The following is a 118,470-nucleotide window of genomic DNA, read 5'->3' on the forward strand; positions in this document are numbered from 1 at the left end:
GCAAACTGCAGTTTACTTGGCCGGGCACCGATGAGTTGAAAAGAGAAACCCACCTGCCCCCAGCAGTATATACAAGAACCACAGAAGCTGAACCTCTCACACCGGCCGGCCGGCTGGTCCCTGAGGATGGCTTCCAAGGGGGGAGGGGAAGGGAGAGGGATTGGGCCCTGGTCCTTGAAACAAGTTCTAGGGGCTATAGGGGAAAGCACCTAACGCCGCACCGCTGCTGGGCTGCTCCATCGCCTGGAGGGGCCACTCCATCCGGCAGCCGGCTGAGCTGGGGGCCTGCTCCAAGCCCAGTGGCTTCCATGGGTGTTGGGTGGAGTCCCCGCTCCTCCCCTGGGGCCTGGCCGGGACCCTGCGGGGCTGGACTCTCAGACTCCAGGCAGAGATCTGGGAAGGCCAGGTGGGGGTTGGCTTGACCTCTTTCCTCAGCACTTGCTTGGCCGAGGGGGCCCGGGGCTGGCTCTGTTGTAGGGCTGCAGCCGTCAGAAAGGGGCCCCCCCGTCAGAGATGAGGCGCCTCCCTCCCGGCCACTCCAGAGCCCTGAGCCACGCTGCCGTCAGCAGGCGTTGTGCACAGACCCCTGGGCTCCGGCCTCCCAGCACAGGTGTGCCAATGCTCCCGTGGGCCGGGCCAGGACGGGGCTGTCATTCTAGCCCCAAGGCTCCTGCGTCAACAGCAGGCGGTGGGGAGGGCGGGGTGCCGAGGGGTCATTGTGTGTTCAGGTGCCAATCAGCCGGCTACACCCCTGGCTGGAATTTGCTTCTCTTTGACAGGATCCCTGCTCTAGATCCGGGCCCAAACGTCCCCAGCGCTCAGGAGGAGCGTGGCTCGGGGCCCGGCCCTGCACCCACGTGAACCTGGAGCCACATCTGCAATGCTGGCGGGCCGGGAACACCTCCATCACATTCCTGCTGATAGGACAGACGGGTCCTATTCCCTACACTGGGGGTAAAGAAACGGGATCAAAGCACGGGACCCATTAGCTGGGGGGGGGTGGGGGATAGTCTTTGTTTCTCAAGGGCTTTTTAATCCCTCTGGTCCTGTAAATGGAGCTCTGATCTCATCATGGGATTGCCCTGCCGCTAGCTCCTCCAGTTAATCTGGCTTCATAAACAGTTCCAGGAGGTGAATAAAGCCTGCGAGAAACAAACGACCGAGATGCCCTCAGTGTCACCAGTGCCCAGCCCCATGCACCTGCCAATTGGAGTTAACAGACAGGACCCTTTGACTGGCAGGAGCAGAGGACGTGGCTTGTTTACTCCCCTTCTTCCCCAGCTGTTGCTCTGTGTCCTATAAAGTCAGTCCCAGGGAAGTGGGAAGCAGCACGGCCGGTCAGGCCAGGCTGGATACCCCAGATGGGGAGCATGGAGCCTCTCCTCTCCCAGAGCCGGTGATCCTAGAGCATCAGGGTGAGCGTGTGGGAGGCTGGGGCCTGGGGCGTCTGACAGGGATGCTGGGCTTTGGGGCGCGGAGGGAACGCTGGGCAGCAGGACATGTGATGGGGATGCTGGGGCATGGGCCGTGATGGGGACGTTGGGGGTTGGGGAGCAAAGGGGACACTGGGGCCCAGGGTATATAGGGGACACCAGGCAGCAGCGTGCGTGATGGGGACACTGGGGGTTGGGGAGCAAAGGGGACACTGGGGCCCAGGGTATATAGGGGACGCCGGGCAGCAGCGTGCGTGATGGGGACGCTGGGGGTTGGGGAGCATAGGGGATGCTGGGATCGAGGGTATATAGGGGACGCCGGGCAGCAGCGTGCGTGATGGGGACACTGGGGGTTGGGGAGCATAGGGGATGCTGGGATCGAGGGCATATAGGGGATGCTGGGCAGCAGGGTGCGTGATGGGGACACTGGGGGTTGGGGAGCAAAGGGGACACTGGGGCCCAGGGTATATAGGGGACGCCGGGCAGCAGGGTGCGTGATGGGGACGCTGGGGGTTGGGGAGCATAGGGGATGCTGGGATCGAGGGTATATAGGGGATGCTGGGCAGCAGGGTGCGTGATGGGGATGCTGGGAGTTGGGGAGCATAGGGGATGCTGGGATCGAGGGTATATAGGGGATGCTGGGCAGCAGGGTGTGTGATGGCGACGCTGGGGTCCGGGGTTTACAGGGGACACCGTGCAGCAGGGTGCGTGATGGGGAGGACACGGAGTGTATAAATGGGATGCGAGGCTTCTGGGGGTGCCCGTGGGCTGACTGCTGAGCCCAGGACGATGGCCTGCGGAAAGCTCTGGGCTCCTATGGGGAGGCGGCCGGCGAGTGAGGCCGGGGCACGTCGCTGTGGGGCTGGGCTGGAGCCTGCGACGGGGGGATGTGGTGGGTATCATACTGCCTCTCTCTGAAGGACCCAACGCGTGGCTCCTCCGGGACCGCGGGCTCCTCTCGACGCCAAAGCTTAAAGCTGTAAACAAGCCACAAACAGGCAGCTGGTGAGCACCACGGACCACGCAGGCAGCTCCGCGGACACAGCACCCAATCCTCCCGCAGCGCCAGTGGCTGCTGGGGGGGGCGCCCTGTGGGGGGGGCCCAGTGCTGCGGGCCCCACCCAAGCTGCTGCCCTCTGACCCCAGGGTGCTGAGCAGAGAGGGTTGGTGCTGCGTGAGTGCCAGGTGGGGAGGGCAGCTCACTCGCCATTCCCCAAAGAAAGCAGATCCAGAGCGTTCCCACCGGCCTGGGCTCACAGATTCCCGCCCCTGCCCCCCCCAGGTCGAGCCAGTCTCTGCTTCAAGGCTGCAGCGGGCTGCGCTTCCCTCCGGGCTTCGGCACTCACCACTCGTAGGCGACCGTGCAGAGGAACAAGATCACCAGGATGCCGATGAAGCTGGAGAGGATGGAAGTGATGACGACCATGGTACCGCTGCGCCTCCCAGGCCAGGTGTCGATGGAGCGCGCCTTGCGACCTGGGGCACACGGCCGGGGAAGCTTTCACTGCGGGCAGGGAGCCAGAGGGGACGGGCTGGGAGGTGCCGGGGATGGTGGTGGGGACTGAAGGGATCCAGCAGGGAAGGGAGGAGAGGAAATGGCGGGGAGCATGGCGGAAGCTGGGATAGTTTAGGGCCAGCTCCCTTAATGCTGCTCGGACAGTCACTTCCCTCTCCCAGGTTTGTATGGGTGGCGCGATGCCCCGGGAGCTCAGTGTCCAATTCCCAGTAGGGAGTTGTAACGTAGCCTGGTCACTCAAGGCTTCTGACCGAGTATCAGGCTGTAGGGCCCTATAGGGAGGTGCAAAGCTGTTCTACTGACTCACCCTGGCAACTAGACCAGGTGGGCCCAATTAACGACAACTCAGGAGTATCTCTGAGCAGGGAGGGACAGGGGGCCTGCAAGGAGACACCCTGGGAACTGCCAGCTCTGGCTGGTATGTACCATCCTGTCTAACAAGCCCTAAGAAGCGTGCAGAGGGTGAGTCAGGAACCCAAGTCCCTATTTGTTGCCTTGAGAGTGGGCTTAAAGGAGACAAGAACCCTCCCCCAAGATGCTTACAATGCAAGAAGCCCCTTCCCTGTTCTTCCAGGGTTACCTTGCTTCAGCATAATTTGTTGGGACCATCTTGTCTCTGCCTTGGACCCATTGGTATCCAGGATGAGGAATTTCACTCTGAAAGAGGGGGCGACAAAAGGAGAGAGAAGGTCAGGGAAATTTGGCAGGGCTCCAGCCCAGCCCACGTTGAAGCATCAGGGATTCAGCTGCAAACGACAAAGCCACCGAGACCTATCATGGTTGGAGAGCAAAACTGACCCAGCTTGTCATTGACAAATACCGGGTTTGTCTGTCCACAGGCTGTTTCCAGATAGCTGGCCCAAGACACCAATCTCTTGGACCCTCTGCTGGTACATCTCGCTGCAGCTCTACTGAATCCAATGGCACTATGGTGAATTACACCAGTAGAGGATCTGGCTCTTTCTCCTTGCCATCACCTTTACCCCAAGTCCTAGTTATTCAAGGCTGGAAGGGCCCATTCTGATCATGTAGCCGGACCTCCGGCAGAACCTCCCCCACTCATGCCTGGGTTGAGCCCATAATTCCCACTTGTCCCATAGCGTCCTTGTTAGAAAGCCATCCGCTCTGGCCTTAGAGACTTCAGGAGGTGGAGACTGCCCTGGGTCTCAAAGTCGGTTGGTCCAGTGGCTAATTACCTTCACTATTAAAAACTTATGCCTTATTCCTGAATTTGTTGAGTCTCAGCCCCCAGACAGTGGATCTTATTCTTAGTTTCTCCGCTAGATTAAAGACCCCCAAAGCAGATGTCAGATGTTCAGTATTATCAGCCTTTGGTATATCAGGACCTAGGTACGACAGTCGTCGGCAGGAGCAGTGTATGCTAAGAGAGACACTCGGACTATCGTGGTTAAGGATACGATTTAGTTACGGAGGTCACAGATTCTGTGACTTTACTGGACCTCCATGACTTCAGCTGTCAGCAGTGGGGGTGGAGCTGGGGCGGTCAGCTCGGGCTCTTAGCCCCCTACCCCCAGGGTCCAGCTGTCATTTCCACCCCCCTGCCCCCAGCCCTCTCTTCCCTGCCTTTTGGCTCCGGTGAATTTTTGTTTATTGCCTGTGACTGGCCATGACATTTACTAAAAATAACAGTGACAAAATCTTAACCTTAGTCACGGTCTATGGAATCAAAGTCCTCCTTAAGCAGGAGGTATTTGTTAAAGAAAACAGCTACTGACTAGAGACACAAACAGGTTGCCACGCAGCTCAAATTCCAGCCTGGTTACCCTTGTTTACCAGGCACCACGCCCTGCCTGCAAGTGTATGGAGCACAGGGAGACATCTAGTGGCTGAACGTTATACTGCAAGTAACCTGTCCTCAGACAGCCCGAGGAACTTCAGTTCTGACGTAGAGGTTTGTTCTGTATCTTTCTGTGTATGTAGAAACCTCCAAAACGCAAAGCCCCCTGGTGCCAGCAAATTTCCTGGGTGAGATCCTGCCCTGAGACACACCTGCATAACCCCGCTAAAATCAACAGGCCGGAAGGATGTAAACTAAAGGCAGAATCTAACCCAATTCTCCGCTCAGGTAGCCAGCACAGGGGTCTTCTCTGGTTGCTTCCCTGGTGGTGCCCCTTTCCCCGGCACCATGTGGGATTAGATATCTGCAAACCACTCCGCCCGCCGTGCTCAGAAGTTAGCTGGTGTCTTAAGACAGTGGCTGGGGAGTAACGCTTCAGAAATAAGGGGAGAAAGAGAGAGAGTGGAAGAACAGTGAGAAGAGAGAAGGAATACTGGTTTTCTGAGCGGCAGGTGAGGAAGAGCAGGTGACTCTTGCATCAGGACTGCGAGAACGGCAGAAATGAATGCACTGGGGCACTCATCGTTAAAGAGCCAGTTAATTACAAAAGGCAACTGAGGGACTGGAGTGGAAAGAGGTGGCAGACTCGGCCCTGTGATCCGGGAGCCAGGATCTAGCAGGCTCCTTAAACTTCCTTGCACCGCAGCCAACCCAGCTGCAGAGAGTGGGTTAAAAAGAACCGGGAGCCTCCTTAGCAAATGCATGTGCTGGATTCTGTGCGCGAGTGAGTTCTAGACTGGGAAAGAGCAAGCTTCGAAGGTTGCAACGGGTGCTGCACAGATCCGAGGAGACAGAAAGCCAGAGAGGGTGGGAATGGAGGGACAGGGGGAGTTAATATTAAAGAGGTTGAATTTGTTATCAGGAATCTCTTTGGGACAGGGACCATCTGTCTATGCTGTGTCTGTACAGCGCCTTGCACAGTGGGGCCCTGGTTCAGGACAGTGGTTCCTAGGGGCTACTGCAAATACAGGTGATAATAAACCTCTAATCTCTAACTATACAGGACTGAGCCTCCTCCTGCTGCCATCCGCATAAGTCCACTGTCTGCCTGGGAGTTACTCCTGATTTCCGCTGCGTGAGGGAGAGGGCAGCCAGGCCCCGACCTGCAGGGATGCCTGGGCTCAGACTGTCGTACCTGTAAGGCCCAGGATGAGGCAGGGGTCCGTTGCAGTACTCCAGGCTGCGGTCATCTTTGCAGGAGGTGTCACTGCCAACCCGGAGCACGCTAGCGGCCCTGTTTTCAGCACACGGGTAGAAGGCAATGGAATTCTTCAGCGTCATGTAATGGAGAGCAGTCGATAGCTTCTGGTAGGGAGGGATCTGGATCTTGGAGGTTGGATTTTTGAAATGGGATGTGGCTGTGGATGAAAGAGAAGAGGGCGTTCCCGGATTAGGCGGGAAGGCTGGGCTGGTGGTCAAGGTACTTGACTTGGGAGATGGTCGGTCCATTCCCAGCTCTGCCACTGACTCCAAGGCTGACCCTGGGCAAGTCATTTAATCCCACAGTGCCTCAGTTTCCCCACCTGTAAATCTTTCCTTACGTCACAGATGTGCTGGGAAGCAAAATCCATTGGTGCTGAGTGGCACAGATGCTGTGGAGATAGGGAGCCTAGAAAAGCCCCTAAATACATTGGAAAAACCTGCACCCCAAACCCTGTAAGTATAGAAAGGCACAGGTTCGGAATGGGGATTGTTCCAGGGCAGACCCCTGACTGCTAAGGTCATTGCTTGAGCAAACTCAGCCTCCCCCTGAGACTGTGAGTAAGGATGGAGCTTGGGTTGATCTGCCCTGAAAGCACAAGCTGCTACTCCTTGGGCCAACATAGGATCTCCATTAGCTAGAGCAGTATTAGGGCTTGTGACCTGACCAGGGATCTGGCTTCACTGCAGAGCTAACTCTGGCTTGTACTCCTGGGCTGCCCCCAGCCCTCTTCCTGTCCACATACCAAACCCTCTCACCCGAACTGAGTGGCGTTTTCAACCTGTCTAACTGACCCAGTAGGGGGGACAGGCTCAGACCCAAGGGAGGCTTTCCCTCAGGCTAGCCACCTGTCCATTTTCCAGCGGGGACACCGGCAGAACCATGCCAGTGCTGATCACTGTGCTGCCTTCCCCCGATTCACCCCGTGTGCCCAGGAGGACAGACCTGCTCTCCCCAATTCACCGCTCAGCTCACTGCAGCGCTACGAACCATGGGACGGGCCCCCTGAAGTTACTTTGCGGCAGGGCTGTTGACACCTGGGTGAGGCTAGCCCAGGAGCTCGGCTCCAGGGGCTGATTGCCTGAGTTAACTCTGCAGGGAAGTCCTTCCCTACATCTGACCCTCCTCCTCGGTGGGTGGGGGGCGGGGGCCGTGTTCAGCCCAGCTGCTGCATTACTGGCTGTCATGCCACAGTGCCGCAGGGCCTAAGTGTACGTGTCCCCGTGTGAACATAAGCAGGAGGGATGGCCCACGGGTGGGCACTCTCCTGCTGTGAGGCAATGATTCTGCCCTGTGCACACGAGGAAGCAAAATCGCGAGAGTGGCCCGTGGATGGCGCATCGCCAGGCCGTGGGCTGCGACGCCCTTGTGCCCAAAGCCTGCGGGTCCCAGCGAGGGTGCTGCCACGCCGGGACAGAGAGCGGTGCGTCGCCGCGGGCATGGCGCACGGGCGAAAGCTGCGAATCGGTGGCAGCGAGACACGCTGCTGGGCTGAAATGCACAGGATGTTCGTGATTTCCCAGTGCTGGGGAATGGAGCGGGGGCCGCAAGACCGTCTACATTGCAGAGCACTCTTCCGTCAGCCTAGCTGCGTCTACACTGGGGGCTGCATTGGCACAGGGCCAGCGGTTTTTCCACAGAGCCAGCACAGCTATGCCCTCCATGGAAATGGGGCAGTGGGTAATGAACGTGAGATCACTGCCAGGCTGGCTGGGTTAGGAATCCAGAGGATTCTTGCTCCCCTAGGAACCATGGCAGGTCGTTAGCTTCTTGATCTGCGGCAGGATTTTTTCAAAGGGCTGGGTAAAGCGAACCCCACGCTCAGATAGGAGCAATCCAAAGTCACGCTCCAGGGCGTAAGGTGAGGGCTGCAGGGGTATTTTTGCTCCATTCACAGCATTGTGCAATTGGCTAGGTGTACGAGGGAGCAGGTGTTCTCCTGAAGCCGCAGCTGGAGGCAAGATGCCAAACCTGAAGGACCAGGGGCGGCCTGATCCGGTGTGGCAAACCCCACATTCCAAGGAATCTCTAGAGCCCAGCCTAAAATGTCATGCAAACACGTATTTCTCTGAACTCATTTACATTTTGGTGTCCTCGGGCTCCTCTTCTGCTTGGCTGGGCACAGTGCAGCTCATTTGGATGGCTGCTTTCCACCCTGCCTGAATCTGGCCTGGACAGAGGATCTTATTTAGCTTCTCGCTAGCTCAGGCCTCAAGGAATTGAGGCAGCCAAGTTCAGAGGTTGCTTTTGAAAATTTGAGCCTCCGTGACTAGCTCAAGGCCACAGAGTGAGACAGTTGCAGAGCCAGGACTAAACCACAGGCCTCCTAGTGCTGTACTCTGACCCCGTTGCCTTTACTAGGGCAGGGGGTAACCCAGGGTAGCTGCAAATTGGTGCCCCTTAGAGAGGGCACACAGCCCTACAATCTCTCAAGCGAGGGAGGAAGGAAAAGCCAGAAGGGGAATAGAGGCGGCTGTGAACTTCCTCCTCAGACAGTGCCATATTGGGGCTGGCAAAGGCTGTTGTAGGCACAGGGAAAGGTGCCTGGCGGGGTCTGGAGCCACACGTACCGTTAGTGAAGGCAACGACGAGCCAGATGTCATCGGTGCCGTTCACGTACTGATCGAAGATGCAGATGGGCTGGTCCAGCGTGAAGGTGGTAGCGGTGAGCTTCCCTTCCAGCGACTTGGCAGTGATCTGGGGCGTGTAGGGGACAGTCTCTGGAGAAACATAAAGGGGAACACACAAAGTGAGGCGGACACGGGGCCCAGCAGAGAGAGGGGTGGGGAACCCAATGCTTCTCATTTCCCTCTGAATGTAGGTGTTCCCCAGCATTGTCAGCGGGCTGATGGGCCCATGGCAGCTGTGGTCATAGAGTGAGCATTCATAGAATCATAGAAGATCAGGGTTGGAAGGGACCTCAGGAGGTCATCTAGTCAAACCCCCTGCTCAAAGCAGGACCAATCCCCAACTAAATCATCCCAGCCAGGGCTTTGTCAAGCCGGCCCTTAAAAACCTCTAAGGATGGAGATTCCACCATTCTGAGCCGGATTCTGAGCATAAATATGGAGTAACACCGCTCAAATGAGTGCATAGGCAGCCGGTGAGCTGTGACAGCTGCTTACCCTGCTGACCAGGATGGGCTCAGTTCCACTGGGTTCCCCTGGTTTGCTGCACCCCCTGGTCTCTCCTCTCCCACTCCGACTGGCACCTCTTTGTGGCAGGGGCCAACGCTTGGTTGCAAGTATGTACAGCTCCTAGCAGCGAGGGGGCCTTGATCCATGCCTGGGACACAACCACCCAAATACGCCAACGCTTTGAAGCGGTGTAACAGAACCAAAGCTGGCCTGGGGTCTCCGAGCAGAGACCACCCACCAGGGCACTCACTAATGGTTCCAGTCGTTGTGCCCATTTCACACAGGTCACCAGCGGGCCGCTGGATCTTAGCAGCTGAGTTCTCTGCTGACCTGGAGCGGACCCGAATCCATGACCGAGATGAGAAAGGCTCAGTCGTGCACAACCAGTACCCTAGTGTGTCCCTTAGCACGACTCACAAAGGGATTGGACGTGGCTCCGGATCACAAGAAGATCCAGCGTTATCCTACTTAATGCTGAGGGATCTAAGACTTCGTGCTTCTGGGCACAAACCCAGGCCTCTGATCACAAGCCGGATTCACGGAAATGGACCCCACTGGCATTTGGGGCCTGATCCTCAGTTGGCGTCATTGGGCTACAGGGGTAAACGGGCATTGCTCCATTGACTTCCATGGAGCGACCCTGATTTACACCAGCTGAGGATCTGGCCCTCAGCATCCAAGGTGATGGATTCCCCCCACTGGAAATAGCTTCCTGCAGACCAGCTAAACTCAGTCTGTTAGAGCTGTGGGAATCCGGAGTCAAGCCAGATTCACACTGGTGTAGCTGAGCAAAGTTCCCCCCCACCCACATGAAATTAGAGCAGCCCGTGTTGGGGAGAACTGGGGGGCCCGCTGGGCGTGCTGCTGAGCTGAACGGACAGGGTGGGTCCCGGTGGCCGGCCGGCCACCCTGCAAGGCACAGGAGTCCCCGTGGCCGTGGGCACGGCAGCTGGTGACGTCATGTGATGTCCGTACCGATGCAGCAGCCTGCCTGCCCCGGGGGGCCGTGTCGCCCCGACATGGTGCGAGGTCGAATCCAGCCACGTCATGATGCAGCAACACAATTACCACCACCAGCGGGTCACCGTGCCCTGCTGGGCAAACACAAACCCTCGCCGGGAGCGCCGTCCCTGCTGATGAGCTCAGCACGCTGCGGCCTCCGGGCCTAGGACCTCCACGCTGGGCTGGCAGCCTGCTCCCCAGATCCCCTGGGGGTGCGGTTGGTGTGGTAGCACCGGGAAGCCCCGCTCGTGGACGGTCCCTGCCCCACGGAGCTCACCTGCTCTGGCACGAGGTGGGCAGCACCAGCTTCTGGGATCATGTGCCTCGTGGCCTCTCTGCTGAGGCTGAGCACAAAGGGCGAGCCAGCATGGCTATTTGGTGACCGGGGCAGCAGGGAACTGGACCCGCGTCCGCAGGCAGGCATCAAATCGCCGCCCGCCCGAGGCAGCCACTGTCAGTCGTTCCCACAATGGGCTGGCTCAGAAGCCACATGCCTGAGGTGCAAGGCTCTGTATCCCCATCCAAGCAATAGAGACCCACCTCCTGCCCAGGCTATGCTGAGGGACCGAGTCTGGGACAAGGCCCCCGCTCCCTCTCGCCAAGGGAAAGCCCTGGTGGAAGCCAGCCCAGCTCCATCCTGAAGCCGGGGCTGCCTTCCCCAGCGGGTAACTGCCCCAAATGGGAACTAATGAACTCGCCCCATATCTGATCACTCCAAACGCCCTGGAGGTCAAGGGGGCCTCCCCAAACTGCTTCCCAACACCAGTCTGAGCAGGGGTTTAACAGCTCCCAATATACGTGGGGGGGGGGGTTGGATCCCCCTGGCAAAGACCTTCTGGGGAAGAAAAGGTCCCCCCAGATTCTCTCCCTCTGCTAAGTATTTAGGGGACAAGACCCTTCAACCCCACAGCTTCTCCCTTCCTCTCTCCACCCCATAGCGTCCCTCCCCACCCTTCCACCCCATAGCTTCTCTCTCCCTTCATCCACCCATCGCTCTCCCGTCTCTGCCCATCGATCCCATAGCTTCCCTCTCCCTTCCCAACCATCCCATAGCGTCCCTCCCCACCCTTCCGCCCCATAGCTTCCCTCTCCCTTCATCCACCCATCGCTCTCCCTTCTCTGCCCATCCTTTGAATTACTTCCCTCTCCCTTCCCTGCCCAACCATCCCATAGCGACCCTCCCCACCTTTCCGCCCCATAGCTTCCCTCTCCCTTCATCCACCCCATAGCTCTCCCTGCCCTGCCCATCCACTGCATAGCATCCCTCCCCACTCATCCATCACATAGCTTCCCCTTCTCTGCCCATTCACTTCATAGCATCCCTCCCCACCCACCCACCCCATCGCTTCCCCTTCTCTGCCCACCCACCCCATAGCTCTGCCCCTCCCCAGCAGGCAGTACCACCAGACCACTATCCCCTGTAATAGTCAAAAGATTCACCTAGGACCCTGCCCGCGCTGATCCCAGTCAGCATCAGCAGCAGCCCCATTGCAGCAGTGGATGGCATGGGTTCTCTGTCTGTGTCTTGGCCTGACCTGGAGCAGGGCAGCGAGGGCCCCCGTGCCTCGCTCTCTGTCCTGTGCACTAGTGTGAAGAGGACGGCAGAGAGGAAAGATCTCCCCTCTCCCCCCCAGTTAAGATATGTCCCTGCCCCCAGGGTCTCTGCTGTGCCCTCCGCCCCCCCAGCTCCCAGCCGCCTGCATTCCTTGCTGGGGGATCGAGGCCCAGATAGCAAACAGGTCAGGCTGGTTCTTCAGCAAAGCTCCAGGGCCCCAAAGGCTGGTCATGAAAGTGGCCGGGGTAGAGAGAGCCCAAGACAAGCGGCCGGCCATTCCCCAGTCAGGCTTGCAAGAGTGGAATGAACGTCCCTGGGGCCGGGTTTCCTTGGACCCCGTGTGCGTTGCCTTGCTCCACCTGGCCCTCAGCTGGGAGCCTGACTCCCAGGGTGCCATTGTTACTCTCCAGGGGCCTGGATCTGAACCCCATGCACAGGGAAGGCAAGAGGCTGAGCTCCAGGCAAGGATGCCTAGATGAGGTTCCCTGGCCTTTGCGCTGCAGGAGCATCACAATGGCCCCTTCTGGTCTTAAGAGCCCTGATGTTGAGGGGGCCTCAGCGGTAGGAGGGCATTACTGATGGAGACACAGGGAGGTGAAGGCCCAGCATGGTCAGAGGGGCTCAGCACCCACCCCTGGGCCAGATTTTCAGCCCATCGGCTGCTGAGATCTTTCCGACATCTGTCCCCTCGTTAGGTGCCTGCAGGGGAGTGGGGCTCTTTGAACCCCTGGCCCATTGCGGGGCCATGAACGTCAGCGCCCATGTGCGGCAGAGCTCGACCTTGAACGCGCATCTCTTGAGTCCCAGTCCAACATCTGGGCTGCCAGGCCACCTGTCCTGAACCCACTCCAGCTTCAGCCTGTTCGATTTGGGTTAATCTCTAGCGAGGATTAACCCAGACCCACGCAGGGGCCGGTTCAACTCCGGCTCCGAGCGTTACGCCCCAGGCCTCTGATTATAAACAGAACCGGGGTGATTAGTGGATGGAGAGAGCTCTTCAGTCAGGCATTTCACAGTGTTTTACACAGATGGAGCAACAGCATTATGCCCATTTTATAGATGGGAAAACTGAGGCACAGTGCCCTACACAGCTGACATTCCCAAAGTGGGCTCTCATTCTGAGTGGCTCAGTATTTGAGCCTTGTGGCTTTGAGTGGGCACCTCTGCAAGCCAGGCCCTTTATGTGTCCCACACTGGGACCCAAAATTGGAGGCAGCTACGTTTCAAGGCCACTTTTGAAAACTTCGGCCCCCGTGACTTGCCCAAGGTCGCACAGTGAGCAAGTAGCAGAGCTTCCTGCTGCCTAGGTGGTGCCTTTACTCACTGAACTGTGCTGCCTTATGAGCTACAGAGCTGTATTGTGCATGCCTCGGCAACATGCTAATTCCTATCTTCTCCCTCTCCCTTCTGGGCCTGTGGGGCTGGAAACACGCCTCCCCCACAGCTTTCACACGGCATTCCTGCCATTCCAGAGAGCGCAGAAATAACTCCTCCAGAACGCTGTCTTCCTGCAAAGTGAGAGGGCCCCTGCCCCCAGTTCCGGCATCGAGGTTATTACCTAGAGACAGGTGGATCTGTTTCAAGGGTAATTAGGAGAGAGGATTGTACAAATCACCAGGCAAAGGAAGCTCTCTGGGCCGGACTGCATTTTCAGTGATGGGACAGTAAATCGTGTGTGTGTGTGTTTTTCCAATGACATAAAAATGTTACCTAAGGAGAATCAGACACTCTGGCTGAAATCCTGCCCCACAGAGATCTTTTGGAATTTTGCTACTGACTTCAGTGGGGCCAGGGTTTCCCCCTAGATGCATAAATTGGGGCCACTTGTTTAATCCCAAATATTTGGGGTGGGTTTTTTGGGGAGCATTTTTGTCACAGAGAGAGATTTATGGGGCCAAATGAACCAGTATCTGATCCTCTCTTTATAAGGCCCCGTCCTGGCACTATTCATTCAATAACTACAGTGGCTTGAACCCAAGCCTTGCCCCTTGTGTGCATAACCCGGACAGATGCATTGTACAGTCACACATTGTACCTGCAATAAGGACAGCAAGACACGAATGCACTCAGTATAGACGGCAGGTTTCCAGACAGCAAAGCCAGATATCTTGACACGTCTCTATTTCCATTGAAACGTAATCTCAACAAGCTAAACCACGCAGTCCTTAATTCCCATAAGCAACTTTAAGATCTCAGGTGGGTTTCCATTTTTTGCCCCCCAAATTCACCTTTCTTCCCATTAGATTTGCCTCCAGCATACAAACCGTACCACGTTCTTTGCTGTTCCTCGTTACGGGACCCAATTTGCAATGGGCTCTGCCCCCTGTTGACTTCCTCTGTAAAATGGGGCTAACGCTACCGCCCGCCTTTGGAAGGTGCTTTGAGCTCTACTGATGAAAAGTGCTAGCTAAGAGCTTGATGCTATTATCACAAACAAGCGGTGGGACTCTATGCAGGAGGAAAGTGAAAATCAGCATAGCTTCAATATGCTGATTTACACCAAGTGATCATCTGGCCCCTTATCTCCATTTGGGAGCTAGGGGTAACTGGGATTCCTGTTACCGTAGCCCCAGGAGGAGCACATAGGCTCACAGACCCATGCAGTGTGTATGAGGCCAGCTCTCGGGCTACGGCTCCTACACTGGCTGTCTATGAACAGCTGTTTTCATAACAGAACGCTGGGTCCCGTCCGCTTGCTATAGTAATGGCTGCTGGGTTAGCTCCAGTCTCAGACCACGGGCTGGCATCCACCTAGAAACGTTTGATAGCAGCCCTCAACTACCTGCAGGGGGGTTCCAAAGAGGATGGATCTAGGCTGTTCTCAGTGGTGGCAGATGACAGAACGAGGAGTAATGGTCTCGAGTTGCATTGGGGGAGGTCTAGGTTGGATATTAGGAAACACTATTTCACTAGGAGGGTGGTGAAGCACTGGAATGGGTTCCCTAGGGAGGTGGTGGAATCTCCTTCCTTAGACGTGTTTAAGGCCTGGATTGACAAAGCCCTGGCTGGGATGATTTAGTTGGGGTTGGTCCTGCTTTGAGCAGGGGGTTGGACCAGATGACCTCCTGAGGTCTCTTTCAGCCCTGAGCTTCTATCATTCTTTGTACATGCTGGGCTCCCGCATTCACAGTCACAACCGTAACCGCCAACAGCCAAGATCCCCTCCATCCCTCCGAGCACTAACAGGGCGGGGGCAGCCAGGCAGAGCTACGCAGCAAGGTGATCACAAGAGATGTTTGTTAGATCTGATTCTTCCCAACGTTACCCATAGGAAACAACAAAGACCCGTGGTTTGTACACAGCCTGGTTGGGGGCACAGCTATGGCCTGCCGAACGGCTGCACTGAGTGACGTCATTACAGCACGGCAGAAGGACGCTCTGGCGTGGAGCCCTGCGGACCTCGGTGGGACTCAGCAGCACAGTGTCCTGATGCCAAGAGCTCCTCCCAGTCAAGGCCGGGGGAGTTCTGCCGGTGGGCTTGCTGGCATTAGGGGGTGGCCCGCATTCGCCAGGTGATACATCCGCGTGCCACCATGAGTCACTGGTTGAAGGAGTCCCTGGAACCAGTGAGCGCAGTTCAGAGGCTTTGCTGACTTATTTACAGGGTCAGGCCCCAGCTAATAACAAACAAACCATCGTCCCTGGCCTACGCGCTACAGACAATTGGAGAGAACCTGGATTCTCTGCATTCTTTACCACACGGCCCATCCAGCTAGTCCCAGGCTCACGCCAAAGGGCTCACAGCACTGGCTTAGTCCACCTGCAAGCTGTACAGGCTTCCAACCCCCCTTTCCCTGCCCGTGGAGCTACTCCACTCCTGGGCCCCCATCCAGGCCTGCTAATGCACCCTGCTAGTGACTTACATCATTCCCTGCTTTCATCTGTCTCCCCTGGCTTTGCAGGGAAGGTTTGGGGTCAGTTCTTATTGAATTCAAGCCGCCGCTTACACCCTCGGGTGGGATCTGGGTGCTCAGTGCTCGGAAAGGCTGCCGTGGCTGTAGGAGGAGATCGCATTGTATTTGAAAATACTGCACATGCGGTTATAAATTCGCCCCTCACTGCCCAAGGCTCAGATCCCTCCGCTTCAGAACACTGCGGCCAGCAGGGCTCTGGCTGGTCTTTTAGACTGTATGCGCCTCAGGGCAGAGACTGTCTTCTGTTCTGGGTCTGTACAGCACGTGGCCCAACGGGGCTGGGGCCTTAAGTGCTGCTGATACACAAATAACAAACAAACAAACATGAGTCACCGCCGGCGTTAAAGAAACAAAATCTCCCCTCCGCCGGTTCCGCTCCATTGTAACCCGCATCATAAGGCCTCTGGGGCTCTAGCCCGATTCCCAGCGAGAGCCGCAGGCGGGACCTGCCGAACCGCTCCTGACACTAAACCCCACTTGTGCCGTTCAAAGACGACGCGAGGGATTTGCGAAGGAGGAAGCCCAGGGCGAAAGAAATGCAGGGGGTGGGTGTGAGAAAGAGGGACTCTGCTAGGGCCAGACAAAAGACAATTGGGGGAGGGGGGGGTTTCGGTCAGGCCTGTCCTGCCGCATTACAAGAGCTTCTCCCTTCTCCCTCTGGCCATGCGTCTGCTTTCCAGCTCAGACAGGTTCTGCAGCATTGGAGGGGTTCCTCTGCTTTGCCGCCCTCCTGCTCAGACCTACGCTGTCGGAGTTAATCTCCCCCGTGTTGGGCTCCCCAGCTCAGACCTGGCATTACACCAGTGCCTGGCCGTCCTCATCTCCACTCGGCGGCAGGGCAGGATCCCCGTTTTACAGACAGGGGAAACTGAAGCCCCAGGATAAGCAGCGATTTGCCCAAAGACCTCCCAGCAAATCCGGGGCAGGGCAGGGCTGGGGAGAGCAGCCATGGCTGCTGATTGCCCGGTACTGGGCTTTAACCGCAAACCCACCCTTCCTCCCGCTGGAGCAGCTCCGTTCGTGTGTGTTGAGCCCTTTGGGCAAAGGCTGCTGCAGCGTCAGTGCTCAGCTCGGGGTTAAACAGCCCCTGAGCCTTTCACATGGGCTCCTCCCACCCTCCGCCATTCTAGACAGGGCTTGGGCCAGCTGGGCCGGGCATGCAGCCCTCGGTGGTTTGACCTCCACACCCTGCAGCCAAGTGCTGGTCATCTAGCGTCTGGCTGCACCATGTCCCGTGGAGCCCAGCCCCACGCTGAGCGGGTGGGGGAAAGCCCCCAGGCTGTTCCACACACGTTAAATACCATCTCATTCATGCACAATATCCCCTGAGCACGCTTGGAAGGGCAAGATGCCGTCCCCACGGTAATTATTTACCCAGCTGGTCTCACAACCCGGTGTGTCAAGAAAGCATCACCTACGGGGATCGTCACCTTGCACGGAGCTGCTGTGGCTGGACGAACTCTGCCTCAGTTTCCGTTCTTTAGCGTGCTGGGTGCTATTCCCCTGTGGCCACAGTCCTGCTCTGCGGCTGTGGGCAAGTTGCTTCATGCCTCAGTTTCCCCAGCCGTAAAGTGGAGAGGACATTAGTGCCCTCTTCTGTCAGCTCTTTGAGATCTACAGGGGAGAAATGCCACATAGCGTCACTGTCCTCGGTGGATCGGGACAGGCCCCTGCTGTTCTGTTCCTCCTCCCTCTTCCAGCTCGGGACTTCAGACCCTTGAGAAAGATTCTACCCTGGCCTTAGCCCATCTCAGCAGACTTGTCCGAGCTCTGTGGTGGAACAGGAGCAGAACGGACGCCTGTCCCTCTCCTCCCTTGACGCGGCCCCTAGCAGCTGCCCCGTTACCCCTGTGAGAACCCTGTTGAGCCCCACTGCCAAGTCACCCCCTGGCCCCCATCTCTGCCGCCAGCGATCTCTCCAGCACGGAGCGTGACGTGTGCTTGGGAATAACGCTGGTTTCATCTCTGCTCTGCCCGTCCCACACTGATCCCCAGATCAGGGCAGGGAGTCAGGAAGGAGGAACAGGGCTGCCTCCAGCGATCATTCCCTCTTCCCCCCACAAATCCTTTCCCTTCCCCCCAGCAGCACCCTCATAATACAGTGGTGATGGTGCAAGACACCCCAGGACCGGGCAGGGCTCTAAGGGTTAACGGGGGTTCTCTCACCCAGTACCGAGGCAGGATGTGTGCAATCACGTACACACGTGCTCAGCTGAGCTCCGGAGTCATCCCGTACCTGGCTCAGACCGGTGGTCCATCTCACCCCCTCTCCTGTCGGGGATCACTCACACGCTGCAGGGTAAGCACAGCCACGTCTGCAGGTGTCGGGTACTAGCCAAGCCAGGGGGAAACAGGTTAAGAGCTGGATCACCTCTGAGCTGAGCTGCCCCGGGCCTATCCCCAACTCTCATGGGGTCTAGGAGCCATCCTCTGGGAGGAGACGGCAGTCGCATTGCAGTAGCAGTGAGGAGGCCCAGTCGTGCAGCAGGACCCCCACGGTGCTAGGTCCTGTACAAACACAGAGCAAAGAGTTTATTGTCCCCCGCCCCCTCCACTCCTGCACCATGTCTTCAAACAATTGCCGGGAGCTGCGCAGGGCCTGCTGCGCTCAGAGGATGTACGCCAGCCCTCGCTTGGCTGCATCCTGATGCCGCTACGGGACAAGAGGTTGGAATAACACACGCAGCCTTTGGTGAACTTGCTACTTGGTTAGTTCCTTGTTCCCTTGCACTGACCTTTTAAAACTCCCCCGGCGTGTTTATACCAAAATGGGCCACCCTGGTGCCTGGCACTGGTTTACCTTTAGCCACCAGTCCATTGCTGGTTTGCTGCTTCTCTCTCCCTGGTGCTCTTTCGCCACATTCCTCCAAACTGGTCTCTGCTGAAATTCAAATTGAGCTAAGACCAATGGCCCAGAGGTAGACAGACACCTAACCCCATTGATGGCAATGGGAGTGAGGCACCTAAATATCTTTGAATATCTGGGCCAGGCCATCCGCACTGGGGGGTGGCCTGGATTTAGTCACATTGGTTTCTAAACCAATTTAGTCAAATTGGTGCAACTTTTGGGCGTGGATGAGGCCGTGCACAGGATCCCACCCAGATATGAGGCAGTAACTTTAGGTCAGTAACAGGCATGGTCTGAACTCAACCCAGCTCCCCAAAAGCCACCCAGTGTGTATCTTACTGAGCCTCCCACTGCTTCTTCCAGGCGCATGAAGTATTGGATCGATGTCTCCAATGGATTCATGACTCAGCGGCTTGGACAAGCACCAGCCCAGCCCCCTACAAGTGAGAAATCAGACTTGTTTACACTTGATTTAATGCCCAATCTCAGATCTACTTCTCACAGCACCAGAGAGAGCAACGCCAGGCAGCCTGCTCGGCTGGGAGCCACTCTGAAGGCCCACGCTGTGTAAGAACATCGCCAGTGCCCACACAGTTTCAAGGAGAAGGAAACACCAGGGGCTGGTCCCAGAGCAGGCCTAATTTGCTGCAGCTTTATTACTCTTCTTGGGTGAACGTCCCAGAGGAGGCTTCATCATAGCTGGAGTCTTCTCCGCTGCCGCTGGGGCAGGGCTAAGGGCCGAGAGGGAAGGAGCGTCCATGTTAGGACACTAGCTTGCTTGGATGATGAAGAGCGAGGAAGCGCTCCAGCTCTCTTCAGGGCATTCGGGGATTTTGGGGGTTGAAGAAACAATTCGAACGGCTGCATTTTCCTGTGCTTGTCCGAATGGTTCCTCTAGGAGCCTGCTACACTTAAGACCTGGGCACCCCTACAGGTGCTAACCTCAGACAAATGATTCCCATAGTGCTTAGGGAACTGCAGAGACAGGGTTGATGGCCACCAGCTGCACAGATGTGGCCTTTCGTTCTCGACAAGACCCTGAGCCCCTGGGTTACATGAGACACAATTTGTGCTTTGGGCCTAAGGGCTGGTCTACACTGAAAACTTACAGCAGCCTAGCTGTGTGTGAAAAATCCACACCATGGGAGCCGCCCCTCTGCCAAACTAACCCCCAGTGGAGACAGAATTCTTCCAGTCACTGCTTCTGGGGGAGAGGGGGTTAAGTACAGCATCGGGTAGCAGTTGAAGTGTAGACATACGGCATGTCTACACGACCGAATTAAGTCGGCCTAACTTACATTGGCATACAGCCACCGCAGTAATTACAGCACTGGTGGGCATCCACACTTCGCCCCTCGTGTTGGCCGTGTGCGTCCTTGCACCGATGGAACTGTCTAGGTGGGATGGCTTCTGAAAGCTAGCAACAGTCAACGGAAGCAAGGCGGTGTCCACACGGACCCTGCATCGACCTGGTCTCTACGCCTCTCGGGGAGGTGGAGTTATTAAGGGGACGAGTGACATTTTAGTGTAGACAGAGTTAGGTTGATGTAAGCTGCCTTGAGTCGATCTATGTTGCGTAGACCAGAGCTTAGCCTTACTAACTCACTCCTGACTGGAAGGGAAGACACTTACTCCTCAATTAACACTTCAACTCCAGCAACAGGGCTGGGGAGGAATGAAAGGGAGGACACTGGTAGGGCTAACTACAGCCAAGTATGCCTTAGTAATCCCCACTAGGCACCTCCACTTCCCTTCTTTTGATCACTGTTGAGTGATTCACCTAGTGTGATGGGCCAAGTCACTTCAAGCTAGCGTTCAGGGCACTGCATCACTCCCCAAAGGCTCCAGCTGCGTTTAGCCTCATACCTCCCTTCCTACCCCATTTTAGAGCCTGCTATGTTCTTCGTGCAGGGTGGGGGGGACGACGGCCTCTGGCTTTGTTCAGCCAGAAGCTGCAGTTGGGGAGAGGTTTTCTGGCGGTCACGTGCTACCTTGTCTCACCTGGGGACTGCTGCTGCTGGTTCTCCGCTCCCGTTGGACAGCTCTGTAATGCTGTGGGGCAGCACAGATCTGTACACAGAGCCGAGGAGGGGGGGGAATTGACCTCTGCTCCTAGACTCTGCTGCCGGGGAACGACAGGCCCCTCTCCTTCCTCGAGGCCTGGGGCACTATTTGCAAAGCCTCGACCAGGAAAGGGACAGCCTGCATCATGCAGCAGACAACCTCACTGCTCCTCATTAGGCAACAGCACCATGAAAGGGAAGTTCCATTGATTAGGAGGGACCCTTGAGCCCATCCACGGACTCCAGGACCTGTCCCTCCCCCTTGCAGGGATTGCTTCTGCCGTATCCATAGCACACTGGCTCGCAGCTGATGGGAAAAGCCCTGTTGCGGCAGGACAGGCAGCCACCACCATCTTTAGCAGAAGAACACGAGGCCTGGCTCTCTACAGCATTAGCCAAACTCCAGCGAAGGACCAGGTATCAGACCAAAAAACGAAAGCATCAGACACAAGAGATTCCCTTCAAGGCGAATGACAACTCTCCAGAGCAACACAGCGTTTATTAGGAGCACAGCACAAAGGCATATGTATTAAATCAGCTACCCGGGGATGGGGGTGAGGGGGAGGATGCACTCAGCTGAGCAGAGCTTCGGGGTGTTAGCCAGAGGAGTACGGACATTTCTGGCCATTCCTTGCTGATCCAGAGCCAGCAAGACGTCCCTTTATGCAGCACGGGAGCAGGGCTGGGACCGCCCGAGTGCTGCAAAAGTACACAGAGAAGCGAGTTGATCAGCCACCTTGGGAGCACATTCCAAGCATGCCCTGGCTGCAGGAGTGCTCCGGTGTCATGCCTGAGACACCAAGATCAGGACCCTTGGCTTATACAAAAATAACCTGCTCTCCAGAAACCAGACTGTACAGACCACGTGACTCGCAAATACAGTGTTATTGCTCAGAACATGACAAGTGATTAGAGACAGGACCTTAAGGCAACAGGAATAAGTGCACTAGCCGCCCTCCAGAGGCTTGAGTAGGCATTCGCCGTGCGTTGCACAGACGTGACGCGAGTCACTGTCTCAAGCAGGCCTCGGTGACACCCTGAGCTGCCAGCTCTGCCAGCACATTGTCCAGGTAGTTGGGGTCGGGGTAGCCGTGGCCGCTGAGATTGGTGTCCATCTCCGTCTTGTGGTGAATCTCGTTCCACACCACTGTGTTGCTCTCACCGGTTGTGCTGGAAGTGCCCACGGTGAAGATTAGGCGTCTCTTCCAGGCTACCCTCAATAGATCCAGGACCTAGAGATGGCAAAGGGGACAGCTCCATTAGAGAGCAAAGCATCTTGGGCAGCTTGGGGCTCTGTGCGACCCGTCCAGCTGGGAGTGGGTTGAGCGAGCTCTGTTCCAGGCTGGTTCACTCTGCCCTCCCGCTCCATCGCCATTCCTGGTTGGACTTAAGTCCAGGGCCGGCTCCCCCTCCCCGCAGTTCCCTCCTTTCCCATGTTCTATGGCCACATGGTGAGAGCGCTGCCCAAGGAGTGAAGGCAGCATGGCCTAGTGGTCAGGGCACCAGGCTGAGAGTCAGGAGCCCTGGGCTCTATTCCTGACCTAGCTGGCGCAGATCACTTCCCCTCTCTGGTCCAGAGTTTCCTGGCTGTACAATGCGGGGGGAGGGATGGGGGGGGAATAGATGACACTTAATCCCTTTCGTCTGAGGATCTCAAAGCACTCTGCAAGGTGGGTAAGTCTCACTATGAATGACCTGCAGCACCAGCAGGCCAACTTCCTTCCCTCCCAGAGAGGCAGAAGATGCAAGCCCTGCTCCCTCTGGATCTATGCAATACCCATCCATTTCTAGACACATGTCAATCCTTAATGGTTACCCGCAGAGGAGACAGTGTCTGGATGAACTCCATGGGGCAGATTTCTCCAGGGAAATAGCCGGTTAAAATCTAACTCACTGGAGCCCTGCAGTCCCAGCAGGGAACCCTGGCCATTTGGGTTGGAAGGGATGCTCCTAGTCCATCTCCGGTATGGGTACAAGCTAGCACTGATGGCTTCCCGTGCATTTCCCTTCCTCCAAAAACAGGGTATTAATCAAGGAGACGTGGAGATTCCACAGCCTCCCTTATCAAACTGCTCCCTTTACCCAACTGTCCTTGCAGTTACCAAAGGGACCCACCCTGCCAGGTACTGAGTGCCAGCACCCGCTTAACTCAGTGGAAGTCCAAGCACTCAGCTCCTTGCAGAAAACACTTCACGCCTCCTACAATCAGGCAGGAGGTGCACGTGCTCCAGGCACAGGATGCACCAGCCACGGACCAAGATCGCAAGTCACTTGTGGTTTGCGAACCTAAGAACCACCGCATTAATTCAGTTACTGCCCAGACTGGGAGTGAGTGCGGGGCTCTTGTAAGACTTGAAGTAAGTCCATTCAGCCCCACTGGAAAAAGGCCAGACTCAGGCCAAGTGCCGGTTACTGGTGAAGTCACCACTTGGATCAGGACTTTCATTACCTTTCTGCCCTTCTCGTTATCGGGAAGGTAACAGTACCGGGGAAAGCCTCTGGCTGTGTATGGCATCCCTGGATTGGGGTGCTCCGGCCCCTGCAACAGATAAAGGCAATCCATCAACTCTGTACCGACGACGGCTCCTTTCACAGGCTGACGGCACTGATTGATTCTTCCAACAGCAGGAGAACAGAACTGTGTAGACCAGCCCTCTCCCGGCTGCCCCAAGTCCAGGGGGGGAAGACACACAACATTACTCCCTCCTCGATCCCCCTCCTGTTGCACCCCCCCAGACTTGGGGAAAATGGGGTATAACCCCCTCCCCATCCCCCAAATCCTGGGATGAATGGGGCTGTTCCCCCACATCCACCCTCTTCCTAGGCTTGTAGAATGGGGCAGGAACCCCTCCTTGACATACTGACTAGTGCCTGTCCCCCATCTCCACCTGCCTCTGCCTTATGCTACCCTGCCATCTTGGCCCTGCACTTCAAATCTACCCTATCCCCCCGCCCACCCTGCCCTTGGCTGCAGACTGGCCAGCCACACCGCTCCAGCACTCCCGCTGGCAGAGCCGAGGCCAACTACATTCCCCAGAATCTGGGCACCAGCCACACATTGGGCTCACAGCGAGAGAGGGGTGGACTCTGGGGACGGCAGTTTCCATGCAGGAGATAGCATTATGAAATCAGGGCTGGAGTTATTTGGGTTGGAAACGGGAGTCTCCCTGACAGACCAGGATACTTGGGCCAATTTGATCTCAACACACCGCTGCTTTGGGAGAAATAGGGGCTTGGCTACATGCTGTAGGATCCCGGGAGTGTGATTTCTAATGCATGCTAATATGTTGGCATTAGTCCATGCAGACCCCGCTGACGTGCGCCAAAAAGTTCCCGAATGTGATCTAACATAGCTTTTAGTGCACACCAGCAGCATCTACAAGGACCAGCTAACGTGCTCTAGAGATCACGCCCCTGTAGTCTGCATTAGGGACCTCTGTAGACGAGCCCTAAGGATCTGCATCCAAGCATTGCAGCTCGGCCAGGTCTGGTTTACAAACTGAGCCACTTGAAGTCTGTGCAGAACACAGAGGGATCAATTCTCCCCAGCATGACCCTTGGCAGAGCAGTCACCCCAGTGCAAGGTGGCCAGAAAGGCTATTTTGCACAGACGTTAATGGCTAAATAAGGTGAAAGGCAGCTGGGGGAGGAAAAGGCCTTGCCTGGAAATCCATTGGGGGGGGGGAATTAAGTCCAAAATAGAGAGGCAGCCTGGGGCCTGCTACGACTGTAAGCAGGGCTGACCACCTGGGAGACCTGGGTCCAGCCCAAGCTTCGTTAATTGCTCAGTTATGTGACCTTGGGCAAGCCATGCCTCAGTTTCCCCATCTGTGAGAGAAGGGTTAATCTCTTCTCAACATCCTTCCATTGAGAGTTTTTCCTATTGTCACCGTAGCATCTGGGCACCTTCCATGTTACATTAGCAGCAATGGGGAAGTCTGCGGTGGACTTCAGGGAATCCCTGGTGCGTCTCCCTTTTCAAGGTAAAAAAGCCCAACACTGCTGCTTCGGGCAGGACACAAGACAGGGAAAAATGGTTCATGGCTACACAAGTGCCACATGTCACCCAGGCTCAGCAGCCACCACAAGGCATAGTCTCTCAACAGACCATTATGGAGTCCGAGTGATGAAATCAGCCTCGGAGGCCATTTTGTCAGTGCATTCTTAACTGCAGGGCTATGACTCGAATGCTCACACAGCAGAGAGCACAGAGGTCGTTCGTAGATAGATGATGGATTTACAAGTGTGTTAACAAGCTCTTTGGGAAAAAAAAAAAAACACAAAAACGTAGGGCACCCAGATCCCATGGGATCTTCCATTAGATAAACCCAAAGAATTGGGTCAGCGTAAGAGGAATTAAGGACATAGGAGTAGAAGGGACCTCCTGGGTCAGAGGCTAGTTCCCTGCCATCACAGGCAACCCCATCACATAATCCCAGGCAGAAACTTATCAAGATCCAGCTTAATTAGTTCCGTTTCTTGCCTCCACTAATCCTACGGGGAGGCGGTTCCAGAACCTCACTCCTCCAATGGTTCGAAACCTCCCAATTTCCACCCTAAGCTTACTCATGTCCAGTCTATCCCCATTTGCTCCTCTAGCTTCAATCTCTCTCCTCCTCCCTCCTTGGGGTCCGTAAGGCTCTGAAGCCGCCTAATCCTTTGGTGCCCAGTCCGATCCCTTTGGCCATCACCAACTGCATGAGGGAAGAGGGACACACCGGTGCGTTACCATGGCTGGTGCTTACAAGAATTGTGACGCGGGTTCCACACGTCTCATAGATTCAATACTCCACCACGGCAGAGACGAGCTTTAGTTCATTGTATTTATTAGGCGCACGACGACAGAACCTAGGTATCTCAGCCATGGAGCAGGGCCTCCTTGGGCTGGGTGCTGTACAGACAGAACCTGAGACAGTCGCTGCCCCAAGGGGCTTACAGCTGCCTACGTACCTGAATCCCCCTGCTAATGGAGTACACGATCTGTATTGTCCCACAGTCCTGGTGGCCGGGAAGGGATTGAGTGAAAGTCGAAACCTCCATCTTCCCTTTTGGCTGAGTGCCAGTCTTTTCACCATAGATGGTTTTACAGGAGGGGCACTGCAGGCTGCCATCCTGTGGGTGAGAAGGGTCACCATCAGAGGGATTTCACAACAGTAGTGAGGACACTACCACTAGTATCCGTACTGCCATCCTGGGCCCTACTCATGGATCGGGACCCCACTGTGCTAGGTCTTGTAGGTAACTGGCCCGGGGTGGTGCAGTACCTGGTTTCCATTGGCGTACATGGCCAGCACACAGAGCAGGTGGAAAGCGTGCTGGCATTTGGTCAGTTGCCCCACCGCTTCCGGCTTGATTGTCTTGCCCTCACAGGCATCGCTGTAGCCAGAAGGCGATGCCAGCTTTTCCATACAGATCATACAGTCCTTGAAACAGAGCAAGAAGAGACACCATTTACCGCCAGCATCGGGCTGCAGCGAACATTAGCCTTGTTGATGATGCATGAGCTTGCCAGAGAGACTATTTAGAAATTAGTCTACAGTGGCATTAAAAAACCCCTTTGAAGTCTGAGGAAGTTTCTGCCTCCCTCCCTCCCGCAGCTTTTACCTATTGGGAAAACACTGATTCTTCTACTTTATTTGACTTGTCTATCAGTGTGATCTCTAGAGGCCTGTCCCTATAATCAAATTTTTTTAAAAAAAGTATTTTTACAACACCTCCCATCCTGAAGGATCCCAAAGTCCTACACATACATCCTGAAATCCTAACCTTTGGGATAGAGGCCAGCAACTAATGAGTGCGCAGCCCAAGAGGGGCTTGCACAGGAAGTTTATACCCTGGAGTTTTTGGTGAAAGGTGGAGGTGGTGGGACGAGAAGGTTTTCGTAGCTACGGGATGAGAGAGACCTGGGAAGCTGAGCCAGCCCATTCTGGGAGCGGGGTTTGCTAGTCTGGTCTCTGTCCATGAGCAGCCCACTCTTTTATAGATTAAAAGAAGCCAAACCTCTTTGCACTTGAGTATTAGGCTAAATAAGGCGGCAGCTTTGTATAACTTCCTATCTCAAGTAGCAGTGTGTATCCCTCCTCAGAGCTCCTGGAGCCAAAGAGGACTCAGGGGCACTGCAGTTCATTTTGTTAGCTGCTGAGCAAGGCAGTTTTCCCCGTGAGATCTCTGCGGGCAACGTGCATTTGAGATGCAAATATTCTGCTGAGAGGTCACATTGCAGCTGTCTCCTCCAAGCATTCGAGTCTGCACACGGGACCCTCTAAATAAAGGTCCCAGCCTTTTGGGGGCACTTCTACCACTCTTAGATCCCAAGTCAGCATCCACCACTGCCTCCCATTCGTTTGGGTGCTTCCTAACATACAGGGAAGTTAGGGCTGCTTCAAACTCTGGCTGCGTTGGAGTCTGGAGACATTTCAGTTGACACACACAACAGAAAGGTAGAGAGCAGTGGTGTCCCAGGGTAGCTATCTTGGTAGGAACAGGGACCCTGGAGCTCTCACACTGTACCTAACAATGCATGAGAGGCCTTGCAGAAACAAGGTCTTTTCACCTAGTGTTGACAAGACCATTAACGGGGTCCACTGGGAAGTCATCTGTGTAGGGCCAGCTGATGAGCATTGTGTCAGTGAAGAGACCCGTGGAGGATCTGGCTAACAGTCTAAAGAGCTGCATAGGTTTCACATGAGCCTTGCCTAGTATGAAGTAAGGTAGGCCTCTTATCCAGCCCACAACTGCTTTTGTTCCTTCCATTCTTCCCCTCTTTGGGGGAAAACGCTGTTGTCAGAGACTCCTTTGATTCCTCACACTCACCTCGTCAGCAGGGGCTCCTCTTAGCTCTTCCAAGTATTTCCTCACCACCTGCTCGGGCTCGCTTGGGGTCACTGAAGAAAGGGAGGGAAGAAAAAAAAAAAGCCCATAGGGAAATAAAGATTCCAGGAGGTACAACGTGAGCGAGAGGAGGCAAAGGAGGGAGGAAAGCAAAGCAGTGGCAGGCCAGCCTGCCGAGGAAAAAGGTTACGGGTTAGAGTTGGAGCAAGTTAGTCCAGCAGGGGCCATTCTGAATGGTTAACACTACTCTGGTGCTCAGATGCTACGGGGTGCAGGAAATGGGTCGATTTTAAGGCCCCCAAAAAGGGACCAGTGCTCACAGAGTCAGATTTCCTGCAAAGCACAGGCCAGAAATCGTCACCCAGTAAAAGCCAAGTAAATAAAGAGTCGGGTTGTAAAAGCTCCCACTGCACGGGGCGAACAGCCACCGCTCCATCGGACGTCAGCGGGAGCTGCAAATGCTAAGTCAATCTGAAGCAGACCTCAGGATCCTCTCTAGTCTTCTGATACTTTGCTGGGCTATGCCCTCCCCTCACATACTGCAGGTGACCACTGGCTCCTTTCAAATACCAGTATTTTGCTGCACTGGGTCTCAGAACCAGGCTCAAGGACCATACACACCGCAATGGTGGAAGAGGGTCATGTAGCCTACATCATTAAAAAAAAAAGCAGCACATGGATACATACTATATAGATAGGACGTAATTAGTCTGAAAACCGTTATCTATACGCACTAGTGCTCTCACATCAGAGAGCCAGGGAAAAATCTTAAGTGAAGACACAACTATGGTCAGATCCAGCAGTCGTCAGGGTGTTCTCCTTATGCCACGAAGGAGCACAAGAGTGCAATAAGCTTCATTACTGGATATTGCATTCCTAGCAGGAAAGCAAACCCTTCCTCGGAAAGGGCCTTTCTTGGGAACGTCTCACGGCTGATCCTGGCTGGCACCTTCCATAGAATGCAAGTCACTGGGGTTTCTAAAAATAAGCTGGTTTCTTAATAAAATGAATGCAAGTCTCCAGAATTATTAACTGGGCAGAGGCCCAGGTCCACAAAGGTATTGAGGCATCCCACTGATTCCATGCAAGTTGTGCCTAGGTACCTTTGAGGATCAGGGCCTGAAATCCTTATATTCATCCGAGTTCTCCCCAAGCACGTATGCCCCACTGCAGTCCCAGGGCTCGCCCTTCAGCACAGGAATGGATTTCCTCCCTGCTGGTACCCCAGGGTATCCCTCCCTTCCCACCCACCAACATACCCGGACTCTGGTCTAGGACCACCCCTGGGGTTGGGAAGGTACAGCACTCTCCACTGAGCTCACCTACACGGCAGAGAACATGTACCACAATGGTGGGCACTGGTCCACGAGGCTCTGAATGGAGACTTCTAGCCCGTATCAGGTAGGGCATCAAACAGCAATCAAAGACCAGCTACTTGCCATCCCCAGCATGGGCTGTGGGGCCAGGCGCTCCCGACCAGCATTTCACCACAGTCTTTCCCACAGGTGAAAAGCCCCCTGGAGGCTCCCCCACCCCTGCCCTGAAACATGGGGAGAAGGAGGAAGAATCCCAAGTCAGATGGGGAGGGGTCCCTGACCCAGCCCATGTGTAGGAAGAGAATGAACTCCTCCCTTTGACCCCAGGAGATGGGATGAACTTCCCCCTCCGCCCCAAAGCTCAGGGGGCATTTTGCAGACCACCCCGTGAGCTGCCTGCTGAATGGCAGCAGAATGCTGGGGCTGGGTTTGGCAGAGGGGCCTCGGGGCATCCATGCCCAGTCCCCACTGAAATGCAATGAGAGTGGGCAGCTCAGGGGTTCAACTGCTCTAGAAGACCATTTGACCCTGCAATGCATCACTCAGGGGGTCATAAAGGACAAGGGGGCTCCATTAAGCAGCTCACTTGCCTCCTCAATGGGTTAGGCTGGAATTGGCTCCTTGTGGGACGGAGGTGCTCAGGAAGCCCCCCGCCACACAGCTGGGAGCCAAGAACCTGTGACGGGTCACACAAGCCAGGGGAAATGGGCCGGTGCCTCTCGCGCTGTCACCAGGTGCCATGCAACCCGACGGCAGGGCGCCAAAGCTCCTTACCAGTAACTGTGTCCATCATAGATGCGATCAGGCTCTTCCACCAGCCTGCAAAGGGAAACATTTGCACAATCGATGTTATGACTCCACCTAGCAGAGGGCAAAAGAGAGGACTAATCACTCGGCTGGTCTAGAGCCCTCGACCACTCCCTCCCCACTCAGCCCCAGTGTAAAGCCCAACAGACCTACGGACGAGAGAGGGGCCGGGTGGGGGCGGCGTAGGGTGGGGGAAGAGGAGTGCCATGACAAATGCTATTACCAGTAAGTAATTCTTCCTTGCCCCTTCTCCTCTTCCTCCATCCCGGCCAACAAAGCTAGCGGGGCCCACAGGCTGGGGCAAAGGCAGCTTGCAGTGAGGAACTCAGGCCTACCACAAGGAGGAGTTTCAGTGGCTGACGCTCCAGGCTTCTCCACCCAGGAGGACACCCTGCTCTCAGTGTCCCTGGAAGGGCAAAACTGCTCTGGAAGAGGACTCTGGGAGGGAAATCTACATTCGCTGGCTCTCAGGTCAGGTTTCCTCAGTTTACCACTCCAAAAGGCATTTCCCTAAGCACCGCAAACACGCCCTGTGCGCCTCCTGCAGGGCCCCCAAGAGTGAAAGCTCATTTAGGCTGTTCCACCTGGGTGACCCTGTCTTCTTCCAATTCCACCCCCTGTTAACCCCACCGCTATGGAGCAGGATGCAGGCTCTTAGGCTAAGGTGTGGCCAAGAGCAGTATCTCTAAAGGCAGCTCAATAAACAACTCTACCACCGATGAACAGGCCAGACTAGGTTCCAGCACTCTCTCCGACAGCCCAAAAATGCTAACAGGAAAACATAGGAGTTACAACTTATTTTGGTCACTGAAGAGAGCAGTTGTGATTACACAGGGATTGGGTCGGATGGGTACCATTCATGCAGTCACTTTTCAGAGTAGAAAGCAGTTTTAGGAAGCAGATAGAAAGGACCATCCACTTTTATGCGAAGTATTCCTTGATCAAGTGGGCAAGAGTTCTGCTGCCTCAGGTTTGTCAGTTGGGACCTCTGCTGCCCTTCGCTCCGGATATCAAACGAATTGGTCTTTTCAGTTCTTGAAGAACTGGTTTTGGGTCACACAGAATTCCAGGGGCACTCAACAGCCAGCTTTTGCCCAGAAGACATGGCCAGATTCAAGGCTACATACTGCTTAATAAGAAAGCGTGAATGAATAACCCTGCTGGACAGTCAGAGGGGAGATGAAAAGCTACCTTGTCTGGTAAGAAAGATCACCGGGTAACGATTCCATTGCACCTGCCTTCCTGGATTAAGAAAAAACTATTGAAAGGCTACTTTCTGAGGGCTAATTCTGAGTTGCATTGTAGTCAATGGCTAAACTCCCACGAATATCAAAGGGACAAAGATACAGCCCAAGGCCTGTAGCTGCAGGAAAACCAGCCAAATCAAGACAAGTGACCCCCCCACACCTCAACTGCAGCAGAGTTATGTTAGCAACAAAGAGTTTCTAGCGAATAGTCTGGAAGAGAGATTCCTAGATTTTAAAGGCCAGAAGGGGCCATGATGACCCTCTAGTCTGACCTCCTGAAGAGCACAGAATGGAGAACCTCGCCCAGTGATAACTGCAGCAAGCCCATAACTTTGGACATCAAGGAATAAGCTCTTAAGGAAACCCTACTGCACACTGTGAGACACAAGAAGGGATTGGGGACCAGGACTCGGGCCTGTGCCAAGAAATCCCATCCTCACGCTCCTAGTCATCAGATTCCCTGAAGTGGAATGCTCAGGGGGACGGTTGAGGTTCCTGACTGACCTGACAGGTAGGCTCGGGCCCAGAAAACCATGATGGCCAGGGCCAGCCTGGGACTGAGCAGATGGCAGGGGCCCTGCCTTAGTTTGCCATTACTTTCTGAACAGTAGGAGGTGGCAGGATGCTGTTCCCAAGGGCTGCACTCAGATAACGGCTTAAAGGGTCTGGCGAAGATGCTTAGCGTCTCTGCTCGGCCAGGACAGATGCAATCTAGCTAGGCAGTTTCTGGGCTCATCCCCATATTAGACCTTGACAAACTTTGCTTCCCTCTCCAGGGGAACACAGACAGTCCCAGGACAGGAAGTAGGGGTTTTGCACAGCCACAAGAACTGGGGAACCCCAGGAATCCCCCCTCCAGCTGTGGGTATAACAGTCTGTCTCCACAAGCCAAGACACAATGACCAGATAGGGAAGCTAAGGTGGCCGGGCTAAAGCTCACACTCCTCGAAGGCTGAGACACCCCACAGAACCCTCAAAGGTCCCAACTGACAAAAGCAGCTCCAGGGACTAACACCTATCAGCTGGGCCCAGAGGAACCAGAAACACACAGCAGCACACGCTGATACCAAGATCCCCCCTGTAGGCAGGTCCATACCTGAGACTGCATCAGGAGCCTGTAAAACAGACACTACAAATAGCTCAGAGGCTCCTCACCAGAAGCCTGCCTGTGGTAAGGAGCCCTTTTGAAAGAAGGCTCTGCCCCCGATAGAGCAAAGCTAGACCCAATTTCAGAAAGGAAGCTGTTTGCACCACCCTTTGAGGGAGCTATTAAGAGGAAGAAGATTCACCTGTGGGAGAGGCCATCCCTGATTGGGGAGGAGCCATGGGAGATTATAGGGAGGAGTGTGCCCTAGGGAGCAGACCAGGGCTACTCTGAGAGGGGAAAGGAGTGTGTGAGAGAATTGAAACACTGTCCTTGTCTTAATGGATAATGCCACTCTTGTATTCAGCCTTGCTGAGGGGAGCCAGGGGCTGGACTGGCTCAGGGAGGGTTGGGTGGGTGGAGGAAAGATGTGTTCCTTCCTCATTTAGTTGGGCAATCAGGATCTTCATGAAGCTCCTAAAGACACCAACCCAAAGGTGGGGGATACAAGTGACCAGCTGCCAAAAACTTGGCTAGGTGGAGAGGGGCGAATACACATCCTTCAAATGAAGCCAACAAAAGTTATCCTTAGGGTACAGACCTGGGCTCTGGAGACCTGGAGCCTATTCCCAGCTCCAACACAGCCTCATCGGTGGGACTCTGGGCAAGTTCCTAGCTCATTCTCTACGAGTCCCTAACTCTTCCCCCTTCCCGCGGACCTTTGGGCTCTCCGGGCTGAAAGGCTCTCTCAGTATGAAGGATTACTGTTCTGAACCCCAGGGTCTGGATATTCTTGTGCAGGACGGTCCTGACCCCAAGTGTTGGTGGACTGTGAGGTTTATCCTTCTGGCCGTTTCCTGGGACAGAGCATGGAAAGAGAGATGAGACAGAGGGGAAGAGATGTAGGCAAGGATGAGGCCCTGATGTTTCTCAGTCTTCTCCACTATAGCTCAGTTCTTTAGGGAAGGGCTATGCCTTTGCTTGGCTCTTCCAGTGGGCCTGAGCTCCAGCCCTTTAACCATAGGTGGGGTGGCATGCACAGCAAGTGTGAGCCCTGAGCATTCGGAAGGGGTCCGAGAGAGGATCTACCGCACACCCAACGGACTGGTAAAGCAGAGTGTGCATCTTCAGGTCTCTCTTTCCAACCGGCTGAGATTAGATCCAGCGGCTTGTGTTCCTTCTGTCCTAGAGAGGGCATAGTCTCCTCTATGGAAGCTGAGACTCCCCTTTACTTTCTAGTTCCCATATCAAATGTGAGAGCGAGACTGCAGCCTTGCCTGTGATCCTGCTGCCCTCTGAACCTTCGTAGCCGTGCGCTCGTCCAGTGCAGCCAGAGGCGATAGCGGTCGGGGGTCCAGGCACCAGGAGCGCTGTGAAAATCTTACCCAGCAGCTTATTTGATGGCTGTAGACTTGGGTTCCTCCCCCAGCCAATCGATGCCTCACCAGGGCTAAGGCAGGATTTATGGGAAGGGGAAAGCACTCTGCCCAGCCAGGCTGTCAAAAACATCCCCCTGCACATCTGGACGGGTCTAACCCCAGGGACATGATGGAATCTAGACTCTCGGCGCCAAAGGGAGGCCTGTGGGCCCTCAAGCAGCCGGAAAATCTCAGCTTCTGCCCCGGGGAGATGCTGGGGGTGTTCCAGCTGCTTGGTACCAGGCGGCGGGAGTGGGAAGGTTGAGTGACCCTGCGTGGGTCGAGGCGTGTTTCCAAGCAATCCCCCACTCCTCCATCCTGCATCCGGAACAGGCCGACTCCCTCTGGCGCCAGAAGGGGGAGACCCGGAGCAGAGGCAGCGCTCGCGAGGGCGTGTGCAGTCAGTCCCCTCTGCCAGTCCCAGCTCCCCCTGCCCAGCACTTACCCTGCCAGGAGATCCCCAGGGGGTGGTGGGTGGGAGGATGTTCCTAGAAGGCAACTGCCACTTTAGCCTAACAGCTGTGGAATGCAGAGGGCTGGCGTTGGTGGGGAGGGGACTTGGTTTCATGCATGGCTACCAGCCGCGCAAGCCACGCAGGGCTGTCCATCTCTCCGGCGGCTGCGGTTGCTGCAAAGACAGAGGCTCCAGTTTTCCTTGCAGGGAAATAAGCCTGCTCTGCAGGGTCCGGACCAGCCTGGAGGCAGACAACCGGCCCGCAGGCTTGTGAAGCGCTTTGAGATCTATGGCCGGAGAGCACGGTCTGAGCCCTGAGCAGCAGATTAGCTACATGCATGGCTGCAGGCGATGCTCAACACCACCCACTTCTTCCAAGATGGCCCAGGCTGATAGCACGTCAACCCCAGCCTCAGGCCCGCGGCTGGGAGCTTGAGCTCTGACTGGGGGATCAGGCACCAGATACCTCACCCTGGAGTGGTTCCTTCTGGGCTGTTCCTTTTTAAGATTCTTCTTGTCCTCTGGGCTGGGAGCTGGAGAGGGAAAGGAGGCCGACAGGGAGGAGGCGGCAAAAGGGCAGAAGGAAACAGACGGCTGGAGTCACGCCAGCAGCGAGTTCTGCTTAGGAGCCACCATAACACCATTTCTACAGCACAAAACGAACGAAAGCTGTTTGAGAGATTCACCCATGTGCAGAAATACTGAGGACGCTCCTTGCTCAAACCTTCCGCTGCCCAGGTGCATAAACCCTGGGTTCTCCCGAAGGATTTATGGAGCACCACACAGGAGCGTGGGGTTTTACAGAGCAAATAAGGAGAGATTCTCTGCCCAGAAGAATCCAAGCTCTCTGTTAAAATGAAGACAGGAATGCCACAGAGCGGGGCTAGGACAATGGGGTCATGCAGAGACTTCGAAAGCTAGGATGTGTCTTGCTGGTTACAGCGGCTGGGACACCCGCCTCAGAATACTGATGGTTCTGCCATCTCACAAGCTAGAGGCTAGTTCCTACGGTGACTCCTCTGAACCTGGGGTATAAAATGATCACACACTCCCATGCTGCTGACCCTCTGACACCTGTTGCTACAAATGACACCAGCTGAATTCGTAGCCTCCCGCTGGCTTTTTGCTTTGCATCTCTGCTAAGCACTACGCCGATGGAGGAAAGCAAGGTTTTTGCTGGCCTCAACGCTGCACAGACCTGTATCCACAGCAGAGGGCCCCGCAGGAATTGGTAGGTAAAAAGGCATCATAATTTGACAGGCTGTAACCTAGTGTCCATGGGGTGGAGCGGCTTGGGTCACCCTATGCAATCCCCTCTGGCACTGACATACCGTGCCAAGCCACAGCACCAAAGGGCAGGTGCTAACAGAGGAGCGTTTGAGAGTAAGGGGCCCCCCATAGGTTCGGTCTCCTGCTTTGAGCAGGATGGATTCATTCACTAGACGACTGGCTATTTTTCTACCAAAGAGGCACCAGATTTTGGCCCAATATCCTCACCCATTAGTATTATGCCAGTAATTCCCACGAGAAGCTACAAGAACCCTGTCAAGCCCTAAGAAGCTGCCTGCAAAGCTAGAGCAATGGTTTCAGGGCAGTTGGAGACCGTTTTTCAAAGATCTCTGGACCCATATAGGCACCACTGTAGGTGACCAGATTCTCCAAGAGATAGTAGCGTGCCTCATGCATGCCAGCTGCTCAGCTCTTTTGAAAATTTGGCCCCAACGGTGGGTGCTGAGCATTTGGGAATTTGGAAAGAGAGCTAAAAGCAGAGACCTAAGTAGTTATGATACCTACCAAGAGGTCAAGACACAAGCTGAGAACAACCACATCTGATTCAAGAGATGCACCACTTTGTACTACCCCGATCTGGACCTTAAGGATATTTGCTTCGGGGGCCTTTGTCCAAATCTTCTTGAAATCTACCCCCGCCCTGGTTCATCTAACACTAAACACTCTTCCATAGCTCTTTGGAGTCAACACTGGGTTGAAAAATATTACAGCATACTCGAATAACGTTGTCTGTCACCCCCCGGTCATTGTTGCTTTATTGATCATTTGGGAAGGGAAGAAAGGTTCACTGCCCCTTCCTTTACAGGCGTGAGGATATGTTATTTTCCTAGCACTGCCCATTTTCTGGAGATAGCAGGAGGTTTATTAAGAGGAGGGCTTTCCACAGATAACATTGAGCAGCTGTGTTTTGGAGGCTTACAGCAAGAACACACCTCCTTCTGGCGATTAAAAGGAGCCATATGGTTTGCAGCAGCTATTGTTTCACACACAACACATGCCAAACACGGAGACGTTCTTTCTAATTAAAGTTAGGGAAAGCGATTCCCCCCCCGCCCCCAAATATTTTGCACAGCTTTCTCCTGTTTTTGAAGCCAGAGATCAAAGCTTTACACTAAGGGCTTGCCCACACTCATGGCGGCATAACTGGCATCACTCGGGTGTGAATAAGCCACCTCCCTGCATGATGTCACTTACACCGACCTAAGTACAGGTGTGGACAGTGCTATAGGGGCAGAAGAGCTTCTCCTGCCGACACCCACCCCATGGATTTATTATACTGAGCAGCACTACGGCTGTGCCGATGTTGTGTTTCTAGTGTAGACTCGCCCTCCTCCGAATAACCCAGCTGTGCCTAGGGGGATCCTGAAGTTTCTTGAAGTGTTGCCCAGGCTTTCAGGCAGTCGGCATGGATGATTCCTTGAGTGGAGTTTTTATTTTATTTTCCTCTTGCTAATCCTGTGTCTCTAGTGACCTCAGAGGAAGGACCTCCCTTGAGGCAATCGGGAGAGGCTCTCAGGCAGTTCTCAGACTTTTGTACTGGTGACCCCTTTCACATAGCAAGCCTCTGAGTGCAACCCCCCTTATATATTAAAACACTTTTAAATATATTTAATACCATCATAAATGCTGGAGGCAAAGCGGGGTTTGGGGTGGAGGCTGACAGCTCACGACCCCCCATGTAATAACCTTGCGACCCCCTGAGGGGTCCCAAGCCCCAGTTTGAGAACCCCCAGTCTACAAGACCCATGAGGCATTGGACTGTTGGGGAACAGCACCTGATGGAGCAACCCACCCCACTGTAACAGGGTGGTCTGTCTCTTTAAGGAGGAGTTTTGACCCCCCCGCCCCACCCCCATTCAGCTCTTTCCTGTGGCGTGAGTGTGAAATGCATCAAGTTCAGACAGAGGTACGCTTTCCTTTAGTTCATCACTGCCACGTTCTGCAGCTTTCTGCCCTCCACAGAACAACAGGAAGGACAACATGCAAACGCTTACGTCCGCCTGAGGGCTAGCGTGGGTGAGTTGCTGGACTACGACGATGGCGTCAGATTAGCCAAGCCCCCATGGAAACAAGGCTAGCAACTGGGAACACGAGGCACAGAAATAGTGCAACCCCACCCTGCTCCTGCCCCCCCCCCAAAAAAAACCACCTCAGCGGAAGGGGGACAAGCAGGGAAGCTATGGCTGAGGACTAGCTAGAGAGCCTGGTGATACGAGACGTTTTGGTCGTGCTGTACTTGACCGTCACCTTGGCTGCATCCTCTGGTCTCTCCCCCCAGGGAAGGACGAGCATTCCCTTTCATTTACCCTAGTTGGGCTACTGCTCCGGTTTTCTCCATTGAGCCAACCGAGCTGGTTGGTTCCAAGACAGCCGGGAACAAGAAGGGTTGGGGTGGATCTAACCTAGAGGTACGCGCTGTATTACTTTCCCCCTTGCGTTGTTGGATTCTAATTCTCTTGCAGAATTAGTGCAGTAGCTTTATGCCAAGGTGAAAATGGTGTGTTACCTATTTTATGTAAGGTAGAAACGCGGAGGCAACTTGAAATGCACTAGCTGTATGATTCATCGATACCAGAAAATCACCGACAGAACTGAGAGAACAACAGGGCATCTATTAATTATCTTCCTCAGTCAATACAGGCCAGGCATTTGCAGAAGAGCAGCATAATCCGGTTTGGGTTTCTTTAGCTCTTTCTTTTAAGCAGCAGGTAGCTTGGAACAGACAGGCTCTCTTCATTAAAACGCTCCATGCAATCAGCTGTGAAATCCTGTCGTGCTGCTATGGGAACAAACTGCAACACCCCAGGCATTTGGGGTGGCTGACGTGGGACTTAAAACCGGCCATCGGAGAAACTGACACCGTTCAGCCTCCCGGGTTCGAGGACGCTAGACGGGACTGCCGGTTAGGTGCAGGAAGCATCCCCCTGCCACGCCTCTAGGGGCCTGAACAGCGAGAGCAGAAATATTTACACCGTTCAGTGATGCTTTCAAGCAAGGATGCATCGGTTTACAAATCTCGCTGGGACATAAGAATGTGGGTGTTTGCGATACAACAACTTATGGAGCACAACAGGACCAAAGGGATAAAACTGCCATGTCTGATCTTTACAGCTACCAGGTCTACAAAGAACGACTGGACAAAAGAATAATTAAAATGAAAAACACCCTTCAGGTAGCCCTTGTTTATTTCCCTGGCAGTAATGGCTAAGGATCTCCAGCAGGGACAGACACCTTTAATACTAGCAGGGACATAAGACTTTAGAGAGCCTGATCCTTGGAGGTGCTGAGCACCCTTTACTCCCAGGGAGCTGAATGCTCAGAACCTCGCAGGGTTGGGCCTACAACACATAAAGCAAACGAACCTCAATGAGCAGACAAAACGGTTGATGGAATAAGTCATTCTCCTCTTCTAGGGGGGAGACACCCAACCATTGTGTATTAATATGGGACATCTGTGCTGGAGAAGGCCTGGCTAGGGAAGTATGTCCATGCACGAGCTGCTCAAATAACAATGAAAAAAAATAATGGGCTGGATCCTTTCGGTGCCAGCTGCTCAGCTCCCCTCAGGCCATGCCCAATTGTCAGAAGGGATGTGGTACCACCCCTCACTCTCTTTGCTTCAACAAGAGGCTGGAAGAAAAGCGTGCATTTCCTCCAGCAGATAGATGGTGCTGGTACCCTGAGGAGGGTCGGTCCACGTGAGTTACCCGGCGGGCAGTGACGTGAGTTCCCACAGCCCGGCTGGCAGGCAATTGGCAAGTCCCAGCAGGCAGACTGGGGCAGGAGGATTCAGCTGAGCGTGTGTAGTCTAGGGCCAGCTCCATGCAATGTCAGAAAGCCCCCAGCTATTCCCCTGCCGGCTGGAAATGCTAAACTCATTCAGTGACTCTCACATTTGGGCCCAAGGCAGGGCTGCGGGAAGCACTGCTCCATATTGGGCTCAGGGAAGCTAACAGCTCTAGGCTGCACGTGAGGCTGGCAGCTTGGGAAACATCAGTACAAAAGAGATCTCAGCCAGGGGAGAGCTAAACGCCCTATCAAAGGTGGCTTCTGGGGCGTTACAGGGCAACACACACAATGCTCCAGCTGGATCAGACTGAAGGAGAAGGGCTAATGGATTAGGCAGGAGGGTGACATGAGACCCATCATGGACACTGACCCCTCCATTCTCCCGGGGACTGACACCCTCTTCCCCCTTCCTCGGTTGGCTTCCTGGCTCATTCCCCATCACCTTGAAACTCCTGGGCCCTTTCCGAGTCCAGCACAGTGCTGGCTCCAGCCCACTGTCCTGGCCCCATTACCAACCCTCCTGTCGTGCAGCGCGACGTCCATCGAGTTCCTGCTTCACAATAGTGCGATGGTGCTTAGAGGCTCCCGTTGTGCTAAGCGCTGTACAAACCTACAGTCGCTGCCCCACAGAACTTACACTTGGGCAGATCCTCAGTTAGGGTAAAAGGAGAACAGCTCCATTGAAGTCAGTGGGGCTATGACCATTTACACCCATTGGGAGTCTAGACCTAGTCTCCCATTACACCCGCCACACCCGTCCATTGTGCTCGGCCTGTTCCAGCCCTGCCCGGTGCTCTACCCTGGTCCTTCGCGCTGCTCCCTGGCTCCCAGCAGGCCAAACACCCTCACTCCCCATTCAATTCCTCTGGCTGCATTCTGTTGGGAAGTGCCCATCCACCCCCGCTGTGACTTGCCCCTCCTGGGCCTTTAATGCAGCTCGAACTGCAGCAGAATAATTCAGAGTAAACCTGGGAGCCAGGGAGCCCAATATAAGCTTGTGGGCCCAGATCCACACAGGAACTTCGCCCCCCACCTCTCACTGAAATCAATTCGGTGCCTAAATACCTGTGAGGATCTGGTTCTCAGTCACTTTGAGGGCATCTTCCCGCCCGCCCCCATTAGATCACATTGGTACAGGCACCCCTTTCTCTACGTGGGTGAGAAGTGCCAGGCACCCGTTTCAATCTCACACGTTCTGTAATAATTAATGCCAGGAGCTCAATACCCGTACCGCCAGGTCAGCTGGTGCCGCTTAGCGAGCTCTTCACCCAGCTCGGCCCTTTGGCACTGCTTTCCATTTCCACACACAGTCTCTTCTCCACCTCACCTTCTCTCTTGTTCCTCCTGCCCTTGCCGAAGTCTGGTGTCCCCAACTTCTTGCTCACCATCCTTTCCTTCCTCGCCTCTTCTGCTTCGCAGCCTGGTCTCTCTCCCCGTTTTCCCTTCTCTTCTGTTCCCCTCCTTTTATTACTCCCCCAGAACCGCTCTCCTCCTATGGTGGTGTATGCTCATTCCATCTGCCTCTCTAGTCCTCCCTCTAGGGTCCCCTGATCTTCACCTTTCTCTCCCCACCCCCTGCAACCCACTTCCTCCTTCCCTCCATTGCCTGCCAAGATCTCCAGTATCTTTCCCCGCCCCCCAAACCTATTCATAAAACCTTCTCCCTCTTCCCCTTCAGGGACCCCATTTGGGTTTCCAGGTAGGAGGGGGTCACCAGTGGCACATGGTTGGACAAACACCTGTCAGGGAAGGTCTAGGTGTACTTGGTCCTGCCTCAGCACAGGGGGCTGGCCTAGATGACCTACCAGGTCCCCTCCAGTCTGACATTTCTAGGAGTCTATGCTGCTTAAACCTTCTGGGTTGCCTCTCTCAGCCCCTCACCCTCATTTGCAAACAGCCCAAAGTGCAGAATGCGGGGGGGCACTCTGCTGGGAGGCATGGCCGGGCAGAAGTGGCCCATCCCCACGACACTTCCTGCTAGCTTGAGGCTGGGCAGCTCGGGCTGCAGCTTTAGGTACCCAACCCGTTCTGTTCGGTAGCGTAGGTCTGCGCCAAGTGCCCTCTTCGGGCAGAAAGCTGGGCCCAGCAGCTTCACCCAGGGTGAGCGGCTTAGCTTGGGCTGGGAAGGGAAACTATCCCAGTGGCTCTGTGGCTGGGCTGGCGAGCAGAGTCAGCACAATAGTGCCAGGATGCACTAACCCAGATTTCCACCTTAGCTCTGCCGCTGGCCTTTCCCCATGGTAGAGTATGGGGCTGGGCTGGCGCACACAAACACGCAGGCCCGGCTCTCCCAACCCGGCCTGTGGCTTGTGAAACAAGGGGCTCCGCAAAGCTGAGGCTGCATGGCTTGGACCCAGGGAAGAGCAGGAAGTGGAGAAACCACTGAGGAGATGACTAAGCCTTGCAACAGGGACCCAAAAGGGGCTATTGCTGTCATTCTGGGTAGAGATACCGGAAACCAACATGCAACAGGCCCCGTTCCACCGGTTCAACCCAATGGCTGTAGGAAGTGGGTTTAACACATTTCATCCTGCAAAGCCCTAAATGGCCAGGGACTGACTTGTCTGACAGACACCTCTTTCCCTGTGCTCAGGGATGACCGGCAGGGCCACCCAAGCAGAAGACCCACTGGAGAGCAGCTGAATGATGTATTCCACCACGGCCCCACAACTCTGGAACTCACTAGCTCCCTGGTCAGTAAGGGACCCCCAGCACACTGGGTCCTGGGCCATGACTCTCCTTGCTGCTACGGTAATACAAATAATAGATGACAATAATTGACTTTCAGAGTGCCCGGCAAGCCCGAGCTGCCAGGGATAGAGGATCCCAGTGGGAAAAGTTTGAACTAAGTGTCTGGCTGCTGGGTTATTCAATATGCTAATTACTGGTTGAAAGGGACTGGGTTAGTTAGAGGCATGGTCTATTTTTACAATCTTATTTTCCGCTGTGGCAAGGAGCATTTAGAGCAAGGGAAAGAGCCCTGCTCCTCTTTATGGAATGAGTGCACCAATCACGTCAATTTAGAAAGGCAGGCCAAGGGAGGGGGGGAAATGAAGAGTGAGTGCAGAGATAAAGAGAAGAAGATTGAAGCAAATACCAGAGAGTTTGAGCACCATCTACCTTTCTTGGACACTTTCCTCCCTTCCTTAACTGAGCTGTGTTTTTTAGTGGCTCTACGGGTGCTGGCAGGTTGCGGCGCACAGGTCAGACGCACGGGAAGTCCAGTGGCTGACATCAGCATAGCCGTCATGCCTACAGGGGACACGAGATCAACATGCAGGAAGGAAACAAGGGGGAAATAAATTTATTTAAAGAAAAAAAAGGAATAAATTTTTCAAAGAAAATAAAAAACCCCTTGATTCAAAGAACATAAAATATTTGTAAAGCAAATAAATGGGAAAGGTGATTCAGTTTGATTTCAGTGCAAGGAAAGAAACTGGAGAATTCAGAGGAGGAACAGCTTGGATGGTAAATTAAAGCGGAAGAATATGTTCATGAATCTGATAAATGCTACCTGAAGCCGCTGCTTTAACAGAAGCCCCGTCTTCACCTCGGACTTGGAGTCTATGGATTAGCATAGACTTAGGATTCCGCTATTTAGACGGTAAGTGTCTCTATTTAAGGCTCAGCTCTGCAAGGTGGTGAGTACTCTTGACTCCACATTAAGACGCTCATTGCTTTCCAGATCTGTTCCTTAGATTGTAAACTCCTTGGGGCTGAGACTGAGGGCCCTATGCTGGTGTAAATCTGGAAGTGGCTCAACTGGTTTCAATGGAGTTACACTGGATTCACACCAGTGTAACAGCAGAATTGGGCTCAGTGTCATGTTCCAGGCATCATACAGCCTGGGACATGTTTGCACAATTGACCCAGATTCATTAAAACACCTAAGCACATGCTTAGCTTCAAGCATTACGGCAGCCCCATTGACTTCAGCCGGATCTCTTCGGTGCTTTGCTAATCAAAGCCACAGGACAGCACAGTCCCACAACAAATTTGTTGAATTCGGTTTCTTAACGTTAATTATTCCTCTTAAAAGGACACCTGTTCCCTAAAGGGAAAATTGGCAGACAGAACTTCAGGGTTGACTCGATTGATCTAATACTGCAACATTCACTATTGAAATACAGTTACATTACATTACAGGATTGTAACACAATCTAATGTAATAAAACTGCCCTAATGCTTACATATTCAAGGAACCTCCTGTCTGCCTCATTCCCCAACAGAGAAGTATTCTACCCTGAGAGACACCAGGATATTTAGAAAATCCCTTTTAAATGCAGCTCGACAGTGGTCAACATTTAGCAAGAGTTACCCACCAAGGAAGTACACAAGATGTAGCGATGTGTATATTTCCCTGTTCTTAGGGTTCCCCCTACATGGGGAGTGTTAGTAACCAATAGCTCACAACTCTTAGCTGATATTTTAAGTATTTTGTTTTTCAAACCCTTGTTTGGCTGGGGAGGGAAAGGCAGCATAAAAGATGCACAAAATGAAATCATTCTTTAATTAGTACAATAAAATACCATGTACATGCACACAAACTAGAAAAAACTGAAAACAGGGTATTATCAGGGGACGTCTCAAGAAACCTTAAATATAGGGGACACTATCAGCTCGGTCTAAAATATATAACTCACTAAGAGCATCTATGGATTTTACATAGCCAAACGCCCCTGAGCAAAGTCAGGGCGAAATGCTATCCAGTAAGCATTCTCCACTCAGCGCTGACTGCATTCTGTACAACACATTACTTTACAACACATTACAGTAACTCCTACAGCTCCTTCTTTATACAGCTACAGACAGCCCCTGACTCTAAGACCTGACAACGTTAGGGTCTGATCCAAAGCGCATGGAAGGTGGGAGACAGAAAAGATTAACAACCTCATTTTACAGATGGGGAAGTGGGCACAGAGATTAAGTGACTTGCCCAAGGTCACCTGCAACACCTATGGCAGAGCTAGGAATTAAACAGAGATCTCGCAAGCCACAGTCCATCATCTTAACAACAAAACCATCCTTCCTCTCTAACAAGTGACTACCAGAGATGCAAGGCAGTGAAGAACTGGGCCTGATATTTGTATCCTTTCTACAGCATTGCAAAAGCTATCACAAATTGTTACTGACAGGCAAGTATTATGGTGATGGGCATTTTAGAACTGCATGTCAGACTAAAACAGAGTTGATGTAAGAAATAAGGCAACCCCTTTTAAATGGAAGATTGAAAGAGGGAAATGAGAGAAAAATAAAAGAGGAAAAAAGGATAGATGAGAGAGGAGGGAGAGGATTTTAGGAGATTAATGAAGTTCTGTCAAAGAGATCTAGACACACGGTACATGGATAAGCTACACTCCAACAGACATGAAACATTATTTTTGAACTCAATCTCTGACGAATGTCAATATCTGGGTTTCCTTTCACATCACTCCTGCTATCAAGAGACACGTGAAAACGGAAGCTACCTGCCTCATCAGCCAACCGCCTCTGCCACGCTCAGTGCTAGAGGCCAGTTCTCCTGATCTCCAAACAGCGTCCACCGGGGTGGACTGTCACACCACGACACACACACGCACTCCTTAAGCGGCAGCAGAGAGCCCCCAGCAGCTGTGCGGTGTTGGTAAAGAGAGAGTCTTGATTTTTAGTGGGTGAAAACATTGAGCTACTAACCTATTGTCCTGGTAACGATACCGGAGCTAGGTTCTCAGCTGTTAGAAATCAAGGTAGCTCTGCCAAAGTCAGAGCTATGTCAGTTTACACAAAGCTAAGAATCAGGCCCATAAGTATACCAATGAAAAATGCCAGTCAGAATCTAAAATTCTTTTTAATCCTGGACTAAAACCCTGGTTCCTGCAAGACTGCTGTGCACCCTCGATTTCCAGGGCAAGCTGAGGGTACTCATCAATTTCCAGGATGCACTAAGCAGGACTAGACCTTACATCCTTTTGCAATATCCTAAGATTTCCACAGCAATGGAACACGGCCTTCTTTTCATTAATGGAGAACATGTGGATCATTTTTATTCCAGCCTTCTTAACCTCAGCCATTGTAATCATGCTATTATTGACCGGCTGCACTTACGTTCCATTCTTTTCTTTGGCTGAAGGGCGAACAAATTCATCCCTAGCACTGGTGGGTTTAGACTAGCCGAGTCTGGAGTCAGACCACCATTCAAGAGTGACAATTTGCTTTACCACATTTATTAAGAATTTTGGCTGCAAAAACTAAAGTGTTTTGTGCCTGTCTAGACTGTCAAAATGGCACTAAGGCAGGAAGATTCATAAATCCATGCTGGAATATTAGCCCTCGGAATAATACAATAATAATAATTCAGAAGGAGACAAGATATTGTGTTCTCTGTAGTACCCAGGGATCTACTGATTACATCTCCAAACAAGCACCTTCATGCTGTCTCCCATGCTGCCCCTGGCTCTTGGGAGGAGCTCCCTGTAAACATCTGCAAAGCTACCTCATTAGCCTACTTCAAATCCCTCCTCAAAACTCCCCTTTGCCATGAAGCCTACACTTGACAACCGCTGGAGTGCTGAGTCCACTGCCTGTCACCAAGAGCATCTCATGGTTTCCCTGTACATCCCTGCTGGTCTGAATCCATTTGCCTCTAGTCATATTTAGATAGTCACTCCCCCAAAGAGCTTACAACCTCTTTGTTCTGTGTTTGTACAGTGCCTAGCGCAATGGGATCCTGATCCATAACTAGGGTCCTAGGTGCTATGGTAATTATACCTAGCTCTCAATACAGAGCTTTTCATCTGTAGATCTCAAAGCACTTCATAAAGGAGATCAGTATCATTATCCCCATTTTACAGATGGGGAAACTGAGGCAAGGAGTGGGGAAGTGACTTGTCCATGGCTACCCTGCAGGCCAGTGGCAGAGCCAGGACTAGAATCCAGGTCTTTTGAGCCCCAGTCCTTTGTTCTAGCCCCTAGGCAAAATTGCTTCTAATAAATACTAAATCAGCCTACAAGTTTCTGATCAGGCAGGGATGTAAACACTATTCTTCAGCTTGCCACAGAAGGAGAAATGGTAAAGCTCCTCTTAACTGTCATCTTTACTGGACAATTTGATTATGTTAATCAATCAGCTAAAGTGTGTAAGGAACTTTGAACCTGGTCAAAGTGCTACACAGGATGATCTTCAAATGTATACAACTGATATCTAACTGAAAAGTTAATTAATGATCTAAGCTTAACTGCTCTAGAGGATGTCACTGAAATATTGTGCCTATGCCATTAGAAAGCACAGGAGCTGCAGAACTGTGCATCTGAAAAACTGAGTTAACAGATTTTTACGGCCACAAGGGACCATTATGATACTCTAGTCTGACCTCCTGTAGAACACAGGCCATAGAATATATCAGTTTCATTAGCTAAGCTTTACCAGAGCAATATTGATCCCAGTGTGCATCTGGGGCAATATACTAACAACGCGTATTGGAGGTGATGAATCATCATAAATAAAATAGAAACGTATTACATGAACTTTATACCCACCCAGCACGTCAGGAGGTGAAACCACATAGACAGCAATGCTCACATGCCATCACGAGAGATTCCTCCTCTGAGCATCTAGCAAGAAGGCAGGAAGATGGACGAGGTGAACTACTGGGCTGTCCCCCTCCTCTACGTTCTGTTGTCTTTGGGGACAACACATGGCAGGGGAATCAAATGCAGCACAAAACGAAGCGTGCAACAGTAGTAACAAAGCACATCCTTCCTGAAACCAAGGAATCACTGAGCAAGAGCCTAGTCACTTGGTGCATCACTGGCTGGGCTCCCTTACATTTGAATCATTTGCATAGCCAACAGCTGTTTTTCCCTTAAGCGTCTAACGTAACACAGGAAATCTCAGTACTCAGCAATCAACCCTTGGGAAGCCTGATGGCAAAAATCACTTGTGATGCTTCGTTACGCACATAAGCCAGCTTTGCTGTTGAAACTGTGGCTTATCATGCTTGACTCCTCTTCAGCACCCAGAAATCACTGGGTACGTCCACACTGCCATCGGAGGGGTGACTGCAGGTTGGGTAGACATACCCACGCTAGCTTAAATTTAGCTTGCACAGCTAAAAATAGCAGCAGCCCAGGCTGTACCAGCTCACCTGGAACCCAGGGTACGTAACCACATTCCTAGCTCATGCTCAAGTCCATGTCGCGGTGGGCTCCTGGATATTTTTAGCTGTGCTGGGCAGATTAAAGCGCATGCAAGTTCGCCTACCTGAGCAGCCCTCTGATTGTAACACAGACCAACCCAGTGACACCGTTAACGCTGTCTCATCACTAGGGCTCTTGGCGTCAGTTTCACAAGATGAAGGAGCCAATTACTTTTGTATCCACTAATGACAAGTATTTATAGGCATGTGCTCAGCACCTTAGAACCAGGGCATATATTACAAGGCTCAAAGATCGTTCTGACTCTTTCTATTTCCACGATGATCTCCATGGGGATGAAACAGAAGAAACAGCACACGACGATGTCATGATTTAAGCTACGTTTTCCTTAAAGTTGGCTAGTGGCCGGCAATAGCTCTTTAAGGAATGCAGATTTGCCACGGTAGGAGAACAACAAATGAGGACTAAGCTTTTATCTAGGAACACTACGGGTCTGTATTTTCAGAGCTACTCAGTGGGTTAGCCAGGCAACATTAGGGCTTGTTGACACCTTCCACGCTGCAGTAGAGACAAATTCTCTACTGATGTAACTCCATTGACTCCCGCCGAGAATTTGGCTGCTGTTACTGAATCTGTGTTGGAATTTGAAAATCTACCTGCAGCTCAGTGCAGATTTTAGCATGCTGTTTGTGCATACAAACTACACATGTGTTGTAAACCAGGTTAGTCTTGCCATGGCAAAGATCACAGCAATCAAGGATCTAAGTGGTCTCCCATTCAAAGAAATTCTTACTGTTGTGTGCTTTGCAAGGATTGAGGATGGGACAGGGGTAGCAGGTTGTGTGTACACAGGCTGGATATGTGAGCAAGCTCTAACATGTCACTTTGTCCAGCTGCCAGTTTTTGTTCAAATGTACTTTAGAGTCAAGACTTGCACGGGGCCAGAACTTTGCTTTGAATAGCAATGGAGATCCTACGCAGTATTGCCAACTCTCACAATGTTCATCGCGGGTCTTGTGATATTGAGGGTTTTTTTTCCCAAAGCCTCAGCCCCTGGAATCATGTGAATACATGAGAATCTCAGCTTGCATTTTAAAAAAAGATAATTCCTGACCTTCGTGGTTATGGAGATTTAAAGCTGGAAACCAGGGGCCATGTACCCCTTAACGTATCAAAAACCAGAAGGTAAATACAAAGAACCCCAAAGTGTACTTTTAGTATGGTGTTTCTTTTAGTTACAAGGCCCGTTTCAAACACGTGGAGGAGCATATCTGACTGGTACCCAAAGCTCCTGAGACATCAGTCCATTCGTCCCAGAATATAACTAGTTTCCTAATGAATGGACCAAATGAGAGATAATCCAGCATAGCAATAGATTTATTACCCTACAGCACCTGGCTAGGCTTAGTTTTGGGCCTGCCTTTTTCACCCCAGAAGGGCCACTCTCTGCACAGCCAATGATAAGCAGACTATTAAGATTGGTGGTACAGACCATCACTGAACTGCCCCTGTGAGGTTCTCCCCTGGCTCTATGGTTCTCCAGCGACCTGCACAGCCGATCCACAGAACAAACTAGTTTGAGAACCGTGCAGCGGAGCTCAGAATGTGTCCAAGGAGGGGATCTTTGCCTTATTAAGTCATCTGAAGCATGAAAAGTTGGGGAATCAAGATCAACGGAGGCTTTTCCAGTTTCCAAAGAGAGATCCTAAAGTTACCAAAGACACAGTAGCCCAATAAGATGGGAAGGAGAGGTCACCAATTAAAGGCCGCGTCAAGTAAAGCCGTGATGAAATTCAGTATTCTTGTCCCCAGAACTCCACTGCCTGCTGCTCTTCATAGATGTTCCCAGGCACTTCCTTTCCTTACACACACTAGTTAAGCTACCCACACCTTTCCCCTGTGACTTCTTTTACAGTCACGTTCGAATAAGGATTTTCTGCTGAAAAAGAAAAACTGTGTACTGCTGTAGCCTTCTCAGACCTTTTAAAGGCTGCCACACTGAACAAAAGGCAGCATGGTGCTTCCGTTAAAGATTACCACCCTCCGCTCCAGTCAAAGCCAGGCCCTGTAAAGATTCAGGTCTAAACAAGAAGAGTGTTTGCCTTTTAGAAGCTAGCATTTGCCCACTGATCATGCCCTAGTCGGAGCATTTCTGGACTCCTGTAGTGCAGTGTGTGTCTTGTCAGCTGCTGTACATGTGATCTCACAGACCTTGGCCTCATTTTTAAGTTAAAGAGATTTTGAAAGTTTTAAAATTCTCGTTCCTGTACCCCCTGCCTCCAACAAGAATAGAAGAATTGATTGCAAAAGTGGCTTTTTAAACCAAGGTGGTGATAAAATGCTGGTACCAGTTACCTCCTGGAGTTCTTCTCTATTAAAGCATCAAGTCCAATTGCCTCTTCCAAACTGAGAACAGATGACCCATATACGGAACATACCAGCAGCTGGTTATTAACATAGCTCCGATCCAGCAATACCTTTCAGCACGTGCTTTGTTGAATCTGGCTCTATATGGTTAACCCAGGGGTTTTCTAGAAACACTCTCCTTTGTAACAGTGTCTAGAGAATGGGTCCATTTGACATGTCACTGCATATAGTAACGAACCAAATTCAGAGCATGTATAAAAGGTGAAACTCAACTGAGGTCAGCCATTTACACCAGGTCTGAGTCCGGCCCAGTGTCTCATGTCCATTAAGTAGGTTTGAGAATTTCTAGCCGATGGAGGGATCGGATGCTTGGCTGAACATTTAGATGATTTCCAATACGTAATCGCTACAACTAACTGGACAGCACCAACAGAGCACGAGGTGCTATCTAGCTGTATAAGACATGGAGACGACGACAAACACGGCCCCAGCGCTGGAGGACAGGCACGCCCAGGTTGTGGAGCATTCGCCTCGAGCTCCACCACTCAAAGAGCTTACAGTCCAAGCAGACAGAATACAAAGGATGGGAGTGGGGGGTGTGCTGTTATGTACTCAAAGATGTCCTGCCATGCGAGGGCGTCATCGGACACTCCCATATGGGCCTCGTGGCAGTTCTGTCCCAGGGCAGTGCTATTGTTAAAGTGCATGGATTGCATTAGTAAGCAGACGACATCGTGTGATCAGCAGAACCTCCAGTTTCAGAAGATGCTCCCAAACTAGAATTCCAGTTGCTGTGCACTAGCTGAATTAAGAGGGAGCAAACATACCAGCAAGCGTTCCACCCTCTGGGACGCAGACTAGCGGTGCTTACACTGCAAACCACACGGGTGTGGGATCATTATCCAGACAACGCCATTTAGAGTCGCAGGGAGCAATTCTACTCTGAAAAGCAACTATGTAAAAATGGATTCCTCCTTCCCTAACAGATCTGCTCCCTGGGAGTATTCAGAGTCAGAGCTGCAGACTTCAGCGACAAACGTAAGCTCCTCCTACTTACTCCCGCAGTTACAGGAGAACTCATGCTTCATCTACAGAATTGCTAACCAAGTTCCAGATGCTTGACTCCCTCTCTCTGTCAGCCTTTGCCCTTATAGGTAACAAGTCTACACATTGTGGCATTGTAGAAAGACAAGGGTGGGACTGTTCCCACCCTATTACCAAAGCAAGGACAGCAATACAAAGCCAAGTAGGTACTTATTGCAACGTGGTTGAGAAAAGCCAACCAGCTGCTGGTGTGTGCACTTTCTAAACATTTTCAAACACACTAACTTTATTCTCTATTCTGTGCCAGGCCCTGGCTGCATGACAGGGCCCTCTAGATTCTTATTAGAGGCTAAGTAAGGAAGCAAGTTACAAAGGAAAGGAAAAAAACCTAGGGAGAAAACAAATAATTGAGGAGGAGTCATTACCTGCCAAAGCTTGGTTCACTTTGCTGGGCTTGGGCATCTCGACCGGCAGATTTTGGACACTGGGGAGAAAAAAAAACAACACAATTAAACAAAAAGTTTAACATCACTGCATGGATGACAGACAAGATGGGGCAATTCAGCGGCACGTGGTGTTCTGTCCAACGGCCACGGAGAGTACTGTGCTTGTGTTAGGTATATTTTCCCATTGTACCTAACAAAGTCAATCACTGCAGAATTCAGGTTTCTCTCTAGTACGTACCACAGTACAACTGGAGATACAGCAAAGGCAGAAAGGCATTAGACCCTCCCGGTGACTTGCTGCAATGGTTCTCGATGCTAGTGAAAAGAAAAGCAATCTCACTGCATAATAATAATACAACCTCCTCTTATATAGTGACTTTCAGCAGCAGATCTCAAAACACTTTACAATGGAGGTGAGCACCATTTTACAGATGGGGAAAAATGAAGCACAGGGAGGTGAAAGTCACAGCAGAAGTCTGGTGTGAATCTAGCTCAAGGGCCCTATCCACTGGACTGCACTGGGTTATGGGAATGGGAAAGCAATGGGAGGTCCAAGAGACCTAAAGGAGTTAGATGTCCAATTTCCCTTGAGTCTGATAACCCCATTTGGAAATCCCAGCCTAGTTCCTTTAGGAATTTAGAGAGAGAGAGAGCGCGAGAGAGAGAGCGTGTGTGTGTCCGTGTGTGTGTCCGTCCAGTGGCAAGAAGATGGAATTTCATACTAAGGTGAATTTGGAATACCTGGGCATGGGCCACAGAAGAGTGTTCTGCTGACGACGAGGATTAGTAAGGAGAGCGAGGGCAGCAGATTGAAAACACACAGAGACAAGAGGTCACAGCGAGAGGGTTCGGGTTACGTGGAGTGGGGAAAGGAGACCAAGGGCTTGTCTACACGGACAGCAAACCAAGGTGTGAATCTACAGCACGCTAGCTGGCCATGTAGTCCCCGCTATAACCCAGTAGATTCACACCCTGGCTTGCTGTGTGGAAGCATCCCATGTAGACAAGGCCCATATAAATGTAAAGGGAACATCCAGCTCTGATGTTTCAGGTACTAGGGTTGTGAGACCACTTCAGTCTAGGTCGGAGTATTAACCAAGGAGGACAGGCGGCCATGCTCTGCCTCAATGAGAGAGTCAGTCAACCCCGGTTCACGCAATGTAAGAGAGCAATAATAGTGTTTACACAGTGCCTGTCACCTCAAGAGAGCCCGACAGGGAATCACAAACTACTGAAATGCAGCCATCTCTGGGGTGGAGGGAAGAAAGCAACAGACAAGCACACAGCACAATGGAGGGGAGGGGCAATTTTGCACAGGATATTAGGGCAAAAGAAGCAGCAGCACCACGTTTACAAAACACAAAGGCCACAGGCTCCTTGGGCTCAGATCATTAAAGTGGTCTAGGGGCTCTGGGACGGACGGACCGATCCCCCCTCTCCCCACATACCAAGAGAAGCTTCTGTTTCTAGGCCAAAAGAAATCGGATCGATTGCCATTAAAAATCAGATTCCAAATACTGCACAAAGCAGATTCTCTATTAAAATCACTTTCAAGACCCACTTTCCTGTTTTCTCCCCCCATTTTTCCTCCTCCAGCACACGCCTGGAGATGCGGGGGCAGGGGCTCGATGCAGGAATCTGCTGGTGGAGGTGCTGTAGCCTGAGTTTTGGGGGTGGTCAGAGGAAAGGATTATAATGTTTTCTTCTGGCCCTACAGAATACTGCCTCGTGGTGTTTCCCCATCCGGTTATTTCAGTGACTGGGTTTTCCCCGCTCACACTAAGCTGTCCAGAATTTCTCAGTCTTTTCAAATGACACATCACTTCACTGCTCTCTCTAAGGGTGTGATCCAAAGCCCACCGAAGTCCCTGGAAAGGCCCCCAGGGATTGCAAAGGGCTTGGATTAGACCCTAAAATCCATTTCATTCTTCACGACGTTTCTCTTCTGATTTGGCCTCTTCCCAGCAGTACGTCGTCTTGGTGTTTTTTTCCCTCCCTTTCCTCTCTCGCCCAATCTCTTCCCCCACCCCCCCACCACCACCCGCCTCCCTGGTCGTCTCTCAGGAGAAGAGCCACAGCGAAGAAGCGTCTCATGCTCCAAACACGGAATACAAACGTTTTCAAGGCTCAATGAGCGAGGGCGAATTTGAGGATCGCTCTGCCAATGTCACCGAGCTGACAACCCTGAACCAAAACGGCTCACCTCCTTCCTCCCGAACACCACACAGGACAGAGTGACGTCCCACCCAGAAGATCTGTTCTCTCAAGTTCTAAGCTTTGGGTCCGTGATCCCAGCACATGACGGCTGGAAATCCCCCCAGCTTCGCTATTCTGGCTGGAGTTATCTCCCGCTTCACTGCGTCTCCATATCATTACACACACACACGCTAGTCCAGTTTGTCCCTCGTGCTGAGTGGAGAGTTGCAGATTCTAGTGCTATCACTTCCCTTTTTGTCCTTCTTGTGAACGGCAGAAAACATTAAAGAATACAACCAACTCCTTGGCTCTGCAGGGAAGGTGGGTGGATAAGTGAGGCTCTCTTACAAGGTGCGTCTTCAGGGAATGACACAAGAACGGCATAGCTCTCCTCCCCGTCTGCAAGAGTACTAAAAAGCTCCAGAGAGGCCTCTGCAGATGAGAGAGAGCAGCAGAGGTGCCTCGTGTGTAATTCCTCGTAAGTGCAACTTCAGTGGTGGGAACAACACTGGAAGCTCAAGAGTAGCAGGGCTCGGGTGTTTTTACTGCCCTGCATTCGTGGGCACTGGGGGTGAACTGCATGTCCCATTTTTGCCAGCTAAGGAGAGACCAAGTAATGCAGATACCAGGTATCCACTGAGTAGCTGAACTGGTGAAAGCACCACTACCCCCTGCAAAGCAGAAGCAAAATCCCTCAACTGGAACAAATATATCGAGGTTTCCTGTCACTGCTACGGTATACAGAAGGGTGGCACATTGGGTAATCTGTGCTCAAATCGTGTGCTGGATGCCGACGACAAGCCGGGAGCCTAGACAAACCATGCTTTGCAAGAGTAGGCACGGATGTTTCTCATACTGCTCAACCACTGCAGGAGTCAGGGCCCTCGTGAAACGACAAGTGACCTTGGGATTTCACAGCAGGAAGAACGCATCTCCTGTGCCTAGTACGTATTTTCTCTCTTAGGGTCACAGACCCAAGCCTGGTGAAATGGAGGGAAGTGATGGGTCCTGTTGCGGGGTAGACTCCTCACCACATGGTTTTGCGGGTATATTCAAAGCCACAGTCCTGGGTATAAAGCTTTGTGTATGCAAAAAAGGTGCCAGTGAGCCACTCACCAAAGATTGACCCTAGATCTGAGAACCACAGGGCAAGCCAGCTGACCAAGCTGACGGGGTGCAGTGAAATGAATTGGGAGCCTTTTGTCATTTGGCTACACAAGATGTTAAGGAGTGGGGCAAAGGGGAGCGGGATGGATCTGCTGGGAACAGATCCTGCTGGTAGCAGCCATTGCTCCCATAAATGGAGCTACAGCAGAAGTCATTTTTTTGGGCAGGAAACACCCCTCAAAAACTCCTCTCATCTGCTGACACAGTCAAGCCCACGGAGCAGTATTTCCCTCGGTCCATGTCTCCGACAGATGCCCGCACACCAATATGGCTCACCAGACTTTCCAGACGCTTGTCTGAAGCTGCACGAGAAAGAGAGGCCTTGGCATGAGATTACTCAATGTTATTTCAGCAGCATCTTTGTTTTAAGAGCCCTTATTTTACAGCCCCTCTGTCTACCTTGGCACAAGAAGAGCTGACTTGGTTTGACCTAAACTAAGTAGTTCTGACCAAGTAAAGCATCTGCCACACACACACACCTGCTCAAAGAGAAAAACACAGACATGACAACACGGCTGTACCTCCTTCCTTGCAGGGACAGAAACACTGGGGAAGAAATCAGACTGTCTTTAACATCCATTTCTAAATGGAAAGGTCTGCAATTGCCTGTTTAGGACAGAGTGGATTTTACTCCCATGACACCTGAGTGGAAATGACTCTGGGCAAAAGACTACATGCAAAAGTTGGGCAACTCCCACTAACATGCCTAATGCTCGGGGTTTGTATCACCCTCTATCCAGTCAAAGTACTGCAGCCCCCGTCACCACAGAAGTGGAGCCCCTCCCTGCCTTTAACGCAGCTATCCTCACCGCACCTCTGTGAAGCAGGGCATGTTCCCAGGGAGGGGGGAAATGTGGGCCCACTCCCCTCGCTGAGGCAGCCCCTTGCTAATGCTCAGGACACAGACACTTCCCTAAAGAGCATTAGGAAAGCAGTGCGTAGCAATACCCCTCTGAAGGATAATTAAACTGACCTAAATCCCCATATGGACAGTGCTAAAGCTATCCACCTCTCAGGGGGTAGATTACCCACGCCGATGGGAGAACCCCTCCTGTTGGCGTAGGCCATGTCTACGCTCCACTGGGATTTGACCCACATGTTTCTAACCAAAACAATGCCAGGCTGGGGAACGGTAAAGCTTAAAGCTTGGATTAAAACCCCAAAGTCAAACACCTCCAAGGCCTTTCAAGTACAATAGTTCTCTTATGTTTGGCAGATGCATGATCATTTTGCACCACCTGCCTGAACAAACAGCTGCTCGTAGAGTGATGGTGGAGGCCCGTCAAGCAGAAGCCTGAACAGCTGCAGAACTGTTTTTACTGTGGCACAAACAGGAAGGATTCACTGCAATAATTTAGCTTGGCTATAATGGGGACATGACATAGGCCCGAGTAGACAGACTCGCACTAGCTGCGCTCAGGCTAGTGCCCTGAAAACAGGGGCATGGATCTCTGCCCAAGGCAAAGCCTGCCCAGCCCCCTGGGTCTGAGCGCAGGTGGCTAGTCCAAGACTAGCTGCTCTTGGCAGGCTAGCTTGAGCGAATCAAACCTCCCAGCTGCACCCATGGACTGTGAGCAGTTAATCCTGAGCAACAGCAGGAATAAAGTCACCTGCTCATGTGAGGCCACATGGCTGGGTATGATGAAAATTCTGGACTCCCACTTCACAGAATTAACATCACACTTAGCTAGATTTCTTTAGGTTTTTTGTTTTTTTTTAAACAAAATGGGAAACAATAGAAAGTGGTTTGTTACTCTTTGTATCTCAGCTGAGATCAGGGCTCCACTGTGCTATACACACACAGTGAGAAAGTCCCTGCCCTAAAGAATTTACCTCCTTGTCTACAGACAAGACAGGTGAATCGGTGGGAGGGGAAAGAGAGAAAGTTGCAGAGCAGGAATAGAACCCAGCCCTACTGATTCCCTCCGCCTTGCCCTAGCCACTAGGCCCTGCTGTTTCTCACATAGCGTTCAGCATTTGTCAGGATCGAGCATCTACCCACTTCCAGTAAAGTCACTATTCAGCACCACACCCATAATCTGCAAATACTGTGCATGTCAAACCACTGTAAACTCACCCCCCTTTGATTTTAAACACAGAAACTAGCTTACAGCTATGAAAGCCTCCTGCTACCACATGCTGCTGAACTCAACATTTGGGGCCAGAGCTACCCTTGGTTTAATTTCAGCGACATTAATGGAGTTACACCAGGGATTACTTTGGTCCACTTTATAATTATTACATTGTCGAGCAGCTTCCTGCAGCAGTGTTAGATCGTCTTTTATTACGCCAAGGACACTTCTTACCAAACTTCAGCGATTTATTCTTCTCTGTAATTAACCAGAGTGATGCAAAGAGCATTATTACGCTGCGGTTCCCATCACTTTGAAATACACCCTTTCCCATTCCTGGTGTTATCTTCAGAAAGCACCTAAGCTCACAACAGGCCCACGGCACCAGCAGTTGGAAGGCACTGACTGTATTGTAGTTTCTCTCTGCTACACATCCAGCTGGCAGTGGGAATAATAAAATACACCATTCTTACAGAGCGATGTTTCAGCTGCAGAGGTTCAAAGTGCTTTGCAAAAGAAGGTCGGCGTCCCCACCCCCATGTTACAGATGGGAAAATAAGGCACAGAGAAGTGAAATGACTCCCAAAGGCAACCCAGCAGGGTAGTGGCAGGGCCAAGAATTGAACCCCCCCCCCGTCTCCTGAGTTCCAATCCAGTGCCCTACCTATTGGGCCACACTGTTTCCTGCTCCTCTCTGTAATTACCTTGATCTATCAAAGACTCAAGGGAATCAGGAATTTAATCTACCTTTGAAAAACTTTGTTGGACCCCACCTGCACTGCCCAGGATAAATGTAAAATTAATGCATTTCATTGCTCGATGCCAACTGCTCCTGCAAAAGTGCAGACCTCATATTTAAACCATATTATAACATGGCATGTTCTTGCCAGTGTAGAGAGAAATTCACATTATAATTGTGTTTCAGTCCTAGATATCCTCCGGGGTGACACATGGTTGCAGTTCTGCCTATTCCTCAATTCAGTTACATTCAATTAAAGCTACACTGAACTGCGGCCACTTTAATTCTGAATATGAACATCCACACAGGGGTTTAATGTGATTTAACTCATCCACTTTAAATTCACACTTTCGTTCGCTCGCATTAACTTTGCCGAGGGCTCCCCTCCCCGTGTAGACAAGTCTTTGGACAGGAAATACCCAGAGAGGAAAGGAGGGCAAAGCTGTTCATTGGGTGGTTGCTCTGGAGACCTCAAACTTTTCACTGCCCCTTGCACAGACAGGTCAGGGTCACAAAACCCAGACTCAGAACTGTCATCAGAACGGTCGGGCCTCTGAGCGTGGACTACAAAACTGGCAAGGGTACGTCACAACGGAGATGCATCAGACGACCTCTGTGTTGGAAGCTCACACAGACACCCAGCTCTTGCCAGGGTAATTAGTCTCATTTTCACTGACACTGAATCAGCCACAAACACTAACATTTCCCTGAAATGTACAAACGACAAAGGAGGAGAGGCATATGGACTGTGAGGGAAGAAAAGAAGAAACGTTTTGTAGAAACAAACCCTAGCTGAGGAGGGAAAAGGGGAGAGGGGGGGAAATCTAGTGTATAAAGTAACCCAGGAATGTCACAGCTAAAAGTAAAATGAAACACATTGTGAGAGTCGGCTGCTCAGGTTTCCTCTAATGCATGGGTATTAGAATATTTTCTGTTGGAAAATGGAATTTCACAAGCCAGAGAAAAGAACCCCGGACAGGAATAATTAACTGGACTTCCGACTCAAGTCCATCATGTGGAAAGAAAGGGAAAAGTCATCCAGGGCTGTCTGCTAGGGGTGAAATTGTCCCTTTAACAGCCTGCCTTCTATAGTTGCTGCTACTTAAGGCCAAAATTACCCTCACTGTCCCTCTTCCCTTTGAATTCGTGTGTGTAGGGTCAGAAGCGGGAGGGGAAGAGAGAATACAAGAAAACTCCCAGAGATTTAAAATCCAGAGTCAGGAGGAGGCCACAAGGCATCCAGAATCAACATCTGACACAAAGATTTGCACTGCCCATCCTTTCCTGATTCACAGGGTTTCAGCTTGCTCCTCCAATGTTGCACTGATGGGGGGAGGAGTGTAAGAGCACAGTCTCTGGACCCTCCCTAAAGTCTCCCCCAGCTCTACTGACAGACATCTGCCAGCATCAAATAAAGGAATAGCTTTTCAAGTGAATTTCACATGGAGTGCACAGGAAACAAATGACAAGGGTACGGCTAGGATACAGGCTAATATTAGATACTGTTCCCCCACCCCCTCCGCCCAAAAACAAACAAACCCACCCCACAGCTAAGGCAGAAACCTCCACAGCCAGAAGCTCACAGGGTGAAGGCAGCCAACAAAACTCTCGCCCTCCACACCAAGTTCCAGTCCCACAGAAAGTGAGTCTGACGATCTCCCCACAGCAATGTCAAGTGGCTCTCTCCTGCTCCATGCATTGAATCTTTAACAGCCAGACAGTGATCAGAAATTGAGCAAGCAGGCAGGAGGGTCAAACCACAAAGGCAGATTTCATAGTCTGCAGGTAGGACCACTCCTGCCTCATATTTTGCAGGTGTGTCTAGTCTCTCCCACACCCCTCCAATCACCCTGAGAGAATAAGCCACATTCCCTGTGGTGTTGCATTGTTCCCAGCAGATGCCTGATCAACTAACCCCTCTGCAGCCTCTGAAAGGCTTAATGGGCCACGGATTATTGTGAATGTAGTGGGCACCACACTGTCTGCAAGTAAAGTCAGCAAGTTTCATTACTTCACCGATGGGCACCCATCTCCAAAGCCACCTTCAATACACTAACAGCTCACAGCCCTTTGGCCCTCCAGGAATGTGGGACTCACAGTCCAAATCCTAACCAGGGCCCAACTGAAAACTGCCCAAAAGCTTAGTCCACATGGGAAAGAGAAGGAAATGCAATGGCTCTTAGGGCACTCTGGTACTATGCTGCTCGGTGTGGATTAAGAATCAATCCAGTCCAGCATCAGTGACAAAGCATATTAGTTAGGAGCTAGCTAATCTGAGCATCCCTTAATACACCTGAGATGACAGAACAGTTTGGTTCTGTTTGTGAACCAGTGTTTCCAAACTGGCTGTGTGTTTAGTACAGGAAACAGTAGCCCAGGAGACACATGAGAGGGGTTGTATTCTTCCAGAGGAATGCCTGTCTTTGCTTGCACAAATCCACAGAGGTTGCAGAATTGAGGATGATCTGGAATCAGTTATTCCCCCTGCTTGATTTCACGGCAGCCCTTACCCCACAAAGAGCTCACACCACCTAGTACCTAACTTATTCTTAGGGAAGGTCTGTCTTCAGTGCCTATCTGTTCATTCCTAAAGCCTCCTTCCCCAAGGATCAGCATGCACTTCGCAAACTACATATAAATATAAATGCACCACTGAAATGTAGCCACCTCTGGGGAGGAAAGCCAGCAGCCAGCTAGGCCAATAGCCTAGAGCACTGTGGAGTAGTTTGGAAACAAAAGGGGAATTTGGGACAGGAAGAATCTTTTCCTCTTATGCAAAATGCTAGAGATATTTGATGTTCAGACAGGGCTTCATCTGTAAATGTCTCATCTGAATGTAAAATATAATACTGCAATATTAGAAATCAGAGTAAATGTTTCTTTTTAAAATCAGGACACCGAGGCTCAAAATAATTTGAAAAAACATTCAAATCCCTCTTACTACCATCCTCTTGTATTAACAATACAAAGCACTTTAAAAGTCCTATAGACTATTCAACCTTCATGTTGTTTATATTTTTACACTGGATCAACCTGGACAATTAAACTAGTACAGGGAACTAGCAGGTTCATGGTCAGATTCTCCAGCACACACACGATGTTCCAGTGTCTGGGTTATTACAGTGAAACACACATAGCTCTGTAAATGTACGCAGCACTTTACAAACACATGGGCTCCGGCAAACTTTCACTGGACATGAAGTTCTCCCACTTTCTTTCCATGAGGCCACTCACATGAGTAACAGCTACATGAGTAATACTTTGCAGGATCAGGCCCATAGATAAATCACGTGTCCTGTCCACAACCAGCTTTGTAAATGCTGCTAGGTGAGGTTAAAATCCACAACAGGGAATTGTCGTCACTGGAAATCAGACAAAAAATAGTCACAAAAACATTTCCATTAGTCCTAGTTTTGGTAATTTCCTTTTTAAAGCACAGATCTAAGAGCCAACAATATTTAGTGCTTTTCATTTATATATCTTCAAGCATTTTACAGAGGAAGGTCAACATTATCCTCATCTGGAAAATGAGGAAACCGAGGCACAGTGTGGTGAGGTGACTTCCCAAGGCCACACAGAAACTCAATGGCAGAACTGGGAAAAGACCCAAAGTCTCTTGACTTCCAACCCAGTTCCAAAGGAGTTCTTTGCATTTTCCTGGGGGCAGGGGAGTTGCGGAGAGAGGAAAGAAAGCAGCCAGAGAGCCAAAGAGAACCCTTTGGAGTCATTGCCTGGGTCCTGGCATTGTGATCGTCAGACCGTGCAGACTGCACCTTTCAAGTATCTGAAACCGACTAATCAGGCAGGCCAAGCAGGTTTCTTCTGTTTTATTGCGCAGAAAGCAAGCAGTGCGGAGAGATGGAATGCAACGGTAACAAACTCACCTATGAACTGAGGCAGTCCTTGCAGCAAAGCGTACAAACCATGGTCTTTTGTATAACCAACAATTCTATTTTTTACATATAGATAAATGACAATTTGTAAACGGCAAACCTGCAGAGGTTTCTGGACAATGCCCAAAACAGCTGGACAGATAACAGTTTAATTTCCGAAACAGTTTTCAGAAATCGCTGCCTGCCATTATTTTGGGATTGCTATCCAGCCATCCTCTCCACTACTGGGGGAGTGCACATGATACCATACTGTGCTTCCCCGCTTGAGGCCCAGCCAAATGATGCATAGTAGGACTGAGAAAATTCAGCTCTTTAGAAAGCACAGAGAAACGAGAACACTTCCAAGATTCAGCTGGAAATGAGCCCCCTGACTTCCTAATGCTTTCCAATGGGACATGAATTCTCTCAATCTGATTTTGCACCACAAGGTTGCTGAGACAGCAGCTTCTTCTAGGAGTGTTAAGTTTCAGAGTAGCAGCCGGGTTAGTCTGTACCGGCAAAAAGAAAAGGGGAACTTGTGGCACCTTAGAGACTAACAAGTTTATTTGAGCATAAGCTTTCGTGAGCTACAGTTCACTTCATCGGATGCATCCGATGAAGTGAGCTGTAGCTCACGAAAGCTTATGCTCAAATAAACTTGTTAGTCTCTAAGGTGCCACAAGTACTTCTTTTTAGGAGTGTAAATTGCACCTTTCAGAGTAACAGCCGTGTTAGTCTGTATTCGCAAAAAGAAAAGGAGGACTTGTGGCACCTTAGAGACTAACCAATTTATTAGAGCATAAGCTTTCGTGAGCTTTAAAGAAACATTATTTAGTGATCAACTGAGCTCTGCAGTTTGATGCAGTGATCACATTACACTGGAGTTTTCCTTTCAACTCAATTTGATTGTCCATCAGGAATAGCTTTGTGTAGAGAATTAGGGAATCATTCCCACTTTCAATGCTTCCTTATTTGTTCTGTAGCTTGAGAGGACGGGAGACATTATTTGTTGATGGGTGGAGGAGCTGAAGTATCATGAAGCACAAAGGCACCACACAAGCTACATACAAGTGCAACAATAGTCAGGAGATCTGGAGTACCTCTACACTGCAAAAACACACCCCAGCCAGTGAGTCTCAGGGTTTGTCTACACTGCAAAAAAAACCAAACACACACACCTGGTGGTACAGTCTCAGAGCCTGGATCCACTGACTAGGGCTTGCAGAGCTAAGAATAGTATTGTAGATATTCAAGCTTGGACTGGAGCCTGGGCTCGGAGACCCACCCTGCTCACTGGGTTTCAGAGCCTGGGCTCCAACTCCAACCTGCTATTTTTAGCCCAATAGACAACTCCGGCTCCGAGCTGAATCTCGCTACTGCAGGCTTTTATTATTATTATTATTATTTTAAAGTGTCGATAAACCCCTAGAGTGTATTCCTGACTCTTGTGACTGACTCGCTGTGTGACCCTGGGGAAGGCCCACCTGTGCCTCAGTTTCCCCAATTTGTAAACTGGAATGTATATCTACCTCCGGGACAGGAGGGATTTGCGGTCTCAGCTCTTCTCTGTTTGCAAAACACTTTGAGCGCTTTGAATGAAAGGTGCATTCCAACTAACAATCCACCTCTTACTGCTGCTACCCTTGTGACTATTTGTAAAGGGAAAGACCCCTATGCAGGCCAGAACGGTTTTGAAGAAAGGAGGACATCCGCTTGTTCCACTTGTGGAAGTGAGTCTGGCTGACACTTCTGCTGCTGGGAGGGAGCAAACATGGCATGTGGCACAAAAGGTCCGTGTCACACTACAACCCAGAGAGGAAGCAAGCAGAGAACAGGGCTGAGAGGTGCGCACTTGGCAGTTTACAGACATTTATCAGGTCAGGTACACACTGGAGTCTCGTCCCTCCCTTAACAGATAAACAGCAGAGAGAGCACGCTCAGCTTCCTTGCTTTCCTGGGAAACGGGCATGAACACAGCAGCTGAGCCGCTCCCAGAAATGTGACACCATGACACAGAAATGGGGCAGCTGTTAAAGGCAGAACAATGTGAAATGATCGATAAGAACTCCTGCACCCACCTCTGCACCCCGTTACAACACAGTCGCCCCGTCTCCAGCATAGCCGCAACACTCATTGAAACACGCATCTTGTAGCATAGGCAGGAACCAAACATGTCCCCCACACGGTTCCCTTTGCCGGGCTGTAGCCCCGTTCAGGAGACATAGCTAAGAGCCCCCTTTCACCACAAGATGGAAACCTGTCTCACCTGTGTCAGGGAACAGCCAAGTGAGTGGTGGCTGTCGCATGAACAGAACTCTGTACAGTGGGGAGGACTGCAGCCAAGCAGAATCAAGTGAGGCCAAATCCTTTGAAAGGACACGGAACCAAGCGCAACACTTCTGTTCCACCTAGGCTACTCCCTTGAAAACATTCGGAAGCTGTCCATAAGCCCCCACCAGAGAGTGACCTCAGTGGAAAGGGGAGAAAACAGAAGCCCCAAGCAGCCAGCCTCCGATCGTTTTTTCAAAAAGTGACGTTTTTGCTGTGCTTCCAGTCCTACCACGTCAGACAGACGCTGCTCATGGCAAAGGCTAAGATTCTGTCATGATTATTTTTTAGTAAAAGTCACAGAGAGGTCACCGGCAATGACCAAAAATCCACGTGACCTGTTCCTGACTTTTATTAGAAATAACTATGACTCTGCCCTTAGGACGGAAGAATCCCATGCACCGCTACAGACTAGGGACCGAGCGACTCAGCAGCAGTTCTGCAGAAAAGGACCTAGGGGTTACAGTGGACGAGAAGCTGGACAGGAGTCAACAGCGTGCCCTTGTTGCCAAGAAGACCAATGGCATTTTGGGCTGTATAAGTAGGGGCATTGCCAGGAGATCGAGGGACGTGATTGTTCCCCTCTATTCGACATTGGTGAGGCCTCATCTGGAGTACTGCGTCCAGTTTTGGGCCCCACACTACAAGAAGGATGTGGAAAAATTGGAAAAAAAGAGTCCAGGAGAGGGCAACAAAAATGATTAGGGGACTGGAACACATGATTTATGAGAAGAGGCTGAGGGAACTGGGATTGTTTAGTCTGTGGAAGAGAAGAATAAGCGGGGATTCGATAGCTGCTTTCAATTACCTGAAAGGGGGTTCCAAAGAGGATGGATCTAGGCTGTTCTCAGTGGTAGCTGATGACAGAACAAGGAGCAATGGTCTCAAGTTGCTGTGGGGGAGGTCTAGGTTGGATATTAGGAAAAACTTTTTCACAAGGAGGGTGGTGAAACACTGGAATGCGTTACCTAGGGAGGTGGTGGAATCTCCACCCTTAGAGGTTTTTAAGGTCAGGCTTGACAAAGCCGTGGCTGGGATGATTTAGTTGGGGATTGGTCCTGCTTTGAGCAGGGGGTTGGACTAGATGACCTCTTGAGGTCCCTTCCATCCCTGATATTCTACGATTCTATGAAAAGGGAAGTGAGGAGGGCCAAGTACCCATGACAGCTGGGGTTTCTGGGTCCCCCCTGCTGCCGCGGCCAGCTGCGGGGTCTCCCCTGCCGCCCAAGACAGCTAGGAGCGGCAGAGGACCCCCTGTTGCAAGCCCCCACCCCACCACCGGTGGTGGCTGGGAGCTGCAGAAAGGGCGCTCCCTGCTGCCTGCATTCATTCGGAGCTGCAGGGTCTCCCCACTACCCGCAGCGGCTGGGAGCTGCGGGGCCCCTGCCAGCTGACACCTCCAGCCATGCTGCCCGGGGCTGAAGTGGAAAATGTCACCGAGGTCTCGAAGTCATGGATTCCGTGACCTCCGCGACAAAATCTTAGCCTTACTCAGGCATCAGAGCACATGGAGAACAAACTGCGTCTCTGATTATCCAGGCAGACCTCAGCATTTAACCTTATGAAGCTGGAGGCTCTGTCGAATATAATGGGTCAAATTCGTCAGCAGCATCACTCCCCGGACCTCAGATACACCAGAGATGAATCTGGCTCAGTGCCTTCAAAGGTGAGCAGCACAAGAAAAATATCATTGGATTTATCCTTTTCTCATTTTTTTTTTTTTTTTTTTTAAATTCTTTGTGCTGATTAAAAAGTCCGGGAAGGACTTTTGGTTCATAAAAACTACACTTAGAGCTATCAAGGAGGGACTTTCCTGGATGACTTACTGGCGGTCTCAGACGCGTGTCATGAGCACTCTCGGCCCTTCGGTGAAGGGACGGGGTTCTGAACACGACTCTTTTACAGCTGGCTGTTTTCAGGGGGCTTTCGTGTTAACTCAGTTTTAAACTGCCTGAATAAAACCATGTCCCTTCCATTCACCACCTCTCCCTTCCTGGAACGTGCCACATCAGAATCCTACCAAGTTCTCCAAGGGCCCATAGAGACTTCTAGAGAAGATCTGGCCTGGATTTCTGATGTGAAAAAACAAGAGGGAAGGAGAATGCAGTAGCCTCCTTCCAGGCCATCTTTATCCATCACAAAGCTGCCAGACAGGGCACAAACTCCAATTTTTTCTTTTCTTTATCACATCCAACCATGGTTATATGGGTCTGGATTCAAATGCCCGCTACATGGCAAATTCTAGCAGGTTAGACTATGCTCTCTCAAAGGCCCTAAACACAATCAGTTTCTGTACCTGACTCCATTAGACGCTGACAGTCCTGGGCTTGGGCCTCCGGCTCCCACGGACTGAGGCAGCGCCCATGCACTCTGTGTATTGAGTCTCGGCGTTGACCTGGCTCCAGACAAGGTCGGTTTGTTATAGGGCACAAAGCCAAGCCCAGAAGAGCTTAGTGCAGCTGTCCGACTGGAAACCTGTGGCACAGCCGATGAACTGGGGAGGTTTATCATGGAGTGCCGATAGCGCGTGGTGACAGGGCCAGTTCCACTATTCAACAAGCACTGTTGACAAGAACAAGCCACTGCCATGTGAAGGGGCCCCGAGGCCGGGGTCACTGGATACGGGGTGTCCATGCGCCTCTGAATACCTCGTCGGAACCTGGAGGTCTTGTTGGCCTGGACCAGCGATACAAAATCAATGTCGTAGTTGTAGCCCAAGGAGCTCAGGTCTACATGCTGAAGGCCATGCGTGAAGGCTTGCTCCAGGAACACACAGATCTTCATCTCGTATGGAGACCACCCACCTTCGTCATTCTGCCACTCCCACACGATGCCCTGCCCGGCCGCAGAGTCTTGAGCGAAGAGGTGTCTGCGGACGGATCGCATGGTTCCTGGTTCAAGAGAAACAGACACTGGACATCAGTCAAAGCCACAAAAAACATAGCAACGCTGTAACTATGGAGAAGTGGCACCCTGGGGCAAGATTTCTGAAAGTGCTTATGGGAGTCAAGAACTCAACTCCCTTTGACTTCCCATGGGAATTTGGCATCCACTTCCTTAGGGCACTGTAGGAAATCATAAGCAAAAGGGACAGTGGAACGTTTTTGAAGTGACCACCAAAGGGCCAACCACCCAGGTCTGGTGGCTTAGTAGATGTGGGTCTTTCAGAGATCGAACAATCCTAGAAGATGCTTTGAAATGGCCACTTTGCCAGGTACCGCACCCACACATACACACGTGTGTGCAACAGTCCGAAGGAAAGGCAGAGGCAAACCTGGGAAAGCAGTTTGGGAAGTCTAGAGAGAGCAGCTGTTCATACAGAGGGAAGGGGAACAAAACCACAGAGGAGTTGCTGGTTCAAGGGTTATTCTAGACCAGGGAGTTAAAGCCTGCTCACATATCAAAGGCTCCGCTTCCCAGCCGCAAAGTGACCTGAGAAGCACATTTCCCCTGGTTATTTTTATTAAAACCTGCTCAAGGAGGATAGAAACCAACCAATAAAAGGGGAAATTAAAAGTCAGCAAAAAAGGCTTCCCCCAGCAGGGGCTGAACCAGCCCAGGGGCCCTCAGAGCGCTGCTCCTCCATGGTGCTAGTGTCTTTGGGGACGCACGCGTAAGGGGGGGAAACAGGGAGGCATGAGCAAACCTTCACATTCACAGAGGAAGGCTTTTCAGCAGCCACAGAGCTTGTACAGGGAGAAGCACCAGGGGAAAACGTTCAAAAGCACCGAAGTGGCTCACAAGCCTAAGTGACTCAGGCACGTCGGAGCCTCGGTCCCAATGACTTTCAATGCCTCCTAAGTGCCTATGTCACTTAGGCTCCTCAGTCCCGTTTTCCCAAGTCACTTAGATGAATTTGAACATTTTAGTCTCATGGGAACTCCCCTAAAGTCAGCCTCTTTCTACATTGCTCCTGGGTGTCTGTAGGTTTGGTTTGGATTCCGGTATAATGCGTTTGGCTAATCATATTTTGCTCTCTTTGGGACCAGTGTTGGGCTGTAGGGATCTGACTTGCAGGTGTCTGACTTCAAGACCCTTTGCAGAGGTGCAGAGCTGTTCTAGTGACTCACTCTGGCAACCAGATAAGGAGGGTGTCATTAACTCCAACTCCAACGCATAATAGGTTGAGAATTCCTTCAAGGTAAAAGAGCCAGAAGGAAGGGACAGGCGGGTCAGGGAACATCCCAAGGAACAGATGGCTCAAGTGAAGGCTTAGGTTTGTAAGTGCAGTCCTGCCTCAGGGTTTCATTACATAAGTTAAAAATAAAGGAAGTGATTATGGAGCATAATCTATTGCGAGTGCTGCAGGGAGAGCGGGGTGGGGACCTCCCTGACTTACAAGAACCTGTCATCCATGGATGCCCAGATGCTCTGCAAACCTTAAGCCTCATGACCCTGTGAGGTACCCACGTTATGATGGGGAAACTAAGGCATGGTGTCAAAGTGACTTGCCCAAGGCGAGTCAATGACAGGACTAGACAGGAAAAGAATCCAGGAGTCCTCACTCGACCACTGGACAACACTGCCCCTCACATACCCCATTACATGTGTCCATATGAAAAAAAGTTTCATGATTACTTTAAAGCACTATCTCCAAGTAATAGGACTTCAGTATCTCACATGACGGCTGTTTTGTGGTCCTCTAGCGTATTACGGAAATTGATTCTGTGGCCCTGGGGGCTTAGGAAGTTACAGATCACTGCTTCAGAGGTTAGCTCAGCAAGCGACCTGCTCCGTACAAGAGCACTGACTGCTCTCGGTTTACTTTGCTGTACCGACGGAATATTGACCCTTTAATAGCAAGCTCCATGACAAGAGACAACATGTGACCAACGCTACTTAAGAGCTAGAATACTGAAAGGAAAGGCGCTCTAGTAACTTCCCCAGGGCCCTTGTAGCTCAAACATCAGGCTTGGAAATCCTAGTGGGTCAGATTCTCAGTCGGAGTAAATCAGTGTAACGCGGACATCAAGAGAGCTAGGCTGACGTCCACCAGCTGAGGAGCTGGCTCTGGGATGGGAAATCAGAGCACGTGCCCAAAAGCAAGTTCTAGGAACTGCTCCCCACCTGGCTGCTCCCTGAAAACGAAGTGAAGGAGGGGGATGTTCTCTTACAGCACCCCTGGATGCACGGCGAGACACATAGGAGAAGGAATTTGTTGGGGGGAGCAACGGGGATGAGATCGCAGCCTTGAGAGGCAGAGGAAACCTCACCCCTGGGAGCTAACGCAGCCCCCCAGAGAGTCTGTACCATGGGCGCTGTGGGAAAAAGAAGGTGGGAGACCGATGCTCAGCTGGGGGCTAGCGTTCAAAGCCAGCAGTGACATCCTACGTCCTAGCAGACTGCAGGATGAATGCAGCACAAGGGCTTTCAGCACATGGAACCGCAGCACCCGCTAGCCCCCAGCTGTGGGAAGAGGTGGCTTTTGGGACTCAACACACAGTGTGAGGTGGTACCGCTCTGGGATACCCGGGGGCAGGGCATTGGCTGTTCTTGTCTTGGCCACACAGACAGGGTAGCTTTAGGACAGTTCCTGAAGCCGCCTGATATTTACTTCTGGCTACACTGCGCAGACCAGCAGCTGAGGCTCGTTCCTAATCCAGCGCTCGAGAGCCGCCTTTGCAGCTGTCGCTCCCTTTCTATGGGGATGTTAGACCTGTTAACACTGGCTTCCTGTTATTCTTCCCAGCTTCCTTTGAAGAGCCTGCTTGTCTGTTGAATAGCAGCGGGGAGAATGCAATGGGCTCTTTTTCGTTCTGTTTAACGATTTTCATAGGAACGTTTCCTGCGGAGTTTATTTTACCTCTAGCACATTACAAAGGTCAGCTGGCTGATCACTTACACAACGTTCATGTCTAAAGGCGGGGAGCCTTGCTCAAAGCCGGGGAGCTTTGAACATAACTGCCCCACCAGAAGCTGGGGGGAGGGGGGGAGATAGTGGGAACAAGAGCGTTTTAAAGGATCATACTGAAATGCAAACTGAACAGGTAGCTTCATGGGGTGAGCAACGAATCTGCGGTCCCTGCAGCCACAGATCCAAATCCCAGCCAGGCCATCTCGGCCCATCCTCCCTTCAAGATCCATTTACTGAGCCCCATGCATTCACGGGGAGGGGACTTTCAGACAAGATCCTCAAACCTGAGTCAGCAGCCCCGACATTAAAGATTCTGTTATAGTTTCATAAGAGCAGCAGTTTGACCCCCAGGGTCCTTTGCCAAAACGTTCATTCCACCTCCCTCCACCCCAGAGCTGGCTGCATTTCAGCAGTCCCTGCATGAATACAATCTGTGAAGCGCTGTGGAATCTTTTCCAGTGAAAGGGACTAGAGAGAAGCAAGATAATATAGAGCGTCGGTAGTTGCTTTCAGAGAGATTGCCCCTCTCCTGTGGGAGGATAATCCATTCACAGTTTGGCCATTAGGAGAGAATGGTGCTCCCTAGGTGGTCCTACACCCCAGCTGCTCACAAGATTCCACCTACACTAAGAACCAGATTCACTGCTGAGTGCTGAGACCATTTTAACTCATCACGTAGCTGGGACAAAGCCCATCACTGTTACTGATTCAATCATGCTGCTGTAGCCGTGTCAGAAAAGGGACCCTTTCTGAAAATAAACGGGGGCCTAGAGAGAGGGGACCATTGGCTACTGGGGAGAGCAAGGCCTGAGAGTTAGGACTCCTGGGTTCTATGCACAGCTTGGTCACTGAGCTTTATGGAAAGAGGCAGTCCTGGTGCCTGCTTGGTGATCTCCACAGCAGTTTCAGAGCATTATGAGCCCCAACCAAACAAGGCTGCTGGGTGCCTAAAGACTATTCAGAGCTACTGGGGCTGTGCCAATGACAGACACTCCCAAACACATACATCTTGCTGATGAAGTCTCTCACTTGGGACACCTTCCTAGCCAGGTTTCAAAGCTCCAGGTACTTTCCAGAGCGGTGCCCAGCCCAGCTGTGTGCTACTTACCCTAACATTAGAGCAAGAAAGTAGGAATATGAGCGGGGAACATGTCCGTCCTTGCTTATAGGCCTGTCATTTAGGATTCATCTTATCGCCCCTCACGCTCTGCGAACCCAACTGATTTACTATATTCAAGAAACCTGAACATTTCTGCCCTTCTCTAAGGCCCTCAGAGTGAACCAAGCCTTGCCACTTCTCGGGAGGCAGGACTTGGCTCCATTTTTACAGATGGGTAAACTGAGGCACGGATAGGCTTGTGCTTTCAGAAGTGGGGACTAATGTTGGGTGTCCACTTTGACACACCCAGGCCTGATTTTCCAGAGGTGATGAGCACACAGAAACCCCATCCAAGTTATAGGTGCTCACTACTTCCAGGGGAAAAGAAAGTCAGCCCCTAGGCACTAAAGGTGATCATCCAGATGTAATGGACATTAAACTGTTGGCCTGAGAGACCTCCTTGGGTTGTGCAGTGAGTCAGGAGCAAAGGCGGGAACAGAACCCAGATTTCCCGGCAACTAATCCTGTACTTTACCCTCAAAAGCCAACCTCCCTCCTCCCTGGAACAAAGGGGAAAAAAAAGTGGGAAAGGAAAGTCAATCTGAAGGGGCAGTGTTCTAGCACTGCCCTACGTCATTCTGTGGGGATTGCAGGCATTAGCTCAGCAGCGTTCACACGGCACCAGGCCAAGCCAGAGCAGCTGGTGCTGCAGCCGGGGAGGAGTGGGACAAGGGAATCAAACAGGAGTGTTTTAATCACAAAAAGGCCTTTTTTTGCAACTTCCCTGAAGGGATGTGCGGGGGGGTGGAAGAAGGCATACGGTTCTCAGGCCGCAATCTTGCAAAGCATTTAAGCACATGTAAAATTAGCCAGGAAAGAGGTTTCTTACCTGTGTCCTGTCGGAACTGCACCAGGCTTGGTATGTCGATGACATAAGGGGCGAGCATGGCGTCTGCCTGCCCCAGCGGGATACTGCTGCTGGCCAGCCCCGGTCCTGATCGTCTCCCCTTCTGTGCAGGGGCCTGGAGAGCCTGTTCAATAAAGCTGCATACGCTCCCTCTGTATGGCCTCCACCTGCCGAACTCGTCCTGCCATTCCCATACTGCCACTGCGGGCAGGGCCACATGCCCTGGCACGGAATTGGGGAGCCCAGGTGGCCCAGCAGAACCGCTTCCGGCACCCAGCGCGGCTGCCATTTTCCAAGGTCTGAAAGCGAGCCAAGCCAGAGCACGTTGTCCACCCACCTTCAAACCATCCCCTTCAAGGGCGTACGTCAGGCCTGCAAAGAGAGAGAGACACAAGACATACAGAGTTAAGAATGACAACCCTGAGCTGACAGCAGGCAATCCAGCAGGTAGGCGGCAAAGTCTACAAACCCGGGGGGAGGAAGCATATGCATTTCTCCATGAAAGACAATTGGGAGGTGAACTCGCTGAACACTTCAAGCATGCAACTCAGAAGCGAATCAATGTCAAACCCAGCGGGTTAAATGTAGTTTGGGGTCCTACCCAGGCCTGAATCCTGCTGCCAACGTTAGGGGGGTTACAATCAAATGGACAGCGTAACCTTTTGGGGGCAAAGACTCTCAGTGTTAGACCCCCAAGCACATGATGTCAGCACTGACAAGTAGGCCAACATGGGGCATTACAGGAACCCAGGATTTCCAGTGTTATTCATTATGGGTATTGCAATAGATCTAGAGGCCCTGATCTGGGATCAGGCCCCCATTAGCCAGGCTCTGTACGCACACAACCAAAAACCAATCGCTACCCTTCCCCCAATGCCGCAGTCAAAGGGTTAATCCGTGTATCACACTGCCTGCTAACAGCCTTCTAAAATGCCATGGGCCCTGGAGAGCTCAAGAGCAGGGCACAACTTAACCAACAGAGCAGCCATCAGTTGGCTGGAAGGTTTTGTCCATCACAATCAGAAGCACGAGCCTGGGGAGATGCAGGTAGCAACGGAGCCTCCACTGGTGTACGGGGCCCTTTGGCATCTAGGGCAGCCAGGCTCCTGTGGGCGCAGCACCCACCCCTCGGGGGCGGCTCCTGTGGTTGGTTATTTCCAACTCATCCATATGGAATAAAGCAGAGACACCCAGATGGCTGCGTTCTCAAGAGGAGAGCGATGCATTTTAAAGAAAACTATAGCGAATGAGTCATCCTGTGCAGTTCTACCCAACGACCCCAGGCTTACAAGCCACCAGCAGCAAACGAGACCCCCCACAGATCATTTGATTAACAAAAAAAAAAAAAAATTCGAGACATTTGCTGCTGTCACTTAGCACCCTCACAATTCCCCAGGAGTGGTTATTTTACAGCTTGGAATTACAAGTCACTTCAACAAACCCCAGGTGCAAAATCTCAACACCTGCCTCGTGCGTTATTTTTACGTTGGATTTCACACACTGCTGCTCAGCATTGCTGAGCTCAGCTTGGATCATCTCAGTTCAGAGCTCTGCTGTGGAGTTTTCTATCCCATCTGGTGCCAATGTTTGCAAGCAGGGGGTACTCTGCGCCCCACGGGGAAAGGGACAGCTGTACATATAGGGCTCCTGGCCTTTCCAAATATATACAGTGGCCTGGATAACTATCAGCAAAGCAGGCCATCAGGGGGAGGCGCGCTCTGTTTTGGAGGGGTCACACAATTGGCTTGTGCTCCTGTTAAAATATAGCAGCAGCAGAAGGAAAAAAAAAAAAGATCACAGCAGATATACATCTATTAACGCTTTCTCCTTACGTGGTAGCTTTCCCCCAAAGCACTACAGCCTCAAAACCCAGATGGGGGTAGACATCCTCCTTACCTACTGGCCAACGAAATCCTGGGTCATGATTGGCTGAAAAGAGTCACATAACAAACGGTCTACTGTCTACCTCCTTGGGGGTCAACAATGCTTAGCTAACTCGAGGAGCTGCAGCTGCCAATCAGCACTAAATATGCAAACCAGGACATCATCCTGATTGGCTGCAAGTGAGTTCCGTGTAAATGAAAATTCACTGCCCAGTAGGTAACGGATACTATTTCCTGGATCAGAAAACTGACACTCTAAAGGGGCGAGGGCTTCCCAGTTTATGCATCTAAATGGAATTCTAGACTACAGCTGTTTGCAAGGATTGTGAAACAACAAACGCAAGTTCCATGTCTTGGGCAAAGCACTTTGGCAACTTGAAGTTAAGGCTGTATGTTTCTATTCGTTATTGAAGGGTATCGGGGTAGGTGATACCTAAGAGAAAAATGTTGTTTGATTTTTGTTTTCATTAAATAAAACATCCAACCCCATCTCAATCCATCACTCCCCTCCCACGCCAAACAGTGACACACACATTTTAAAAGCCTGGAAATCCAAAGTTAAGGTCACCCAAACCCTGAACAAAAAACTCGCATGAATTGGCCCTGTCAGCACTGGCTCTCCACTTGTGAGGTAACTCCCTTCTCTTCACGTGTCATTATATAATGCCTGCATCTGTAATTTTCACTCCATGCATCTGAAGAAGTGTGGTTTTTTACCCACGAAAGCTTATGCCCAAAACATAGAATATCAGGGTTGGAAGGGACCCCAGAAGGTCATCTAGTCCAACCCCCTGCTCGAAGCAGGACCAATTCCCAGTTAAATCATCCCAGCCAGGGCTTTGTCAAGCCTGACCTTAAAAACCTCTAAGGAAGGAGATTCTACCACCTCCCTAGGTAACGCATTCCAGTGTTTCACCACCCTCTTAGTGAAAAAGTTTTTCCTAATATCCAACCTAAACCTCCCCCACTGCAACTTGAGACCATTACTCCTCGTTCTGTCATCTGCTACCATTGAGAACAGTCTAGAGCCATCCTCTTTGGAACCCCCTTTCAGGTAGTTGAAAGCAGCTATCAAATCCCCCCTCATTCTTCTCTTCTGCAGGCTAAACAACCCCAGCTCCCTCAGCCTCTCCTCATAACTCATGTGTTCCAGTCCCCTAATCATTTTTGTTGCCCTTCGCTGGACTCTCTCCAATTTATCCACATCCTTCTTGAAGTGTGGGGCCCAAAACTGGACACAGTACTCCAGATGAGGCCTCACCAATGTCGAATAGAGGGGAGCGATCACGTCCCTCGATCTGCTCGCTATGCCCCTACTTATACATCCCAAAATGCCATTGGCCTTCTTGGCAACAAGGGCACACTGCTGACTCATATCCAGCTTCTCGTCCACTGTCACCCCTAGGTCCTTTTCCGCAGAACTGCTGCCTAGCCATTCGGTCCCTAGTCTGTAGCTGTGCATTGGGTTCTTCTGTCCTAAGTGCAGGACCCTGCACTTATCCTTATTGAACCTCATCAGATTTCTTTTGGCCCAATCCTCCAATTTGTCTAGGTCCTTCTGTATCCTATCCCTCCCCTCCAGCGTAGCTACCACTCCTCCCAGTTTAGTATCATCCGCAAATTTGCTGAGAGTGCAATCCACACCATCCTCCAGATCATTTATGAAGATATTGAACAAAACCAGCCCCAGGACCGACCCTTGGGGTACTCCACTTGATACCGGCTGCCAACTAGACATGGAGCCATTGATCACTACCCGTTGAGCCCGACAATCTAGCCAGCTTTCTACCCACCTTATAGTGCATTCATCCAGCCCATACTTCCTTAACTTGCTGACAAGAATACTGTGGGAGACCGTGTCAAAAGCTTTGCTAAAGTCAAGAAACAATACATCCACTGCTTTCCCTTCATCCACAGAACCAGTAATCTCATCATAAAAGGCGATTAGATTAGTCAGGCATGACCTTCCCTTGGTGAATCCATGCTGGCTGTTCCTGATCACTTATAAACAAATAAATCTGTTAATCTTTAAGGTGCCACTGGACTCCTCGTTTTGTGTGTGGATACAGACAAACACAGCTACCCCCGGATACTTGACACCCCGAACTGCAATCCTCACCCCTTGCATATCTACCGTTATTGCGTGTAAGATGGAAACAGTTTGAGGTACATTGTGATAAGGACTTTACAAACTTCTCAGTCTGGTTGCTGATCTCTCATATCTAACATCCACTGCATTTGCATCACTTACCTGTAGAGTCTAGGAACAGTGAAGAATATGGCTGTGGTCCTGTACCAGCATATCTACCCCAGATCTCCCATGACCCCACGTGTCTACTGTGTCAGCTACTAAATTCAGTGGTCCAGCTCTTCAGAGATCTGCAGGCCCAGATGTAGTAGCTACATGTCAGTGCTAAATCTCACAGCAGAACAACTTTGCTTTTAGTTTTAAAAAATATCTTCTCCCCTGTTGTTAACAGCACTTTAGATTGTAAGTTTCTAGTTTATTTTTCACCATTTATGCTACTTGATTATTAACTTGGGCTCCCATCCAGCAATCAGACCTGCACGGGTGGATCTCTGCCCCTGGGGCAGAGCCTCATGTAAGGATCCACTCACCTGGATTTGACTGCAGGACTGGGGACTCTGACAACAAAAGTAGTTTGGAAAGTTTTTGTTTCTTTCTCCTTCACAGTCACTTCCTGCTTCTCAAGCCCTAGCAGTGAGCAGCAGAGCTGGGTTCACGGCACTACCAGGCAACGTTCAAGCCAAAAGTCTGTTTCCACTGAAATTTAAAACAGAAGTTGGAGGGGGGTGGAAAAAACCCCCCAACAACTATTCTGTTGTGTAAAAGCCTTTTTAAATACATAAAAATCTGAACTTTGGCTCTACAATCCAGCTGACAATGTCGCTTTAAAATTTCTGGATTGAACTCATCGGTGCTAATAAAAACTCAATGACAATGTAGCCTGCCTCACAAGCGGAAAAGAAAAGGCCAGGGAGCCTTAGATCTGTGCTGTGGATGTAGGCAGTTTTCTAGGGCTGACAGAGTGGGATTCTTTTCAAGCACAGGGCTTTTCAGCATGCTATTCGAACAGGACAATGCCCAGAAAAGATTTGCAAGGATCACTGACACCACACTTAGGAAACGCGAGGTCCGCAAACAAGCGACTACATATCATCGCGGTGAATGGATTGTATTTGAATTAAAAGATTCCTAGGCGTGCAGGCTACACTAAGCCAGGGGTCTCCAACTGGCTGACGACTCAGCATCAGGAGGGCGCGTTTGTTACAGGATTGCAGGCAGCCCCATATCCCGTGCAATTCGGAAACCCCAAAGGGAAGATCAAACTAACAGCCCCGCTGCGCCGCGTGGTGCTTGCCAAGCCCCACAGCGAATCAAATGAAATTTTAGTTTCGTTCCCCTGTGAATTTACAGGAGCAACAGAGGCACTACTATGACCATCATCCATTGTTCCGGTCTCTCTGTGGGTGTCGCTGGAGATACCTGGAAAGAAACACGAGTCTCACAGCTGTAGAGAAATCTCAGGTACCTGCGCTGTTCCTGGGCACTGTAGGCCAAATCCGGCCCAGCCTGATCCCACCTGGAGCAGCCAGGTGAAATTTACTAGGATCATATCAGTTTTATTCATAGAGTTTAAGGCCAGAATTCTGATCACCAGGTCTGACCTCCTGCATAACACAGGCCAGGGACCCCCACCCAGTGATTTTTGCATCAAACCCTTAACTTCTCTATGGGCTGCAGTATATCTTGCAGAAGGGTATCCAACCCTGACTCTGGGGTTCAGGGAATGGTATGGCCTGTACCCCAAACTTGACCTGGGATTCATGGGAGAGTAATGACCATAGGTCTGGCCTAGGAATCAGGAGACCTGGGTTCTGTTCCCAGCTCTGACACTGACCTCCAGTGTGAGCTTGACCAACTCATTACCGCACTGTGCCTCTGTTTCCCATCCCACCCTTTGTCTGTTTAGACTATAAGTTCCTTATTGTTTCTGTCCAGTGCCTAGCACAACAGACAAATAGAACCAGGAGTGGAACTATGCCAGGTAACAGGCTCCAGTACCCATTACAATGGAGGAATCAAAATAGGTGGCTGCCCTCTTTGCTCTGGCAGCTGGATTCTAACATGCTCTAAGAGGAGTTTGAAGCTCAACTCCCACTGGCAGGTGAGCCACCGTGTCCTTTAAAATCACATCAGATAACACTGTCTTCCACCACGGCACACGCCAGTCCGAAGCTCAGGGAGACACAAGGGGGCTTTAACGAGACACGGCATGCCACAAGTGCGGATGCATCAGAAGAGATGAATATGCATTGCTCACATCCACTTGCATAAATACCACTGGGCATTTACAATCGTCCATCGATAATTCGCTCCCCACAAGGTTCCTTTACAGAGCTGATCTCAGGCTGACAAAATATCAAAGGGCGTTTTCGAGGTAGAAATGCAAACCCACCTGGATACTAGAAAAAGTACTACGAGCAAATGCAGTGTGAACGTAGAGAAGGAAATCAGACAGCCTGATATAAGAGAGAGTTGAACTGTACGCTCGTTCGCCACCCTGTGCAATCCTAGTGCTTTCACAACCATTAAAAAATTAAGATGGCAACCTGATTCAAGGTCATCGGACTAACTTTCTGGCTCCAGAGCCTTTTCACTATCAGAATGAATCGTTAGTATTTACAGCAGAGGCCTCAACCAAGATCAAGAGACATTAAGGCTACACACATTGCGAGCTGGGGTTTGCGTCCCTTATTCATGTGCCCATTGGGACACTGCACCCCATACTCTTCATAGTGATATAATTGTATGATTATGGCATAATTATGATGCATTTTGTATGGAGGTGTCATTGGAAAGGTTACGATTTTGTTGAATATGATTATGTTATTTGTATGCATTATCATTTTGGTATCTGAAGTTATGAATATTGACTATGTATCTGTATTTCACATGTAGTCACACCTGGGTGACACCCACTGGGCAAAGTGCTTCCAATCTAGATAGGGGGCTGTGAAGAGCCTATTCAGGGTAATGGGCCATTAGGAAAAACAATAAGCCTTAGGAGCAGCTTCTCCCCAACCTGGTGAGCCTGTAAGGGAACGTCTCCACTGGCCACGTTAAAGCGCTGCCCTGTGGCTTGGGTAGTCACGGCACAGCGCTGGAAGACAGCTCTCCCAGCACTCTAAAAACACCCCCACCTCCACGAGGGGCGTAGCTACCAGGGCTGGGAACGCAGCTCCCGGCGCTGGTGCACGGTCTACACTGGCATGTTACATCGCTGAAAGGTGCAGCGCTCGGGGGGGTGTTTTTTCGCCAGTGTAGACAAGGCCTAAGAAATGGCTGCTATAACTCAGCAAAGTATGCAAAGGCATGTGATCAGGTCACATGACACGGAACTCCATCTTGGATACCAGTGTTTTTCCAAAAAGAAAAGGGGGACTTGTGGCACCTTAGAGACTAACCAATTTATTTGAGCATGAGCTTTCGTGAGCTACAGCTCACTTCATCGGATGCATACCGTGGAAACTGCAGTAGACCTTATATACACACAGAGACCATGAAACAATACCTCCTCCCACCCCACTGTCCTGCTGGTAATAGCTTATCTAAAGTGATCATCAGGTTGGGCCATTTCCAGCACAAATCCAGGTTTTCTCACCCTCCGCCCCCCCCCCCCCACAAACTCACTCTCCTGCTGGTAATAGCCCATCCAAAGTGACCACTCTCTTCACAATGTGTATGATAATCAAGGTGTTTTTCCACAAACCCAGTTTGGGACATCGGGTTCCTGCCATATGCTAAAGCTACATAAGGCAGGGAGCGACCTCATTGGTTGTTCTTCACTCCCCCACAACTGAAGACCTAAGAGAATCTCCTAAAGAAAAGGACTTGGAACAGGGGTGGGAATCCCAAGATGCAAAGCAAGTGCAGCTTGTGGCTTGACAATCTGCAAGCCTGCTGGTATCGTCAGCCAGGGCGAGAATTTGTTAATTCATATCCTACCTTTCTGGTATTTTAGGCTTAGTTTGCGGTTTTGTTTATTGACTAGGTAATCTGCTGGGATCTGTTTGCTAACACTTATAATCACGGAAAATCTATTTCTTTGTAATTAATAAACTTATTTTATGTTTTCATCTAAACCAGTGAATTTGAATAAAGTGCTTGGGAATCTTAGCTCAAGGGGCAGGGGCATTTCCTCTCCACATTGAGGGGGAGGCGAACTGGATAATAAATTCATACTGGTCAGGGTTTTGACCAGGGCAGGATGGTACAGCTCTGGGGTCCTAAGTTGGGAAGCTGGTGGTTATTTTGGCTGTAGCTTCTCCATTGTTGGTTCATGGTCAGCCTGTGTGTAACTGCAGCTGGGTGTGTCCCGATCTGTGTGTTTGCTGGTGGAAGTGTAGGACTGGGAGCGGGTCTGCAGCTTCTCACAGCAGCACAGTGTGAGAGGGAGCCCAGGCTGGTGAGTCAGAGGGCTCAATGGTACCCCAGTTCCAGGTGGCACCCTGGGGGGAACCTGTCACACTCATACTTGCACTGTTCAGTAAGAACTATCACGAGTATTAGCAGCCACGTAAGCACAGAGAGCAGTAGCGGAGCCAAAGCTGAGTACACACTCATGGGTTTCAGCGTGCGTACATGAGCAGGGGAATCACGCCCCTAGCTCATAGTGGAGACGTACTTAATACAGAGCGCTCCCCTCAGATCATACCAGTCCAGAGATCAGCCTGCAAAATTCTAAATTCTCTCCACTACTACCGAAGCCAAGGGGAGCTGAAAGCACTCAGCACCTCCCAGGATCAGACCCTTCATCAGGAAGGTTTGCACTAAAGAAACAATGTCAACTCAAAGCTGGCCAGCACTTCAGATTCTGTATAAACACGTTTATACCAAACCCAACAGACATGCATCCATTCATTTCTTTTCACTCCAGTGGAAAAGGGTTTTACACAGATATTTTAGGGTGCTGTTCAAATGCAAAACGAGAAAGTTGCTTTTAAGCACACATTCTCTTGGGGGTGGGGTTTTCCACTGAGAGCCTGAAAGCAAAACGGAAGTTTCCACTTTTTGGCTTATATTATCTCAGCAAATATTTATTTGCCCAGGCTAAGAGAATCACTATAAACAATCAGCATGAACAGCAAAAAGAAAATTAGATTTTCAACACTAGTTCAATTTTAGTAAACCAAGTGCTCTTTGTAACATGGGTCAGGAATTCTGACTAGAAATATTATGAAGAAGTGGTCAGTGTCCTTTTAAAGAATCAAACTCAGAAATGACTATTTATATGGTCAATCCATATAAAAGGCCCAGTTAGGGAGGAAGAGTGGTCTGGTGGTTAGGACGCTACCCTAGGAATCTGGAAATGTGGGTTCAATTCCCTTCTCTACCACAGACTTCATGTATGACTCTGGGAAAGTCACCCTCTGCTTCTGTTTCTCAGCGGTAACACAGGAATAGCACAGGGTGTTGTGAGGCTCACAATCCTCAGATACTATAGCAATGGGCAGCCACATAATACCACAGATATTGCCTGCCAGGAACAACTGACAGTCTAAAGTCCAGAACCTACAACTGGACCCTTGTGGGTCCAAATGCAGGAGCAGGACCAAGGGCCTCATCCAGTAAACAGTACCAAGCACGGTGTCCCCATGGGAATACTGGTAGCATTTGCAGGATCAGACCCTGAGGAAGAAAAGTCCTACAGTTAAGACAAGGGTAACATTTTCAAAAGTCACTTGGGCATTTAGGGCATGTCTACACAGCAAGCAGGATCCCATGGCAGTGAGTCTCAGAGCCTGGGTCTACAGACTTGGGCTCACGCTACAGCACTAAAAATAGCGTGTAGATGTTCGGTATCTGAAGCTTAGGGAGTGGGGTCTTCAGAGCTGCAGCAGGATCCTGCTTGCTGGGTAGATGTACCCTACGTGCCCTAGATCTCATTGAAACTAAGTGAAAATGGGCCTTTAGCACTTGAAAAGTTAACCCCAAGTCAAAATTAATCTCATTTCTGTAAAAGGCAGCTCCCACAGAACTTCCTTCCAAATATCAAAGCAAATTGCTTTAAAAGATGCAAGATTTAAAAAAATCTTTAAGTCCTAGACATTTCATAACTTTTGAGAATGAAAATAAATTGCTATCTTAAAGGGTCACCATCAGTTTAAAAACTGGCATCTGTCTGAAAGTGCTTTCCCAAGGAACAAATAAAGGCTGGGCTACCACAAATTGCTCTGATTGAACCAAACGGGTTTCTAAACAGATTTAGTTAAGTCGGCACAAACCCTTTGCAAGCTAAACTCACATCCGCCTCGCAACATGGACATCAGCTTAGGAGGAGCTGATTGTGAGTTAGCGTGCAATGGAGATGCACTGATTTAGTTCAGCCAGTGGAATTTCTGGGCATGGACTGGCCAAATGTTACTATAGTAGAAGGATGAAAGAGACGCAAGCCTTAGCTCCATTCATCAGTGCAGCTTACCCCAGCTCCAAGCAATGATACACTGTACTAGCTCACATTGTACAGCTTTGCCCATCCATGGGGTTTGCACGGGTGCAGCTATAATCAGGACAAAGCATCTCTCTGTTTTTACAGCTTCGACACTGACAGCACCTTGCGCATAGTCAGTTTCACGGTTGCCGCTCTAGTCAGTTTCCCCTGTTGTGTGTGGAGGTTTTGCACACAGCAATGGGGGAAGGAGGGAGAAACATTTTAAAAAATAAGAACATGTGATTTTAAACCCACGCACTTTGGCAGGAGGACTTGGGCAGGTGTGAGATCTGAAACTGTTTTACTCATTCTTTTAAAAGTAACTAGCTTTAATTGGTGCCACTTTAAATTCTCAGCGTAGAGTTATCTGGGAATGAACTGAGTGGACTGAGTCTCCCCTTGCATTTTAGGGGGTGTCTGCCACTAGCATCTGCAAGAGACCAGGGTCGTATTTGAGTGGAGACAGTCGATATCGAAAATGAAAGGAGTGATGTTGAATGGGAGGTGCATGCTCGGCAAGGGGGAACAAACTGACAGATTGTTTGCAAAGCTGGGTGTGCACGCTGGAGGAGGCTGAAGGTGGTAGACACCCACAGCCCTCTAGGGAGGGGGATAGAGAGGGGTAATAGAGTAGGCTGGGCACAAGGGCTTTATGTCCCTGGAGCTGGAGAAGGCCTGTCAGATCCAAGCAGATGGGGTGATGGGGCGGGGGAAGAGAGAGGACTGAATAGTAAAGTGGGAGTAAAATCTCCAGAACACACAGAGGCTTTAAGTGCCCACCCAGAGTAATGAGACGTGCCCAAACCTGAGGAGCAGTTCCAGCGCCAGGCACAGACAAATCCCCTGACTTGCAGAGACACACTTCTCACTAGAGAAAGGAAGAAATGAAGGGATCAGTTACCTCCACCCAAATCACCAAGGGAACCTCAAGTTACTCCACCCATCACCTCCCTGCCCTCCCAGAGATACCCCACAGTGATCAGACCTCAGAGTTAGACCCCCATCCCACAACACTGCCCTCTGATTCTCACAGTGACTGGACCCCACCGTCACGCACCCCCAGCCCTCCTGCCTGGCCTCCACCCACCCCCCAGGGGCCAGACTCCTCCCCCCCGCCCTCCTGCCTGGCCTCCACCCCCCCCTCCAGGGGCCAGACTCCCCCCCTCCAGGGGCCAGACTCCCCCCCCGCCCTCCTGCCTGGCCTCCCCCCCTCCAGGGGCCAGACTCCCCCCCCGCCCTCCTGCCTGGCCTCCCCCCCCTCCGGGGGCCAGACTCCCCCCCCGCCCTCCCCCCCTCCGGGGGCCAGACTCCTGCCTGGCCTCCCCCCCCTTCCAGGGGCCAGACTCCCCCCCCCCCGCCCGGCCTCCCCCCCTTCCAGGGGCCAGACTCCCCCCCCCGCCCGGCCTCCCCCCCCCTTCCAGGGGCCAGACTCCCCCCCCCGCCCGGCCTCCCCCCCCCTTCCAGGGGCCAGACTCCCCCCCCCCGCCCGGCCTCCCCCCCCCTTCCAGGGGCCAGACTCCCCCCCCCGCCCGGCCTCCCCCCCCCTTCCAGGGGCCAGACTCCCCCCCCCGCCCGGCCTCCCCCCCCCTTCCAGGGGCCAGACTCCCCCCCCCGCCCGGCCTCCCCCCCCCCCTTCCAGGGGCCAGACTCCCCACCCCGCCCGGCCTCCCCCCCCCCCTTCCAGGGGCCAGACTCCCCCCCCGCCCTCCTGCCTGGCCTCCTCCTCCTCCTCCTCCTCCCCCCCCCATCCAGGGGCCAGACTCCCCCCCCGCCCCCCCCAGAGGTCAGACCCCCAGGTACCCCCCTTCTGCCCCCAGGCATCTCCCGCGACCCGCGCCGTTCAGAGGCCCGGGGCGCCCCTCACCGTCACTCCGGGCGCCGCTCCGCTCCGGCCAGCGCTGGGCAGGAGGCAGCGAGAGCTGCTGGGGGCAGCGCCTTCCCTCGCAGCCGAGACAGAGCGCCCAGCGCGCATGCGCCGCGCCCCCCCCCCCCCGCGCGGGGCACCCTGGGACTTGTAGTACGGAGCGGCCATCGGCCTTCCCCCACCCCCCGCCTCTAGCTCGCCCTGCCCCAGCCTCAGCTGCAGCCACCCGCCCGGGGCTCGGGGGAGGAGGGGGACTCCTCCAGTCCAGTCCAGTCCCGCCACGGGGCTTTTTTGGGGGGCTCCCCACTCCAGCCCACCCCCCAGTTTGGGGGGCTCTTTTGGGGGCTCCCCCAGCCTCCCCCAGTTTTGGGGATTTTATTGGGGCTCCCCCAGCCCATCTCTCTTCCAGTTTTGGGGTCTTTTGGGGGGGGTCCCCCAACTCCTCCTACTGCCACAGCTTTGGGGACTTAATGTGCCACGCCCAACCTCCCCCTGTTGTTTTTTTGGGGCCTCACTGGGGCTCCCCCAGCCCAACAGTCACTTTCTGGGCCTTTGAAACCCCCCCTCCCCCCAGCAAATGTCCCCCCCCAATTCATTGGCCTGATCCTCCTTGGAACCCACGTGTACGGGGAGTTTGCTGAGAGACCCATCCCAGCCCAGGTGGGAGGCGGTTCAAAGCCCCTCTCAGGCGAGTGCAGGTGGCCACTCCGTCCCAGCTGCTGCCTTATGAAAGCAGGACCCAGTTCTCAGCCACCCCTTCCTGTGCTTGGGACAGGCAGGTGCACAGTGTCACTGACCCCAGCTGCTCCAAAGCCATGAACCAACCCCCCGCCCCTGCCCCCAAATCATAAATTTGGCTTAAAAACCATGAGACTTGGGTTTATTTTTTTGCCTTCAGGTCACATGCTGGTCCCACTTTCAAGCTTTTCTCTGCACCCGGAAAGCCTAGCCACTCACTTTTGATTGAAATGACAGCTGAGAGTCTCACATAATCACATGACTCTGGGTGCTGGGGCTTTAAGAAACACCACAAATATTGCGAGACTCGTAGCCTCCCAGCTGCTCTAACCATCTTGTTTCAAATCTTCTTTGAGTCTCTTCTCTTCTCTTCATCTCTTACTGGCACAAGGAGAGGGAAATAACATCTGTCCTACTGCATTTTCAGAGAGAGGTTGGATAAAAGCTGCTATACAAAATGTTATCAGATTCTACTGTATTATCAAGGCCTGACAAAAACAACCGGTTACAGAGACAGCTAGCGAGGCTAGAGAATGGGATTAAAGATGGATATTTTATGATCTGGGGCTTCCAGCACAGAAAATCTAGTTTAAAAAAAATTGTAATCAGTCATCAATAACTTGGTGTTTTACAGAAGATTTACTTATGCAGATTAATCTCAAATCTCTGTTAAATTTTCTGCACTGCTTAGCTCCTTAGCTCCCTGACATCAAACAGGCTTAATAGGACTGAATGAGAACCAGAGGCAGCTCCAAAACCCATATCTGATGAACATGAATCGTTACATTTTTGCCTGTGGGTGATAAAGGCAGGATTATGGAAGCAGCACAAAGCAAGAGAATCACCTGGAAGATTAAAGAACCTTTATGTTCCCTGCCTTAAAGACAACAGCTGCAAAGAGAGAAAAAGATTTGTGTCTCCAAAGGAAAAATTGGAAAAGCATAGGGGGTGGAGTGTGTCAGTTTTCTCCCCTGCAAAATTCAGGGTCAGCTATAAAAGACTAAACAAAGTATTTTGCAGGGAACAGTCCTGCACGGGTAGGGGGAGCAGTGGACAACATGACTTTGCTCTTTCCCCCTTCTGAGTCTTTGGTAGTTTTTATTATGATGCCTTTTGTTGAAATCTTCTTCTTGCATGTGACCGGAGAGATACCAGTGCTGTTGCTTAGCAATTGATTTATAGCTCCAGCTTTCTTCTATGTTTTTGAACTGCTTTGGTTTCTCTTTTCTTTGGAATTAGTGAGGGTCAGATTCTGATCTCAGGAACAGGGGAGGAGGTTTTAAATGTTTTACAGATTCACCAAGCGTGCACATGTGTCTGCAAGTTTACAAAACATTTGGAAAAGTTTGCGAGATAAAGAGCATAAGAACGGCCATACTGGGTCCGATCAATGGTCCATCTAGCTCAGTGTCCTGTCTCTGACGTTGGCCAGTGCCAGATGCTACAGAGGGAATGAACAGAACAGGACATCCATCCCCTGTCATCCAGTCCCAGCTTCTGGCAGTCAGAGGCTTAGCCAGAGCATGGGGTTACATCTGACCATCTAGGCTAATAGCCACTGATGGACCTGTCCATGAAATTAACTAATTCTTTTTTTGAACCCAGTTTTACTTTTGGCCTTCACAACATCCCCTGGCAATGAGTTCCACAGGTTGACTGTGCGTTGTGTGAAGAAATACTTCCTTATGTTTTTTCTAAACCTCCTGCTTATTAATTTCAGTGGGTGACCTGTGGTTCTAATGTTATGTAAAGGAATCAATCACGCTTCCCTATTAACTTTCTCCACACCATTCATGATTTTATAGACCATTATCTCCCCCCTTAGTAGTCTTTTTTCTAAGCTGAACTGTTCCGGTCTTATTAATCTCTCCTCATACAGAAGTCGTTCCATCCCTCTAATCATCTCTGTATCTTTTCCAATTCTAATACATCTTTCTGGAGATGGGGTGACCAGAACTGCACACAGTATTCCAGGTATGGGTAGCGTGGGGGGGGCTGTATAAACACCGCACAGGGTACAGGTTCAGATTCATACTACAGTATTATTGTGCAGGCTTCAAGAGGCTGCATCGGGCATAGCTGGAACAATAAGGAGGCTCTCAGTCAAACCTGAGGTGCACTGGCTGAGCTGTGTGTTGAAGATAGTTGGGTGTGACTGGAAGAAGAGGGTCAGCATTGAGGTGCATTGCCAGAGCTAGGTGAGGGGGGTTCTGGACTAAAAAGACCTGGGTGATGTTACAGATGGAGCAATATTAGCAGATCTGGGTGCAGGGCTGTGAAAGATCAGACTAAAGGTACATTGGCTGGGCTATTAGAAGACCTTGAGGGCTTGTCTACACTTAACATGCTACAGCAGTACCTCTGTCGTGGTTTGGTGAAGACTCTACCGTTGGTGCAGGCTACACCAGGGGTTAAGTCAGTTTAACTGCGTCACTCTGGGCTATGGATTTTTCACACCCCTCAGCGATGGAGTTTGCCAACCTAATTTCCTAGCGTAGACCATGCCTGAGTCAGACCAACAAAGAAGTTGTGTGATGCACTCAAAGCTGGTTTTGGTCCTTCAAGGAGGAGTGCTCCTCTTCATGTCAAAGTGGATTTCGTAAAGACAACGTCTTCATCCATCGTGTCAGTCGTATGAACGTTTTGCTGGCTGCTGGTCCTAAATGTATTACTGTAGCCACTTGGTGATGTGGAACAACAGTCAATGTCCTCAACCGACCTTCTACTTACTCAAGTTGTTAGCAAAGCCACACCATCAAATACAATTTGAGTACAGGGCCCAATGGAATGCATGTCTGTTGAGATCTACCGGACTAACTTCATATCTCTGCAATATCTGCTGCTCACAAACCGGGAAGAATTAGCAGGGGAAGCAAAAGTGGATGGGAACCTGGGAGGCAGTGACCATGAGAGGGTTGAGTTCAGGATCCTGACACAAGGAAGAAAGGAGAGCAGCAGAATACGGACCCTAAAAAGCAGACTTTGACTCCCTCAGGGAACTGATGGGCAGGATCCCCTGGGAGAATAACATGACGGGGGAAAGAGTCCAGGAGAGCTGGCTATATTTTAAAGAATCCTTATTGAGGTTACAGGAACAAACCACCCCGATGTGTAGAAAGAATAGTAAATATGGCAGGTGACCAGCTTGGCTTAACGGTGAAATCCTTGCTGATCTTAAACACAAAAAAGAAGCTTACAAGAAGTGGAAGATTGGACAAATGACCAGGGAGGAGTATAAAAATATTGCTCGGGCATGTAGGGGTGAAATCAAGAAGGCCAAATCACACCTGGAGGTGCAGCTAGCAAGAGCTGTTAAGAATAACAAGAAGGGTTTCTTCAGCTATGTTAGCAACAAGAAGAAAGCCAAGGAAAGTGTGGGCCCCTTACTGAATGAGGGAGGCAACCTAGTGACACAGGATGTGGAAAAAGCTAATGTACTCAATGCTTTTTTTGCCTCTGTCTTCATGAACAAGGTCAGCTCCCAGACTGCTGCACTGCGCAGCACAGCATGGGGAGGAGGTGACCAGCCCTCTGTGGAGAAAGAAGTGGTTCGGGACTATTTAGAAAAGCTGGACGAGCACAAATCCATGGGGCCAGATGCGCTGCATCCGAGAGTGCTAAAGGAGTTGGCGGATGTGATTGCAGAGCCATTGGCCGTTATCTTTGAAAACTCATGGCGATTGGGGGAAGTCCCAGACGACTGGAAAAAGGCTAATGTAGTGCCCATCTTTGAAAAAGGGAAGAAAGAGGATCCTGGGAACTACAGGCCAGTCAGCCTCACCTCAGTCCCTGGAAAAATCATGGAGCAGGTCCTCAAGGAATCAATTCTGAAGCACTTAGAGGAGAGGAAAGTGATCAGGAACAGTCAGCATGGATTCACCAAGGGCAAGTTATGCCTGACTAACCTAATTGCCTTCTATGACGAGATAACTGGCTCTGTGGATGAGGGGAAAGCAGTGGACGTGTTATTCCTTCACTTTAGCAAAGCTTTTGACACGGTCTCCCACAGTATTTTTGACAGCAAGTTAAAGAAGTATGGGCTGGATAAATGGACTATAAGGTGGATAGAAAGCTGGCTAGATCGTCGGGCTCAATGGGTAGTGATCAATGGCTCCCTGTCTAGTTGGCAGCCGGTATCAAGTGGAGTGCCCCAAGGGTCGGTCCTGGGGCCGGTCTTGTTCAATATCTTCATTAATGATCTGGAGGATGACGTGGATTGCACCCTCAGCAAGTTTGCAGATGAAACTAAACTCAGAGGAGAGGTAGATATGCTGGAGGGTAGAGATAGGATACAGAGGGCCCTAGACAAATTAGAGGATTGGGCCAAAAGAAATCTGATGAGGTTCAACAAGGACAAGTGGAGTCCTGCACTTAGGACAGAAGAATCCCATGTACCACTACAGACTAGGGACCGAATGGCTAGGCAGCAGTTCTGCAGAAAAGGACCTAGGGGTTACAGTGGATGAGAAGCTGGATATAAGTCAACAGTGTGCCGTTGTTGCCAAGAAGGCTAACGGCATTTTGGGCTGTATAAGTAGGGGCATTGCCAGCAGATCGAGGGACGTGATCGTTCCCCTCTATTCGACATTGGTGAGGCCTCATCTGGAGTACTGTGTCCAGTTTTGGGCCCCACACTACAAGAAGGATGTGGAAAAATTCGAAAGCGTCCAGCGGAGGGCAACAAAAATGATTAGGGGACTGGAACACATGACTTATGAGGAGAGGCTGAGGGAACTGGGATTGTTTAGTCTGCAGAAGAGAAGAATGAGGGGGGATTTGATAGCTGCTTTCAACTACCTGAAAGGGGGTTCCAAAGAGGATGGAGCTCGGCTGTTCTCAGTGGTGGCAGATGACAGAACAAGGAGTAATGGTCTCAAGTTGCAGTGGGGGAGGTTTAGGTTGGATATTAGGAAACACTATTTCACTAGGAGGGTGGTGAAACACTGGAATGCGTTACCTAGGGAGGTGGTGGAATCTCCTTCCTTTGAGGTTTTTAAGCTCAGGCTTGACAAAGCCGTGGCTGGGATGATTTAGTTGGGGATAGGTCTTGCTTTGAGCAGGGGGTTGGACTAGATGACCCCCTGAGGTCCCTTCCAACCCTGATAGTCTATGATCCTATGATCTGGGACCAAGAAACAGGACCACTAGAAGTTGACACCATTACAAGGGACGGGCTTAAGGGAAAGGGCTCAAAACGTGACTGGTATTAAAGAGGTATCTTTTTTAAACTGTAGACAGCATGTCAAATATTGGTGAGAGTTCTGTATCTGATAGGAGACAATATCATCCGCTGTGAACTCCCAGGGTTAATGCCGTTTTCTATCACGATGCAGCTGGACTGTTAGAGGAGCAGCTCCTCATTGGAACCACCGGAGCTATGACAATTCATGCCAGCTGAGGACCTACCCTGGGATATATCTATGGTTCCACAATTTCCAGAACAGCCCAGGGAACAAAACAGGAGACCCGACCAAAGACTTGGTTATGATCAACTGTCCTTGGGCCAGATTCAATCAGCTTGAATAGTTGCCATGAGTTCGCACAGTGTAACTGAGGTGAGAATCTGGGCCCTGTTTCTGGAGGCTCTGGAGATGCCCAGGGAACACTATCTGACCACTCGGTGAAGACATGGATGGATGGAATGGTACCAGATGACTCCGACATCATACATGTGGTTGTTGCTAAATCATCAGACTGTTCTTCAAAGCTGTCTGATGAAGCAATTTGTGATCCACCCTGGTCGTAAAGATAAGGTTCTCCTTGGACAAACTCCAATCTATTACGTTTGTGTGCATCCACAAAGATCCTGGAAGCTCATTGGTGATAATCCTCAACTTGCTGCCTGCTGACAGCACGCCCTGCAGATAAGGATGTGATGTCTCACTTTGCATCTCCCTCTGAACTTTGGCCGGACAATTTGCATTCCAAAGACACGTTGCACTAACCAGAGCCCAAGTGTTCAGATTGTCAACCCAAACAGCTGTAAAGATATGGCTCTACACACCAGGGCCACATTTACAAACCTTAGAAAGGGTCTTCCTGAACCACCCTTTAACAGATGAAGAAGTTATGTTGCGTATCCAGAAAACAAGTTCTGCATTTGGTCGTCAGCAGAACGGGTGTGCAAGCAGGGTGAGATCTGCTTTTGTACAAACAGGGCTCCTTTCTGTGTGCTGCGGAGACGTGATCTTGCTACCAGAGCCCCATCAGAGAGCTCAGTGGTGTTTACATGAGACATCTTCATTGACTCCTGGGCACAAAGTGTCAAGGTAAAATAGCCAGCAACGCTGTATTGGAGCACAAGAGTCTAACAACACCTTTGTATTAGAGAAGCACAGAGAGGCCCCAGACGAGATCGAGTCTCCATTGTGCTGGGTGCTGTACAAACACAATAAGAGACAGCCTCTGCCTTGAAGAGCTGAGCCTCTACATTGACAAGACAGGATTTTCATCCTTGTTTTACAGCTGGGAAACTGAGGCAGTGAAATCACTGGGAGTTGGGAGCCTAAATGCCTTTGACAATCCAGGCCAAAGAGGGTAAGTGATTTGTCCCAGGCCATATGGGAGGTTTGCAGCAATGCTGGGGCTGCACACAGAGCTGCTGAGTCTGAGTTGAGGGCTTTAACCACAAGGCCAGCCTTCCAGTCTGCTAAGAGGTAGCTGAGAGAGATGAATGCTGGTTTGGGATTGCCTTTGGATGTTTAGATGGGGAACTCTTTGGGAGCTGGGACTGTCTAGCACTATGTGTACGTACAGCACCCAGCACGATGGGGCCCAATCTCTGGCAGCATTGGCACAGAGCCATGCCAGATACAGGGGCCCAGATCCGCACCTCACTCCCATTGATTTCACGGGCGTCAGGTGCCTAAACACCTTCGAGGATGTGGGCTGCAGAGACTCCCTTGTTGCATGTCACATTCCTAGGGCCAGCACAACTCCGCATTCCCTCCCACGCTGCTCCGTGGGTGGACGCTTCCCGATACCCCATACGCACGTACCCAGCTATCCAAATCACCCTGCCAAAGCACAGACTGAGAACACCCAGCGTGGGAGAGTCTGTTGTTAGCGTAGTTAGTAGACAGGAACCGGCTAGCTCAAGATTTGTCCTCGCCTTGGTTCTTTTCTTGCAGCAGGACCATAGGGGCTGAGTTAACTTCTCCATGATGACCACCTCCTACGTGTTTTTGAACCAAGGACCTGTACTAAGGTATATAAACCCTCATGCTTCAAGCTCTGCTAAGTGATGGGGGTTAGGTTGATACTTCAGGGAGGAAACGAATCACACAGGGCCTGTCTGTATAAGGATATTGACCGGGATAGCAAAAGGACTTTAAATTCACACCCTACCTGATTTGGGCATAACTTCCCATGCAAACAAGTCCGAAGTGATAGGAGTTAGGAAGAAACTTCCCCTGCAGGCAGGTCATTAGATTTGTACTTCCCCTGACGCATCTGGTGCTACTCAGAGACAGAATAGTGGAGTAGATGGATCATGGCTTTGCTAAGATGTGGTCTTGTCTTCTGGCCCCCCCGGAACCAGCTGATGCTTTTGCTACTGGAGAAAGGCTACATCTCTGTCCCTAGGAAGTGGCTGTTGTGCTGTGGTGGGCAAGATGCCAGCCTGCAGCCCTCTTGGCTTCTCTTCCTGGCTCTGCTGTTAAATCGATGGCTGAGTCACCGAGGATAAATATTTCAGAAATGGCCCTGGATTGCGGGTGCTGAATGTGAGACACCCAGGGCCTGATTTTCAGAGATGCTGAGCCCTCCCCCTGCCCCAACAACTCCAGCTGAAGTCAGTGGGAGTTGCAGGGGCTCGGTGCCACTAAGAAGCTACCCAGGGTGTCATGTTGGGTGCCTAAAAACACAGATATTCCAAATAGGTATCCCATAATTTGACTACTGTGGCATAAGTGGCTGGGCCAAAGTCACACATCAAGCCAATGGCCGAGCTAAGAATAGAACCCAGGTCTTCTGTGCCTCAGTTTCCCCACCTTTGTACAGTTCTTGGAGATGTATGGGTGGAAAGATCTTAGAGCTAAGCATTTTAGGGCAGATCCTCAACTGGGGTAAATTTCCTCTTGTGCTCTAGCTCTCCTGGGCTGGCTGGTGGTTCTGGAGTGACACTCTAGTTCACAACTGCTTTTCCCTAGGTTGTTTCCTCACCCCTGTTGTTTTCATTTGTTGTTCGTTCGCTGCTCCATGGTCGGCTAAAGGCAGATGTTGCTGAGCTTGCCCCATGCATGCTTTGCCTGTTGCTTTAATGTCCCAGGAGCAGGCAGCCTGGCAGTCTCATTTGGAGCCAGGGCTGGGAACAACTCGGAGTGGAGCTCAGGTTCAACCTCTTCCTAAACTAACTCCTGCTGGAGCGCTTTCGGATTCCCCCTGAAAACTGGTGCCACCTAGTATACAGAGCTCTGCCCCGCCGCTAAAAAACAACCCCCCACAAAAGTAGTTAGCAGAGCAGGGCAGATTCTAGGGGTGGGCGAGGGCAGGACAGGGTGTTATCATTAGACCAAATGGAACACAGGGCCTTTTCCTGGTTTTGCTTCAGGGGAGGTGAGTTTGCAGCCCTCATGCTTCACTTGGGCGGGATCCACGTGGGGGTGGAAGGGGAACAGAGCAGTGCCAGCTATGCGTTGACTTCCAAGAGACAGCCTGGTCGGTACATCTTGGAAAGCAGCTGCCCACATCACTGCCTAGCACATGCTGCAGGTGGGAACGTACGGGCTGTAACTTCTTAACCCATGTGCCTTGGTGGGTTGGTGGCTTCCGGGATTGAACTGGATCTTAAACTGCCTGAGCTAAAAGAAAAGGAGGACTTGTGGCACCTTAGAGACTAACACATTTATTTGAGCATCAGCTTTCGTGAGCTACAGCTCACTTCATTGGATGCATGCAGTGGAAAATACAGTGGGGAGATTTAAATACACAGAGAACATGAAACAATGGGTGTTACCATACACACTGTAACGAGAATGGATGAAGTGAGCTGTAGCTCACGAAAGCTCATGCTCAAATAAATTGGTTAGTCTCTAAGGTGCCACAAGTCCTCCTCTTCTTTTTGCAGATACAGACTAACACGCTGCTACTCTGAAACCTGTCATTATGCAAGGCACTGAATTTAGCCGTATGGAGTGGAAATCTATCAACTTCATGAAAAAACTCGTACAGATACAGACAGACATCATCTTCCTTTCCAAATGCAAACAGATGGACATCATACCAAAAGGACTGAAGGTAAAAAATCCATTCTCGTTACAGTGTGTATGGTAACACCCATTGTTTCATGTTCTCTGTGTATATCAATCTCCCCACTGTATTTTCCACTGAATGCATCCGATGAAGTGAGCTGTAGCTCACAAAAGCTTATGCTCAAATAAATTTGTTAGTCTCTAAGGTGCCACAAGTCCTCCTTTTCTTTTTGCCTGAGCTAAGAGACCCACTGCCAGTGTTTTCCCCAGGAACTGAAATGAGAGCGGTGTTGACTACCGGGGGCGGGGAATTCAGAGGGAAGGTTCACCCCAGGCTCATCAGCCTCCCTTTGTGCCCCAGCCATGACACTAAGGGGGTGTGGAGTACGTGACAGCAGCTCTGTAATAATTCATGCTGGAGGCTGACCTGGTATTGGGGATATTTTCTGTTTGAATAGAGGGGTCTAGGCATGGCAGTAATATTAATCCCAGTTGAATAGAGGCCTGTAAGGAAAACAAGCATGAAGGACACAGAGTGGCTCAAGATAAGTCCTGCAGGCCTGTCTGCCCAGCTGGGGAAGGAGTGACCCCACCCCAGAGTCTAGTTCAGGCTATTAGGGCTTCAGCTTTATTTCTTGCATGTAAAACTGGTAACACAAGTTCCACCTTTCAGGCCTTCCCCCGACCTACCAGAGCTCTCTCCCCACCTGACTCCCTCTGGCTTTGATAATCCCCTATCCCTAGCCGAGCAGCCTCAGCTGGGAGGTAACTGATCCATCACAGGTGAGGCTCAGCCCAGGTCCCCTTCAAGGGCCAGCCAGCCTGTGGCAAGCCACTTTGCGGCTCCCCCTCCAGGTTGAGAAGAGAGAGACAACGCCTGCAGTAGATGCTGTGAAGAGTCTGTCTCTGGGTTCCATCCAGCTTGCAGAACTGGTTTTGATGGGCAGAGCCAAGGCCTGGGACCCACTCGATCAAAAGGCTGGAGCAGTTTGGAAAGGAACACGCTCTCTCGGAGGGGGAGTTGGTCAGGTCTTGACACACAGGACCTGCTGGGGTGTCTGAACGTGAGGGTTGCCAGCAGGGGATGGGAAGCTTCTCGGTAAGACAGAGGTGTGTAGAATCAGCAGACTGCTGTTTTAAAATTCTTTTCCTCTAAATGCTTTGTTCCGAGGGTTAAAACCAACGACACTCTGGTTTCCAGAAGGCTGTCTGCTCCTGTTCACCCCGCTCAGACTCCCGAACGGAAAACCAGCAGCGGCCAAACCCAGACTGGACCTGCTGGGTCAGAACAGTCAGTCCCCAGGGTGCCGTAGCCCAGTCTGAGAATGGAGAAGTAAAGGCATGATGATACCTGATGCGGTGGTCTCAGAGAACAGAGAGAGGCCAGAGCTGCAGCTAGTCCTGCCATCATGACAGGCTGCACAGGGGCAAAAGCAGTGGGGCCTGGGCACTCCCCCTGGGCACCCCCCTGCACCAGCTGGTATGGCAGTGGCTCCATCCCCCTAGTGCCCCTCGGGAGTTAACTTGGAATCCTGCCCGGCTGCTAGGGCAGAGATGGGCAAGGGGCAGCAGCTTGGATCTTCACCAGCCCTGATCTCCGCTGAAATGGGGCTTTTAAACGACAGACCTTCTGTCGGTGCTCAGCGATGGGGGGCCGTGGAGGTACCGAGATAGATACGGATGAATGCAGATCTGTGCTGAGGTGTCCGAGATGGGAGGCTGCACCCTTCCCCTAGGCTGGCCCTGCCAGGGGCTGGCTCGGCTGCCGGCGCAGGCTGGAGCCGCTTTAGGGGCGGCTCGAACTCGCACTCCGCTGCGGCAGCACCTGTGGGGCTGTCCCCGCCCTGCCGAATCGAAGGGCTGCCGGAGGGTCCCCAGAATGCCTCCTGTGTCGAGGAGCCTCCCCTGGGGGGTCCTGGTGCCTCTTTGAATGATCCCCAGCCTGGCAGGTGGGAAGGGACCTGGGCTGCTCCCTGCCCCCTTCCAGCCCGTGGTGTGCGGTTTCTACGCTCCCACCCGAGATCAGAGGCTGGCAGCCATGTGGGTAGGTAGCGCAGCTCGCTTGGCACTCCCCGGAGTCCCCTCCAGGCAGCCCCTTTTCAACAAGGCGTCCTTGGGCTGCTCTTTCTCCCCTGGCCAGGGTGGCTTCTGCAGCAGGAAGCAGATTACCAGGGACAAACAAAGGTGATTTTGTTTAGGACGGGGATGGGCACCTCTGACTGAGATGCTTCTGAGTGCAGCTGTCTGCCAGCAGCATTTCGTGGGCACGTCAGCTGCTGCTCCAGCCTCTCTCTCCTCTGCCCTTGTCCTTCCTTCAGCATTTACGAGAGCACACAAGTTTCTGAAAACATGTAAAAATGGAAATGAATCAGTCCATTCACAAAAATCAAATAAAAGCCCCCTCAGCTGCACCTGTGCAGTGCTTGGTAAATGTGAATGGGGGACGGGCATTGATGGCTCCCCACTGCCTTTCTGCTCCCTTCTCCTCCATCTTGGAGCTGCTGGGAGACACATCAGTTCCTGGCACAAATTAGAGCAGTCTTGGGGCTGCTCTAACTTGCACCAGGAGATAATGGTTCCTAAGGAGCTATTCGGCTGGCCAGGATTGCCACAGTGTATCGTGCTACACCCTTGTCCTGACCACTCCTAGAACATGCCCTGTGCCAGCTGAGGATTGTCCTACACTAGGGAATCCGCAGCAGCTGCCAAAGGGGACTTAAGAAGGCCTGAGTTTGGCTGTCTGGGTGGAGTGTCGCTGTCCAGAGGCAGAATAACTAGCTCTGGCCCTGATCCTGCTCTCACATGAATGCAGGTGAAAGGAGAAGTGGGCCTTCTCTTTCCAGGCAGGAAAAGCGAAAGGGACAGAAACGAAAAGATGGGGTTAAAGGGACTGGAAAATGATCCCAAGCGAAAAAGGAGCTCAAAGAACGTGGCAGTCCTTTACTCCATATGGCGATGGACCATCCACTGTGCTAACCAGTGGCAAAGAACCACAACCCAGATTCAGATCCTAAGTCCCCGGGACACCCTCTGGGATTAGTGTCGCCTGGGCAGCAGATCCGGCCTGCTGCAGTGGGAACGCCAGCAGCCGGTGCCCGGTCCATCTGGGTAAGTGAAAGTGTCCCCCTCCCCAGTCTTAGTGGTTCTGACTGGTTCCTGAGCTTGTAACTCCACGGGGACCTGTAGGTGTTTGTTCCCCGTGATCCTTGCCAGCAGTGCGGGTGGCTTTTGGTGTGGCCACCTGCCTCACTAGCTAAAGACCTGAACCATGCCTCTGCCCTGTATCCTCCCGACTCGGCAAAAACCGGCCTGGCTCTTTACATTGCACTGTCCCCTAGCTATAAAGCACCATGATATGCCCTGGTAGCTTTGCAGCAGTTCCAGAGCATGCTCTCTCCTGCTCCTCTCCCCTCATTGTGGTGACTGCCCCTGTAGAAGACCCCTCAAGACAGCAGCCCTGGGTCCTGCTCACACCACTAGGGGAGTGGTCTGCTGGAGCTTCCAGAGGGAACAGCGAGGTGCTCCATTCCCTTGTCTGCTGTGCTGGACGTGAGAACGGACTTGATCAGTCGGCAGAATCCTGGCCAGGCCGGAGACTTCTCTTGCTGTGTGAGCTCCCTGAATATTAGCAGAGTCCTGGTGATTCCCTAGACAGCAGGTTCTAGCAAGTGAGGGTCGTTCTCTAGTTCAGCAAACAGAATACATTTGTCCCACCTGGCATCCATAGTGTTGCTGACGTAGCTGCTGATCATGCTCCCCTGACAGTGCAAGGATCGGGGTGGGGGTGTTCTCTGGTCCCCAGACCCGCTTTGGTGCAGGGCCTGGCACTGCCAAGCAAGGTGGTACCAACACCATGGAAGTAAAGCGATTAGAAGTGGTACAGTCTTGATTCATCATGAAATTCCCCCTGAGAGTTTATATGATCAACAGTGTAGTGCCCAGGGCTTCTTCAGGCTGCTGGTCTGATCCCTGAATTCTGGACTTAAGGAGATTGGGTGTGGGGTGTTCAAACTTGGGATTTAGATCTTGATCCAGTTTTGACGTAGACTATTTATAGTCCTGACGCCCCCAGCAAAAGGCCAGGATGGCCAGAAGTGTAGCAAAGCTGAGGCAAACTAGACTTTAAATGCAACGCTCTTGCATGTGCGAGCTGCCTAATTAAAACTCCGACGTTACTGGAAAGGAGACGTTAAATGCCTAATTGCTAATTACTGAGTCCAGAGATTAAAGTTATAACAGATGGTTAACAGTGCGATTAGTGACACTTGTATTCGGATCCTGGCTTGAAAACAAAACAAAAGAGTTTAAAGAGAGAACTCTAAGGGGATGGCTCCTGTGTCATTGAAGACAGTGGCAAAATCCCCATAGACTGCAATGGGACTAGGAGCAGACCCTGTGTTCACAGCCTGTATTCAAGATTTGCTAGTTAGATACTGGTCAGTTTGGGTTCATAACATCCCCCGAATCTCGGTCCTCTCCTGTCCTCTAAGGATCCGTATTTCAGAGTGTGCACAGAGCAGGTACTTCAGATATTCTGCATCTTTCTCAGAACATCCAATCCCACCTTCCTCACTGCTCAGGATTTGGCCCTTTGGCTTCTTGACAAGAATAGACCAAATTCAGCCCTGGTGTAAAGCAGCGCATCTCTCAGTGCAGTCAATGGGAGTCGTTCTTCTGTACCAGCTCATGCTGACAAAAGTACAAGGCGCGTAGGGATCAGTCATTGGAGCATTGGTGGCAGGAGCATGCTTGGCTGAGGACACCTTCCATGCAGGACACACGTTTCGTGTGTTGGCATCATCCATACGTGATCCTTGCACATTGCACAGATACGTGGGCAGGACTGGACATGACCCATTATCTGTAACACAATCACAACAGTGTTATTTGTAAAGCATTTTCTCTGGCCCGTGCCCCATCTCCCACCCCAGCAAGGTGCTCAGGAAGTGCTGTAGGAATTCAAAGATTATATAGAAAATGAAAAATAAGCACACTGGCCCCGTTAAAGAAGCGGCCCAAACATGACTCCGCCGGCAAATGCTCTGGGAAATAAATGGGTTTTCAGTAGAACTGGTTGGAAAATGCAGGGGATTTATGGATTTTTTTTTTAAAAAAAATTTGAATACTAGCAAATTTCAGCTGAAAACTGAAACACTTTGATTTGGCAATTCTGTCACGGTGCCTCATACTGCCATTTTCCTGTATAGGCTGGGCTCCCTGGTTAGACTACATCACCCATGATGCACCACGGCGTCCCCTCTGGGAGAGCATGAGTGATGCATCATGTGAGTCACTGGGTGGGTGCATCATGGGAGATGTAGTCTGGCTGGGTAGCCCACCCCATAGAGGAGAATGGCAGCATGAGGCACTCTGAACTACAACTCCCCTGGGCACAGTGGCAGCATTTCCAAGAGGAAATATTTTGGTTTTCAGGCATTTTTTTTTTCTAAATTAAAAATTTAATTTTTCCATGGAAGGCAGACACTTTTCATACACACACACACACAAAACCATTTAACCGAAATCCCAATTTTCTGACAAAACCAGTTTAGACAGAAATTTTTCAACCAGACTGGTTTCCAAAAGCGGTTTAAAGCCAGGAGGCTTGGATGGGCTGCATGTCAAGGGGAAGTGATTCCACTCACTGTTATCTACCGGTTTGGAAGATGCTCAGTGGGGAACAATACTTCAGCCGCAGAGGGTGACATGTAAGTGACATGTGCATACATGGGTGTGCCTGAGTTCAGGGAAGTCTAAGCTATTGTAAGATGCACACTGAAGGGCAACGAGAGAGGGACATAGCAAGAACCCCAGCCAACGGGGTAAGGGTGAAATCATGGATTCCTCCCTGTTGTGTCTTTGCTCTTTAGACACCATTCAGAACATGAGGAAACCACAGCAGGGTTCCAAATAACCATGTTTCCGAACTTTCAACAAACATACAAGGCCTAGCTACATAGAGCCCTGCTGCTGGGGCGGCTTCCTCAACAGAACACAGTGAGCGCCGCCAGAGGACTCACGCGCCACTTAAAGGGATACTACCCAGTTCCTATACACTCCACTTGCACCTTTTTCTGGCCCCTTTGCGCTTGAGTGAAACAGGTTTAGACTCCTGCCCATTCTCCTAATTCCGCAAGTTGGCCCTCGATTATTATTTAAGGAGAAAAAGCAGAAGTGTAGCGTCCAATGGAATGGAGGTGGATGGGGAAAGGGTGTAACACTTCAATGCACACGCCGAATATGCCTGACTTGGTGCAGCCAAATGAAAACCAGTCACCCAAGGAATTCGACTGCCCCCTGCTTAGTAGCCAGGGGGGATGAAGCGTAGCGCAGAACTATGGGCAGAAGAGGAGAATCACCATTGGTGTCAAGTCACCATTGTGCCCTCCTGATGCTGGGCTGTTCAGGAGGCTGTAGGGCCCCCCCGTGTAACTTCAGGCTTGTCAACACTGGAAACGCGACAGCGATGCAGTGTTCAGCGTAGCTGCTCCCTACAGAGACAAGAGCGGTTCTGCCATTGGCATAGGTAATCCAACTCCCCGAGAGGCGGTAAATAGGCCGATGGAAGAAGTCTAGCACCGTCTACGCCAGGGGCGAGGTCGGCTTAACTGCATTGCTCAGGGGTGCAGGTTTTAAATATGCATGAACCTAACTCTTTAGTGTAAACTCTTTAGTGTAGACCAGGCCTTAGACAGCTCAGAAGGCAGCAGCCTCCCTAGGCTGCTGTATGGGCTGCAGTGCTGCCCAGAATCTCCTCCGGGCTGTGCAGTGTAGCCATATCCTCCTCATGCCTCTGTAGCCCCCATCCTCACCCCTGGCACAACCATTGTGGCAGAGCTTACAAGGGGCTCCTTGGAGGACAACCTGTCTTCCACAGTCCCTGCACCAGGAGAATCCTCCCGCAGCTAGAACACAGGATTTTAGGGCTCCTTCACGCCTGCTCTGTCCCTTTTACCCGGTGTAAATGGGCTGGACTCCGAGGAGTGCAAGGCTGTCAGCTGGCAATCCTGCATACGCTGTGCCCACTAACCAAGGGGTCATCAGACTCTGCGACCCCTTCCCTGCTGGTGCATCACAGCCGCTGGCCATCCCGAGGGATCTGGCCAACATGCGTGTAGCTAGCAGAACGGTTAACGCAGACTACCAGTGGAGGCATTTTGTAGGAGAAGAAAAAATACAAATAGAAATGCCTTCAGTATGTGGTCTCCCCTCCTCCAAGACGCTAAATCAGCCTCCACTTTTCATCAGCAGAGCTAGAACCCAACATAAGAGGGTATCTCTTGCCTGCCTGCCTGAAACCCGAGTCATTCCCCACCCCACCATGTCTCTTTAAACATGTCCCTTTCCCCCTCTTTCTCTCTTTCTTCTTCTTTCCCTCTTGAGAAAACCCACCCCAGGATGTGATCCTGTAAATGCAGGGCTGTTTCCACACCATAGCGCTTTAAGTCAACTTCACATCCAACAGCAGCAACTTCCATTCCCGAAAGGTGAATGCGACGACAGATTGGAGCTCGTTGGTTGCCGGGTGAAACATTTTTTCCCTCTTCCTACTTTTTTCCCCTTTCATTTGCAAAAAAAAATTCTCCCCAAAGTTTCCTTCCTTTCCTCCTGGTTTCCTGGTGCCGGGGGGGGGGGGGAGGTAGGGAGTGACTTCTGTATTTATTTATTTTTATTCCTTTCGTTAACTAGCCAGCTCTTTTCTTTATTTCAAAAGAAGAGATTTATTTGTGGGATTTTATAGAACCATCACTGCACTGGAAAGAAAATACCAAGCAGGTACGTGATTTTTATGGCACTCCCTTTTTATGTTTATCAGTGTGATCATTACCCATCCATAGCACTTGGGCAGGGAAATGGAGCTGGAAAGAGTTTACTTTTTAATGAGCGTGTTTAAATAGTTTAGAGAGGAGACATGGCGACGAAGAGAGATGGATCCAACCCTAGAACAATGAAAGACAGGCTCATTTCTCTATCCAATGCATTTCCAATTCACGCCGAAGGCAGGATTTTTAAATGAGCTGTTTTAAAGCACCGTTTGTTTGATATCAGATTTATGAATTTGTGGAACGACAGTGTAGTGACTTTCTATGCCCTGTGCGATATCAATGTTGCTTTGCATGTAGGTTACTCCAGATGCCCTGTCCAGTATTTCGGTGAGGGCATAGGTTGTGAGCAATATATCAACTCTGGGTGTAGAATACATGCCAGTTTTTTAAAGATGGTTCTATAACACATTGGGCTCAGAAAGCCTCCTGGATGGAAAGGGTGCTTGTTGCAGGGTTGTGATAACCAGTACTGGATTAAAGCTAATTTTCGATCAATGGGGATTCATAAAGGGGTTTCCCCTGGGGTTTAAAGAAAAGTGGTTGTAATCCTGAATCGGGGGCTGAGAGCTGAGGAGGCTGGTGCCGGAGGAGGATTGGGAGCCGGGATCCATTAAGTGAATTGCTGCCGGGCACTTGACACACACAAGCAACACAGTACAGGCTGGGTGTTGCCACTGCAGTCTGGTAAGCGGAGGGTGGCATTTTAATAGTTAAAACCGGCTGGTGCCCCTGCCAGGGGCTGTCCATCGCTCTCCGGCTCTTTCACAAAAGTCACCGATGATGATCATTCGTAGCGAAGGCGATTAGGAAAGACTGCTCCACCTCCCCCGTCTGACTGCATTAAAGCAGGCGGGGAAGGGCGGATGGCACTGGGAGCTGTGCTTGTTGGGGGAAGGCTGGGATGGTTTCCTTTCAGCCTGGCCACACATCCTCCCTTGGTAGGGAACAGGTATGTGCCGCTGGCCCAGGAGAGCCTCATCTGCCCTCTTTCAGCCAGTCTAGGCTTGAGGGCGGGGCGGGCCGGGCAGGACAAAAGGTGCCATTATTCGGAATGGAGCCTTGGCACATTAGGGATGAATGGAGTATTGAAAAACACACCAGTGGGGACAAGATTATTTTTCATCCCTTCATAACGGAGCCGTTTGTCTGCTGGCGGGTCCCCGCTGCGAGCTCGGCGAGCAGCATACGAGCAAGGAGAGCGCAGGACGTCGGGGATTCTCCACGGCGGCACACCCCGTACGTTACAATGCTCGCTCCGTCTTCTATAGATCCGCATGACGGCGCTTGCTCCGCCGTGCCACTCGGTCTAAAGCGCTGGCTCCGTTTTCTATAGATCCACATGACGGCGCTTGCTCCGTTGTGCCGCTCGGTCTAAAGCGCTGGCTCTGGTGTCTGTAGGTCTCCAGGGGCTTTAGTTCTACAGTGCAAACGCAGCACCTGTCTGGGAGGTCGCCCATGACCCACATAAACCAGGCTTTGGTTGTATCACGTCGGGGCGTCTTTCCAAGGCAGCGAATGGAATTCAGGTTTGGGTGGGTGTTTCTGAATCGATCTTTAACTTGTAAGGAGCAAAGTCGGGTTGGAAGCTCGGTTGCTCATTTGAAGCTTTTCTGAACCCCTCTTCACTCCATCGGGTTCGTGATTTCACCCAGTTTGGTTTCCTGAGGAGATGTTTGGGGCTGGTCACTTCTGGCTGAGTCACAAGCCCTCACTGGACAGGCCTGTCTTGCGGTATTTCTGGACTGCTCTTCCGGCCCCTCCAAGCCAGGAAGCATGGAAATGGGAAGGAAGGTTTGAGTGTGAGTTGTGAGTGAAGAGTCAGGTTGATTGATACTGTATCCAGGTGGGCTCACTTTTCCCCATTGTTACCTCACGCTTTTCATGGGGGCTTGTCCCCTTTCGAGAAGTGGTCTTTGATGGCCCAAATAGGATGGTCTTTGACATCTAAAGGCATGTGGCCCCAGCAGCCATGATCTTTGCTGATGGCTTTGATGTAATAAAATGGTGGGTAGGGGACTAGTCTGGGCGTTGGGAGACCCAGGTTCAAGTCCTTGCTATGACACAGACTCCTGGTGTGACCTTGGGTAAGTCACTTAGCCTCTTTGAGCCTCATCTCCCCAGGTGTGCAATGGGGATAATAGCAGTGCCCTGCCGTGCGGGGATGGTGTGTGGAGAAATACATTAAAGATGGTGCTCAGGTATTACAGTGATGCGGCAACATAAGTGCCTTAGATGGATGGCACTCCACTGAAAGTCAGTGAATTGGGCCTTGTGCCTCATAAAGCAAGATAAGATCAGTACACTGTAAGCATGGTGTAGATTAGAACCCATCATGGGGAGGGAGGCCGGGCCTCAGGGAGCCCCTTCCAAATCTTTGGGCCAGGAGAATAAAGTGGGAGCTGTGAGTCTCTCTGGGGAGGCAGCTTGCGTGAAGATGGTCCTCAAGCCGAATGCCAGTCGCCACAGCAGTTGTGTTTGACAAGGAGACAAGCGCGTTGGTCTTGCGGGGGGAGTTCAGATGTCTCCCAGCCAAACGCGTCAGAGTTCAGGCTGTGTCCTCACCTCTCCGGGTTATCTCCATGGGCCGCCACTGGCAGGGGAAAGCTGCATATTGTAGCCGTGTGCTGAGGTGTGGCAGGTTACACGGTGTGTGGCTTCTGGGAGCCTGTGCGAGAGGAGGTCAGAGGGCCCAAATGGCTGTAGATGGGGGAATGTGTTAATGTCTGCTCTCAAGGGGAGCAGGTACCCAATCCAAGACTTTCCATGCAGGGCCCAGTGAATTCGTCCACTGATGCCCTCTGAAAATGTAGAGGCAGGGCTTATATACCCACCAAACTCTGCCTGCAGGGTACAAAGCGGGCACTGTCCTGCAACACGGGCAAACTCAGGAGGTTCAAACCTATGAGCATGCCTCGGCTTTTGACATTGTTACTGAAAGCTCCTTAGATGTTGGTCCAGCTTGGGCATCTATATCTGTATGTTCCTTTCCATGTCAAGAGCCTGACGGTAAAGGGGGAGTTCTTTGCAAAACAGGGTGTTCTCGGTCAGAGTCCCCTTTATCCAGCTGCACTTCATGTCCACGTTTCTGAGGGGGTGGCTGCAGATTTCCCCTGCTCTAGCTTCACTAAGTGGCAAATCTGACCCGATCTCCGCAGCTGTGAAAGCTCCTGGAGTGGATGCAATGGACCTGGGGTGGTGGCCTGGGCTTCACGTGGGCTGTATGAGCCCACCCGGGACCCTGGCTAGATACTCGCGTTATTGAAACCACACCACGGCATCTACACTGCTGTTTTGAGCTGTGCCAGTCTGGGTAGGCCTACCTGTGTTGCAATCGCACCTCTGACTGCACTGTAGCCGCACCCTACGAGGGGAAGGTGGGGGAAAGACCCCCATAACAACAGGCACTGCAGTAGAGGCCACAGATTGGTGTGGGAGGGGACAGCTCAACCTCCCTGCCCCCGCCACCTCTCAGCCCTCAGAACGTTCGCGGACGAGGCTGAGCTGGGAGGGGTTGCAAGCACTTTGGAAGGCAGTATTAAAACGGCCTTGACAAATTGGCGAATTGGACATCAACAGGCTGAAATTCAGCAAAGACAAGTGCAAAGTGCTACACCGAGGAAGGAAAACTCAAACTCAGAACGGGGACTAACTGGCTAGGCGGTAATCCTGCTGGAAAGGGTCTGGGGGTGCTAGCGAATCACAAATGAATAGGCGCCAACAATGTGAAGCAGTGGTGAAAGAGGGAACGATTCTGGGGGGGTATGAACAGGAGTTTTGTAGGTAAGACACAGGAGGTAATTGTCCCGCCCTGCCTGGTGCTGGATGAGAGCTCGGCGAGAGAATCGTGTCCAGTTTTGGGTGCCGCACTTTAAGCCAGATGTGGACAAATTGAAGAGAATTCAGAGGAGAGCAATAAACATAAGGGAAGGGTTAATAAACCTGGCCAATGAGGAAAGACTGACAGAACGGAGCATTTTTAGTCTTGAGAAAAGGAGACTGAGGGGGATGCTTATGACGGTCTTCACACACGTTACTTGCTGTTCTGAAGAGGACGGCGATCAATTGTTCTCCATGTCCACTGAAGGGAGGACAAGATGCAATGGGCTTAATCTGTACCAAGGGAGATTGAAGGTAGATATTAGGAAGAACTTAATCACTCTCAGGGTAGTTACGCTCTGGCAAAGGCTTCCAAGGAGGATGGGGGAATCCCCATCCTAGGAGGTTTCTAAGGACAGGTTTGACAAACACCCGTCAGGGATGATGTCCTCAGAATTGGGAAGTGTGGGGGGGGTGTGTGGACTGGATGATCCCCTGAAGGTCCCTTCCAGTCCCATATTCCCATAATTCAATGACCTCCCCAGCACACAGCCCACAGACCTAGGGAATTTGCCTGTACAATCCACTGTTGAGTGCCCTCCCAGAGGCTGAATGCTGTGGGCTTTGATTCTCTCATGCAAGCACAACTGCCTTAAGGCCTGACCCATAGTCCACTGGAGTCAAAGGAAAGACTCCCATTGACTTCAGTGGGGTCTGGGTCAGGCCCAAATGCTGGTGGGAGCGAGAGCCAAGCTGGGCTTAGAAGGTAGAAGGGCCAAGGAGGTGGAATGTCAGGGACGCATAGAAATGCGGGGCTGGAAGGGACCATGAGAGGTCAGCTAGTCAGGCCCTGTGCTGAGGCAGGACCCCTGGATACCTGTAATTATCTGAGGATTCCCTGGCCAGTTATTTTATTGAGTGGAGTGTGCACAAAAAAATGACCGATGCTGGCCCAGGTCAGCCTGCCCTGTGGAAGAACCCATGGAAGAGGGCTGGGGTGAAGAGATCTCTGAAAGGACCCCCCCTACACATACCCCAAGCATGCTGTCCTGATGCTCCCCATAGAAAAGGCTGTAGGGCCCAACCCCAGGCCTGGGAATTGGAGAGGCCTGGGCCACCAGCACAGGAGCACCTGGCAAGGTGCTCGTCTGGAGTCCTGTTGCTGGGATAGCTGGCTCCAGGCTGTAGATGCTCCATACGGGGGTGGGGTGGGGAACCTGGGGCTGGATTACCTTTTTTGACTAATTTACATGGGGCCAGGAGAGTCAAGGTGGATCCCCCGATGTGGTTCACCCAGAACTTCCTATAGCCACCCTGGGGCATATCCCACCCACTCCCCAGCCCGGTCACTGGATCACACAGAGACCCGGGGAATGCGCTGCCCAGATAGCTGAGCCCACATTCAACTAGATCTACATGGGGGAGGAGATCCCTCCGTGCACAGATCGCTGGGGGACAGTCTGGGCCGTCCATGCTGTAGGACGCACTAGCTGACATTTGGCTATATCTCATGCAGTCGCCATTCCGCCTTGGGTATGCTAGTCCTATGCCAGGAGCCCAGCAGCGTCCAGGCTGCTCAGTACTTGGATGGGAGATTCCCAAGAGAAACGCAAGGGACTGCAGGAGAAAGGTTGGTGATAACAGAACCAACGTCCCAGCACGGGGTGGGCCGCTGTCCTTCTGGTGAGATGTAAGGTCCCACCCACATATGGTCATAAAAAATTTCATTGGCGCATCTCGGCCACAGCAAGGGAGTGAGGGAAACTTCACTGGAGGCTGTTACGTTCGGCCTGCTCAGATTCCCCCTGCAGTGTCACCTGGGTACAGTATTCCTCACTTCCTCTCCTAAGCTGTTCTTCTTTGCTGTTCAACAGCTGCTGGGTTCCACCCCAGAGGTGACTGCATTTCAGAGCTAGGCAAAATGATTCCTGTATGTAGGTTTTGTGTCCTGCAGGATATAAAGTTCTGTATAAATGTAAGATTATTATTATTTTATTGGTCCATTTCCTGGCCTTGCACAACAGGTCCTGGACCATGACGGCGGCTCCCAGGCATGACAGAAATAGTAACAATGAATAATCACGAATGCTTGTCTCTGAACTTTCCAGGTGTGGCTTCGCATCTGCTTCCGTGAGAGGCAACCGGACGACCATCCAGCTGACAAGTGCAAAGCAGCAATGAGAATTGGTCCCCGCCCAGCTACCGAGCACAGAGTGTGGAGGCCGGGCCTCTGGGTATTCCCTGCCTTCCTGCTTCCAGCAGCACTGCTCCTCTTCCTCGGCCCGAGCGGTGAGCTCTTTCGTTGCACGGGGTGCAGCCAGGGTGAGAACTTTTTCCACAGTTAGGGAGCTGATCCCAGGACAGGGCACTTCCAGGATCAGCTGGATCGAGGTAAATCTCTCCCTCCACATGGGGAACCTCTAGCCACCAGCGCTGTGTCCGGTACAGGTGCGCCGGCTGATTGGTCGGTCCCCCGCATGGGTGTGCGGAGCTCCTTGGGAGCAGCAAAAATGAAGGCTGGTTCCAAACCATGCACGTGAGAGTCACTCCAGCTTCTGAACACAATTGCCACAGGCCAGAGTTGGCAGGAAGCATTGCCTAATGGGAAGAGTGCTGAAGAGGGACTCTGGAGACTGGGTTCTAGTCCCAGCTTTGCCACTGGCCTGCTGGGTGACCCTGAGTAAGTTACTCACTAGCCTGTTCTATGCATCAGTTTCCCCTTCCATAAAATGGGGATAATGATCCTGCTCTCCCTTGTAAAAAGCTTTAAGATTTCCTGATGAAAAGTGCTCTGTAAAGCCTTGGTATTTATCCCTGGGCAGAGAGTCAGCTGAAGGTAGGGTTGCCAATTTTGGCTGGATGTATTCCTGGAGGTTTCATCACATGCCATAATCTTTCATTAGAGATTAATCTTTAATTCCTGGAGACGCCAGGACAATCCTGGAGGGTTGGCAACACATAGGTCTGTGCATCACATAAGTCGCACTGAAGCCCAGAGGGCCTTAAATAGCACATTGTGCTGGCGTCGGAGCAGGGGTGAGTTTCACAGATGTCTTCCTTTTGACACCCGCAAATTGTGGGCGCAGATCCCCTGCCATTATTTCAAGGCTTAATCGGTGTCACTCAGACAACAGGTTTCCTTGATCTCTGGGCACAGTCAGGCCGGTCCACGTGACGTTAACTGTGTCTGCAAATAACTGCAGGCACACGAAGGATGCTGCCGGTCCAGGACATTTTCCAAACCAAGCCCCAGTCTCATGAATGATATTTGGGATGGCAAATGCAGTGGCCCAAGTCAGCTACTAATCAGAGCTAGCAGGGAATCGGCTTTTTCTTGTCATGGGAAATTCTGTAATTTCTGTAATTTTCTTCCATTCTGAAATGGAACAAAAAGAAACCTTTTCTGCATTTCCTGCAAAATGAAATTCCCGAAAACTCTTCATTTGGGGCCAATCGAAGCCATTTTGGTTTGGGAAAATCAAAACGGCTCGTACCGATTTCAACCCTTTTGAACTTTTTTTTGCTTTTCACTTTTATAGGCAAAACAATTCATTTTGTGTTTGAAAGGTCATTTGGAAATGAAAAGGCGAAATAGTCCATTCCAAAACGGGGACAGTTCGATGTTCTTAAAATGTTGCATTTAGGCTTTTTCAAAATAAAAGCGTGTTGATATTGACAAATGTTTCTAACCCTTTTGATTTTAGGCAAAAATGGCCTTTGCTATCGAAACCCCCTTTTTCTGAACACGTTCTGACCAGCCGTGGTGGTAACCATAGGAAGGGCTATTGCTGATCAAACAGCTCCTAACCTTGTTATATGCAGATGTGCCAGGGTTTTGTGCATGGCGATTTTCTACCACCCCCATCTCCTGCCAGCCTCTTTGCAATTCTTCTTTGGCCATTCCAAGCTGCTGTGCCAGCCTCTTCCCTGACACTCACAACGAGCACTGACCAGGGAAGGGTTCCTTGCTTTAATACTGGTAGTTGACGCTTGACAAATTCAGACTGAAAATAAGGTGGACATATCTAACTGAGAGCATGATTAACCATTGGACCAACTTAGAATCATAGACTCACAGACTATCAGGGTTGGAAGGGACCTCAGGAGGTCATCTAGTCCAACCCCCTGCTCAGAGCAGGACCAAGCCCCAATTTTTGCCCCAGATCCCTAAATGGGCCCCTCAAGGATTGAACTCACAACTCTGGGTTTAGCAGGCCAATGCTCTAACCACTTACCAAGGGTTGTGTGGGTTCCCATTTTTAAATCAGAATGGGATGTTTTTCACAGGGCAAACAGGAATGGTTCCAGGGAAGTTCTACACGGGATGATCAGACTAGATGGCCACACTGGTTGCTTCTGGGCTCGGAACCTATGACTCTGTGAAATGTGAGGGCTCCCCTAGCCAGTGCTTGGCTCCCCACCCCCACACACAGTGCCTGTGACTTCCATGCCCCGTGGGGCGCGATCATGACTGGGCTGGCTGAGGGAACAGAGGCTGCCCTCCTCCCAGCAGAGGTGGAGGGCGGTGAGGAATGGGGGTGATTGGACGGGGCCAGCGAAAAGAGAGAAGAAAAGGGACTTTCAAGATGCCTAGCAGGGTTGGATGCTCAATTGCCATTAATGTCAATGGGGACTGAGCATCTAAATCCCTTAGGCAGCTTGGAAACCGCCAGCTGATGTGGGGGAGACTGGGGGCGGGGAGGACAATAGAGGGACAAAGTGCTGATTGCCCTCCAGCCCTGCACACCTAAGCTCCTTCCAGCCCCTGGAGGGAAGGTGCAGCTCGGTGGGGCCCCACAAGAGCCCAGTCTGACTCCTCTCCGGCGGCACTCTCCTGAATATCAGTGGAATTGCCTGGTGTCCTGGCGCAGTTAGTACCATTGTTATCCCTTTGACGGGGGCCCTCTTCAGGATGGGGGCCCTGGGCAAACACGCAGGCCTTGCCTTCGCGAGGGAGAAAGGTGTTTGCTATCCCGTGGTAACTGACGTGAGGTAAAATCCCAGTGAAGACAAGGCAGCTGTAGTTTTAACATGGGTTAGCAGGCCAAGGTGAACGCTAGACTCTCCCACCATCTTTATCTCGACCTACTAATGTAGCCCACACACCTCCACACCCGGATGGTGTGTGGGTTACACTAACACAAGTGAAAACTACACCCTGCCTTGGTTTCACTAGGGTTTTCCTCGTGTTGGGCACCAGGAGTAGAGAGCACCCTTTCCCCTAGTGAACCCATACAGGCCTAAGCTTCTCTTCCGCACAAGTCCTGTGAACAGCGTGTAACACTGACAGACTCCGGTCGTCGGTGGGTGGGATCGAACCTGGGACCTGTGGAGCTAAATGCTTGAGCCTCTCACCTGCCCCTAAGCTAAGGCTACAGAGCAAACACATGAATCTCTCTCTAAGTGGTCTCGGTGCCACTACGTGGGACAGACCACCACGCGCAGGAGGGGTGTGGGTTACATGTGCTCATCCGCCAGCTTTGTGAGTGTGGACTAGGAGGCGGCATAGGCCCAGTGCCAGTCTAGGGGTGGGAGGAGACAAAGTCCCACGTCCCAGGCTGTGGTCAGGATGTAGCCAGAGCCCATGGAGGCGGCGACGTTACCGGAGTCTCTCTGGCCCGGTCTGGTCAGGACATCTCTCAGGATCAGGGCGACAAAGGCACAGTGGCGTCATGCTGGATCCTGGGGTCCCAGGAGACGGTGGGGGTGGCAGCCAAGATGGTGACGCTCCCTCCTTCCCCGTCTCTCGTCTTTTGGTCAGCCAGCATGGCGGTAGCCAGCCTGTTGCCCCAAAGGCTCTTTCTGAGGACCCACAAAGGGGGTGGGTGGAGTCACTTCCTTGTTTGGTTCACCAATTTTGGTCCATTCACTTCTGGTCCCTCACTTCCCTTGCTTACCAGGCATGATATTAACATGGTCCTTGAGTTATGGAAGGAGGCTCTTTGCTTTCGGCTAACTCAGTCCGTCTCGCTTTTGCACCTTCTCCCGTCAGCAACTGGGGACAGCTTATGAACTTTCACACACTCTGTACTGGGGAGCTCACAATGAGGGTACATTTGTAGGCCCAATTATCACCACGGACACCAATCAGTCTTTGGCTTCTAATGCTAAGGGCTCTTTTTAAACAGGGCAGAGAGCCTTGAAAGATGTGCAGAGGGTGAAATCTCAGGGTCAGCTGTTTATTGAAACTCGCTGCTCTCAGCTGGCGCTCTTGGGGAGATGGGGAAGCAGGTTCTCTTGTGCATGAACTTGGTACCAGCTGCTGTGGTCCTTGCTTGGCCAAATTCCCAAGGAATGCAGGACTGGGCCCTGAGGTTTGAATTCTCTGAGGGAGTATCGGTTTGGGTAGGAAACAATGCCCTGAAGAATCCTAACAATGAAACCTGAGTTGTTTGAAGCCTGCCAGCAGAACTGGCTGATGTTCATGGCAGCCTTCTTTGGTGCCCGGCTAGTCGGTGTGTTTTGGTGAAAGAGTCACCTGAAGCCGGTCAGTTTCTTCGCTAGGTACTCAGTACCATGCTGACTGACTCAGCCGTCTTGCCGCAGCACTTGCTGGCCTCGTAATGGAGACGATCAAAACTTGCCTTTGCCATCACCGAGATGTAGGGGCCCTACAAGCCTGAAAGTCAACAGCAATAGGAGGGGCAAAGCCCCGATGACTGGAACCTGCGGGGACACGCCACTGAAACCTCTGTGGAGGGAGATCGGCAGGGTGGGTGCTGCTCTTGTAAAGAAATGGGGGTGAAGCTTGGGAAATTGGCCAGACGGGAGAGGCCCCAAATCAGGACACCCAAAGCCCTCAAGCAGATCTGCACTTAGCACCCTTGCTCCAGGCAAGCCCTACATACACATTACAGGGAACAATCCTGGCTCAGCCCCAGAGGGAAAGTTACCTAGATTGCATCATCTCTGAGTGAGATGATTCTCTGCCGAGCCGGATGCTCGTTTGTTCCAGGGGATATTGCTCCTGTGTAAACGCCAGTCATTACCCTGTAGTGTGTGTGTGTGTGTGTGTATTGGCTGACCCACAGAGGAGAAGGGCACTGAACAGGGAGTCAGGACACGTGGATTCTCTTCACGGCTTTGCCATTGACTTGGTGCGTGACCAGGCCTCAGTCTCTCCAATTGCAAAGTGAGGCTAATGAGACTTACCTCTCTTTATAACACACCTCTCATCCCCATCCAGCCGATAATGGGGTTCTCCTGAAGCTCATGTGGTGGAGGAGCTCACGGGCAGGGCGAGAAAAACACCATCCCCTGGTTTACATTGTTGCTAGCACCCGGTGAGCTGCACTGGAGGGAAAATGCCCCCGTGTAGACAAGGTCTGAAAGGGTTTGAGCTCCTGCCACTAAAGTCAACTGGAGCCTCATCACCAGTTCCAGCAGGGCTGAGATTGGGCCCCCCAGCATTGCAGTGAATACAGCAGGAACCATGGGGCTCACTGTATTTCTTCTTCATTTCTCCACTTTTTAGTATTTGCTTGCCAGCCTCCCAGGGCGCATTAACCAGAGCTGCATGAAATGTGCCTGTTTCCATTCACTGTGGCACACGGAGACTTTCTGTGGCTTGAGTTCACATGGGATTCTCCCCCCGTGGAGTTAGGGGGTTTGAATCCCACCCGCCCCAAAAAAACATAAAAAACTCACAGGGGGTAAAATAAAAATTCAGCCCCAGGCAGAGGGCTACAGTAGCTGTAGGCACCTTGTAAGGGTTCAAGTGGGACCTAAGTGGGGCCTAGGCCTTATATCTGCTGGCTCCTCTGTAAAGGGGGTGAATTTTACCACTGATGAAGAGAGGTTTTGGTTACAGCTGGGCCAAAACTAAGTTCCAAACACTTCCTGTCACATGGTGTCTGGCCCTTTAAGGGGAGTTGGGTCCAGCCTCACCTGTGACTGATCAGCTGCTTCCCAGCTGAGTTTGATCCAGTGATTATAAAAGCCACCCAGTGGCTCAGCTATAAAGAGGAGCTGCAGGGAGGAGACTGGGACATGAACATGAACATAGATACAAGCAGAAAGGACTTAGCAGAAGACCTGAATTGGGGGAACAACCAGATTTATACATAGCCTAACGTTGAACTGTTGTGTTTGAAGAATAGACCGTGCTCTGAAGGAAGGGATTGATAAGACTTTCTGGGCTAGGGGGAGAGGCCAGCAGCCTACAGCCCCAGCCTCTGCAGGGAGGAGATAAAATTCAGATCTGAAATGTGCCACCTGAACCCAGCTCAGATACCACAATGTTGGGCACAGTCTAAACACTAAGGCCTTGTCTACACAGGAAAGCTATACTGTGAATTTATATTGATTTAGCAGTGGTATTCCCTATACGGATGTTCTTATTTTTATGTGAGTGCCTTTTTTGTTTTGTTTTGTTTTGTTTAGCTTATCCCAATTTGGAAGAGGTTTAAGCTAAACTGGGAAAAGCCATTCTTCTTTGGGAACAGGAGTGTCCACCCAGAGAGCTATACTAGTCTCCTGTACCAGTCTAACTTCCCAGGTAGCCCCGGGATTGTCACAGCAGGTTAGGAGTTTGGCACCAGAGCTGGTTGCAAAGTTTTGATGGAAGAGTCGTCTGTCTACAAAGGCGATTTCACTGAAATGGACACATTGCATCGGAGCATGCCGATTTCAGGGACCTTTCCATACGGTAATACTTTGTTTTGACTTTTATAGGATATTAAATATAATCTATCATTAACATTTTAATATCCTATAAAAGTCAAACCAAAATGCGTTGACACTGGAAACAAAAGATTTCAACATTCGTGTAACAAAGCTTTTTGGTGGCTCTGGATCTTTTGGGGGAATGTTTGTTCTGCGGGAAATTTTCGAAATGTCAGCATTTTGTTCCCATTCAGAACACAGTTTTTTGGAAATTCCCACCGACTGGGAATTCTCGTTACTCTAGTCATCGATTCAATGGCCAGAAAAGACCATTGTGACCATCTAGTCTGACTTCCTGTGTAGCACAGAACTTTCCCCAAATAATTCCCCGAGCAGATCTTTGAGGCACCCCGCTGTCACTGCATTTCCGTTAGATTTCAGCACTTCAGTCCTGTAGGCTCTTTGAAAACTCCCAGCTTTCATGCCTCCACCTTACTCGGAACTGGCTCGAGTCTAAAGCTTTTCAGCAACTGGGTTGGGGTCTGGAATGGAAGCTGACACACTGGTGGCCCTGGCAAAGCTAATGCAGACTGAACATCAGCGAGTGAGCGTGTCGTCCTTGTTGGCCTACGGGGAGAGCCTTTGAAAAGAGTGCTCTGCTTTGATGCATGCTTGGAAGCATGCTTGCTCTGGTCTGGAGTGAGGAGCTGCAGGCTGGCACCTCTCAGCCCTTCCATGGGAAAAGCTTGGCTGACGGCGGGCAATCCACTTCTCACTGATGTGCTTATACTACACTGGTAACTATCTTTCCTGCAATCCTCCTCCCTCCCCAATAAATTGCATGGAATTTGGAATAAATCACAGATTTCCCCAGGGAGAATTTGAGACAGGAACTTTGTAACCTTAAACCAGGAAGAGCACGCGCTGCCCTCTAGTGTTTCATTCATTTCTTTTTGTGAATGAGATTTGGCTAAGTGGATAACAAAGGGCGATTTGTCCTCCAAGGTACACTATTGCAGAAGCAGCATCTGGAAATGAGTGTCTATGTAGGCGTATTGCACCAGGGCCTCGTTGCCTGCCCTGGTGTAACTGAGATGGGAATCTGGTGCTAGGTTATTTGATGGATTTTATTTCCACTGGTTCTGTTCCCTTTTTCGCTTTGCTAAGATGGATAAAGGAAACCTGGAAGTAGAACTCGTTGGAAAATGGAATTTCCATCCCACAGGAAATGAAAACATTTTAACATTTGCTTTCATCCCAAATTGGGAGAAAAAGTCAAAATTTAGAAGTATTGTGGGAACAGAAATACTAAAAAAATGTCAGTTTGGAAGCATCAAAACAACCTTATTGAATCATTTTGTTTTGACAGGTTTCAGAGTAGCGGCCGTGTTCGTCTGTATTCGCAAAAAGAAAAGGAGGACTTGTGGCACCTTAGAGACTAATTTGTGAGTCTCTAAGGTGCCATAAGTCCTCCTTTTCATTCTGTTTTGAGAATGTCAAAATAATTCATTTTGAAACATAACGTCAAATATATATTATTCACATTAATATTTTGTCATCTCATGTAAATGGCTAAATAAAGCGGCAAAGTTGAAATGAAACCAAATGAGAACGTTGAAACAAAAAACTCCATTCTGATTGTGAGTCGGTTTGAAATATTTCTGGCAAAAATATTGTCAATTGGTACTTGTCTGCAAAACATTTAGATTCTGACAAAAGGACATTTTCTTAGGGAAAATGTTCCACTGAAAATTTTTCAGGTTTCTCTATCTGGAAGATTGGCTTTCCAAAATACCATTTTTTCCTGTTTTCTTTTAAACATAGAAATACCAGAAATGTCAAGTCTGGGGGGTCTTCTGGTTTTGCTGAAAGTCGATTGGGCATCTCAGATGAATGTTGCAAGTTCTTGCACCTTAATGAAAGGGGCAGGGATATGAAACTTTACTAAAGATGTCCTTTGTATCAAGTGTGTTTTAGGCTTTGGAGTTAAATAGGTGTCAGCAAAAAGAAATGCAAAACAGTTTTAAACAATCTGACTCAAAATGCTTTCCCTCACTGTGGGGTTTACTCAAGTGATCTAAAGTTGAGTCAGTTCTCTTGAGTCAGCCCAGCATGGGGGAGATCAGTGATACTGAGCGATCAGGCTGGAGTTGCTGAATCATTACTGCCCATCCCGTTGTTCCCAGAATTGCAGTACACCGAGCTGCCCTGTGAATCCTTTCCCAGTGTATTGTGGGAGAACTCGCCTGTCCCTTCTGGGCACGTGGGCGGAAGTAGTGTGAACCTGGCAACTCCTTCAAGTAAACCACTTCTAGCTTGGTGTGCTCCCGATTTCTGTCCGTGGCCTTTGTTCCAGCTGGTGGCAAGGCCTGGATCCAGCTTCTTGACTCTTAACGCTGTCTCTTAGGGTTTGCCTACATGCACAAGTTGCACTGGTTTAAGATTTGTCATCTTAGTGTGGCTGGAAGAATTGTTTTGGTGAGGAGTGCCCACGCTTTGCTGCTTCCGTTCACACATGTGGCGATGCTTGTGTCCGCCCGGCGCACTGCACTGGGGGGCAGGTATCTGTGTCCTCGCTGCCTTTTGGGAGACGTTTGCTGGGCATGGTGGGAGAAGGGCCTTGGGATTCATTCGGTAGCCTGGGACTCAGGTGATCTGGGTTCAGTTCCTGGCTCTGCCCCGGACTCTCTGCGTGACCTGGAGCAAGTCACCAAGGAGCAGATTTTCAGAAGGGCTCCATGGATTGGATGCTGAGGTCTTTGGACAACCTGGCCCCTACATTTCCCACTGTAAGCTGCTCAGAGCTGAGCCCCTCTGAAAACCTGGCCTTTATTTCGGTGCCCAAGTGGGGAGCTGAGCTCTTTTGAAACTGGCCCCAGCTGTGGGTGCAGAGCCCTGGAAAACTAACCCCCTGCCCCCGTCCCTGAGCTCAATCAATGAATCTCTCTATACCTTTAGCCTGCCTTGTCTAGTTAGATTGTAAACTCTGGGGCAGGGAGTATCTCTTACTATGGGTATGTACAGCGCCTAGCACAATAGGGCCTCACTTTCGTCTAGGCCTCTAGGTGCTGAGTAATAAATAATACTTACAATGATCCTGTCTGTTCACAAGCTCTCCTGTGGCCCATAGAGTCCTCCAAGGTGGATAAAAGCTGAATTTTTTGTGGCTGACTTAGAACCCTCTGAAGCCATATTTGTCATCCTCAAGATGCCCAAAAGGGCAGTGGCCCAGTTTGTTTCATCGCCATGAGAGTCACCTTTAAATTATTCTCTTCATGGCCACGGCATCTGGTGCATGAGTTACAGGACATCATGCTTACACTGAACTGACAGCTCTGGCTCTGCTCTGCTTATGGGAGAAGGGCCGGCCTGGAAAGAGCAGGATCAGGCGGGTTAGAGGCGGGAGGAGGGATAAGGTAGAGAAAAGAAGGCAAAGGGACGACGTAGAAGAGAGACCCTGATCACGCGTTCGTGTTCCATGACTAAGACAGGGATTTTCATAGATTCTCAGGCCAGAAGGGACTTCTGTGATCATCTGCTGCCCTCCTGTATAACCCAGGCCAGAGAACTGTTGTGAAATCATTAGGGAACAAGCCAATCTGGGTTTAAAAATTGCCAGTGATGGAAACCGTTAGTAGAGTGTTCCAATGCTTAGTTACGCCCGCTGTTACACAGGTAAGCCTCCTTTCCAGTCTGAATTTGTCCAGGTTCAACTTCCATTGTCTGCTCGACTGAAGAGTCCGTTACCAACTATTTGTTCCCCATCTAGGTACGTAGAGATTGTGATCGTCGCCCCCTTAACCTTCGCTTTCAGTCTTTGCAGTCTTTCACTCAAAGGCAGGTTTTATTTATTGGGAATTGTTATCCTGAAAGATGGGACAGGGGGGTTGGGATCTAACTTTCAGGTCTGGGGTTTCTCTGGAGTTGGCATTAGACGCGCCCGTTCATCCGAGCTGATCAATGGTGAGCTTTCTGCTGGAAATAAAGGTTTTTGGACCAATTCAAGAATGCCGGGAAATAGACACGGTGACCTGAAGTGAAGAAACAGATTGACAGAGCCAGAAGAGTACTCAGAAGTCACCTACTACAGGGCAGGCCCAACAAAGAAAATAACAGAACGCCACTAGCCACCACCTTCAGCCCCCAACAAAAACCTCTCCAACGCATCATCAAGGATCTACAACCTATCCTGAAGGACAACCCATCACTCTCACAGATCTTGGGAGACAGGCCAGTCCTTGCCTACAGACAGCCCCCCAACCTGAAGCAAATACTCACCAGCAACTACATACCACACAACAGAACCACTAACCTAGGAACCTATCCTTGCAACAAAGCCCGTTGCCAACTGTGTCCACATATCTATTCAGGGGACACCATCATAGGGCCTCATCACATCAGCCACGCTATCAGAGGCTCGTTCACCTGCACATCTACCAATGTGATATATGCCATCATGTGCCAGCAATGCCCCTCTGCCATGTACATTGGCCAAACTGGACAGTCTCTACGTAAAAGAATAAATGGACACAAATCAGATGTCAAGAATTATAACATTCAAAAACCAGTCGGAGAACACTTCAAGCTCTTTGGTCACTCGATTACAGACCTAAAAGTTGCAATTCTTCAACAAAAAAACTTCAAAAACAGACTCCAATGAGAGACTGCTGAACTGCAATTAATTTGCAAACTGGATACAATTAACTTAGGCTTGAATAGAGACTGGGAGTGGATGGGTCATTACACAAAGTAAAACTATTTCCCCTTGTTTATTCCCCTCCACCCCCCACTGGTCCTCAGACGTTCTTGTCAACAGCTGGAAATGGCCCACCTTGATTATCACTACAAAAGGTTCCCCCTCTCTCCCCCCTCCCCCGCTCTCCTGCTGGTAATAGCTCACCTCACCTGATCACAGTGTGTACGGTAACACCCATTGTTTCATGTTCTCTGTGTATGTAAATCTCCCCACTGTATTTTCCAGTGAATGCATCCGATGAAGTGAGCTGTAGCTCACAGAAGCTTATGCTCAAATAAATTTGATAGTC

General features: G+C 51.1%; 2 protein-coding genes and 1 long non-coding RNA gene across 7 annotated transcripts; all 3 read right to left on the reverse strand.

Moving 5' to 3' along the window:
* Positions 1–2,231: 2,231 nt before the first annotated feature.
* On the reverse strand, positions 2,232–15,731 carry LOC140899701 (uroplakin-3b-like). 2 transcript variants are annotated; one of them, XM_073315609.1, is made up of 6 exons: positions 15,629–15,731; positions 8,579–8,728; positions 5,943–6,165; positions 3,530–3,606; positions 2,780–2,909; positions 2,232–2,410 (listed from the first exon to the last, which is right to left on the reverse strand). In XM_073315609.1, exons 1-6 carry the CDS (start codon positions 15,714–15,716, stop codon positions 2,248–2,250), a joined length of 831 nt encoding a protein of 276 aa, XP_073171710.1. In that variant the 5' UTR covers positions 15,717–15,731; the 3' UTR covers positions 2,232–2,247. The 2 variants fall into 2 exon arrangements, with proteins under 2 accessions (XP_073171710.1, XP_073171709.1); XM_073315608.1 differs by lacking the exon at positions 15,629–15,731 and adding an exon at positions 11,588–11,769.
* A 26-nt stretch (positions 15,732–15,757) lies between these two features.
* LOC140899702 (uncharacterized) lies at positions 15,758–19,035 on the reverse strand. The gene is made up of 3 exons (XR_012155426.1): positions 17,853–19,035; positions 17,035–17,230; positions 15,758–15,912 (listed from the first exon to the last, which is right to left on the reverse strand). It is a non-coding gene; the product is annotated as an uncharacterized lncRNA (long non-coding RNA).
* A 1,972-nt stretch (positions 19,036–21,007) lies between these two features.
* DTX2 (deltex E3 ubiquitin ligase 2) lies at positions 21,008–83,373 on the reverse strand. 4 transcript variants are annotated; one of them, XM_073316064.1, is made up of 12 exons: positions 83,251–83,373; positions 82,192–82,254; positions 70,970–71,359; positions 65,424–66,018; positions 50,733–50,791; positions 41,884–42,015; positions 29,449–29,535; positions 27,341–27,411; positions 25,792–25,950; positions 25,478–25,639; positions 22,977–23,066; positions 21,008–21,759 (listed from the first exon to the last, which is right to left on the reverse strand). In XM_073316064.1, the coding sequence occupies exons 3-12, from the start codon at positions 71,274–71,276 to the stop codon at positions 21,535–21,537; spliced, it is 1,887 nt and encodes a 628-aa protein (XP_073172165.1). In that variant the 5' UTR covers positions 71,277–71,359; positions 82,192–82,254; positions 83,251–83,373; the 3' UTR covers positions 21,008–21,534. The 4 variants fall into 4 exon arrangements, with proteins under 4 accessions (XP_073172165.1, XP_073172167.1, XP_073172166.1 ...); XM_073316066.1 differs by lacking the exon at positions 41,884–42,015; XM_073316065.1 differs by lacking the exon at positions 29,449–29,535.
* Between the last annotated feature and the right edge of the window lie 35,097 nt (positions 83,374–118,470).

Source organism: Lepidochelys kempii, chromosome 17 (assembly GCF_965140265.1).
Source record: "Lepidochelys kempii isolate rLepKem1 chromosome 17, rLepKem1.hap2, whole genome shotgun sequence".
NCBI classification, from domain to species: domain Eukaryota; kingdom Metazoa; phylum Chordata; order Testudines; family Cheloniidae; genus Lepidochelys; species Lepidochelys kempii.

Bases quoted from the DNA above. Each gene is read 5' to 3' on its own strand.
- LOC140899701 (XM_073315609.1), bottom strand. From the start codon at position 15,716: ATGCGATCTCCTCCTACAGCCACGGCAGCCTTTCCGAGCACTGAGCAC. The intron at 6,166-8,578 runs GTACGTGTGGCT...TTTCATCCACAG, and splicing joins CGTCGTTGCCTTCACTAACG to CCACATCCCATTTCAAAAAT. The intron at 2,910-3,529 runs GTAACCCTGGAA...CGTGTGCCCCAG, and splicing joins ACAAATTATGCTGAAGCAAG to GTCGCAAGGCGCGCTCCATC.
- DTX2 (XM_073316064.1), bottom strand. From the start codon at position 71,276: ATGGCAGCCGCGCTGGGTGCCGGAAGCGGTTCTGCTGGGCCACCTGGG. The intron at 25,951-27,340 runs GTGAGTGTGAGG...CTCTGTTTCAAG, and splicing joins GAGGAGCCCCTGCTGACGAG to GACTGTATGATCTGTATGGA. The intron at 23,067-25,477 runs GTACGTAGGCAG...TATCTGTTGCAG, and splicing joins CCATTAGCAGGGGGATTCAG to GGGCCGGAGCACCCCAATCC.